Here is a 115810-nt window from a genome sequence, read left to right as displayed (position 1 = left end):
ATAATATTAGCTATAGCTGTAATATTTCATTTTGCAGCCCTAAATTAATACGATTGTGTCAGAATTTCAAATTTCCTTCAGCGCAAGCAGGATCTGGAGTTATATGGAAAAACCAACGCATTTCAAACTCATCATGGAACAACTAAACCTTTCTAGATATCTTATTAGATAATATGTAATGCCTCTTTCCTCAGAGCTTTCCTGCCGTTTATTGATTCATTATGCTCCATAATACCATCAAGAAATCTACAAAGGGTCATGATGTATCTTAATAAATAAAAAACTTATTGTAGAAACTTTATCTGGATGTATTACAAACCGCAAACAAAAAAATAAGTAGGAACAATATTTGTAGATGTCACGAAGTATTTGTCAGATGAATGCTCAGTCATCTATGGTGTTCCACAAGGTTCAGTAATGGAACATCTTCTTTTTCTGATTTATATCAATGATCTGGATGTGCTTATTGATTTGCATAGAACAATTCTGTTTGCTGATGACACAACATTGGTAGTAAAAGCAACAAAAATCAATAGAAGCACATTTTCAGTATCATATATTACGACTTGTCATGCAGCTTTACAATGAACAGAACAAAATTGCTATATTCTGAGGTGTAATATGCAGCTGGTGCAAATTTACTACTGCTTGCTTAATGTTACATCTATGTAAATGGTAACAATTGTCTACTATGAGAATGAACTCTTGAGTGTGCTGTTACACAGAAGTGTGGAAGTGATACACAACCTTGGCACCAGATGAATGTGCTACCATCAAAGATTTTCGTGCTCATAAGTGTTGCCTGGAACCTCTCTTGGGAATTCTTGACATTCATTCCTGAGCCTATTGATCTCTTCATAAGAGTTACCAGGCAATGAAAATTTGGTGGCTTTCTCTCTTCTGTCTTCAGGAGGGTAAATTTGAAAAGCAGTAATTAATCTGAAATTATCACACTGAAAGAACAAACTTAGCTCACTTGTAGGTAGGGCCACTTACTGGTACTGCATTCTGGTTACCGGGTTGCAGATGTACAAGTTCTTTGACACTTTAGGTCTCCTTCTGATCTTCAGTACTAATCTTCAATAGCTTTCCTAGAGATGGATTATTTGGTGGAGTTTCACTATTATGAAATTTCTCAGTACATGTAAAGTGAATCTAAAGACTTGATTGTGCACCCAGTGAGGTCAGTCAATATAAGTAGGTTGTTATAGAAGGCCAGTTTGAGGAATTGCCCTGTTGCCTACCCATTAAATAACTCGTATTTCCACACATAATCAGAGTGGAGAGGTAAAGTATGTTTTCAAATACTGACATTTACCTATAGTCTATCCACTACCCAGTTCCTTGAAGACTAGGAGGCATATCTGGTGTTCACCACACCACTGTGGATATATTCTTGGACATGGGTAGTGTCTGCATCTGCAATAATTTTTATTCAGCTTCTCAAATTTTGAAGTTATTGTTTCCATTCATTCTTGAGCAGCATGATTTTCATAGCTTCCTCGACGAGCCAGAAACTGGCAATCTGAACCAGAATTTTAGTTTCTTTGCATTTGTTGATAGAAGGCTCAACGCCAATCTTTCTTCCTGCCCTTTTCTCCATATCTTTGAAGTGTTTACGTGTGAGGATGTGTTCTGTAGCATCTTATTTGATGGGGTATAGTAGAATGGCATAGAGGCTCTTTGAATTTGTTCTTCTGAAATGTCCGAAAGTAAGGAATGCAGTGGACAATAAGTCAAGTATATGTGATGGTGGCATCACATTTTCTTCTGCTAAGAGTACTGACTCTTTAGAAGGGACATAGGAAAGGAAAGAGAGCATAAGGTGAAGACAAGCAACTCCTGGAAGGTGACCAGTGTTGGTGGGTGTGAATGAAAGGGGGGGAGGGGTCACAATTGCATGGAGGTGTGAAATAGGAGCTGAAGTGTTCAGCTTTACCTTTCTGACTGTTATGGTCAGTGCATTTTGTGACAAGAATCTCCACTGTAGAAAAGGAAATTAGCTTTTTGATCAGCTCAGTATTACTGAACGTAGCTGGGGCTCTTGAAAAGCACTGAAACCTCTGTCAGACTGAGGTTTCGAGAGGATACATTAACAACTATTTCTAGGTTTTGTGGGATGTTGGGAAGGAGTTTTGGGGGATGTGGCATTTGGAAGATGTCAGCACAACAGGCCCTCTACACCATGTCATGTTTACTTGGTGAATAGGGAACAATTGTGTTTCTCTTGCAGTAAGATGGATCTGTCGTTCAGTGATATCCTAAGGCAGGAGTAGAATGACAGTGTTGTCGGGGAGCAAGAACTTCAGTAAGGAACATGCAGTTTAGGTAATTGGAATCTCATCATAAGAGTACCTTAAATTACATTATAGAATGAGAGCACCTTACAGAGATTATAGAGGTTGTTCAGGGATGCTGCAACCATAGAAAGACCTCCAGTCCCATATCCCATCTAGTACTTGACCCTGAACTCATCTCTGTCTTCATCCTTAGCACATTTGTCCTGCCACTTGAAGATGGTGCTTGAACTAACTTAATTACCTCAAAGTAGTACTCCATACTGTAGTTGTGATTGAAAGAATGTGAAGTGTGCAGACATTAGTAAATTTTTACTAATAATGTGTCTCATCTTGTGCAGTAGGAAGAGAGTACAAGCAAGTTTGCCACATAGATAATAATCGTGTTTACCCCATATAGGTTTTGTAAATTTTTATATAAATGCAATCCTAACAATCTGACATTTTTTTTGTATTTTGTTTGAATGTCTTCAGGGTGAAGTGAATTTCTTCAGTTTTTATTATCTTTACAGATAAAAGATTGGTCATGCACCAGTCACTGCCAGTTTCAGTTACTACTTTGTTGTAGCGTAAGCAATTTTGCTGGAATTAGTGTCATGTCATCTGCATCCAGTACATTGTCACATAGCATGTAATTTTGGAAGTCACTGATATACACAATGAACAGGAAAGGCCTAAACACTGAACCTCGTGGTATTCCTCTGTTTATTTTCAAGGGTGTTGACATTTGGTATGGCTGAGATAGTTGTAATGGCATATTTATGACATCATAATGGTCGACATGAACTATATTCACAGCTAATAATTTAGACAACTACCAGCTGTATAATGGAAGGACGATAGTGAAAATTTGTGCCGGACCAAGACTCAAACCCACATTTCCCGCTTGTTGCAAGTGGCCCCTTTACCCCCATTAGGCTATCTGAGCACAACTCATGGCCAGCCCCAAACTTCCATATGCCGTCAACCATGTGTCTACAACTTGAACTTCTTCTTCTTGCATTATGGCCTCTGTAGGACCACGGGTAGCTCCTTCGTGGACTGCATTTTCCTCTTCTTCTCCCAGAACCTTTTCATCCTTTCTCTTCTTCTCTCCCGCTCCTCTCTTGAGATCTTCAGTGTCCTTTTCTCCTATCGGCTCCACTGGTGACACTCTAATCTTTTCCTGTATTCTTCTTTGTCATTGATCTCCGGCACATTGGTCGGTGTATATTTGTTCCTCCAGTTTTCCTTTCCTTCGACCTTGATCCCCAATTCCAACTAGTCCTTCCGAAGTTCAACAACCCACTTAGTTCCTGTCTTTCCCCTTGTCCTCCCTGTTGTTTCCTACACTCTCTTCGTCATTCTGTCCATACTCATCCTAACTACATGTCCAGCAAACCTTGCCCTTTTGAGTCTGATTTCCCCAGATATTGTTCTCATGTTTTGGTACAACTCTTCCCTAGTTCTTTGCATCTACCTCTCTCCACCTCTTTTGGGTTCTAGTACTTTACTCAGTATTTTTCTCTCTTCTTTCTCTAGTGGTTCTGCCCCATTTCTTCCTAGTGTCATTGTCTGCAATACTGCATTCCTCACTGTTGCCTTGTAGTGGCTTATCTTTGCCTCTGTGGATATATTCTTTTTATTGTATATTTCTCTTGTCATACAGAAGGCTGACCTCATCTTCTTTATCCTCTCTGTTATTCCCACATTGCTCCTGTTCCTTTTTGTTATAAATCCTCCCAGGTATTTAAATTTGTCCACCATTTGCACAGTGCCTTCTGGTGTTTCTCAGTCTGCAGTGGTATTTAATGTCTTTGTCTTGTTATAGGCGATCCTCAGTCCCACCTTTTTGGCTACCTTACTTAAGTTGTCGAGTTGTGTCTTTGCATCTTCTTCCGTCTCACTTACTGTTGCTATGTTGTCTGCAAAGGCTAGGTAGTCCACTTGATCCCTGTTGTCCTTTTTGTCCCCCACATGGGTCTTTGGTATTCTCATTTCCTCGTTTATTGCTCTCCACTGCCTGATCACTTCATCCAGTGCTATATTGAACAACAATGGTGACAATCCATCTCCCTGTTTAACACCAGTCTTGATCTCAAATTCTTCTGACAGTGCTCCTCTAAATCTCACCCTTGCTTTTCTGTCTGTCAGAATTTCTTTTATGAGTTCTTGTGTAGTTCCATCCAGTCCTCTGTTCTTCAGGATCCTAACAAGAGTCTGTCTGTCAATGGTGTCATACGCCTTTGTGAAGTCCAAGAAGGTTATTACCATCTCTTTGTTTTTTAAGGTCCTATGTTCGATCAGTTGCTTCAGGATGAATATCTGTTCTATACAACCTCTTCCCTTCCTGAATCCCACAAGAACTGTACTTTCTACCTGTTCCTCTACTCTCTTGAGCAATAGTTTTGATAGCACCTGTAATTGTTTGCATCTCTCTTGTCCCCCTTCTTATGGCATGTGCGACTTCAACCCTGGTTGGAGGGTGAGGCTCTCTCTCTTCTGTGTCAGTCCCTAATTCCAGCTTGTCTTCAGGTCGTTCACAGTTCAGCAGGTCGTGGAAGTACTCCGCAAAAATCCGACAGTTCTCCTTTGCACTAACAACCAGCTCCCCTTTCTTATCTCTTATAAACAGTTCTCTACCCTTGTATCCACTCAGACTCTTTTTGAATTTCCCAAAAAAGTGTCTGCTGTTGATTTTCCTGAAGTTGGTCTCAATCTCGTCCAGTTCCTACTTCATCTTCTGTCTTCTGGTCCATCTTATTGTTCGGGCCACTTCCTTTCTTGCTCCTAAGAAAACTTCCCATTTTTCCAGGTCCTTCTTGCTACTCCGGTCTTGTCCAGGGATCTTGAACCTCTTGGAGATCGCGCCACAGTGGCATTGGAGATTTGTAGTTCGCTTCTGTTTTTCACCTGCGAGCTGACACTCTTCGACTGCACTCTGTTTACAAACAGCTGTGTCATTAGTTACTTGCTGCAAAGCAGTCTTCACTTTATTCTCTATTTGTTCTGAGATCTGACATTCCTTCTCCATTAGGAATTCCTGGAATTCCGTTAGGAATTCTTGGAATTCCTGTTCTACTTTCATAGCTTGTTCGGATAAATATTGGACTATAGTTTCCTTTTGCACTTGTATGTTCCTTACGTATATTCCCATACAGGGGAGACATTTTAATTGATAGTCTCTCACCTGGTGTTGGCAGATAAATACAATCTCCTAATGGTAAGCTGACTGCTCACAGTAAATAGGAAATCCAGGTTAGAGTCCTGGTCCAGCACAAATTTTAACTGTTGTCACTCCATTATACAACTGATTGTTGTCCATATTCACAACTGCCAATACATTTCATGTATTTCATAACAGATATGCTTGCTACAATGCCTGATCATCACCGCACCGTACCTCTGGACAACACAGTCACTGCAATATCATACCATAAAGCTCTAGCTTTTTTATCATGTAATGTCTGACAGAATCAGCGGCTTTACTTAAGTCTAACAGCATTGCAGAAATGAGTTTCTTGTTCTCAAATCCTTCACATATATTACTGAGGAGACAGTCTACTGCTTTTGTTATTGACAGCTGAAATTGAAAGCCAAACTCGCTATTACTCAATAATGTAGTACTTTCAAAATAATTGTAAATTTGCAAATGTATACTGAGAAAGTTTACAGTTATTTTGGAAGTGTTTACCTGACAGAAGGTGTCCAAAAACAATTCGGAGGTATTACTTTTCAGCACTTGCTCGTATTGAGCATACATATAATTTTACACTGAACACTGTCAGCTGTATATATACTATTCAATTTAAAAAATAGTTTAATATGAACATGAATATTGACTAGCATTAATACCCCCAAATCAAACCCTGCTGCAAGATGGAAGCAGCAGCTAATAAGATATCCTTTTACTATCTATTAACAGTTTCAAGAAGCAGCTTTAAATAATTATTCTAGGAATATATGACACCCCCATATGTATTGCTTACATAGGGATCATGAGGACACGATTAGAATAATAACTGCATGCACATAGGCATTCAAACAATCATTCTTCCCGCACTTCAAATGTGAATGGAACAGGAAGAATTCAGAATAACTGGTACAATGGGGTGTACCCTCTGACATGCACCTCATGGTGGTTTTCAGAGTATATAGGTATCTATTGTAGGACGTGAGCCTCTCATGTGAGTAGGTATTCTTGAGGATTAGGGTGGTGAAACAGATGATACTTTGAGCTGTGGGTGAAGGCCAGATGGAGTCATTACCATGGAGTGGATTGTATGTGTAGGGGTAAATGACTTCAACTTTTGGGGAGGCAGTTTTGATTTGCATTTATGTTAGGTAGTTTTTGCTTTCCTGCAGCTGTTGCAGGTTGGCCAATATATGTGTTTGTCAAATTTTTTGCGTTGAGGATGTTCTCTGTAACAAGGGTGGGTGGGTGTTTACTTCTTCAGCCAGATGGAAATTATATTAAGGGCATCACTGACATAAATATGCTTATGGGGTTGCTTTAATGACTCTGTATGGGTCCAACTGTGGATTTATTATGGTCCACTATTCATTAAAATTTTCAGTGGTGTTAGGTGATGCCAAAAATCCTTTTTAGGTAGGTAGATCCATTATTATTTCAAATAACTTTTAATTTCTTCATTTGGATCATGTAAATCAATTATATTAGTGGCTAATGCAGGGTGAGTGGTCAGAGAAAGTGGGGGAGGAGAGAAGGAGGAGAGTTCTGGTTAGTTTTGTGGTGGTCTACTGAGTAGTGTTACAGTTTAAATGCTCTAAAACTTTCATTCTTATTTTTCGTTCTTTTTTTAGGTGTCTGTTAATGACTCAATGTCTCCACTGTTCAATGAGTTGTCACCTTTGCTCCTAAATTATTTATATTCTGCTAGGACTTTAAAATGTGTGATGAATGAAATTGTGGGAGTTGTGTATTTGAGGCTTTGTTATAATGAAATCTTTGCATGAGATATTTTTTTAAATGACTGAGGGTCATCTGGAGATTTACATATATTGGGTTGCACCATGCATATGTCTGACATGTTATTGTTCACTGTGTTGTCCACCTAACCATGTGATGTGTAGACAGTAGCCCTTGTCATTTAAGCAAATACATTAGGTGCTGTCTGCTTATGGATATGTTGGTATTTGTGCAATTTGACTATGGCAAAAAGGATCTGTCCACAGCAGGAGAAGATGATATGATAAATCTCTGTAAATTACTGTGACAACAAGAGATTTTCACATTTATGTGTGTGAATAAAGAAAAATAATCCATAACAATTTGCTACCTGAGAGTTAAAGAAGTCCATACATTGCATGGAAGAGAAGAGAATTATTTGGTTGTTGTCATTGTTGTTGTTAATTGTCCCCCCCCCCCCCCCCCCCCCCCATATGAGAGGGTGCAAGCTGGCAGCAACCACATTGCTGCTCTTCAACAAAATAATGTTAAAATATATATATGAAATAGGTTTTTACAGTTAAGAATATTGAAATGATGGGATTAAAAACATTAAAACAATATCTCCTTGTGAGTTACTATAAAACACAGTCAGCAATGGTGTATCTGGTTCTAGGTTGATGATGATAATGACAATGATGCATTTAACAAGTTCCTCACAGTCAGTTCCCAGTAAATGGAAAGATGGTGAGCTGAGGGGCAGTAGAAGAATACAGATAAATGGGTTGCTATATTGAGATGTGGGAGGATGATATCAGGATGGGAAGGCAGTGTACAATGATGGCTGGCGCAGGAAGAGGCAGAGATGGGTCAGGAAGGTTGAAGAAGTTTTGGAGCTTTGATTTAAGGAGATAATATAGATTATGACAAACAGAACAACTTCCTCTAGGCCAGTCAGCACAGATTCTAAAAACATCAGTCATGCAAGACTTAACTTGGACTTTTCTCACATGACATCCTGAAGGTTACAGGTCAGAGCAGTCATGTTGATGCAGAGTTTCTTGATTCTGAAAAGCGTTTGACTAAGTGTGGTACCAAAACTTACTGACAAAAGTTTGATCATATGGTGTATCAAATGAAATGTGTGCCTGAGTTGAGTATTTCTTCGTTGAGAGGATGCAGTAAGTTATCCTGGATAGAGATTCATTGGTGGATGTAGAAGTAACCACAAGTGTGCCTCAGAGAAATGTGTTGGTACACTTGCTATTCATATTGTGAGTTAATGCACTGGCTGTCTGGGGGACTGATGACCTTAGCAGTTTAGTCCCCCTTAAACATCCCAACAACCACCACCACCACTGGCTGTCGATATCAATAACGACCTCAGACTTTTTGATGATGAGGCAGTTGTCTATAATTAATTACTAACCAAAAAAACTGCCCAAATATTCATTCAGATGTTGAAAAGGATTCAAAATTGTCAAGAGACTGGCAGCTTGCTTTAAATATTCAGATATATAAAAAGTTTTGCACTTTTCAAAATGCAAATCTCAGTAACCTGTGACTATAATATCAGTGCCTCAAAAATCAACTTAGTTGACTCATACAGATTCTTGGTTGTAACAATTTGTGGCAATATGAAATGGAATGATCGCATAGGCTCAGTCATATGTGAAAAGAGTGGTACATTTGAATTCATATGTAGGATATTGGGAAAATGCAGTCAATCTACAAAGGAGATTGCTTACAAAACACTTATGTGACCCAGCCTAAAAAATTGCACGGGTGTGTAGGACCTATATCCAAAAAGTGTAACATAGGACATTAAAAATATACAAAGAAGTGCAGCGTGGATGGTGACAGGTTGGCTTGACCAATGAGAGAATGTCAAAAAAAAAAAAAAAAAAAAAAAAAAAAAAAAAAAAAAAAAAAAAAAAAAAAAAAAAAGGGGAGGGGGGATCTAGCTATCCTCCAAAAGCCCACTTACAAAGTTTCAAGGATCAGTAGTATGTAAGAAATCTAGGATTGTGCTATTACCTCCTACATATTGCTCTCCAAAGGGACTGTCAGTATAATATTAGAGAAATTGCTATCTGCACAGTAGCATTTAAGTACTCCTTTTTCCTGTACTATATGAATGGGAAGAAACCCTAATACATAGTACCATGGGGCCAAGCCTGTGTCATGCAGATCATGGTGGTTGCAGAATTTGCATGTACATCTACATCTACATCCATACTCTGCAAGCCACTTGACGGTGTGTGGCGGAGGGTACCTTGAGTACCTCTATCGGTTCTCCCTCCTATTCCAGTCTTGTATTGTTCGTGGAAAGGAGGATTGTCGGTATGCCTCTGTGTGGGCTCTAATCTCTCTGATTTTATCCTCATGGTCTCTTCGCGAGATATACGTAGGAGGGAGCAATATACTGCTTGACTCCTTGGTGAAGGTATGTTCTTGAAACTTCAACAAACGCCCGAGATACTGAGCGTCTCTCCTGCAAAGTCTTCCACTGGAGTTTATCTATCATCTCCGTAATGCTTTCGTGATTACTAAATGATCCTGTAACGAAGCGCACTGCTCTCTGTTGGATCTTCTCTATCTCTTCTATCAACCCCATCTGGTACAGATCCCACACTGCTGAGCACTATTCAAACTGTGGGCGAACAAGCGTACTGTAACCTACTTCCTTTGTTTTTGGATTGCATTTCCTTAGGATTCTTCCAATGAATCTCAGTCTGGCATCTGCTTTACCGACGATCAACTTTATATGATCATTCCATTTTAAATCACTCCTAATGCGTACTCCCAGATAATTTATGGAATTAACTGCTTCCAGTTGCTGGCCTGCTATATTGTAGCTAAATGATAAGGGATCTTTCTTTCTATGTATTCGCAGAACATTACACTTGTCTACATTGAGATTCAATTGTCATTCTCTGCACCATGCGTCAATTCGCTGCAGATCCTCCTGCATTTCAGTACAATTTTCAATTGTTACAACCTCTCGATATACTGCAGCATCATCCGCAAAAAGTCTCAGTGAACTTCCGATGTCATCCACAAGGTCATTTATGTATATTGTGAATAGCAATGGTCCTACGACACTCCCCTGCGGCACACCTGAAATCACTCTTACTTCGGAAGACTTCTCTCCATTGAGAATGACATGCTGCGTTCTATTATCTAGGAACTCTTCTATCCAATCACACAATTGGCCTGATAGTCCATGTGCTCTTACTTTGATCATTAAACGACTGTGGGGAACTGTATCAAACGCCTTGCGGAAGTCAAGAAACACGGCATCTACCTGGGAACCCGTGTCTATGGCCCTCTGAGTCTTGTGGACGAATAGCGCGAGCTGATTGAATAGGTGTATGATAGGGTAGACTTCTGGATCAAGCAGAAATAGCCTTTAGAGTTGCCTTGGGAAAGAGTATTGAAAGTGGGGAGATGGATGGAGGGTGGGCTGTATGGTATGAATGTAGCAGCCACCCATAATTGGAGAGTATTGAAGAGACAATTAGTGTTTGCTTTGAGTTTTCTCACTGTATAGGATATTCAAAGATGTCCGAGGAATATGAGAGGGGGAATTTTATAAGCTGGTGGAGGATATGTGTAGGACAGGGAAGATGGGTGTGGACTATGAGACTGAGCTCATGGTATTCTAGCACTTGCAAGGAATGGTAAGATTTTGGGGGTTCGGTGATTCTGGCTGTACTGAGAAAGGTGAGGATGGCTCTGGTTTTGTAGGCATACTATTTTTGTGCAGAGTTCTGTGCTTAAATACATGTTATAGCCACATACAGCTACTTGCTGTTATCTCTTGAAGCCTTTGGACCACACTAATTGAAGTGTTTGACTACTTCTTCTTGTATGTTTTTGTTCTGTTCTTTTATTATTTGCTCTGGGCTGATCTTGTACACTTACAATGATCTTACTGTATTTTGGATTCTGTTTCATGCCAGTCATTCACTGTGTGAACTTAATTGTTGCTGGGAACACAGAACTGTGATGTGTTCCTTTGGTCATTGGCGCACCACAGGCCTAGTGATATTGAACTTTTGCTAAGTATGCTGAGTAGAATAGTAAAGTGACAATAAGGCAGTTTTTTATTACTAAATATGGCATGGTTATGGATGATGAGTGAAAGTTGGACACAAGAAGTGGTGGGGAGTACATCCTATAATTATTGCCTGATTTTGTTAGAATTAATTTTGAGGTGCCAGGGATTACACCAGGAAATAAAGCAATTGTAATTGGTCTGGAAGGACCATTGACAAGCTTGTATGGTTGGGCGGTTGACAAGGAAGGTGCTGTCATCAGCATACTGCAGCAAATGGAGGGAGATGGGTGGCTGGGGCATCTTAACTGTGTAGAGTAGGTAGAGGAGAGAAGATTGGACTGATCTTTGGGACTCTACTGGAGATGGTTAAAAGATACAGTATTGTGTGTGGCTGCTGGTAACAAAACAGGGGCAGCATGTCAGAAAGGAAGCGAAAAAGTGGGTGTAATTCAGTGGAGGAGAATATGTTTGCAGTTTGAAGAGGGGACCAATGTGTCATGTCTACTGAAGGACATTTCTAAGGTCAAGAAAAACAAAGATGTCATAACAGCATTTGATCAGTTACAAAAAGAAGATGAGGAGCTCATCGTCTGTTAAGTGTTTTGGACTGAAGCCATATTGTGTGTTGGGGAGTAGGTGTGTTCCTTAATTATATGGAGTGCTGGTTTAAAACAGATTCAAGGATGCATTTTCATCTTTTTGCGGCCTAATGGATACATCCAAAATACTCATGTTTCTTAAATCTGTCAAATCTCCCAGTGAACTATCTTTCTATCAATCAATTAAGTTCTTACTCCCATCTTTAGCAACATCCTTGAATCTCCATTAAATTTCATGCAAGCAGCTCATCATCATCATCATCATCATTCAAGACTGATTATGCCTTTCAGCGTTCAGTCTGGAGCATAGCCCCCCTTATAAAATTCCTCCTTGATCCCCTATTCAGTTCTAACATTGGTGCCTCTTCTGATGTTAAACCTATTACTTCAAAATCATTCTTAACCGAATCCAGGTACCTTCTCCTTGGTCTGCCCCGACTCCTCCTACCCTCTACTGCTGAACCCATGAGTCTCTTGGGTAACCTTGCTTCTCCCATGCGTGTAACATGACCCCACCACCTAAGCCTGTTCGCCCTGATTGCTACATCTATAGAGTTCATTCCCAGTTTTTCTTTGATTTCCTCATTGTGGACACCCTCCTGCCATTGTTCCCATCTACTAGTACCTGCAATCATCCTAGCTACTTTCATATCTGTAACCTCAACCCCCATACAACAAAGTTGGTCGAAAGATTGAACGGTGCACAGATAACTTAGTCTTGGTACTGACTTCCTTCTTGCAGAAGAGAGTAGATCATAGCTGAGCGCTCACTGCATTAGCTTTGCTACACCTCGCTTCAAGTTCTTTCACTATGTTGCCATCCTGTGAGAATATGCATCCTAAGTACTTGAAACTGTCCACCTGTTCTAACTTTGTTTCTCCTATTTGGCACTCAATCCGTTTATATTTCTTTCCCACTGACATTACTTTCATTTTGGAGATGCTAATCTTCATACCATAGTCCTTACATTTCTGATCTAGCTCTGAAATATTACTCTGCAAACTTTCAATCGAATCTGCCATCACAACTAAGTCATCCGCATATGCAAGACTGCTTATTTTGTGTTCACATATCTTAATCTCACCCAGCCAGTCTATTGTTTTCAACATATGATCCATAAATAATATGAACAACAGTGGAGACAGGTTGCAGCCTTGTCTTACCCCTGAAACTACTCTGAACCATGAACTCAATTTACCGTCAACTCTAACTGCTGCCTGACTATCCATGTAAAGACCTTTAATTGCTTGCAAAATTTTGCCTCCTATTCCATAATCTCGTAGAACAGACAATAACTTCCTCCTAGGAACCCGGTCATATGCCTTTCTAGATCTATAAAGCATATATATAATTCCCTGTTCCACTCATAACACTTCTCCATTATTTGTTGTAAGCTAAAGATCTGGTCCTGACAACCTCTAAGAGGCCTAAACCCACACTGATTTTCATCCAATTGGTCCTCAAGTAATACTCGCACTTTCCTTTCAACAATACCTGAGAAGATTTTACCCACAATGCTGATTATAGAGATACCTCTGTAGTTGTCACAATCTTTTCTGTTTCCATGTTTAAAGATTGGTGTGATTACTGCTTTTGTCCAGTCTGATGGAACCTGTCCCGACTCCCAGGCCATTTCAATTATCCTGTGTAGCCATTTAAGACCTGACATTCCACTGTATTTGACGAGTTCTGACTTAATTTCATCCACCCCAGCTGCTTTATTGCACTGCAATCTATTGACCATTTTTTCCACTTCCTCTAATGTGATCCTATTACCATCATCATTCCTATCCCATTCTACCTCGAAATCTGAAACATTACTGGTCGTATTTTCACCTACATTGAGCAATTCTTCAAATTATTCCCTCCATCTGCCCAAGGCATCCACAGGATTCACCAGCAGTTTTCCTGACGTGTCCAAAATACTTGTCATTTCCTTCTTACCACCCTTTCGAAGACTGCTAATTACACTCCAGAATGGTTTTCCAGCAGCTTGACCCAATGTCTCCAACTTGTTTCCAAAGTCTTCCCAAGATTTCTCCTTGGATGCTGCAATTATCTGTTTGGCTTTGTTTCTTTCTTCAACATAACTTTCTCTGTCTACCTGAGTTCTAGTATGTAGCCATTTTTGATACGCCTTCTTTTTCCTTTTACATGCTGCCTTGACTGTGTCATTCCACCAAGCTGTTTGCTTCATCCTACTTTTACACACTACTGTTCCAAGACATTCTTTAGCCACTTCTACTACTGTATCCCTGTACCTTGTCCATTCCTTTTCCAATGACTGTAACTGACTACATTCAACTAACTGGCACCTTTCTGAGATTGCTGTTATGTACTTGTGCCTGATTTCCTTATCCTGAAGTTTCTCCACTCTTATCCTCCTACGTATGGACCTGACCTCCTGCACTTTCGGCCTGACAATCCCAATTTCACTGCAGATTAAATAATGATCAGTGTTATCAAACAATCCCCTGAATACACGTGTGTCCCTCACAGCCTTCCTGAATTCCTGATCTGTTATTATATAGTCAATGACAGATCTGGTTCGCCTGCTTTCCCAAGTATACTGGTGAATGTTCTTATGTTTAAAAAAGGAGTTTGTGATTACTAAACCCACACTGGCACAGAAATCCAAGAGTTGTTTCCCGTTCCTGTTGGCCTCCATATCCTCTCCAAATTTACCCATAACCTTTTCATATGCTTCTGTTCAATTTCCAATCCTGGCATTAAAATCAACCATGAGCGGAACACTGTCCTTGTCCACTACTCTAACAACTACATCACTGAGTGCCTCATAAAAACTATCCGTCTTATCTTGATCTGTCCCTTCACAATGTGAATATACTGACACATCCTAATTTTCTTGCTAGACACTGTCAAATCTATCCACATCAGTCGTTTGTTTACATAACTTATTGCAACTACGCTGGGTGCCATTTCTTTCCTGATGTAAAGCCCTACACCCCATTGTACTATTCCTGCTTTGACTCCTGACAGGTGGACCTTGTATTCTCCCACTTCCTCTTCTTTCTCACCCTTTACCCGAATGTCACTAACAGCTAAAACATCTAGCCCCATCTTACTTGCAGCCTCTGCCAGCTCTACCTTCTTCCCAGAGTAGCTCCCATTGATATTAATAGCTCCCCATCTCATTACCATTTGTTTGCCAAGTCGTATAAATAAAATTTCTTCCACTGATATTTTGGCTTCGTATCATCCGACCATCCTCAGAGTAAGTCTTGTGACTTCAGATTCAAGGATGTTGCTAAAGATGTAAGTAAGAACCTAATGGGTTGACAGGAAGATAGTTCACTGGGAGGAAACTTTGTGGCAGATTAAAACTGTGTGCCAGACCGAGACTCGAACTCAGGACCTTTACCTTTTGTGGGCAAGTGCTCTACCAACTGAGCTACCCAAGCACGACTCATGCCCCATCCTCATAGCTTTAATTCCGCCAGTACCTCATCTCCTACCTTCCAAACATCACAGAAGCTCTCCTGCGAACCTTGCAGAACTAGCACTCCTGGAAGAAAGGATATTGCGGAATCATGGCTTAGCCACAGCCTGGGGTTGTTTCTAGAGTGAAATTTTCACTCTGCAGTGGAGTGTGCGCTGATATGAAACTTCTTGGCAGATTAAAACTGTGTGCCGGACTGAGACTCGAACTTGGGACCTTTGCCTTTCACGGGCAAGTGCTCTCCCAACTGAGCTACCCAAGCAAGACTCACGCCCCGTCCTCACAGGAGGTGAGGTACTGGCAGAATTAAAACTGTGAGGACGGGGCGTGAGTCGTGCTTGGATAGCTCAGTTGGTAGAGCACTTGCCCACGAAAGGTAAAGGTCTCGAGTTCGAGTCTCAGTCTGGCACACATTTTTAATCTGCCAGGAAGTTTCATATCAGCGCACACTCCACTGTAGAGTTAAAATTTCATTCCAGTTCACTGGGAGGTTTGATAGATTTAAGAAACAGGAGTATTTTGGATGTCTTCCTTAGCTCCAGATAGAAACCGGCATATCAGATAGGATATTACAGCAATGCTTGGGAGTATGTAGTGGAGTCATGACTATGGATGGTATTGTGTTTTCTGGAGACTGATGTTCTAATGTCTTGTGCTGCAGTTGGTGTGCTTAATTTGAGTTGTGACGTTATGCAAAAGTATTGCAAGCTGTGACCAAGAGGCACAATGATTACTTCGGAAAACATGTGGACACAGGGCATGAAGTGTGGATCAGTGGGAACTGTCAGATATATTTAAGATATGAAGCAAAGAGGTTAGCTTTTTAGAGGTTGCTTGGTAATAGTGGGTTGTTGTGGAAGAGAGGATAATGTGGTGAAGGATTTGTATTAGTGATATGGTGGATAGCTTTTCAATACTTTGTTGAGTTTATGGTTAATTTGGTATGTTATGTGGTACTTTTCTGTTGACAGTCTCAGTGTTTGTGTGTGTGAAGGAGATTACAGTTATGTTGCTGTAGTTGCCAGTGACGTGAGGGAATGTTCTGCGATTAGGAGAAGAAGGATCAGAGTAGTTGACAAGATTCTCTTGGGAGAACTGTGGCCTCGTGGGGGTAAATTACGTGAGTAGAGATTATAGTGGATGCGACCTGAAACAAGGCATGATACCTTGAAGGAAGAATGTGGTGAGCAAAATGTCAACCTTTGCTTTGCAGGGTAGATTGGGGGGGGGGGGGGGGGGTTGAATTTGGGTATGTATGAAATCTTGGTAGGTGTTCCAGTTGGTATGAGAGTAGGCTTCTTTTATTTTCAGGAAAATATTTGGAGGGGAGTGTCTATTGGGTGTGGTGTAGGTGATTATGAGAATGATGGTGAGGTGATCACTTCCAATGAGTCTGGAGACACGAGTGTCCAAGGGTGACTGGGTAAAGCAAATGTGATTTCAGGGATGGCGTTGCTTTCAGGTTGAGTATGATGGGATAAGGGACTCTGATCACCTTGTACTGAGTTAGTACGCCAAAGCCTTTGTTCTGCAGTCGAGTGGCTGTGGATGTTAATGAATGTGCCAATAACATCTATATTACAGCTGTACTCTGCGAACTACTGTAAAGTGCAGAGCAAATGGAGATGATCTGGTCGTTACACGTGAGGAAGCCATAGAGGAGAGGAGCGCCATGGTATATGTATATTCCGAAGCCAATATTGTTAACCTCTGACATTCATTGATACGAAACGTAGAAACATTTGAGTCATGAGACTAGCAGCCGAACAGAACACAAAAATGTTCTCGTCCGTTTTTAGCGTTTAGGAAAGCTGTTATGCAGCCGAGTATTCATTCTTTAAGCGGCTATCATATCAATTTTGATTGAACAGTATATAGAGACTTTTTTATTCTTCCTTAAATATCTTTTAAACAATAAAAATAATTTTCTTTCACATGCAAGCGTCATGTTCTGGGTTAGTTGTCAACTTGTCATCGTCACACGAAATATTTAGAAGGCGCAGAATTACGTCATGTACATGCGCAATGGAAGGGGCGGAGAAGAGTGGCAGCCATATTGCAATATTGTCCTGTTAGTTCAGACTAATCAGGCGTTTTACATCGTCAAATCACAACTCTTCTGTTAATTTATTAGATTCTATACCGCGCCGCCGTGTCGTGACACCTCTTGCCTACGGGTTCAAGACTGCTGTGATACTTAGTGTCTTATCTTTGAATATTATTGATTTTTACCAGTCTACATAGAGTGCAAATTCCAGTAAGATGGGTACCCGAGACGATGAATACGATTATTTGTTCAAAGGTAAAGATTAATGGTAGACGATTCAGAATTTGTGTGTTAGTAATCGTGGAAGTTCTTGAATTGATACTGTCTAGAAACTATTATATCGCATTGTAATTACGTTCCTGCAGACTTTTTTCGCCTTTGACCTAGGATTTGACGTTTGTGCAGTGCGGGAGTGTCATTGTCGTAGGCAATCGTTTTATGGATTGACGTTGCCAGTTTGTGTTATTTGTGGGACAATTACTGACGTTGGCTTTAAACAACCAACGAAAGTACGTTGAAAGTGATCGTGCTATGGTGCTAGCTGCGGTAGTGAATTTTGTCTTGGGGTCTATGCGTTAACGTGGCATGATTCAGGGATAGTGAATATCAGAAGTCTTCGAAGGTTATCTTCGACCGATTTATTTACTGTATTAGCCTACAATTAGATGATTATGAACGTTTAAAAACCTTGAATCTGCACTAAAAGTTGCATATTTGTCGCAATACCGAATTCATCAATTAGAAAATGAAGTTTCGAATATATGCTCATTATTGTTCTCAGTTTTCTGTTCAGGCAGTGAACGAATCGAAGACAAGACATAGTATTTTTCACGAGTAACCCTTCTCTCTTACAGTTGTCCTCATTGGAGATTCGGGAGTTGGAAAGAGTAATCTCCTATCCAGATTTACTAGAAATGAATTTAATCTCGAGTCGAAGTCCACAATAGGAGTAGAGTTTGCAACGAGAAGCATCCAGGTAAGACTAGGATCGTTATATAGCACTGAAATTAGAGATTTTAAATGCAAATGAAATTTTCGTCAGGAGCTAATTGAAGTAATTGCCATGTTATAAATCCCGAACCAGTTACTAACAATTCTTCAGTCCTGAATTGACGTTCATGTGTGCCAGTATAAAGTCAAAAGCTTCTCAGCTTCTTTTTAGTTCATAATCTTACACATCTCAATAGGCTTATGAAATGCACTTCTGCCCATAGGCTTAGTATATGGCCTACCAGGAGTTTCTTAATATCCACAAAAATGAACTTTCATGCAGTTAGAGTAAAAATGTAAATTGTACTGGACAGCAAATGTAATGTCTAATGACAAGCATTATTATATTTGTAATCAGCATTTAATTAAAGTGTTAACTTGAAGAAACAATATTTACAAAGGCATGTCAGTAAGTTCTCAAGTACATTATACTTTTAAACCTTCCATTTACGAATACTAGTCCCAGCAGTTAGTTAAATGTGTATTAACTTGTTTATAAGGTGGTACTGTTTGTGACTTACAGTAATTGCTTAGTGCTCTGAGCATACTTTACTGACATTAAACTTACACCCTAATAACTTACTGATTAAACCTAAGTTTTGTGTCTGATCCCCCACCACCACCACCAAATTTTTCATAATTATGTCCCAGGGTAATTTTACAGTGATGTATGTCAGCTTAATACGAGGGAAGCCATATGTCACATACACATGCATTGGAATATATGAGCATGTTCGCGAGGATGGCAGCTGTTTGACTATGGTGGTGTTGAAAAAGTCTTGAAATTTTTGAGTACTGTAGGAAAGTCATGACAGTTAGTTCATTTGTGTTATCAGGAAGGAGCTGTGGAGTTCTATTGGTGACTTTAGTGTTGCCATTATCAGCAAAGAGAATTTTTTGTGTCTGGCAAGTCATTGAAATTTATTGGCAAACACAGCTGGTCCTAATAGTCCTGTGAGGAACACCGATGTTGGTGTTAAGGCCTGAAGTGGAGCTCGCATTTGCACCCTACTTTACTGGTATGATTAGAACCATCCAGTAGCTATCATAGTTATATTTCTAGTTTGTTTAGGAATATTTTATGGTCGTCGAAGTCTGGGACAGTTCTAAACACGTCTTTAACACAGTTATTCCTCCTGAGAGCCTCAAGTGAGGTGAGAAGATTGTATTCAGGTAACCAAATGTGTGGGGCAACTGGTGTGTAGTGTTCAGTATTTTCTGCATTTCCTTTTAGTAGGGGCACAATTATTGCATGCTTTAGATAATCTAGAAAAATATGATAAATGCTGCTTATGTATTAGGTTTGCTGTTTATGCTTGCTAACAAAACAGATTAGTACCTCCTACTGCCTTTTTATTTGTGATGAATTTTGTTACTTATAATGAATAGTACATTAAATGTAGACCTCAGACTGATACAGATCCCTTTATTAATAAAAATATTGTTTTGTAGTCACACTTTTGGGTTTTAGCAGCAAGAAACTAGGTTGTCACCTCCTGCCTAATGTAGATCCCGGGTTCATTACAGATCTATTCGAAGGGGACAGTATCCCACACAAATGCACTTTTTGTCTTAAATGTTGTCAAGTTCAAACTTGTGGTATGTTGACAATAGAAACATGCAAGTGAAATGACAGTTTGGTGGGCGTTTGGTTCCATAATGCAGTTGCTTGATATGTGGATGTATATTGACAATTAAGACTAATTGGAGCTTCAGTATTCTTTTAATTTTGGTTCTATAGTGCTACCGGATAAACTCTATTAAGTCCTTTTAGGATATTATGAAGTAGACTTGGTAAAGAATTAAATTCTCATATGCCATTTTGTCAGAAACACTAGTATGAAACTATTTATTCTGTGATGATTAAAGTAGGGATCGAAGACGAAGACAACAAATGTTTAGAAATTGTATGTGCAGAAACAGTTCCCAACAACCCCGTGCATATGCCCTCTGCCCGGCACCTTACGGTGACTTGTGGAGTATGTATAGGCAGACAAAAGCTTGGCTTGATTGAAAAAGGTACCGTAGCTTGCTGCTTATTAATATTGATAGACTTGAGACTTAATTGCCCTACATTCATCTACATCTACATCCATACTCCGCAAGCCACCTGACGGTGTGTGGAGGAGGGTACCTTGAGTACCTCTATCGGTTCTCCCTTCTATTCTATTCATTAGCTCATGAGTATAGTGCTACCTCATATTGATGCATGTTATGCTGAGCCAAAATTGCAAAGTGATTGTCAGTGAAATGCAGTTAAGCATGGAAGGGGCGATGTCAGTTCACTGGTGTAAGTTTGTGCATTATGGCTGTGACTCTGTATGAATTACCTCCTCATTCTGCCTTTTAATGTGAAATATTGATTACGTTCAGACTCATAATATCCTTGTCACGTAACACAATACTCATGTGTTCCCGTTTCTTCTATATCTCAATAACAGCAGCAGGAAGTGCACTGTCTTTTACAAATGATTCATATTAGTTGCCATATTTCCAATGAAGTGGACACTGAGATTGATCCAAATTGTTCTTGTACATAAAGTATCTTGAAACATTATAATAATACAGGGTGATTCAAAAAGAATACCACAACTTTAGGAATTTAAAACTCTGCAACGACAAAAGGCAGAGCTAAGCACTATTTGTCGGCGAATTAAGGGAGCTATAAAGTTTCATTTAGTTGTACATTTGTTCGCTTGAGGCGCTGTTGACTAGGCGTCAACGTCAGTTGATGCTAAGATGGCGACCGCTCAACAGAAAGCTTTTTGTGTTATTGAGTACGGCAGAAGTGAATCGACGACAGTTGTTCAGCGTGCATTTCGAACGAAGTATGGTGTTAAACCTCCTGATAGGTAGTGTATTAAACGTTGGTATAAACAGTTTACAGAGAATGGGTGTTTGTGCAAAGGGAAACGTTCTGGACGGCTGAGAACGAGTGATGAAAATGTAGCACACATCCAGCAAGCCTCCAAGAACCCCTGATCTTACCCCCTGCGATTTTTTCTTATGGGGGTATGTTAAGGATATGGTGTTTCGGCCACCTCTCCCAGCCACCATTGATGATTTGAAATGAGAAATAACAGCAGCTATCCAAACTGTTAAGCCTGATATGCTACAGAGAGTGTGGAACGAGTTGGAGTATCGGGTTGATATTGCTCGTGTGTCTGGAGGGGGCCATATTGAACATCTCTGAACTTGTTTTTGAGTGAAAAAAAAACCTTTTTAAATACTCTTTGTAATGATGTATAACAGGTTATATTATGTTTCTTTCATTAAATACACATTTTTAAAGTTGTGGTATTCTTTTTGAATCACCCTGTATAAACTGCTTAGTTACTTAACAATCACTGTGCATGTGGTACATCATACTTCTACTGTCATTTAGTAATGAGGTGAGATTTACAAAAATTAAGATGATTTATGGCAAAGTGTAAATGAAGTCGCTTTCTTCCCTGGCAGTGTCATTATCTGTGCTCCGGTCTGTGGCAGTGTAACTGGAATTTCTGAAGGATGTAATTGTTTTCAATATTATGTTCTACATTCCGTTTTTCATGTTTCTTAAAGATCAATTTCTGTACAGTGTTCATCATTACTCCATGTATCTGGCATCATTTGTGCCATTGGTTCCTCACAGCTCTTTAATTTCTTCTGCAGTGAAGCTTTTCCTAATTATATCAGTGAAGCTTTTCTCATTTGTTGCCACATAATACTTGATCTGAGCCCAAACCATTTCAATGGTGTTGAAGCAACAGTGGTATGGTGGAAGCTTACGACCCTGAGGCCGTGTTCTTGACCAATCTCTGCCTGCAACATTCTGCTGAACCAGTGGCTTATATTTTTCACTATTTCTGAGCTCTGCCTTACATGAATCATTCTGAACTTTGTTTCAACCATTCAATGACATCAGCTTTTTCCATTGCCTTTTTCAGATCTTTAATAACTGAATGGTGTGGGGCACTATCCATTGCAGTGACAGACGGCTGTTAAAGTTTGTTACCCTGAACCATTTCATAAAACTATCGTGGTTAACACTCTTGTGTTACTCTCTTGCTTTTCTCGTCAATTTGTCAACAAGGAGACAGTTATGTATGAAATCAGATGAAGTTGCATCTTGCGAGACTATAATTGTCCTTTCCCACATGAACATCAAAATTTCCGCATATACTATAAGCTGTACAACCTTTTCTGACAGAATGACTGGAGTCTGTTTTTTTAAAAATACACTGTTGTGCTATGATGTCACCTCTCTCTCTCTCTCTCTCTCTCTCTCTCTCTCTCTCTCTCTCTCTCTCTCTCTCTCTCCTGATTTTTGTCCATTAATTTTTTTATGCAGGAAACGAGGGCTCTGGCAAGTGTTAACAAATTTGTCATGCTGCCACTGAACAATTCTGGCTAATGAAGAGTAACAGGTTTTTGTGGTTGGATGTTATTTCCACTTGTAATATCCATATATGTGGTGACAAACAGTACCTTGTAGGAATGTGTACAAGTTTCTCACAATTCTGTCCTCATTAGGTGTTTGTAGGCTCTGCACAATACTTTTTCATGAAAACTTTGATGGCAATCTTTTTAAGTATCTTCAAAGCCTCTGCAGTTATTTCAAATGCCTCCATTTGGCAATAGTCATAACATTCTCTCTTCTTTCCAAAATACACCCACACACAGTGTGGTGCAAAACATAAGCAGATTGCTGAACTTTCAGGTTAGCACCCACATGTTTATGTATGCTTCCACTAGAAGCTTCAGACATTTTGTAGCAAAAATAAACTTGCTCACTGAGAAACAAAGCACACAATGAAATGCATCACAATTGTTCAGGTTACTAACTGCAAGTATCATCTGCAAGTGACTGTAGTAGTGCTACCTGCCAAAGTAGAGATTTTACTGTGGGGTGTGGAGCAGAAGGTGCAACAAAGTGCTTTCTGATTGGCTGTTGATGGAGTAGTGGCCCTGCAATCAACTAGATATCACTGTTTGTCTGATCCTGGAATAGTGTGATGCTCTCCACTGAGACACAGTGCAGTGTCACCTCTATTATCACAGAAAACATTTTTTAGGTTTTCACTGTGTTTAAAACACATTTCACCACGTAATCATTGAAGGTATGGAGCTCCTTACACCACTCTTCGGCTTCTGTTAACGCTAGTGCTTGTTGCTCTTTAGAATTCCATGAAATTACTGCTCCAGTTAACTTTCTTAGCATGTTGCTTCAAACCAGGTTTGAGTAGATGTGGAGCTGGAGTGGAATCATCTGTACAAAATTTCTAGCTTTAGTTAAAGTAGTTGTATTCCTTGTTAGGGCTATTGTGTTCTCATACCTGGAGTGTAGTTCCTCCTCAAAGGACAAATTGCTTCATCTATGGTCTGATCTCATTGTTAGTTTGGTAGGTACAAAGCTATTTTATGCAATTTTGAGGTTCATATAGAACCTTGTTGTCATTGTATGCAGCATCATGCATATTACAATCTCTTGGCATCACCTAAGAAGCAAATTATAAACTAAACAGTGAGCCTTAAACTCAATTTCACTTTACAGTTCTTTAAAACCGATATAAGAATGGTTATACTTTTTGCAATTAATTTCTTTCAAAGTTTCATTTGATTTTTCTAACTATAGAATTCAGGAGGAATATCATTAGCTATATGCATATTATTCTGTAGTAAGAACTGTGTGTAATTATATTGATATTGTATTATCTGAAACCCATTCAGCTCATTTCCTCAAATATAGATAATTCAGATTGTACATTAGGTTATTCATAATCATTTTATTCTTTCTTTTTATTTGGAGCTACGTTACCTCCCATCTCATATGAGGAACTGTCTTCTTAAAATTTCTAGTTTTTATCTGAAACATACTCCCAGAGATCAATTTCAGACTTTGGCAAACAGTGCTAATGCGCCACATTATCTTAATGTCAAATGTTTCTTAAATATTCATAGTCATGGGAATTACATGTACAGTTATATTGTTTGACAAATTCCAGGTGAAATTTCTTTTGCTTATTCTGCTACTCATTTGAATTATAAACACTTAAAATATTTTTGTAAATACTTTTTAGATTTTTCTTACATTGTACTTGCTTTGTAGGTTGACGGAAAAACAATCAAAGCACAGATATGGGACACAGCTGGCCAAGAAAGATACAGAGCTATCACTTCGGCGTAAGTATACTGCTACCTATTCATTAGTTGAATTGCTGTTATTAAATTGATTAGTTCTTCTGGGTCTTTTTATATCAAGTAATTTCTAGGAATACTTTTAGATACAAAGTACTGTTTGGGTACTTAACAAATGATGGCAGGCTTTGAACAGGCTTCATGGCAGTTGTTAAGTTATTCAGGTTAAAAACAATATTTCTTATATGCTTATTGCTGTTGCCTGATGTGTATAAGGAAAATGAAGTGGAACAGACTTATTAGAAGTGGACAGAAAGTTGGCTTGGAGTAAATTTGAGAAAACTATTGCACCGAGAACTGTAGAATTGTTTTACATCTATGTTCATAGTCTGCATGCTGGTTTCATATGTGAACTGCTATTATTTCTCCCATTTCCTGCTCTAAGGCTTGTGACTGGGAATAAAAATTGTTGATAAATTGTAAAATGAGCTTGAATCTCTGATTTTACATTATGGACACTTCTTGAGAAGTGTGTGGGAAGAAGTGATATGTTGCCGAAATATTTTAGAAATGTTTGTTCTTGCAGTTTTAATGGCAAACCTCTGTGATGTGATTTGCAAAACTTTTCTCTTACTGGAATTTTGCAACTGACTGGTTGTGTGTGTGTGTGTGTGTGTGTGTGTGTGTGTGTGTGTGTGTGTGAGAGAGAGAGAGAGAGAACACACACAAATATGTGATAACATAATTTTTTGTAATATGTCTTCTAATTCCCTTACATGGTAAAGTTTCTGAACTAATTGTCAATATTCAAGAATAAGTCAAACAAGGCTGTTTGATAAGACTTCTTTCAATTCCTGTTTTTTACAAACAGGTGCTTCTAAGTGTTTCCAGTGATTATCTGCCAATAATGGAATTGAACGTTATTACTCTTCCCATTTATACCCAACAAAGTATATTACCAAACGAAAGCGCTGGCAGGGCGATAGACACACAAACATAAACATACAGACAAAATTCAAGCTTTCGCAACAAACTGTTGCCTCATCAGGAAAGAGGGAACGAGAGGGAAAGACGAAAGGATGTAGGTTTCAAGGGAGAGGGTAAGGAGTCGTTCCAATCCCGGGAGCGGAAAGACTTACCTTAGGGGGAAAAAGGACGGGTATATGCGCGCGCGCGTGCATACACACACACACACACACACACACACACACACACACACACACACACACACACACACATATCCATCCATCCATCCACACACACACACACACACATATCCATCCATCCATCCACACACACACACATATCCATCCATCCACACACACACACATCCATCCATCCATCCATCCACACACATCCATCCATCCATCCCCACACATCCATCCATCCACACACACACACACACACACACACACACATCCATCCATCCATCCATCCACACACACACATCCATCCATCCATCCATCCACACACACACATCCATCCATCCATCCATCCATCCACACACACACATCCATCCATCCATCCATCCATACATCCATCCATACACACACACACATACATCCATACATCCATCCATACACACACACATACATCCATACATCCATCCATACACACACACATACATCCATACATCCATCCATACACACACACATACATCCATACATCCATCCATACACACACACATACATCCATACATCCATCCATACACACACACATACATCCATACATCCATCCATACACACACACATACATCCATACATCCATCCATACACACACACATACATCCATACATCCATCCATACACACACACATACATCCATCCATACACACACACTTTCGTTTGGTAAGTCACATCATCTTTGTTTTTAGATATATTTTTCCCACGTGGAATGTTTCCCTCTACTATATCAACAAAGTATATTTGTTGAGCTCAATGGCAATTCTGAACTTGGTGTCAGTCCTTGTTGCTCTTCCTGCATTTATACCAAATTTCTGACATTGGAACTCCACTATTTGCAGCAGCATTATACACCGGCTGTCAAAGATCTTTGAGTATATATACATATTGTGATCAGTAACAGTTTTATAAGACTGCCTTTGTTATATTTGCATGTGACGTTCTCTCCATATCTGAAAAACTTTGTGCGTTCTGTGTGTTCAAAGAGTAGTTCTAACACAAAGGAATGCATACTAGGAACCTTAGTGTTCTATTCTTCAAAATTTGTGTGCCGTGGTTGAGAATTTTTTGGTGAATGTGTTCTTTCTGGACATTTAATATGCTTGAAACATCAAAATTTGTGTAGTTTTTTGTTTCATGCACCATTCACATTTATTTAAGAAAGTTGTGGATATGTATTTGCTAACAACATAATGAAATTACTTGGTGTTGACTGAAGATGTTTGTGTACGTGAATTAGTTTACGAGTGAGTTGGTGTACAGCATTTCATGAAAACAGTAGCACTGTTGGTTATCAACTGGGTTTTGTAATCATAGGTATCGATGTACAACACATGCCTATCCGGCCATACTTTTCATTGTCAGATTTGGCATCTGACTTCAGTTTGAATCAAATTACCAAGCTGAAGGTTAAAGCTAAAATCTATTGTTATTTCTGGTAAAAATAAAATTGCAACAGCTGAAAGCAAGATGAAATCTTTTAAACTTGCAGAATATATATGGACATTCAGTACAAGAAAACTCTTTAAACTTTGTGACATAAGTTTTCAGGTTCTCCTGTTGAGTACTTAATGACATGCAGGCAAAATTTTGTTGAGAAAAAGCAGCAGTTGAAAAAAGAATAATCTAAAGTGTAATCTCACTGTTTCTGGAAAGCTTAAAGATGAAGAAATATTAAACAAGATGCATACCACGTCAGCCAATTTACAAGTATTTGATGGTGTGCATGAAGTATGTGGCTATGCGGTGTGGCATGTACAGTCAACAGAATTGTAAAATGGCCGGTTCAGTTGAATTAAATGCACAGGGTTTGTTCTTGATAGATAACATTGTCTAGCTGATGTTCAGTGTCAATATCAGGAGTATATTGTAACTAAGTACTCACAAAAATTTTCTGCCTCCTGATACCAAATTCACAATTTCCTTTGAGTAGCCATTCTCATTCTGCCTCTGAATTACTTCTCAAAGGCTATTTCTGGAGAACTGATGCAGATACACAAAACACCTCCCTATATTGAACTATTTGTGCTAGATAGAGCTTTCCTATTCTCCCGGAATCTTAAATTTCTTATCCCCTTAATCTTTTCTCCAGAATTGTAACATTATTTCCCAAACATATTTCATTTGTTCAGTGTCCTTGAAGAAACTAAATTTCTGGACATTTATCTCTCTGACCTCCATAAAATCATCTGCTAGTATCAGTGCCAACTTTAGCTAATGTTTTGACAGCTGTCATCTGTTCCATTATAAAGTCCCTTCCTGAAGCCTTTCATACAGATTGAAGTTTCCGAACAAGTGTATTTGATGGCTGGCTCAACCGATGTTTAGCAGGCAGTAGCGGTGTCTAATTTGTCTGCCATAGTTATCACACAATATATGGTCGTATCTGGTAACACATCGTATGTTTAAAGGGCAGCTAGTTTCTCTGTTTATGGGAAAGACTTTTCCCTATATTCAGAAATTAAAGCAGTAATGCTTCCTTTACTCCTCATGCAAAACAATTAAGATGCACATTTCATAAAAGTTTCAGCCAAATGCATCTCTAGTGTGGCTTTGCTTGCAGTGGGTTGCATGTTGTGACGTCAGATGCTGCAGCAGTCCTGATTGGCCAACACAGGTAGTGTTCTAAGGATCTTAAAAGGAAATTTCACTGGAGCTTTCAACATATGAAACACCTCCAGGTTAGCTGTCTGACTCATAATGGTGCGTGCTAGGGAGCTGATGCAAGATCTGCCGAGTAAACTACTACTATTGTGTTTCATGGGTGTTAAAATAGTTTTTACATGAAAATGGAAGGAAGCTGGAATCCTTCAGGTAATGTTGCATAGCTTTCATATAATGTTGAAGGGACCAATGATTTATCGTCTTTAGAGACGATAGTTGAAAAAACTGGGTTTTTGTGTTTTTGATTAAAAAATTTTGGCTGTCACAGAGCTAAAACTACAGAAAATGGCAAATACAGTACACGTGTATTATGTACTACACATTGTTTGTGGAGAGGGACTGAGGGAAGTTCTCTTGTGTTTATGCAGTACGTACAGCAGTAATATGCCAGCAAAATATAAAAACCTTTAATATTTGAAGAAGGAAGTAGCAACAATGTAGAATGTTCTGTAATGTTGAACACTGTGTAGGATAATGATTGTGCTGGCTTTGGGTGTCAGCTAAAATTTCTTCACTCACTCACTGAGGGGTACAGTGAAAGATTGTGTGCCTGGATGAAGTAGTCTATTTCTCAAGTTGACAAGAGTTGTCGGAAGTTCTTGCACAGAGTCTGCCAGAGTAATGTAGTCATGATTGTCAGCACCATCAATTGTTGTTGAAAACCTATAACCTTCACCATGGGATGGTGAGGAAAGAGTTGTGAATACTGCATGTTTAAAACAATTGGCAACTGTCTTTTGAGTGAATCTTTCCCATGCTTCAGATATCATTAAAATTGCATCAAGAATATTGAGAAGTTTCTGTACCTTCTTAAGAGATTTTGTTACATGTTCATCACCTGAAGTTTCTGTACTCAGTTTTAAGAGAGTCTGTAACTCGCTGATCCATAGGTTGTAGAACTGATGTGACGTTTGGAGGTAAAAACACTTAACTTTATTCAGTGTTGATTGATTACTAAATGAGTAGAGCAGTTATCAACGAGGAGAATAATTTTTCTTGGATTTCTGCTGAGAGTCAGTTACGCAACCACTTTTAAAAAAGTCATCCAAGATCTTGCATTGTTTTCATAAACTATGGGTAGGGAGTAAAAGTTTTAAAAACATCTAGGTAATCTATATTTTTCAATCAGCAAAAGCTTTTCTTTTCGTTGTATTTGCTGCACTACAGCTGTGATCCTTGTCTTAAACTTCCCACCTGAACGCAGTTAACTTTCAAATTTCAGTGTCTTATCTGGGGTCATGTAGTAAAACAAGCCAGCTTCATCTGCATTGAATATATCGTCTGGCTTGTAGCCTACACACAAAACAGGCCACTTCTTAGATGGCCACTCAACTTGTTACACTGCCAGATACACTGGCAGTTGCGCTAGAAATTTTCTCAGCGCTAATATCATGACTAGTTGGGAAATGTATCAAAGACAAAAAACTGTTGAAGTTCTGATTTTCAAACAGATTTGCAAATTCATTGGTTTTCGCTTGAATAGATCCACGGATACACACATTGTTTGATCTTTGCTGCTTAAGCTGTGTAAATAAAGCTACTTCAATATCTTTGTGCTCAGATGATCTTGCCTGCTTGGTTTTTAAAGAATTTTCTTAAAGACTGTTTTCTCACTGTCCTCAGATTCTGGAAAATGAGTGTCAAGATGCCAAATTCCTTTGCGATGCTGGTGTTAGTCTCCCCGTTTTCTAATCGCCGTCTTATGTGTGACTTTTCTTAAATATTAAATGCTTTTCTCTCTTTTTTTAAAGATGTTTTAAGTGATGCCAGCATTGACTGCTTAACCTACACACTGATTTGAAACAAGCATTGTAGAGAAAACGAGAGTTTGACGATAAGTGTTAAATTATTATTAGTTGTCCCCAGGTTTGTAACAAACAAAAATGAACATTGTATGCTATAACCAATATATTTCTCCAAAAATATAATAAAGATAGGTTATTTTATGTGCAAAGTCACAATAAGCAGTGTTGTACTAAGCAATGTTTTAAATATAGTATTTTCATAGGATTTAGACAGGGCCATTAGATTTTGATGTTGTAACCAATAAATTAAGTGATATTTCTATGATTGGTATGGACTGTGGGAGTTTTGGGAAACCGGCTGCTACAGACCTGATTGAGGGAATCTTCAAAACTGTGTTTACTTTGGATAACTGATTAGATGGACAAGTCATCTTCATGTACATTACTGCAAGAAGTAACTTCTCAAAAATCCCAATAAATCATTACTTATCACTACTGCCCTTAAATTTAAGAAAAAAGTGTGTGCATGTGCCACCCTCTATGTGCAAGCGGCCAATATATTGTGACCATAATCAGGCCCACTTCTGAAAGCAGTCTGGTTATTTTAAGGTGCACTGAAACTCGTGTGCAGCATTGTAAGAGGCTAAAGGTAGTCACACATTATTGCTGCTGCCAGTTTGTACAAGTGTGCACAAATAATCACCCCTTCTCCATATAGCCCAAACATGTTTGTAAAGTTTGTGTAGCCAACATGTAGAGTCCATGTGATGCTGTGTAGTCACTTTGACTGCACTTGCCATCAGGGAAAAAAGCAGAGGAAATATTTGGTCTGAAGGGTTCCTAATAAAGTGAAAAGCAGAATTAAAAAATAAATTTCTCAATGAATTGCATATCTGTATAACTGACATAAGGATTGGTCTAAGGGCAAAAGACACAAAAGAATATAACTTGTGACCCCATTGATTGGAAGGCGTGCTTATGAGCTGTTAGAAGAAACAAATTGTTTATCTATTAATCTTTTGAGTACTCAATGCAGAAGCAATTTCTGTAGTAAATCTTGAGCTTCAAATTATGGTTTCTTTAGTTGTGAGTAGTCTTGGTTGTTGTATCCGTGTAACTGCTTCTACTTACTTACTTGCTTTGATGGATTTGTCCTGGTAACATTTTCAGTTATTATATAAGTCCAGCTTGTAATAAAGCAGTTATGATACTCGATTAATGAAATATCAGTATCTGTAACTTGTACACATACTTTTGCCCGCTCTTACACTACTATTTCTTGTGTACAGCTGTGCATGAGTGTCTTAAGTTTTTCCTTTCTTTTACTTTTTCTTTAATTACATTACAAATCTGTTTTGGGCACATCTGTATTGTAGTTGTAGAAAGGTAATTATAAATTGGAACCCAAGCCTCCTTTATAATTATTTGAAAATACTTGTACACTGGCTTACATTTTTATGCCTTAAAATGTTGTAGCAGTTCTTGACTGATCATGCCTTCGTTGCAGAGATTACTGTGTTACCCAAAAAAACATTTTTTCAGGAAAGTGAAGTGCCCACTGTTTGAACTATGTAGATGGAACATTATAAAGTACAACAATGCACATGTTAAGATACAAACCACTGAATGTATTTTGTACTGCTCATTTCATACTGGTAGTAGTCAGATTGACACTTCATATGGTAAACAAATTCCTCCCCTTTCAGAGAACTTCAGGTCAGGCCATTCATCCATTAAAATAACTCTTAGTAATTTCATTCACAATAGCTGCCAGTCTCAAGCTGATGCTGCCAGCAATTATTTACGATTTGGGTTGTGTATGAAGCTTTAACTTGACCATGTATGTTGTGAGGTCAGTTTTTATTTACAGGGTTGTGTGTTCAGATATGCAGTTCATTGCATGAAAATATCATGCTCTTGCATTTTTACACCGTATAAACCTAAAACTCATGGATTTAATCAACGCAAAGGATATCTCATCTAGAATAGTACAGATAAATTTAAGAATTTTTGTGTGTACTTCATAGTACTCCAGAAAGTTCGGTGTACAAAACTTCAAAATAATCAGTTTTTGTCTCTGTAAGAGTAACAAGGTCTTTTCTCTTCTCTGCAGAACAAAGAATGGATGGAGGATAGGTGTCATGATGATTGAAGCGGTTAAATCCTATTCATGGAATTTCAAAAGGCATTGAACTATGAAGGAACAAATGTCCAGTTACTAGCGAAATACCTGCCAAACTCCTGTTGCCATTAATGTAGAGTAGACATAATAGTTGAGAATGAGATACGTAAAACTCTTAAAGTTCCATCAGATTTTAATGGTGTGTTTGAGGGCTGATCAACAAAGACTGAGATTGACTTTTTTTTCCCTCTGTAACTTTTGTGATAGTTTCATATTTGTACTGTGGATATTTGAAAATAGCTGGTTTCTGTGTATAATGTCCATAGCCTGCAGCACTCTTGTCGGTTGGTTGGTAGTAATGCTCTACTTTGTAGGCCTCTTTGTATTTCGCATATGTGGTGGTGGTGGCGGTGGCGGCACAATAAAATTGGTTGTTTAAGCTTTACAGCCACTGTAACTTAAACGTTGCAGCAAGCATACAGTGAAGATGCACTACTTCGTGCTTTAGTGTTCAGGACGTTCTGGAACTTCAAAGAAGGCAAATTTGTCTGTATTAAGCAATGTGGGCCTCAATAGACTTCTTCAGTGACTGAATTTCATACTGCAGTGCCTTTGATTATGTAGGGTCATCTCTGTATGACCCATGTTTGGGGCCATTGGATGCCACGGCTGTGGACTCTGAACTAAAGGCTGTGCGAATAGACAAGCTGTGTCTGTTTGCTGATGGAGGGGTTGCATTTCTATAATTGACCCTCAACAGTGATGAGTCGTGGCTGCATCATTATAATCTTGAAGGAAAATGAGCCATCATAGTGTGGAAGTTGTTCAGTCTGCAGAGGAAGTGATCACATTTTTGACTATCGGGGAATGATTTACCAGCATGCGGTCTCCCTCGCACTATTGTTAAGGCAGCACACTACACACCAATATTGGCTAAACTGAGGAAGCACATTGCAAGGAAACAACTAAAACATTCTCGGAGTAGGTGGCGACTTCTTGACAGTGCACGGCTCCACATTGCAAATCAGATCGTGCTATTTCTGGTCCATTCAATATTACCTGCGTGCCACACTGCCTTATTGCCCTGATCTTGCACTCTGCATTCTTTTTTATTCCCATTGCTACAGGCAAAGCTTTGGGGCCTTCAGTTTGAGAACTCTGAAGCAATGCTAAAGAAAAGAAATTCTCAAGGATGTGACGAAGAAAGCCCTGTACCATGTGTTTGACAGACAGAGATGCAATAAAAAGTTAATTGAAGTGGGAGGAAGTGCTTTGAAAAAGATCGTGTAAATATTGAAATGGAATAATAAACATTTGTAAAAAAAAATCACTTAGTCTTTGTTGATCAGTGCTCGTAATTACTACATTTGAGTTAAATAGGAGTGGCTCTATTTAAAACATACTGCACACTGTAATGTATAGAAAGTACTTGTAATGTTGCTTCAGACAGAGGGTTGAAGAGAAAATTGAAGTTACACTTTATTTTGAAAGCAAGAGTGAGGTGCTAGAGAAGCAGTTCTAGCCCCGTTGTTTAGTAACAGAAGGCAGATATAGGGGAAACAGTGAAATGTTCATTGATTATAGGATTTGTAGAAGGATTTTTATAATAGAGTAGTTTTGGTTATTTTTGGGCAGTGGTACCAACTATAGGGATTGAAGGATAACCCATTCTCTTTGTATGAAGAGATGTAGATAGTCAGTACTAATGGAATGAGACCTAAACCAGTTAAGGTATAACTGGGTCGCTGATTGGTAACAATGAAATGTAATTCATACTAGTAGCCTGTCCTGTTTTCGCACAGGTAACACTGAGAATCTATGGGTGGATGACTTGTCTGAAGTTTTGCTTGTGGGTCACTGCATAGTTATGATAAAAATTTAGAAAACATTGGGTAACTGAATGTTGCCACTTTCATGTAACTTAAACAGTTTACCCTATGTTAGTTCTCAGGAGGCATGAATGTTACCTGTTGCATATTTAATTGGTAATTGGAGTGACATCTCATGGCAATAATGGAAGTTGCAAGCTGAGCTGACAGCTGTCAAACTCTGGTGCCAGTTTGGTGTGAGCCACATTTTCTGTGTAACATTTCCCTAAATTTCACACCCTTTAAACATTAACTCGAGGCCAAAAATATCTCTTCTTATCGGCTTAATATCACAGATTGTTTTAGGATGTTGACTGTAGCCTGCACTGGCCTTCCAGCAGTGGTAGCTCTCATTTGGCTGTTGCTGCAGTCAGATGGCCTTGCCTATAATGGCTTTGTCACGTTGGTGAGGAGCTTTAACTCATCATAGTCCAGCCAATATGTGCAAAGTGTTTATAAGTTTATGTACACAAATGTTTCTTATGAGTCAGTATTCCTCTTGGTGGGCCTTGACCACCTCAACAATCTTCCTCCATACATCTCTGTTCTGCTTTTTCTCTTCAACCCATGGTTATCCATCTTTCACCATCATGGTAAAGTCAGCCAAAATATTGTCCAACCATGTGGCTTATGGTTGGCCTGTCCTTCTGGTGGAATACAATCTTTCATTATTTGCTTGGGCATCCTGTCATCTGTAATCCTCACCATATTTCCTAATTTACATGTTCTCAGATTTAATAAATTTCACTCTTTCCCTTTTATAAGCCGTTGTATTTCATTGTGCCTTACTGTACAACCCTCTGTCTCTCACAGACCCATAAATTTTTTGCAGGATTTCCCTTTGAAATGCCCTCAGATTGTTCAAATCTGCTTCGGTCATTGTTCACATTCTGATCCATATTAACCACTGGTCACATGAGGAACAGCATATTCTTAATGTAGTTGTTTTGTAATTAGAGAATTCTTGAACAGCTGTAAGTTTGCACAAATAGGCTTTTTTGTGTACTTTCTCTAACAGTGTGTTGTTTTATCACCACTTGTTAAGTGGAGATATAAGTAATGGAAGCAGCTCACAACTTGAACACTTATGGTACTGGTCTTGTAGATAGCTGCCATTACCTGTGGGCTGGCTAAAATTTCTTTTCTTCTTTATTTTAAATTAATAATTCGTGTGTACAAATGCATAGTTGGAATTTCGAAACATTTTAGATTTATAATACTTTCGACTTTAAATATGTATGTTCCTCCAGTACGTCTGGTATTAAATCTTGTAGATGCAGATGAAACTTCAATTTTACAGTTATCACAGAAAAAATGAAAAAGATTGCTAGTATTCAAATATGTAAGCAAAAACGTGATCTCTTTATATTTCGTTTACAGCCAATGTACATCTTAAGAAACACACAAGGCACAAGATCAGAGGAAAATTTTGCATTCATAGTGAAGTACAGTGTGGTAAAAATTAAACATGGGAGATAAACAGTCCAATGTTACATTCACTGGACTCTTAATGCTCGCATTCATTTTCTGATGTACCAAAAGTACTGTCCCTCATAACATCACACTATGTGAAAATAATACAATAAACATACGCTGCAACTCATCTTCAAAAATATCTTGGAACAACTACAGTTCAAATTATTTGTAATGAGAACTCTCATCAAATACCTAATTTTCATCATCTGCGCACTTGTCAGAGGCTCTGTAGATAATCTCCCCCCCCCCCCCCCCCCCCCCCCCAAACATTTCTCCTCTTCACTGTATATTTTGAACAAAAAAATCAACATAAAAGCATGCAAAATACGTGAAACAGAATTTGTCGCTCACCTAATGCCTATAAAGTGAGGGAGAGTAACAAAGGTTCCAAAAACTTTGACTTGTTAGTCATACACTAGTATTGCGTCTGCAAAGCTTTCAGACCTCACAGATGATACTGGGAGCCATAAATATATGTTAGAAACTGGGGAAAATCATTGTAACTGGCTTGATGTAGTATTACATACACAGAACATTCCCATTTCATGCAAGCTGCACACTAAGTGTTCAAACATTTGAGAGACCTTCAGGTCATAGTGTTCTTCAAGCCTAAGAATTTGACATTACCACGTGTTTGTATTTTTTTACAAGAAGTCCAATTTTTGCTCTTCCTCCTTGCATTATTTCATACATTTATTTAAAATTGCTTACATATCTTGCTACACTTGCAATATCATCCACATTTTTCTCAATAATTTATCAAGTTACAAATAATTGATCAAAATGCCTCTGGCTGGAAACTACATTGGCATTCTTACAGGATATTTTTAGCACACTTCTCTATCCTTTCATTCAGCACCCAGGAAAATTTGTTGTAGACTGTATCCAGTAAAGTTATGCCTCTATAATTTTCACAAGATAAGTTTGTGCCTTTCTTATATATGTAGGACGTAAGTTCTGACACTGGCATCATCAGGTGTGTGGTTATTTTTCAATTTATATATCACTGACACAATCACCTGCATTGTTGGTCTTTTTGCTTCTCCCCTTTCATCTTGCCCCTGTATTCTGGTTGTCCCAGATTGTCTCAACATGTGTATTTCTACATGTATTTTGTGTTTGGAGAACATTTTTCTCATCTTTTGTATTGCACATTAGAATTTTGTTTCATTCTGTTCCTTTAGCACTTCCATCTCTTGAAATTTTGCTTTCAGCCATTTCTTTTTCTCAATATCTTATCAGCATTAAACCTTAATTCCTTATACACCTCCATGTTTCTTCATATATATATATATACACACACACACACACACACACACACACACACACACACACACACACACACACACACACACACTCCTGGAAATGGAAAAAAGAACGCATTGACACCGGTGTGTCAGACCCACCATACTTGCTCTGGACACTGCGAGAGGGCTGTACAAGCAATGATCACACGCACGGCACTGCGGACACACCAGGAACCGCGGTGTTGGCCGTCGAATGGCGCTAGCTGCGCAGCATTTGTGCACCGCCGCCGTCAGTGTCAGCCAGTTTGCCGTGGCATACGGAGCTCCATCGCAGTCTTTAACACTGGTAGCATGCCGCGACAGTGTGGACGTGAACCGTATGTGCAGTTGACGGACTTTGAGCGAGGGCGTATGGTGGGCATGCAGGAGGTCGGGTGGACGTACTGCCGAATTGCTCAACACGTGGGGCGTGAGGTCTCCACAGTACATCGATGTTCTCGCCAGTGGTCGGCGGAAGGTGCACGTGCCCGTCGACCTGGGACCGGACCGCAGCGACGCACGGATGCACGCCAAGACCGTAGGATCCTACGCAGTGCCGTAGGGGACCGCACCGCCACTTCCCAGCAAATTAGGGACACTGTTGCTCCTGGGGTATCGGCGAGGACCATTCGCAACCGTCTCCATGAAGCTGGGCTACGGTCCCGCACACCGTTAGGCCGTCTTCCGCTCACGCCCCAACATCGTGCAGCCCGCCTCCAGTGGTGTCGCGACAGGCGTGAATGGAGGGACGAATGGAGACGTGTCGTCTTCAGCGATGAGAGTCGCTTCTGCCTTGGTGCCAATGATGGTCGTATGCGTGTTTGGCGCCGTGCAGGTGAGCGCCACAATCAGGACTGCATACGACCGAGGCACACAGGGCCAACACCCGGCATCATGGTGTGGGGAGCGACCTCCTACACTGGCCGTACACCACTGGTGATCAAGGGGACACTGAATAGTGCACGGTACATCCAAACCGTTATCGAACCCATCGTTCTACCATTCCTAGACCGGCAAGGGAACTTGCTGTTCCAACAGGACAATGCACGTCCGCATGTATCCCGTGCCACCCAACGTGCTCTAGAAGGTGTAAGTCAACTACCCTGGCCAGCAAGATCTCCGGATCTCCAGATCTCCGGAGCATGTTTGGGACTGGATGAAGCGTCGTCTCACGCGGTCTGCACGTCCAGCATGAACGCTGGTCCAACTGAGGCGCCAGGTGGAAATGGCATGGCAAGCCGTTCCACAGGACTACATCCAGCATCTCTACGATCGTCTCCATGGGAGAATAGCAGCCTGCATTGCTGCGAAAGGTGGATATACACTGTACTAGTGCCGACATTGTGCATGCTCTGTTGCCTGTGTCTATGTGCCTGTGGTTCTGTCAGTGTGATCATGTGATGTATCTGACCCCAGGAATGTGTCAATAAAGTTTCCCCTTCCTGGGACAATGAATTCACGGTGTTCTTATTTCAATTTCCAGGAGTGTATATATATCTCTGTCTTGCTGCATTTGTGTTCTATTGGTCTACATTTGTGATCAAATCCCTGATTTTGTTTTATCCCAATTGTTTCTTCTGTTAACCTCTTCACCATCTTCTGGATCCAGGGGATGGTGAATATATTTATTACTGAAAGCCAGTAGTTCCAGAGATTAGGTCAAATACGCAGACAGAACCGTAGCATGGCACATAATTTATATATTTGTAGATAGTGAAGAGAAATGCAAGGAAGTAAGAAACACTCATTGTGGCAAGACTCTCAAAAGGAAAGTTGGTGGGGTACTATTAGCTGATGTCGTAGCAGTGGCTGTCAAAAGTGAATTAAGAATAGTCTGGTGCTTAATCAAATGTAGTAGTAGCTGATGTCTATAATATGCATATAAATGGAGAGAACATTAAGGTAATTGTGTACAGAACAGATGGATGGACGAGACTTGAGAGTGGTGAATCTGAGATACTATCTCAGAAGTAGAATAACTAAAGAAGAAAGTTGGATTAAGACAAAATGTGGCTTGTACAGGGCTACATGACATTCTATAAAAGAAGCAATACACACTCAAAAAGTATAAATCTTGATTGGAAGATTCATGAAATACTTTTAAAAGCTAAGGTCTGTATGGTGGATAATGTGGGCAGTGCTAAAGACAGAAGTGACAGTAGCCCTTTAAAGGTGATGGTACAGGAAGCATTTAATCAATTTGAGTGATTGAATAAGGGGCGAAGGTGTCTTGAAAGTCGGTGAGGGAAAAATCTTATAAAGAGAATAATGAACTGGAAAGAGATTGGTTGACAACATACAACTAAAAATAAACTGCTGGAAACTAGTTGAAAGGTATAGCTGGCAGCTGACTGCAATGGAGACCTGGATCTGACAAACGTCAAAGTTGATGCCCAAAACAACTATCATGAGATTTTAAGACCATAGAATATAACTTTGAAGACAGTATTACTTGCAACGATTTGTTTGTAGGTATCTACAGACGACATTTTTAACAAGTGTTGTAGGCATTACATTACGCACAAAAAGTTTGTTAGGAATATAAATGGCATACCATATTTTATACACACTGTTCGTTGCATGTAAGAGCTCTCGATTTCGTATTTCCTCAGCCATTGGCAACTTGGTTAGTTCCGGTATTTGCTGCCGCCAAAGATGTGAGACAATCAGTAGCTAAACTAGAAAAAAAGAAAAAAAACAGCATGGAACTCATTGGTAATGTACTTGGCCGGTGAAAGTGGAATTGCCTTATCCCTAAAATGCACAGTATTACATAATGCCAAATTGGCTAGTGTTAAGTTACTGCCAGTTTGTAGGTTTGGCACAAATATTTAAAATATTTGTTCACATATATTAACTTAAATAAATTAGAAATATTAACTTCCTTTGTAACTTACCTAGATGTGGTGTCTAATTGTGCCTCAATTTTCTTGTGCAGATATTACCGTGGTGCAGTAGGAGCACTGTTGGTGTATGACATAGCAAAGCACCTAACATACGAGAATGTGGAGCGGTGGCTGAGAGAACTTCGTGACCACGCTGATCAGAATATAGTTATTATGCTTGTTGGCAACAAGTCGGATTTAAGGCATTTGCGGGCAGTGCCGACAGATGAGGCGAAGATGTTCGCTGAACGCAATGGCCTCTCCTTTATTGAAACGTCAGCGCTTGATTCGACTAATGTTGAAACTGCCTTCCAGAACATTCTGACAGGTTTGTTTTTTAATATATAGTATTATAGATGGTTAAATTTGTGTTATTGGGCTTCAATACAAGACTCGTAATTCTACCTTTCAACTTTTTATTTTTGTAATTATAGATAATTCACTTGCATTAAGCTGTCAACTAAGGACTCCTTTATTTGTAAACTGTGTCGTTGAGCCGTAAGATGTTTCTAAATAGTTTACAGGCTTTTGTGATCTGTAAGTGGTTGTGGGTTTGGTAAAATGTAAATGTGGTTGAAAAATCTGCTGATCACCATATTTATCCATTTTCTGAGGGTAATGAGTAGCTGTTTGACTGTTGCATAGTTTTCTAGCATCAAAGATATGTGAAGACTTTTTAACTGGTATGTTACCTTCATGTTGAAAATAGTTTTGCATATTTCTTTTGTGCATGTTTTGAAAAAATATCTTAGAGGTTTTGTGAAGAAAAAAAAAACTCTTGCATGGTAGCCTTTAAGTTGTTGCAGTGCTGTGTTGAGTTGATGCATATTTGTTAAATTCTTTGTTAATGGTAGTAGAATAGTGTTGTTTTGGGTTATTTAGTGGAAGCTGGAATTTTCTTCATGCCACTGTATGCAGTCTGGTGCAAGTCTTTAACTGAAACTTGTGCTCAGAATATAGCAATGCATTTTGTAATAATGGTAAATTCATGGGAGCTCTGTAATTATATTTGAATTTTAAGTATGTTAAAATATTGTCAGTGTAGTGTTGTATCAGCATACATTGTGGGGCAGTTGAAAGATAACCTTTGTCCAGAAAGTAAATTGCATTTATAGATGTTGTGTGTGTGAAATTTTGCATTGTGTACAACTAGTTTCTGTTAGTGCTTGTGATAATAAATTAGCTAGTGTAACTGACGTTGGGTTAGAGAAATACAGAAGTGGAATATAACGTGCAAATTCTTCGAAAGTTCTGCAGAGTAATAAATTAAATATCAGTTGCCATATCCTCCTCAAGATGGTTGTATTGTGTGTGGTGGCATTTGACTTTTGCAAGAATTATTGCACATTACATATGTGTTTGCACATTATTATAGTAGTCAAACAGCGCTTTGGAGCATACCAGTTTGGCAGTTCTGTTCACAAAAGTTCCAGATTTGCACTGAGCTAGCTTATAGGTGCTGTCTGCTTCATATATTGGAGATTGTCTTGAATGTGATTTGACAGACTGTGGAAAGTAGAGTCCATATCCTTTTCACTCTTTACACTTTTGATCTGTGCTGGTATTGTCACAGGACACCAATACATTAAATTGTTAGTGGCACAGATGATGAAGAGAATGTCGATGCCTGTATGCCTATTATACAAAAATGTTTGCTGGAAAAAGGTGCACAGACAAAATGTAGACCTGCCTGTGACTTTCATCATTACACACACTATTGACTGCAGGTTACTACTCAACCACAATATTATTGCACTTGAGCATTATCGGAAACACGTGGTGACAATGCAGGAAAAAGGACAGTGGTGAATAAAGAAAACACATTGCACTGTCATTGCTTTCAGGTCAGTTGTGCATATGCTATCAATGCTGATTACATGGTGGCTTACAATAAGCCATTTGAAGCATCCTCACTCCCAGGTGCCATAATATTGTGGCCAACTAATAAAGAGCACAAGTTCTGTTTCCTTTTACACAGTACAGAGTAGGTTGGTGCTTAGGGGACCTTAATCCCCATTGTGGCTGTTCAGGTTTAGTTTTTCTAGATCTCTAAATCGTATAGTGTAAATGTTGAGGTGGGATCTTCAGAATGGCACAATTGATCTCTTGTAGCATCCCTATCAGTTTCAGTGAGAGGTTGCATTCTGTCTTGCCTCTACCCTATAGTAGGCATGTATCCTGCTCAGTGGAAGGATCAGATAAGTATCTCTTCCGGGTCGTATCCCTTTTTTCATAGTCAGGAATTGCTTCGCTAAGGCTGTGGGCTGATTGTATAACACTGCAGTTGTCAGTTGAGAAGAATGACATCATAAGACAAGTTTGGTTTGTGCAAATAAAAGTTGGAAAGAAGTAAATAATATATTATTAACACACAATTGTAAGTAAATCTATGAACGGGCAACTCCCACATATTGCAGAGTAGATTCCTGAACAGTTAAATTATTGAACTAAGTGTAAAATTGATTTCCAGTCAATAGGGTGTGTGCATTTGACCCTATATGGCTAGTGGTAGATAATCATGTTCATGAAATCCTAGGTGAAGTGGTGAGAGACCGGACTCAGATTATAGATGATGGATGATCCAAATCTCCATCAGGTCACAAAACAGATTTAGGGTTTGCACGTGTCCAAAATCACTGAAGCCAAATCTCAGGATGGTTCCTTTGAAAGAAACTGGTCTGAATTCATTATCCAAGATAAAGTTGTCAGAAGTCATTCCCCGTGCTTTCCCATTGTGAGATCTCGCTCAGTCTAGAGATTTCATCATTGGCAAGATAATAAACACTAATATTTCTTGTGGGTTGATCTTTAGCCACTGTTTTTGTAGCAGTGAAATCACTAAAGATGACCACATAGCATATTGTTTAGGCTTAATAGACATATGAAAACACGAAACTCAGTAACTAAGGTTAATAAATAGGTTTTCATTGGAGACATTCCTTGCACTGTGGCATTGACAGAAACTAGAAGGTAAGGAGGGGTAGAGAAGCTGAGGTTAACCAAAGGGGTAAAAGAAAAATGTGGTGGGGAGGAGGAGACTGAGAGGGAGGTGAGAGCAAAAAGGGGGTCAAAGGATTAGTAGTAAGGTGCCCTGGAGGAACTGGTTTACTGCAGGTGGCAGTAGTGGTGTGTTGGGTGTAATGATTTTGGAAGATCAGGACAGAGTAAATGAAGATTACCAGAACAATTTGAACAAAGATTTGTAATTGGTTTCGAACTAAAATGAGGAGGTGGAGACTATTAGAGGATTAAGAAATTGGTGGAGTCAGGGAGCAAAGGGATGGAAATAAAGATGTAAAAAGGTGGTGTACTGAATAAGATAATGGCTGGGGTCATTGTTGGACCAGGGAAGCTGTAGTTGGAGGAACAATCCAGATGGCACAGATTGTGGGGTGGGCAATAGTCGGTCAGTGGCCGTGCCGATGTAAAAGGCTGTGTGATGATAGTGTTGTCAGTGTATGACACAGTTGCTGTTGTGGATGTGGGGATGATTGTCGATTTGACATGTACTCAAATTGTGCTGCAACAGGCTGTTCTGAATGGGTGCAGAAGGTTTTGTGTATGGCTCTCTGATGCATGTATGCCCTTTATGGTAGTGTTTGAAGTAGAAATGACATAATACCGGCCCAGTATATTTCTTGGTTTGAGGGTAAGGCAGTAAACCATTTTGGAAAAGTTGGGAGATTATTTGGAGTGTCTGACCCCATTTCAGGTCATGGTAAGAGGTGATCGAACCCTGACGTGATGTGTAGCCATTAGATTTGATAGAAATGCAAGACTTACCACAGCCAATTGTTGACCTCACACTTGTTGCCAATTTGGAAAAGAGGTAGTGGGAGGGGTGGAAAGAACTTGGTGAATTGAGATATGTTTGGTGAAATATTGGTTCTGTCAATAGGCACGTATAAAAACACGTGACACTTTACTTTTGGTACTACCATTATTGTTTCGTTTGGACTAGTGGAAGCAGTTGTAGAGAACTGAGTTACTTTGAGGGCACAGTATTTAGTATGTGTTCTTACAATATTCTTTACATACTCTCATTCAGTTAATAAAGATTTTTTTTCTATAAGATAGTAATTTAATCTACTTTTATGTTTGTGTTAAAATTCCTAATTTAAAATGAAAAAACGTCTGTTTAAGCCCATCCTTGTGTTCGAATATAATCAGTCCTAGACCCTTCTTCTTTGTGTGCCAGTTCATTTTTATTTTGTTTTTGGATTCGTTCTTTCCCGGCAGAGATCTATCGGATCGTGTCCCAGAAGCAAATCAGAGATCCTCCCGAAGGAGACACAATTCGGCCCCAAAATGTGGAACCGATTGATGTGAAGCCGACAGTCAACCCTGACAGTGTGCGCAAGCAATGCTGCCAGTGAAAAGTCAGTAGACAGGTTTTGTAATGCTAGTTAAGTGTTGGCCAGTCAGTTGTAGTTAATTTTGCATGATTTATGTGCATGTGCCTGCATTGACTTGTGGTTTAGAGCTATTGTTTTTGTATCATGTTATGCACTGTGGCATCATGTTGTGAAAGTATACAGTATTATAAAAATTAAATATACTACTATGAGATGTTGAATTTGTGATTTCTTTGTCTGTTGAAATATCTGCATAGCCAAGCACATAATTTTTTTGCTCTCCTGATGGGGTCTGGTTGGTATTAATGGTTTGAGATGTTTATTTGCCAAATTCTTTACTAACTAAGCTGGTCAGTTATGAACATGTGTATTAATTTGTCTGTAAGAAAACAAAATTCATTTGTTTCAAGTTAATGAAAAGTTACTAGTTCATAATAATTTGAAGGGATTTATATTTTTAATGTATTTCTGATGTACATGAGAGTTGGAGTTCAGTGCCACTTACTCATTCGATGGAAGTTCCATGAAATTTTGAAACTATTTTATGCTTGTTCATTGAAAACAGTCTCATAATTGACATCTACATTTGAGCTTGCTGATTGCACTGCTGTGAACAGTTTTGTCACTCACTCTGGGGAGGCCGTGCCCTGGTGTGAAGACTGGGTTGTGAACATTATTCACATGTCTTTCATTAGCAATATTTAGGAATTCTGTTGGCGTTTGTTTGACCCTATTTACATTGTCTTTACCTTTGTTTTGCAATTAATTTCACATCTTTCCTAACTTCATCCTATTGTCACTTAATCCTTTGTCATCTGAAAACCTCTGAACTCGTTGCACAGAGGTGGCATTGTGTTGCAGGTAGGCACAATGAAAAGACTGAAAAATATTGCAAATTTTGGACAAAGTCCTTCTGAGAAAGGAACATATATAGTTTACATAACCACAGCTTGCACATACATGGCCACTATCTGTGGAGCTGGGACCTAGTACCCAGGGACAGTGGCCATGTATGTGTTAGTTTTGTTGGTGTGAATGTGCATGTTTTCTGCTTCCGGAGGAGAACTTAATCAGAGAGCGTAATTTTTTCTTTATTGTGCCTGTCTCAACTCAGTGCCTCCTCTGTGGTGAGTAGCTATCTCTAGTCTGTATTGTCGTTACTCAAACCTGGACTTTTAAACTGCCTGAGCTCCTTGTTCATCTTTCTCTCCCCCTCCCCCACTCTCCCCCTTCCATCCTCCCCTTTGCCCTTGCCCACTAGCTTTTATATGGAAGTCAGATGACAAGTCTTGTTGAGTTTCCTTTGTCAGTGAAGCCATTTCCACTCTCCTAATCTTCCCTTAAATACTTCCTTCTTGTAACTATTCTTATATTACACATACTTTAGTTTTAAGATGACAGGAGCCTGTTTTCATGCGAGGGAATGTAAGCTAGTCACTTGATTATTTTAAAAATTTAGCACGTAAGTGTTTCTAGTTTAAGGATCAATATTATAATATTGTGTTGTGTATATTACAATGTGCTGGGGTACAAGAAGTTTCCTGTAAACATTAACAGATTGAAAGAACATAATAGTTGAGCTAATCATTACAAATTCCCTTGCTCGACTGAATTGTAATATTGCTCTTCACAAGTCAGCTATGAATTGTTCGCTATTTAAATCTTGGTCTAGCAATTGTGATTATACAGTGTCTGTAAATTCATGTATGCAATTGCAGATAAATTAAATTCTTATAAACAAGTCAGTCCTTCTCGCATCTGAATAGTTCCTCCTTGCATGATAATTTTATTGCCATTCTACAATGTAAAGTAGAGGTTGGAATATCATCTTCATCATGAAAAGGATAGATTGCTAATGACTATAAAGACATGTTGAGTTGTAGACAGACACAACAAAGAAACTGTTACACATTGAACTTTTGGCCAAGCCTTCTGAAGAAAAGTGTGTGCATGTGCATACCTAATGCATAACACCTACCCCCGCCCCCCCTTATGCACATGGCTGCTACCTCCAGCTGCTGCAGCCATCTGGCCACAGTGGTTGGAGATATCAGACTATAGTTGTATCGTGTACTTTCATTTTGGTCACATAAGTTGTATCACTTGAAATTTTTTTAAATATTGTGTGTTTCCACAAATGATTTCCATTTGGAGTATGACATAAAGCAAAAATGCTTTATATTTTCTGTATAGTATGATCAGTACATTTTTATCCAAATACAGCTGAGGGAACAAACAGTTTTTGGTGAGGTTTACATCTGATTACTGTAATGGCAAGATATGTGTAAAGTCAATACCAGGAATACTGCGTATCATTCTAGCTGTATATTGTAACAGTGGATTATTCAGTAGGACAGAAATCTAATAAATTTGGACATCCTGACAGAAATTTTCATACTATGCTTTTGGAACTCTTGTTGCAGTGTGAAATATCATTTCCTTTGCATTGATACATGAAATGTCATACCTGTTTCCAGTATTTCCAATAAACTTCCTCAAAAATCCTCATAGTACAATCGGTCTTTATGTATTTAATTCTGAAACGAAATGATACAATGAATACAACCCCACACTAGCCCAGAACCAGAACTGCTGTCAAGTGAACTCAATCATTATTGTCCTATTTGTAGTGAATTAACAGTTCTACATAATATTGGCAATGCATTTTGTCCTGTCAGCTATTGGAGCAGTGTATAAGTAGGGATATGGTAGGAAGCTGCTGATACTCAACCAGCCTAAAAATTACTTTCAATAGTGAGTTGGCTTAAAGAGACCTGAAAACCATTACATTGTGTACATCTGAGGGAGATTATAATAATAAATGTAGTAGTACATTTATCAAATGAGGCAGTGTTACTAAGTTGTGTTGGTGATTGTTTGGGATCAAGTCAGCTACTCAAATGTTTCTGGTTGACCAGTTTTTACCTGTCAGTGTTTGCATTATTTGCTAGCATCTGATAGCTAGACGTACTCTTCATATAGCTCTTGGATTTTGCTTTTTATGAGAGAGTTTACAGATAAGAGAATTGTAATACCATGAAAAATGCAATCCTGAATGCTGCTATCAAACTCTTCTCTTGAGGTCCTTTTAATTTCCATTAAGTAATGAGAATCAGTCAAAAATGTTCTGTTCAACAAAACAGTAATTGCAGTATTTGTAGCAATACAGAACTGATTCAGTTATAAGTGTATATATGCCAAAACTAACTATTATTTTCTTGTTAAATCAGTAGGCACCAATCTGCCACATGTAGTGTGATCCCATGTTATGGCAGTCTCCCCATTTTCAGTAAGTTTGCTTCTTTCATGTTAATTGTAAAACTGAACTTAACAGGAATATAGTGAAAATTGGTAGAATGTAAAGAACTAAGGAATAAAGACCACCATTCACCAAATAGAAGTGTTGTCATTGACAGGAACATGTGTGCATGTGCCAGTCTACACACACACACACACACACACACACACACACACACACACACACACGACACTTACTAGCTTGTGGAATAAAGCCTTTCTTGATTTGGAATGCAGCACAGCTGGAATGGAGCGCAACTGGAACTATCCAGGGGCAGTTTTTTGTGTGTGTGTGTGTGTGTGTGTGTGTGTGTGTGTGTGTGTGTGTGTGTGTTATGAAAGCTCCCAAGGTTGCTTTCTCTTTGTGTGTGCCTGTTGATAACTCAATGCTTATGTCATTTGGTGAGTAGTCCCCTTTACTCTGACACCCAGGGGGCTCGTCACTCTTTGGCAGGTTCGTGCTTGGCTACCAAGGGCCCCAGTCTTTGCAGTGTTTTTTCCCTTCCTTGCTGCCTGTCTATCCTATTGCTGTTCTTTTTCCTCTCCCTTGGGAACATGTCTAGGATGTTACTGGGAATATCTGCCTTGTCTTGCTGATGTAGGAACAGGCTCACCACTGTTTCTCGCTCCCTTTTCCTTTCTTTGTTTCCTTTCTCCTGTCCTTCCTCTGCTATGGCGTTTGAGGTTCCTCTTTTTCTTCTTCCTCCCTGTACACTTCTGAAGGCAGGCCCACACGTTTGATGTTGGCAGGCCCACACGTTTGATGCTTAACAGGTGACTGGGTAACGCGTAATTCCCAGCCCCGGGTCGACAGGTAGGGTTTGCACGAACCCCCTGGTATAGGCGAGGCCCAGGGAGGGGTGATTGCCTGAGCTGCAACCTTCCCAAATTGCCGATTGGTCCCTCTTGTCAGATGCCCGGGAGGTGTGACGTGAGGTGTGAACAATCACCTCAGGCGGGTGCACCTGCTTGTGAAGGGAGCCCCCAGTTGGAAGGAGCGCGCCGTCGGAGACGCTAGCAATCGTGGGGATTTTCGTGCAATGAGTCAATCGTCTTCCCAGTCGACATCTACGAAATGTAAATGTGATGAGGCTAATGATTTGAACACACTTCCCACTGCACCATCAGCTACACAAACAGTAGGCAGGAAAGGACAGGAGGAGTACTCCCACGAAGACTTCCTCCGTCCCACACCCGAGTCTTCCTCTAACCAGAAAGGCTCGAAGAAGTCCACCGAAGGCAAACAGTCTTCTCCTTTGCCGACTTGAAGATCCTGTTCGACGGTGTCACCACGTGGTATCTTAGCTCGGCCGGCCTCTGTCTTGCCGGTGTGCACCACCAACCGTTTTTCAGTGTTGGACTCCACAGACCAACTGCACAAGCAAGCCATTGCTTCTGTGGACCCCACGGAGCAGGATCCTCCTGCTTCTGTGCCCTGTAGTAGAGATTCTACACTGGCTGTCACTCGGCGGCTGCCGAGTTGACACCCTGCAGCTCTTCCTGCTTGTGACTGTCGTCCAATGGAACGTTTGTGGCCTTCGGTCCCACAAAGAGGATTACAGCTGTTTTTAGCATTGCAGCATCCCCTTGTACACTGCCTTCAGGAAATGAAATTGCACCTTCACAACTGGCTTGAACTTTCACATTACTTACTGATTCGTTTTGAGCATCCCCTGAGATCAGCATTCCGCCTCGTGGGGGTGTCTTGCTGATCCTATGGGATGACATTCGTAGTCGACCCATCTCCACCGAGCGAGGTGGCACAGTGGTTAGACACTGGACTCGCATTCTGGAAGACGATGGTTCACTCCCACGTCCGGCCATCCTGATTTAGGTTTTCTGTGATTTCCCTAAATTGCTCCAGGCAAATTCCGGGATGGTTCCTTTGAAAGGGCATGGCCGACTTCCTTCCCCGTCCTTCCCTAATCCTATGAGACCGATGACCTCACCGTCTGGTCTCCTTCCCCAAACAACCCAACCCACCTCCCTGACTATCTGCCTTAAAGATATTGCAGTTTGCCTTTTCCCTCTGTAACATTTATGTACCTCCGTCATTCGATGTCACCAGGGCAGTCTTCCTTCAGCTTATCAGGCAGCTACCTCCCCCATTTTTGCTACTTGGTGACTAATGTGCATAATCCCTTGTGGGGTTCTCCCAGGGCCTGTCAGAGAGGTGCCCTCTTGGCTGACCTCCTTACCAACTCTCTTCTACCTTAACAACGGAGCACTCACTTTCTTTTTCTGACTTCTTGCACAACTATTCCCATTTGAACCTATTCTTCTGCACTTCCCAGCTTGCCCATCATCTTGAGTGGTCTGTTCTTTTTGACACCTACTCGAGTGACCATATCGCGTGTGCTCTGTTTGCCGACTCCTATCCCATCCGTGTGCACGCTCAAATGGCAGCTTACTAAGGCTGACTGGCCGCTTTACTCCTCCCAGGCGACCTTCGAAGAACGTGATTTCCTCAGTTAGGATGACCCAGTGGACTATCTCACCAGTGTTATCCTTACTGCTGCAGAATGTTCAATTCCTCACACTTCCTCTTTACTGCACCGTGTCTCAGTCCCTTGGTGGATTGTGGCATGCTGCAATGCAATTTGCACACGGAGACGTGCTCTTTGCATTTTTAACAATCATCCTACAAAGGCAAACTGCATTCATTGTAAAGAGATGCGTGCAGTGTCATTGTGTTCTTTGGGATAGCAAATGAGCTATCTGGAATTCATTCACTAGTTGTTTTACTAGTTCCACCCCTTCCTCTGTCATGTGGGCCAAACTCGGACGGCTCCCTCTGACCGAAATCCATTCCCCCATTCCCCCATTTCTGGCCTCACAGTAGCAGGCGATGTTACTGCTGTCTCCAACACCTTAGGCCACCATTTTACGGAAGTTTTGAGCTCTTGGTACTATCACCCTGCCTCCCTCCTTCGGAAACGACTGGAGGAGGCTCGGGCAATAATGTTTTCTTCTCTGAATGGTGAGTGCTACAATGCCGCTTTTACTACGGAGGAGCTTGACTGTGGTCTCAGTTCATCCTGATCCTCGGCCCCAGGGCTGGATGCCAACAACATTCAGATGTTGCAGCACCTTTATCTTGCGGGCAAGCACTTTCTGCTTAACATTTACAACCGCATCTGGACAGAGGGCACATTTCCTGGATGCTGGCGTGAAGCCACTGCTGTACCCGTACCTAAGTCTGGCAAGGACAAAAACTTTCCTTCTAGCTACCACCCCCACCTCTCGTACCACCTGTGTTTGCAATGTGATGGAACATATGATTCATGCCCGACTGGTATGGTGGCTAGAGTCCATCAATTTACTGACGAATGCACAGTGTGGATTTTGAGCACGGCATTCTGCAGTTGACCATCTCGTTACTTTGTCCACCTGTGTCACGAATGGTTTTCTGTGGAAATCAGGCTGTGGCCGTGTTTTTTGATTTGGAGAAGGCCTAAGACACCTGCTGAAGAATTGGTATCCTCTGTACTCTACACGTGGGGCTTCGATGGCTGCGTGCCCTGTTTCCTTCAGGCATTTTTTTAGATCAAGTTTTCAAGGTGCATGTGGGTTCTGCCTTGTCGGACACCTTTATCCTGGGAAACTGTGTGCCTCGGGATTCCGTCCTGAGTGTCACCTTCTTTGCAATTGCCATTACCCCATTAGTGTCTCTGGCTCACTTTTTGTCGACAAGTTTGCCATCTATTGCAGTTCGCCACAGACCTGTCTCACTGAGCAGTGTCTTCAGTGGTGTCTTTATTGCCTTTACTCCTGGTGTGTCAATAATGGCTTTTGCTTTTCCACTGACAAAACTGTCTGTGTGAATTTTTTGGTGGTTCAAATGGTTTCTCCCACCATCTCTACATCTTGGGCCTGTTGCCCTTTTATTCGTTGACATTATGAAATTCTTGGGGCTCATGCTTGATAGGAAACACTCTTGGTCCTCCTGTGTATCTTACCCGGCAGCCTGCTGTACGCGGTTCCTCAGTGTCCTACATGTCCTCAATGGTACTTGTTGGGGTGCTGATCGAACCTCCCTCCTCCATTTGTACCTGTCCCTTGTCCATTCGAAACTAGACTATGGGTGCTTTGTTTATGCGTCTGCAAGCCCATGCCTCTTAAGCCATCTCAACACTGTCCACCATTGTGGCATCCATTTGCCTTTTACATGGTTGAGTCTGTATGCTGAACTACCACTTTCTTACTGCTCTGACTTTCTCCTCAGCAGGTATGTATGTTGTTCATCTGCTTTGCGTGGCTACCCATCTTATGCCTCCTTCTTTGATGATTCCTTTGATCATCGTTATGGGGCTCGTCCTTCTTCTGTTACCTCCTGGAGTCCACTTCTAGCACTTGCGCGGTGGCTTTTCACTCTACTACCTGCACCTTTCTCGGTGGGTGTGAACCCTTCACCTCCTTGGCTTTGTGAAGTGGCCCATGTTAATCCTGGCCTTCATTCGCTTGCTAAGGACACTACTCCAGCCACGGTCTATCGCTTTCAGTTTCATGACCTTCGTGTGGAACTTCGTGATAGTACCTTTGTATACACTGATGACTCTCGCACTGCCCATGGGGTCAGGTGTGCCTTAGTAATTGACACCTGTGTCTTTAGATATTACCTTCCGGCACACTCCTCAGTATTTACAGCCGAGCTTTTCGCCTTGTATCAAGCAACGGAGTACATCCAGTGACACAGCCTTTTCAATTGTTCTCTGCTCACTCTGTGCCCTTCAAAGCCTGTGTGCACTGTACACTGCCCGTACCTTAGTGCAGTGGGTCCAGGAAAACTGTTGACTTCACTCTTGGTGGTTCCAGTATATTTCTGTGGGTTCCTGGTCATGTTGGTCTGCCAGGAAATGAAGGTGCTGACGCTGCCTACAAAGCTGCCGTTCTTGTACCTCAGCTTGCGAATACCTATACTCCCTGTGATGAGCTCTGTGTTGCTGTCTCTGTCTTTGTGTTCTATAGTTTTGACTTGGGCGCGTATGAGCCCAGGTGTTTCTGCGCCCTAAAGCAAAATAAAACCAACCTTTACTCTGAAATTATTTATGAACTTCATACATGGTAGGACTGCTCATTGAGTTTGTATGCAGGATGATTTGGCTGCTGCCTGAAACTGATGTTAGTTACACTGGGTGTGGTTGACAGACTCTGCAGCAATTTGGGACATGGAACAAATGCTGTGGCATTTGAGGTACACCTAAAATGCTGTGGAAACGCTGTCGCTGTGCTTTTTAGTGCATTTGAGCTGACAGTGGGAGGGTCTCTCTGGCCAGATGGTTCATGTGGCTACTGACTGCACAGCTTTGTACCAATGCCTTAGCTACTAATTGGCATTCCCCTCTATTGTGCACACCTGAGTCAGTGTGTGATGCCTTACCTGTTGTGTCCTTTAGTGATCTTTCTGGAAAGTCTGGACACAGGTATAGGGTGGATGTTCTGACCTTTGATAGATGAATTCTTAGGTAAGAGCCCCCTCAGAGAAATAGCTGGTAGGTCAAGAAGAAAGAAATCTGCAATCAACTTTTTCAGGGTTCCTTTTTAGATGAGGTTCTGCTAATGAATATTGAATGCACAAATTGTAGCTGGTTTCAGCATAAGTGATGTCAGAGTACACAGCTTGTTCTAAATTCCTTTTAAATGGCTGACTGAATTGTTAATGGATGCTAATATTGTGTGAGAGATGAAAAAACAGCTTAATATTTGGTATATCAGTTCCAAGGACTGATGGTGGTACTCTTGGTTTGGGTCAAGTGGAGGGCTTGAACCGAATGCCCAAGCTATTCAGCAAAGTTCTGTGATTTGTCTTGGCATCTGCTATTGGGTGAGAAATGTAGGGTCCCCTCTATAGGTCAGACATGCACAGCACACACAATGTGTGGTGATTGCCTGAGCTGTTACCTTCTCAAATTGATGATTTGGTCCCTCTGTTAGGTGTTCAGGAGGTGTGATCTGAAGTGTGAACAATCATGCAAGGTGGGTGCACCTCCTTGTGAATGGGGCCTCCAGTTGGAAGATGCGTAGCATTGGAGAAGCTGGCAATCATGGGGGTTTTCTCACAATGACCAATCATCATTATTGCAGTCTGTCTACCAAACCAAATATAAATGGAATGAAGCTCCCGATCCAGAGACCCTCCCAGCTGCACCACGGTTCCACGTGGTTTCACGTACTAAAGACAGTCGATCCTTTGCAATGGTAAATCCGTTCCTAATTCAGAAAGGTGTTGATGCAGTTGCCGCCCCTGTAAAATCCTGCTTTCGTTTACACTATGGCACTTTGTTTTTGGAGACTACTTCTGATTCTCAAGTGCAACTACTGCATGCCAATTCACTTCTCCATGGCTGTCCTGTTCGTCTCGATGCCCATAGAATTCTTCCTGTGGTGTTATTTACACTAGGCTGCTTGATGGTCTGACTGAGGCCGAAATCCAAATGTACCTCTCTGATCAGGGTGTCATTGCTGACCATTGGTTGATGAAAAGGGTGGATACTTCCTGAGCGCCCACAAGCACTTTATCACGTTTGGTAGTGGTACTTCCGTCAAAGATCAAATCTGACTATGAATTATCAGTCACAGTATATTCTGAACCAGATGCCCTGCTACCTGTGTCATTTTCAACCTCGTTCGTGTGTTGTCAACATGAGAGTAACCTGTGGTAGGGATGCGCATGAGGGCAAAGGTCTGCCTCCTTCTCCCCCACTGTATAAATAGCAACGGCGACCAAGCTGACTCATCTCGAGATTGGCCCACATATGTCAATGGTGGGCTGTCAGAGATTAAAGGAAAAAGTATCTTACCCAGTCACTTGCAAGTTATTAACGAGTCACAAGCCCTGCGTTCTACTGTCTGACACTTACAGTACTGTGTTCTTGCTATGTCTCGTTCCATGAAGAAAATGGCCATGCAGACATGCGATCTCAAATTCAGCCCTGATGTTGTGAAATTGCCCAATGTCAAGGTTGCATTGCTGTCTCCTTGTTCAGCTTTGCAACCATCAGTCTCGAATGGTCCGTTCTGACACAACTTGAGTGGTCATTTGCTGTGTGCTCTCTGCTTGCTGACACCTACCCCACCTCCGTACACACCCAGATGGCAGCTTGCTAAGGCCGATTGGAAGCTTTACTACTCCCTGGCAAACTTCAGTGAACAAGATTTCCCCAGTTATGATGACCAGGTGGAATATCTTATAAACATTATCCTTACCCCAGCAGAATGTTCCATTCCTTGCACTTCTTCTTTACCGCACCGTGTCCTAATCGCCTGGTGGATTGAGGTGTACCACAACACACACGGAGATGTGCTCTCCTCGTTTTTAACTGTCATCATATGACGGCAAACCGCATTCATCGTAAACAAATGGGTGCACGGTGTCGTTGCGTTCTTCGGGAAAGCCAAATAGCTAGTTGGATTTCGTTTGCTAGTTCTTCTAGCAGTCCCACTTCCACTTCCTCTTCCGTTGTGTGGGCCAACCTCTGGTGGCTCTCTGGGACCAAGATCTATTCCCCAATTTCCAGCATTATAGTAGCAGATGTCATTGTGGACCCCATTGCTATCTCCAACACCTTGGACTCCCATTTTGCGGCAATTTCGAGCTCCTCCCACTATCACCCTGCCTTCATCCATTGGAAATGGGTGGAGGCAGCTTGAGCTTCTCAGAATTGTGAGTGTTAGTGTGGCTATGAGGGAGTTAGATCATGCTCTCACTTCACCACGATCCTCTGCTCCAGGGCCAGACACTGTTAACATTCAGATGTTGCAACACCTTTCCGGGCAGGCACTTTCTGCTTAATACGTGCAACCACATATATGCAGAGGGCATGTTTTGCAAATGCTGGTGTGTAGCCACTGTCATACCCGTACTTAAGCCCGGTAAGGATAAACACCTTCCTTTTAGCCAATGCCCCATTTCTCTCACCAGCTGAGTTTGCAAGGTGATGGAATGCGTGATTCTTGCCCAGCTGGTGTGGTGGCTCGGATTCACAATTTAATAATGACTACACAATTTAATAATGACTGCACAGCGTGGCTTTTGAGTGTGCCATTCTGCAGTTGAGTCTTCTCCCTTTGTCCACCCATGTCACGAAGGGTTTTCTGCAGAAATCCCTGACTGGCCATGTTTTTCGATTTGCAGAAAGCCCAAGACACTTGCTGGAGGACTGGTATCCTCCGTACACTCTACACGTGTGGTTTTCTTCAGGAATTTTTAGGACAGCTTTCAAGGTATGTGTGGGTTCTGCCTTGTCGGGCACTATTATCCAGGAAAACGGTGTGCCTCAGAGCTCTGTCCTGAGCATCATCCTCTTTCCTATTGCCATTAAACCTATAATGGCCTGTCTCCTGGCAGGCATATCTGATTTCCTTCTTGTTGACGATTTTACTATTTATTGCAGTTCTCCACGGACTTGTCTCCTTGAGCAGTGTCTTCAGTGGTGTCTCAATCGTCTTTGCTCGTGGAGCATCGACAGTGGCTTTCATTTTTCCACTGGAAAAACCGTTTGTGAGAACTTCTGATGGCAGAATTGGTTTCTTCCACTGTCTTTACATCTTGGGCATGTTGCTCTTCCATTTGTTGAAACTAAAAATTCCTGGGGCTCATGCTCAATTGCAAACTTTCTTGGTCCTCAGACGTGTCTTACCTGGTCCCTCAATATCTGCATCCTCATTGGTACTTCCTGGGGTGCAGATCGAAGCACCCTCCTCTGTTCGTACCAGTCCCTTGTCTGTTCGAAACTAGACTATCGATGTTTCGTTTATGCTTCTGCACGAACGTCCCTCTTACACAGTATCAATACTATCCTCTGTCGTGGCATCCGTCTGGCCACTGGCAACTTGTACACTAGCCCAGTTGAGTGTCTGTATGCAGAAGCTGCTGAACTACTGCCGTTACCTTCTCCTCGGCAGATATGTGTGCCTGTTGTCTGACATGCGTGTCCACCCATCCTATGCCTCCTTTGATGACTCGTCTGATCACCAGTTAGTGGTGCATCCCTCTTCTTTGTTACCACTTGGAGTTTGCTTTCAGCTCTTGCTCTGATAGCTTAGCTTCACACTACCTGCCACTTTCGTGGTAGGTGTGAATCCTTCACCACATTGACTTCATGCAGCAGTCTGTGTTCACCGTGGCCTTCATTCATTTCCTAAGGACTCTACTTCAGCCTCACTCTGTTGCCTTCAGTTTCACAACCTTCACATGGAATTTCGCGATAGTACTGTTGAATATACTGATCGTAATGTAGGGTGTGCCTTCGTCATTGTTTTTCGGTATTGGCTTCTGGAACACTGCTCAGTATTTACAGCAGAGCTCTTTGCCCTGTATTAGGCCATGCAGTACACCTGGCGACACAGGCTTCTCAATTGGATCGTCTGTTCGCTATCTGTGACTTTCAAAACCTCTGTGTGATGCACATCATCCATCCCTTAGTGCAACGGGTCCAGGAAAGCTGTATTTGCTTACTCTTGATGGAGGCACTGTGGTGTTTATGTGGGTTGCTGCTGACGCTTACCTCAGCCTGGTAGTTCTTACACTCCCTCTGATGATCTCTTTGTTGCCATGTGTATGAAGGTGGTGTCACTTTGGTGTCACCACTGGTCCTCCCTTCATGGGAACAAGCTCTGGATTATTGAGCCTCTCCCAACAGGTTAAACCACCACCTGTTGCCCCTCTGCCACAAGGGAGATAATGTTAACTAGGTTGCATATTGGGCACTGTCTTTTTAGCCATCGCTATTTAAGTGGTGGTCCCCCACCACTTTGTGCTCAAAGGACTGTGCTCATTATGTCCAACTCTTAATTGTCCACCATTTCCTGACGGAATACCCTTTTTTTAACCAATTATGTTCCTATTTGTTTGCTGTCTGAATTTTGGCAGTTTCAGTGAACGACGTGGGCTGTCGACCACATTTTACTTTTTATTCATTGTAGCAATATGGCAATAGCCATTCACTTTTTAGTTCAGGACCTCTGTTTATGGCATATTGTATAGACATTTCTCCACATCCCTGTTTTTAGCTGTCTTTCCTTCCGTTGACTGGGATTGGTGTGTAGTGGTTTTTAACTCCTCTCTTTATCTTCGTGTTCTACAGTTTAGACATCAGTGCTTGTGACCCTAGTTGTTTCTGCACCCTAAAACAAAAACAAACAAACCAAATGAATAAATTTTGAACTTAGATATTAATGGCTTGGCTTATGTTATGGTTAATGACTTCCTTGTAGAGCTAGATACAACATTCTTGACGTACTGAAATGTTCCATTGTGAAAGAAAATCTGGGAAGTGCAGTAAGATTGAGGATTGGCCCTCAGTGTAAATAAATTTAACATACCGAACTTAAACAAGCATCCGTTACTGTTAGGTTACACAATTCATAACAATTTGAAAAAGTAACTATAAATTTCTTGCAGTATGTGTTCAGGGGTACCTAAAACTAGTTGAAGGAAAAGCTTATATAAACTTCAGTTAACAGATTCTGGAATATTGCTCATTTATCTGGGAGAGTTAGTTGTCTGTGTGTGTTATGGAGATGCTCATCCAACTTTAGTGGCAGCCATTGAGAGGCATTGTGCATTGCAATGCGTTTACTGTCAAAATTTGGAGACCAAATTTTCTGAAATTAACTGCAAATAATACAAGTACCAGCATTATTGTTAGATCAAATAGAATTACGTACTAAATCATGTTCTGGAGAAAAGTTACCCTTGGTTCACAATAGTTTGCTTCTTAACCCATTTGCTGGTATGTGTGCCTTTGTTACAGTGGCCCTCAGGTGTTCTGGGTGTGTGTGTATGTGGCCCACTTGGGTTTTTCTACTATGCTAACGTCATCTGAATGCATCGTGAACAGACAACCTCTCACTTCTGCGGATGAGCTATTTCCATGTTTCAGTGAATAAAAAAGTTTATAGAATAGTCATCATACAACTTAATGTGCCTCATTACATGCTATAGTTTGCAAAAACCTCATTTTGATACCTTGAATTAGTCGAGGTAGACAATTGTTGTGGCTACAGGATTCACAGTGCCAAAAGACATGAATGGGTGCATCATGTGCTACCATCCTTTGGACATAAAAACCCAGTAACGTGAGAACATAGGTATCATCCTGCTCTCAATTTTAATAAAATTTCAATACATTATCTAAATTTCATTTACTGCAACGTATGAACTAAAATCAACCATATGCAGTCTACACAGTGTGTTTTTTACCTTTGCGAACTCATTAAAATTTTGTACAATGTTTTGATTTGATGCTGCGCAGTATGTATGATGGATAAAACTCAGTTGTTTCAGGTGAAGATACCAGACTTTAAGATGTGCAAAAAATCAAATGTTTTCCCATTATAGTTTGCAAAAAATCAGATAAATATTTCATATCAGCCTGAATACCATCTCTTAGTACAGGCACTAGTGTTTTACAAGTGATACAGCCATAACAAAAGCTGCCTCAGCACGGAATGCAAAGAGCACATCTGTAGTAGTGGAAAGATTAATTGCAAAAAGAGAAACAATGTCAATAATCCACTTTCGTATGCTCAATCTTGTTTTTATCCACATTAAACTTTCTTACACATCGGGATAATTAGTGGCAGAATACTTCAGATTACTGTAGTAATTAACAAATTCCAGGGGAAGGCACATGTTAACCAGAGAAGTTATACATTGATATCTCTACCATAAAGTATTGTCCAGACAGCACCAATAGTCTCAAAAGCTCCTTTACTTTGCATAATTTCATTATTTGTTCTGGATTATATCTTCGGGAACACAGTTCATGCAACAAGTATGTATATTGTAGTTCATAAATGAGCCATCATCCCCATTTATAACGTTTGTTGTAAAGATAGCAAAGAATTGTGTTTAATGAACTGGCGTTTGTTACTAGAACCACAGTGTTACATACTCACTTAAGAGGTTTGTGCTTTGACGACATAAAATTGTTTAAAAGAAGTGGTAGTATTGATTCAGTGTGCACAACTTAGAGTAATGCCTTTTATGTTGGTAAGTATTGATCAAAAAATGAACAACACTCAGCAACATTCATTTTCACACATTTCCATAACTGCTGCTAGTTTAGTGCAAGAAGCAATTTCAGAATCCACCTTGGCATTTCCCTTACCTTGTGTGTAGAGAACTTCAGGGGCACTTGTTAATTATGTTAGAGAAATCTAATTGATTGAAATTAATAAATTAATGTAGAGTTGTGCATTATTGTGAGGGGGTTTGGTTTCTCAATTACTTTGGTCAAGAAGTGTGGTAGCACATTGGTTAGAATTTGGTCGTTTGGGGGGCGGGGACAAGGGGACGACAGACAGATTTAGCTACAGTTTTCATTAATTGTTCTGGGTAGATGCCCAGAAGATTACAAGTCACAAGCTGTGGCTTTGTTAGCAGCATAAAGTTTTGAGTTTCTAGTATGCATATTGTTGAAAACTTGATATGGAAAAATCGTATAGTAGATCTGTTTAGTGTCAGCTGCTTGTGCCATAATTGCCAACTTTGGAAATATAGAAGGCAGTTAAAATATTTTGCATGTTTTCATTCACTGATGCCTAAGGCACAAGTTTTCATACAATATCAGCACACAGAATGTGTTTGTATTTATGTAAAGAAAATGAGCAAACATGTAATATCACAAAAAATATTACTTAATATATAACACAAAACCATTTTTACTGAAATCAACTTCGTAACCTACTTTATCTTAATATGCATTTAAATGTACTAGAAACACGTTAACAAAGAAGATATGTTGTAAAAATATGTCTAAACTGTGCTAATAAAAGAATTATTTTCTGTTGTGTGTTTACTGAAATGTCCATCTTCACTTAAATTACTAAGGCACCTACCCTACCCTACTCTATCCCTACCTTACCCTCCAGTCTGAATTGCAGAGAACAATGAAGTACTTCTCCAAATTATTGGCACTTGTAAAATGCTGCCGATCAGAAATGTTTTTATAAGAGCAAAATGATCTCTCCTCATTACAGGACATTAATGGTGCAAATTTTATATTGTGACATATTCTTGGACAAGAGTTCACCTGAGTATTTTCTTCTGCTTTGAGGGTTTTGCAGATAGCTCTTAGCTGCTTTGAGGGTTTTGCAGATAGAAGCTCTTAGCTGCTAGAAAATTTGAGTATTCCTGATAAGAGCAAAAAGAATTAAGACAGCCTGGAAACTTTTTGCTGCAAAATTGTAACTTCTGTTCCCTACTCTTACCTTCCTAGTATTATATGATTTATGTAAATCTTTCCTTTGGTGTTACTTTTGAATATAAAGAAATTGACCTTTTCATCAAAAATATTCAGTGTTGTGGATTTTAATGTCTTGATGGCTGTAAGAGAGTAATTTAGTGATTTTTCAGTAATGCGTGGCATCTGTTGTGCAGTCGAGTGCACTAAAGATTAAGTTTCTTAGCATCCAACATAAGAAACAGCCTGTGTAGTAATGTAGCTTTGGAAAATTCTTGATGCTGTTATTGAAGAGCAAGTCAGATGAATGATTCTGAACAACTATGATAGCCTGTGCCGGTAGGGCAAGTGCCACAAATTTTCACTTTTCACAAAAGAGAATCTCTTCATTCCAGAAGACTGTTTTTAAACAGGGATTGCACACTACTACCTAGCACTCAAAATCCCAAGTCTTCTGCTTGCTTCACTTTGTATCATAATTACTAGGAGAGGAAAGATGAGCATAATATTCACTTCAGATATGGGAAAAATTTTACCTTTTAAGATGACATTCATAAAAACATTTTTCTCAGTTCTCAACACTTGAAGTATACATTCAGCTTCTTACAAGAGCGTATACTGACAAAAAATTAATATTTTCTTATCTCACAACAATGGCTGCTGTTCTTTTTTAACAATAGTACACCACCTTTGAAAATACGTCCATCTGTAGTCAAGCCTACTATCGGAAGGTAAAAATCATTAGTAAAGTCACAGAATACACAAGTGTGTTAAAAATCACGGAACACTAACAAGCCAATGATGTTGTTTGCAATTCTGCGCTGTCACAGGTGAAAGCGATCATTCAGGTTATGAAGTGATACTATAAAGCGGAAATCGAATAGTCTGCACATCTTATCAAAACAGTGTGAAACGTATTCACTCTTGTTTGCCTAATGTCGCCTGTCACAGTCCAATTGGATTTGACATTCTCAATAATTTCAAGATTTCTTTAAAGGCACCCTGATAGTCTAGTACTCTGGGAAACTCACTTCAGCAAAATGCCTTAGTTATACAGAAGATGGAGAGGTCTTTTTAAGCAACTGAGATTGTCCTTAATGTGAATTTCTTTGACACCTCTAAAACTGTCCCAGTATTTGCGAGCCTGTGCTATAATCCTGCTACATTTGTATCCTTTGCATCCTTCTCATGCAAACAATGCTCTGCGACAACTTTTTGGCATATGTCAATAGTGTGTGCTGCTGGTGTTCTTGGGACAGATCTTAAATTGTGCATGCTGTTTGTCTTGCCACACTGGCATGGTATCTGATGTACATCAGTACATTGTGTTTGACAATCCCCAATGATGCCCATGTTTTATTTGGCAGGCAGAAGACATCTTTTACTTAGTGCTTTTCCAGTATGTCACATTTTTCCCCAACAGTGCACGGCCATACAGTATAAATGCAGTGGCTGCCTCTACCTCCCTGACTTCTTCTGTCTCCACAGGATGAACCATAATGATGAGGCAAGGTGCGCACATAATTTCCCATTCTGTGTAACTATTTTTTTCTGAACACGGTTCTAAGATGTTCCAGTTTCAGGGCAGACATTGCATCTGAGATGGTGTTTTTTGTGTGCACTAGTGTTTTGAATATTCCATTCCTCTGCATATGGTTGTGGCAGCTGACTTCGTGTGATTACAGGTCCTTTTGTGTTTTCTTCTGATACTCACCGGGGCCCAGGATGCAATCGTTTCGTTTCTTGACCATGATGGCAGAAATTGTAGTCTTCCTTCTGCTTTGGTCTCTGTAGTGAATTTGATATTGGGATGAATGGAGTTCAGATGTGGAGGGAAGTCAAGAAGCTTTCCATAAGGTCAGGTGATGAACATTTCATCTACATAATGGAAAAAGTAGGTAGGTTTACATTTGGATGACATCAGGGCTTCTTCCTCGAAGTGCCCCATATGCAAATTTGCAGCTACAGGTGAGTGTGGTATGCCCATTATGGCTCCCTCTGTTCAGTTTTCTGTATTAAACAGAACATACATGGAGCTCAGGACATGCTTGGTAAGGTCAGTGGTCTTCCTATCAAATTTCTGACCATTGAGTTGTTGTGACTCTTGTATGGGCACCCTGGTGGTGAACAATGAAGACATCAAAACTCACCAGGATAGCTAAGCCTTTAAGCATGAGGTTGTTTAGGTGTTTCACAAAATCCATAGAATTGCAGGTGTGATGTGGACATATTGACCATATAAGGGCGTAGCATTTGTCAGATATTTTGACAGCAAATATGTAGGAGCCCTAATGATCACAGCGGGATGGAACATACCCGTCTTTGTGGATCTTAGGGCATCTATAAAATTTTGGCAGTACAGGTGCTTGTAACATTTTGTTGATGACCCCCTATGGTAAATCAGTGCTTGAGTACCCTGGTCTTAATCCCCAGCTTCTTAGTGGATTCATAGTTAATTTTCCTGTAGTTGTCATCTAGCAGGCTCTGCATCTTCTCAGTGTATTCGTGGGAGAGAACAAGAGTAGTGTTGTCTTTATCAGAAGATAAGACCGTCTACGCAGGGGACTCTCAGGTTCCGGATGACTGCCCTCTCTCTGCTGGTAATGTTTGACTTTCATAGGGCTTGGTTCTAGTTAGAGAATCACAGGTTTCACGACATACTTCATCAGCTGCTTCAGCTGGTAGTCGCATGGCAACTGTGCTGATGGTATCCATGACCAGTGTGAGCTTAGGGTTGGGAGAAAACTTAAGTCTCCATCGCAGAACTGAAATAACATTGGCTTTCAGCTGCATGTTAGTCAGATTGATGAGTCTCGCATGAGGCCTGCAGTGATTGATAGTTTGCCAGTGAGAAATAAAAATTGGAATTTGCTGCCATCCACATGACACTGACTTTGCAGGTGATGGCTTGAGGAGGTGTGGGGGGGGGGGGGGGGGTTAGTGGATGCAAGTCAGCTGCATACCTCCAGGAGCTCAGACCCACAATAATGAATACCAAAATTATGGCTACAACTTCCTCTTATAGAATGCAGGCCCACATGTCAACCTTGGTGTTGAAACATTTGTTTAAAATCAAAGGCTATTGTAAGATGTTCCTCAGGATTTTCCTTAGCTAAGTTGTCCAGCAGATGCTTTGGAATGATATAGGTCCCTTTCAATTTTTAATCTTCTAATCATATCTTCAAAATTGGTCAACTGTGCATTTTGTATTTCAATTTGAAATTCATCACACACACGACATGTGTCTGAACGAGGTGATTCAAAACCAATATTAAAATTAAGGTTAAAAAAATCTCAATTTTGAAACTTTTACTTGTGGTGAATTTGTTCTTCACAATATTTCAATAGTGCTACTGATACAATGAAGAAATAGACATGTCATGGCAGAGAGAGATCTGTGAGCAGCTATAATGAGTGGCATACTTAGGTATATTATTTGTGAAGTTGTGAACCGTCTGAACTGCTTCTGGTGAAATGTTCCTTGATTTATTCCCCATTTTTCCTGGAAACAAAGGAAAAGAATAAAAGTAATTTTAAAGATAAATGCCCAGGACAGAGAAATTTAGTGCATTTATGTTTGAATATGATACTCAAAGGAAAAACACTGGATAAATAAGTAGGATAGAACAATTATGGTTTTTCTGGGTAGCAAGAGTAAATTAATCTTTAACTACCTCTTCTCTCTTTTGGAGAAGTGGATTGTCCATCACACGAGTGTTTTTGTAAGTTCTTAAGACATCCTTGATTGTTCTGAAGCCCATGCACACTTAAAAATGCTTCTCTGCGTACCAAAATATAATAGCCATTAACCTTATCCTGGTACAAAAAAGTAACCATTCGCCATGAAACTTTGCTTTTCCTTTTCTCTGGGTACCTAAAAGACTAATATATATTAATCAAAATATTTTATTTATAAAAGGTACATGATGTAAAAAATTTATTTCAGATTTTCGTTAATCATAGTGATCTCCTTTGCACTGGTTTCATCTTAATATAACTCAGAAGGTAATTAATTTGGCAATTGAAATCCCCCATATCCCAAAAAGAATGGATTATCTGCTCTACACATTCATGAATTTTGCTGCAACACTTGTTTTTATATGTACATCCAGAACCTCAAATTTTAGCATGTCCTGTTTTATCAGATATGCACTCTGCCAGAATTTCTAGGTCATTTACATTTTCCCTTTTCCAACTGCACATTTTTTTTCCTGCCTTCAGGTTCTTTTAGTAGGTGATACTTCGGGAGACCTTTTACATTCTTCAGCATCTTAAGCCAAACAAAGTATTCAGAATGAGAAAGACCAAAACCACTTTAACACGTATAACATACCTGAATATATTATACAAATAGCCTTACAATATTAAAATTACCGATAATGCAGTAATTGATAGAAGTATAATTTGTTCATGATTCACACATACAAATTTTAATTAGTGAATATATAATATTTATAATTATGCAATAATATTTTACTGATACAGTCCTAAGCCTCAATGTTTTAAATGTTTAAAAAAGTAAGTAATTTGGACTTACCATGCCATTTTCGGATGAATATTCATCAGGGGCACAATAACTGCTTACACTGGACGAATAATCTTCTTCAGAACTGGTCATTTCTGTTTCGGAATTTTCTTTTTTTTGTTACGCTTGGAAATAACCTATTCTTTGCAAGTGCCATTTTACTGTGAGTTGTCACACATGAAAAAGACTACTTCCTCACTGTATAAGAACAAGTGTGAACTGCTCTACCATCCAGTGAGTGAAAGTTAAAATATTTTCGAGTAGCTTCCTCTGTTGAACAGAAATTGAACTAACACAATAACCTATTTTCAGAAAAATGTGGCTTTGGACTATATCATTCTCACCCTTTCAATTGGTTATTGCCAGAGAGCATTATCTTTGGTAGATGTTTGTTATATTTTGAAATATAACAAACACCTACCAAAGATAATGCTCTCTGCCAATAACCAATTGAAGGCTCTGAAGCCAAATAGTTTTTGTAGTTACGGTATTGTCTGTACAAAAGTTAAATAATGTAAATGATTGAAGTCATTGTCTTCCACATTGTTCTACGTTTAGTAGGTTGCTTTTTGGTTATTTACTGACACTTCAATGTTTTAACAGCATTTAGTAGCTAAGTTGGAACTCCTTTCTTTTCCATTGTTTCCCTTAGCATGTAAAGATTAAAGTGTGTTGAATTTCTTGGTTTTCCGATTGTACTAAATGTAAAACCGGGGTAGTATCTTGGTTATTTAATAACATATTTCCGAGACAACATTTAATCTGTTGCTGATATTTTGATATAGATTTGTACCCACAAGTTAAGTAAGCTGGTATGTCAGTAATCATCGCACACATTTGTTTCCTTTTTTAAATGTTGGCATAGCAAGTTCTTCATTCCAGTTATGGAGCACTGCCTTCTGTCTTCTTAACGGAGAGGTTGCATCATTATTCTGTTCTGTATTAATAATCTGTACTGACATCTCTTCCAAAACTTACAAGACTTAGCATTTAGCTTTCAAATCCGCACAAGGGGCATGCTCCATGGTCATAATGTCCCTTTCTGTGGTTGCTCTCCAAATTTCTTAATAGTATTTTTCACATGCTTTTATTGATATTGCACTGTTAAAGGAATACCTTGCCTTCCTTGTTTCTGTTGTGAAATTCAGTTATTTAATTAGCTTTGTCTTGATGTACATGAGATCATTCACAGTTTATCTGATATGTTTCCCAGCTCGCTATTTTCGTTATTCTATACTGTTGCACTTTGATATTCTGTTTATCTTCAGTCTTAAACTTTTTAAATATTTCAGATAAGCTTCTTTTTGGCATCATCATTCAGTATTCCTAGCCTGTTCTTTATACATAATTTTACCTGCTTTCCAGATGCTTTATGTGGTGGAGATGCTGTATACATGCTGTTTCATACTACTTCTCAGATAACTATTGGAGTTGTTATACCAAGATCTAACGCTTTATCTCTTTCATGGTTTACTTTGAAGGTTTTGTTTGTGGAATTAGGTTTTGGTTTAAAGAGAAGATCCCGTTGTTGTTGGCATATTAATTTTGATTTTGTGAAAGAAAATGATTTGCTCTGATACTTGCATCTGGTGTCTTTGACTAATGCTGCAGTTTACTTATTTGCTACAGTATATTGTGTTACGAATTTGGTTTCTCTTTGTGCCCATGTGAATTGAATTAGTGTTTGTGTATTCAGAGAAATTATTGGCAGTTCTAAAGTGAGTTGTAAGCTTCAGTCTGTGTGATAGTATCTGTTGCTGTTACATATTGTTTCACCATCTATATTACAAAACACTGTCCTGGAACCTGGTACGTGTTGCAGCAGGGGCAGCAAAAAATCGATTTTTCAATATTTAATGTAATTATTTATGAAATTTAAAATGCTGTCAAAATCTACCCATTCAGAGATGCAATTTTGTGTTAGAAGTTTAATACTAAAAGACAAGTATTACAGTTAGAATCCGCTTGTTTGTCATTAGGCAGCATAACTGATGGCGTACAAATGCATAGCCCTCATCCACCCAGTACCTGAGAGTGAGAGCACTCAAGGACTTCCAATAAAGATTCCATTCCTTATGAAACTTTTTCTCCGCAAATGATCAAAGGAAAAAAAGTTATCACTTACTACATTTTGCTGTTTGTGCAGTAAAGCTTCAGCATCAGGCCTGAGTCTAATTTATTACTTCTTCACTACTACTAATTCTATTCACAACACTTGCTGCATCACTGAATGTACCTGCAAACTTGTGTCATTGTAAGACACGTATCTCAGACAATACTATGTAATAAACATTGAGATGCATCTTATGCTAAAATGGGTCGCAAATTACCCAGTTGATATTCATCCATAGTTTCGTATTGAGGGCACCCACGATTTCCAACCTTTCGATACCTCTTCTTACATACATGCTTAGTGACAAATGTTCACCACATTATTTCATGTGTAAAGTGATTCTTTCAAGAGTTGGGGTTTACCGTATTTTTCCAAAAACAATAATCATTTAGTTTTTATGTATTATGTTTGTAGTTCTTCATAAACTGCTGCCATTTCCTTGTTGAAGTGCGTGAACACCTACTACACCCCCACCCTCGTTTTAATATGTATATAAACTGTGTTATTCTTTCACTAATGCATGGTTATGAAAGTTATTTTTCCATGCCTTCATTATGCATTCCAGCTGACAACCTCCTGTCTTTATCAACCTGGCTACAAAACATGTTGTAATCTTTACATTACTCTGACACCCATATCTTCTTTTTAGTATCTGTGATCACTACTGGTTTGACTTGTAATTCCCACTGTTCCTTGGTGATTCCCCTTGCTGTCTCAATCTTTAATGTATTTTCAATATCAAATTATTTGAACATTTTTTGTTGCTGTGATAGACTTCTTTCAATCGATGTGACTAGTAGCATAAATGTCCTTTGGTTAGTTCACCAGTGTTATGGAAGGTAGGAAGACGTGTCCAAAACCACTTAGTATTAATATTTTATGCAATTTTAACTTACATAGTTCAATAAATTTTGGATTTTCAGATAATTGAATTTATAATAAAGTTTTTTGTTTTGTTCGTATCCAGTTTTAGCATTATACATTATACTTGAGAGAGAGAGAGAGAGAGAGAGAGAGAGAGAGAGAGAGAGAGAGAGAGAGAGAGAGAGAGGGAGGGAGGGGGGGGGGGGCTGGAGTGGAGTGAAATTGTTTGCTGATTGGCTGTCACAAAGGGAGGAGGAGGGGGGGGGGGAGGGTGGAGTGCAGTGAAATTGTTTGCTGATTGGCTGTCACAATGAGAAACGTATCTGGAAAGAAAGGTAATAGGTTATGAAATAAGGGTTCTTCGTAATCTGACATGAATGAAACTGTCAGAGTAAATTGACATGTAGGGCTCTCTTACAGTCATTGCTGTTGAGTTCTGGGATATGTATAGTGGTCATTTTGTTGAATATATTCATAGTTAATTCAATTTTAAAGAATCTTACAAATGTTTGAGAGTTAACATTCACACAGATGTAACAGTGAAAGTTCTAACAATAACAAAAATTACCTCTTCTGGACAGTCTGCTATGGACTTTTAGAAACGGATAATTAATAAAAATTGTCATCTGGAACAAATACATAGTACTATTAAAAGTTTCAAGAAAGTATACTATCAGCTTCAATCCAAATAATGTAACATTTTTATTTGTATGGTGTCAGCATGTCAGTGCTTCGTTAGAAGTGTAAAAATAAGTTTGCATACGAGTGAAAATCCTCATTTGCATTGGATATTTCATGCAATATTCTATGTCTCCAGAATTTGCTTAAAAACGTGTATGAAAACAAGGTAGCAACTTGATGTGTTTAAGTTATTGCACATAAATGTTAATTTCTACTTACCTTAGTGTTACTTTGTTGCAGAAATCTACCGCATTGTTTCCCAGAAACAGATCCCAGACAGCCCCGATGAGGACAACACTCCCTCGGGCAACATGAAGCCGATCCACGTGGAGCCTACGGACGAGAGTAGTGCGGCGGGTGCGAAGCGTGCCTGTTGCACTCCGTAGGTGTATCTCCCGCCTCGCCCGGCTCCCGAGGTGCAGTCGGAGTCAGGTTCCCACCTCGAGTGTGCCTCTCTCTCTGTCGCAACACGAGAGCGGGAAGACGTGGAAGACTTTTGGGGGGGGGGGGGGGAGAGGGGGCTTGGGATCTACAGTGCTGGGGCAGAAAACACCAGTCTTCGTCAGGGTGACATTCCTAATTGCGTAGCGTAATCCCACTTTAGCCGCTCGTGTGCCCGATGTCCGGCTAGGTGGTCTCGTAACTTATTTATCGATGCACCCGAGTAATTTAGAGGTCTTTCTGGTTTTCATTTTAGATTTACTGTATTGTTGAATTTCTATTTCTGCAGGAACTACTGATTTTCCCTTTCTTTTACTTTTAAAAAATGTGAGTAATGTGAACAAAGTTATGTTAGTTGTATTATTTACTCGTACTGTTATAGTTTAGATTGGAAAGAGTAACAGACAAACTGACATTTTTAGTTTTACATGTCATTCACTCTTTTTTTCCTCTGTTCTCGTGTGATATTAAAATAATAGTAGAGCCGCAAAAAATACTTCGGCAGAATGAATTGCTGAACACTGTACTTTAAACGTGGGTCAAGGAAACTGAGAACAGGTCGGACTTCAAAAGTTGAGAGCTTTCAACATTAAATAAATGGTTGTAAGAGGTAATAGTCTAAATAATACTAAGGCACGTAAGTTGTTTGATGATTGTAAATTGAGATGATGTGAATTCCATTTTTTAAAAAGTTATTGTGGTTGCTAATAGACTTGGGGGGGATTGGTGAACTGTATATTGAGAAATGACATTTTGAAGGGGGAAGGAGAGAGACATTAATTTGCTATTTTTTAAGCTTTGGGTGGCACCCTGTAAGTGCCAGACCGTGATGTGACCCAGTGAAGGAGCCATTCCCCCTAGATGAGAATTTTGTTTTGCCTGGTGCCATGTACTTTCTGCTGCAAATGCACCTTGCACCGCTGTCTTGACTTGTCTGTCTCGCCCATGGGTGACTGATCACCCCTGTGGCACTGGTTGCTTTACTCGACGTGAGCTGCTTTTTCAAACACCTGTGCTGTGCTCGTTCTTTATTATTATAATTATTATTATTATTACTATACATTATATATGAAAAAATATATATATACTTTTTCCTGAAGTGTTACTGCTGATATATTATGAAGGTGTCCTTACGTTGTAAATTTGAAAGTATGGCCATAATAAATTTACTTATTCAGTAGTGTTTCATATCTGGTGGTTTGAATGGTAATTATTTCTCTGTCAAGTGTGTTTCCTTACACAGACCCTCATTGTGGGTGGGATAATCATCAGGTAGTATGTACCTGAAACATAAAAATATCTTACTGTTTTCAGCTGGGTATGGCAACAAATGCTGTTCTTATTTTTGCACGATTGACTTTGTAATAGCAATTACAGGCAGTGACAAATAGTTTCAGCATGTTTAAATCACATTGCACAAGATACAATTTGAACTGCATATACCAACTTGAATTGTGGAACAGATTAAGTACTTCAAATTAAAAACAAATGTTTTAAACTTTGCCTAATCTTTTTAAACTAGAAAGCATTTTTTGCCAAAGGTCATGGGTCAGTTTGTCACTACATACTGAAAGTAAATATCTAATATGTGACCGCTCTTGAAGGTAAGAGTATTTGCTACTGCCTTGACTGTATATGCTGGTACATGATGAAATATATGGGGAAAAAATAAGGGAACAAATATGCCTGAAAATGGAGGCATTGATTCCATCTTGCCACAGATGATTTTGTTTTTCTCACTGTGCTCCTTAATCTAAAGGATTTCCCAATTTTCTACTCCAGATTGTTGCCAGGTGCTAGGGCTTGTTTTGGGCAGACAGCACGACGTAGGTTGTGAAGTCTAGCTCACAATAATTGGCGTCTAGATGCACTGCATATGGTATCTAAAAGATCTTTACTGCTCAGGAAGTTTTCTCTAGACTTTTAGGTGGTTGTTCTGTACCACCTGTGTTCTTTGTTATGTTCCATCTTGCACCATTCTGCATTTTCGGTCTTATTTTGCTTGGTGTGATTTAAGCTAGCATATAAACTTTGTCCTCTTGACAGTTCATTTCTTACTTTGAATATTTGAAAAAAAAAGGAATATTAAATACAAAATAAAATTAAAGTTCACATAATTATTTTAAATTTACTGATCTTATTAATTTTCAGTTTGCTTCATTACTTTGAAAATGGGAATGAGGAACCGAGTAATTGCAGAGTTGTGTGTGGTCCTCCAGTTACTGTAGCGGCCTAGGTGCCCTTGAAGTTCGCGCTGTACTTCCCTTCACTTCACTTCACTTCTGGTCACTAGGCTCCAGAGATTTCACTGATACAGTTCCTTATCCTACTCCAGTTTCGTTAAAAAACAGCATTCAACAAGAGTTTCTTCTTCTTCAGCCACTCCAAGGTTAGGCATAGGGCCTGTTCCGGTCTCACTATCTCATCCTCAGTATTCTCACACTTCTTTTGCCCCACGGTTTATAATCCATTGCTAATTTATGAAGTCTTTGTGACAACATATGAATTACGTGTTCTCTTCAGTTTTCTTTGTAGATGATTGCCTTTTGCATTATTGGTTGTATCCCTGATTCTTCCCTTATTACTCCATTTCTTATTTTGTCTTAACTAGTGCAGCCTTTCACAGATATTAGAAATTCCATTTCTGTTTGCCATAAATCATTCTTTCTCAGTGTCCCAACTTTCCACCCCATGTTATGAAATGTTTACTGCGTTGACTTTATTAAATTTCAGCTGTCTTTCCTTCCTGGTTTTACCCTTAAGTGTTTTCCTTATTGTGCCACGTATACGCTTGTAGGTATTAGTTTTTCCTGTATATTCATATCTTGATCATATGATGTGTTAGTTCTTAAAATACTTCATTGGGCTACATTTTCAGTCTGTTTTATTATTGAGGACTATTTTTGTTCATACTGGGTGAATATTTAAAAAGGCAATGGTTTGATTTGAGTTTTAAATTATAGATATAGTCGGATTGTAGTGTGCACTCCCCATTTATTTTATGTAATGCCAAGTGGCGGTAGAAACACACATAAAAGGAGGTTCTAATTAGGCAGTTTTCGGCGCCAGTGGCTCCTTCTTTAGGCGGAAGGGTTGAAGGGGAAGGGAGAGGGGTGAAGGAAAAGGACTGGCTGGAGAGGTCTAGGAAAAGCGGTAGATTTTGGAAAAAGTCACCCAGAACCGCAGGACAGGGGAGACTTACCAGAGGCGATGAGAAGGAAAGACTGATTGTTGGGAACTGCACCGGGTGAGATTTGAAAACCTGAGAGCTTAAATGTGGAAGACAGGGTAATATGCAAAACAGAGTTTACTGCTCAAATATTGTGCACAAGTTAATATAAGTGAAAATCTTTGTACGTAACAGAGGTGGGAGAGGGCAGTGAAAAATAGACAGGCAAGAAATCTGTGCAATATTCTTGTCAGACCCTATGGTTCTAATGCACCCATCTCCCTACCCTATGACTACTACCCTCATGACAATCCATGCTGCTAAACTTGCCCTATGCAGCCTCCAACCACCACATATACCAGCCCTGTAGCTGGCAAAACATATACTTACCTGTGAAGCAATGTGTCATACACCAGTTGTTATGTAAACACTGCTCGGCCTTATACATCAGCATAGGTACCACCACATTATCAGTTAGGATGAATGGGCATAGGCAGAGGATGTGTACTGGCAGCTCTACAAAATGACAGTCATGACCCTCTGTGCCTGTTTCACCATATGCGCCATCTGGAGTCTCTCCCCCCCTCCCACTCAAATTCCTCAGAACTCCGCAGGTGGGAACTCTCATTACAATGTGACCTTGGTTCTCACCACACACCTGGCCTTTCTTTACATTAATTTCTTCTGTCCCAGCATTCCTTCACATAACTACTCCTTCCTTCACTCAATTTTCTACACCTTTCATTTTCTTGCCTGTTTGTTTTTCGCCACCCCTCCCTCCCATCTCTGTTATGTACAATGCATATAGCTTTTCACTCATATTAACCAGTTCACAATGTTTAAGCAGTAATCTCTGTCTTGCATATTACTCTGTCTTCCACCTTTAAGCTCTCAGGTTTTCAAACCTTGTCCGATGCAGTCCCCAACATTCACTCTTTTCTTCTCACCGCCTCTGGTAAGTTGCACCTGACCCTGCGGTTCTGGGGTGATTTTCCTGAAATCTAACCCTTTTTCCAGACGTCTCCAATCCTTCTCCATTACCCCTTTTCCTTCTCTGTCAACCGTTCTGCCTAAAGGAGCAGCCACTGGCTCAAAAGCTTGTCTTATTATAACCTTCTTTTATGTGTATTTTCTGCCGCCTTTTGGTGAGTAGATTTTTATCCATCTTCACTTTCTTGTACGATAACTTGATCATCTGCAGTTAACATTGTGTTAATATGTTAATGTCTCCCAATATTTATGCCTGATGTTGTTCTCTTGTCATATTCTGCTCATTTCATCTATGTGGATATTGAATAATGTTGGTGACAAGCTACACCCTTTTTTAATGCCTTGATTTGTTTGTATATCTGCACCCCTGCCAATTCTAATTATATTGTTTATACATAGTCTTTTTGTGACTTGGATCGGATGTGTAGGGATTTCTCTTTTACCCATTATAGCCCATACCTTATTTCTTTAAATGTTTTTTTATCATCCACAAATGCTAGAGGAGTTACCAGTAAATTCTCGTCTCTTGTGGATTGCCTGTTTTAGTGTGAAAACATCGTCTATGTGTGATCTTCCCTTTCAGAAATCCACTTGTTCCACCATTATTTGAAGTTCAAGATATTTCATAGCCTTTCATGTAATATTTTGCTGTAGATTTTGTAAGCAATATTCAGAATACTTATATCTCCGTAATTATATGTATTATTACTTTCATCTTTCTTATTTTCCTCTGGTGTCCTCATATTTTACCCAGCCCATGTTAAGGAAATGTAGCATTCTTAATTCTATGATAATTCCTGTGTTTAATTAATTGGGTATTTATCCTGTCTAGTCCAGGTGATTTTCGGTTTCCATTTTTTTAAAACTTTATCAATTTCATCAGTTCTATATAACCTGTTCCTTGCAATTGTTCTTTATTATCTACTTCTTTGAATTTCTGGGTAGTATCTTGATTATTTATGATGGGTAATCTAGTCAGATGTTTAGATTTATGGTATCTCTTTCTTTGTAAACGTGGTTTCATTAATTTTTATGGTATTTCTTGTCTGCCACGGATTGGTATTCTACTCTGCTTATAAATGCTTCTCAAGATGTACTATGTACTGATCTTACTATTATTGCATTTGCTTCATTACTTTTCTTATGGTATTGTTCTTCAGCTTCCTTAAAATTTCTTCTGTAAGTATTCATTATTTACTTTCTGTTTATTGTTTATGGCATTAGGTGTTTAAGTTCCTGTGTATTGTTCAATCCCAAATTTTTAAAGAGATTGTTACATTCTTTGGAGTAACTGAAGTTTACGCAAATAAGTATGTGTAGAGTAACCACACCATTTTAATGAGAACAGCAATCTAAGTACCATCCAAAGTTCATGTACATAGCTAGGCCGCATCCAAACAACTAGCAAGCTTCCTGAGAACAAAGTAAAGTGAGCATAAAGTGGAACCATAGCAGAATGAGGAAGAGAGCCCTCTCCCTGGGATTATAATAGGTAGGTTGCTAGTCAGATTCATGAGGTGGTGCTGTCTGTGGTCTGCGCACGCCAACTTCGTTGCAATGCTGCCATTGCCCGGTGACCGGAACTATGCCACCAGGTGCCGGGTGTGTCGAGTTGTAATGAGTTGGCACCACAAGTCTTTTTCTCATGGCCAACATGATGCCTGTGTGGTAGATATGGTAACAAAAAAGTTACCAGTACAAACCCCTTGCCGGGGCAACTCTGAGACCGTGTGCCTCTGATGTACTTCCCCCATAGCATGGGATGGTGCATGACACCTAGAAAAATGACTACCATCTCTTCTGGGCACCATCAGCGGGCTCTCCTGGAGAAGAGAGAAGTCCCCTGTCGGTTGGTGCCAGAAGGTAAGGTTGGAAATGACCTCGGCGATGATAGCTGTCGCAGGGGGCACCTGCAGATGAGGCACTAGCTTCAGCTGGCATTGACACCAGAATGTGATACATGGGGGTGTTTGGAGGATTGGGTGTGAGGGGAGATTTGGGAGCCAGCTGGTACAGCACCTGCTTGACCATCCAGTGATGTAGGCAAGATAGTGCTCGGTGTAAGAAGTGGTGGTAAAAACGAGGAAGGAGGCTCATATGGAGAAGGGAGCATCTGGATGCCTGGTGGGAGGGGGCAGACAAGTTCTCTCTCTGTGTGTGTGTGTGTGTGTGTGTGTGTGTGTGTGTGTGTGTGTGTGTGTGTGTGTGTGTGTGTGTGTGTGTGTGTGGGGGGGGGGGGGGGGGGGGGGGGGGGGGGGGGGGGGGGGGCACATTCCCCCTGTGTGCGAAGCCTGTTGTGATGGCAGGCCATCATCCTGTCCCAAGTCTGCAGTGTGAAGAATCTCCAACTCTCCTGGCTGTGGATGACCACCGGAATGCAGTGCTCGTGGTGACCAGTGACCAAAAGTGTGAGTCCAAACGAAAGTTGTTGGCCTGTATTGTCCGATGAGTGTGCAATGTTTGTAGATTTGGAAGTCAGTACACCCATGTGACAATATGCATCCCCACGCCATAGTATCTGGACAACAAAAACAGTCATGTTTGACAATGTTCCTCGGTGCATTAGGTGTTCTCACCTTTCACCATATGAGTGTACATCCAGAATGCCTGTGTTGACTGAAATTGGGTGTCCTCCAAAAGTGTGTTCAGTGCCACTGCTTGTTGGTCCATTCCTTATGCTCAACACTATCGTAAATCTTTGAAAATGGTACACTCTCCAGTCAACTTCATTGAGTTATTGCTCGTTCCCCATTTGCATCGTGTTAAGGATGAATTTTTATGGATGACAGTGCACAATCACGTCAAACAGTGAAAGTGCAGCAGCTCGTGGAACAGGAGATATTTGGCTATTGGACTGGCCTGCCTGGTTCTCATCACTTAAGTTCCGTGAAGTATGTGTGAGAAGCGCTAGGAGACATATCACAGTGAAGGGATATTTGTTGAATGGACTGGCCTGCCTGTTCTTCAGATGATAATCCCATTGAATACATGTGGGCTGTGTTAGGGAGCTGTATTCCAGCATGTCCACATACACCAATGACCACCAGCAATTGTCAACCCTGCTGGTGGAGAAATGGTATGCCCTTCCACAAGAATTTCTTACCAACCATATGGCCAGCATGGGAGCACATTGCAGAGCCGACATTGCCATAATTAGTGATCACACACTCTGTTAAGAACCATATTCTGCCGTTATTAGTATCCAGGAAACTATAATGAGTCAAGACTCCAATGTAATTATTGTCTTTGAATAAAAGTGTCATTTCTGTTTGTCTCATTGCCCTTTTTCTTTCAGTTCCTTCTGTCCTATACTGTAGCAGTTTTTTCTATGCATGGCCCATGTTTCACTAAACTGTGTTACTTGGCAGTGACTCATCATGCCAAAGCTACTTTCATTCATAAGGCTTACACACCAATGTATGTTCCCTTCCCTCTTGCTGTTCTGTTAAAGATCCCTGTCATTCACAATCGATGTGGTGCTGTGGCCTGGTGTAATGTTAAGCTCTCTCTATACAGCTGAAGTGTTTTCGTGGACTCACTTGTTGAAGAATACTAGTTCTGCTTTCTTGCAGCGCCGGGGTGTCTTCTGCTAGCACCGGATGCTTCTCCGAAGATTTCACTGCTGGGAAGGGGAAATTTTACTCTCTCGCTCTCCCTTGTTATTTAAAAAAATACGCTACTCTTGGAATATCATTCAATGCACCAGAACATATTTCTTTCCACTTTGTACAAAAAAAAAAAAAAAAAAAAAAGAACTAAACTTTATGACATAAGCCCACACATTACTGGGCACCCAGAATCAGTTAATTGCACATTTTTGAACACAATTAATGCATAAACTTTTATCGTGGCTGACTATCCACGTCCAGTCCACGTACTCTCAACTGCAGTTCAACGTCTAATAAACAGTCACTATTTCAAGTCTCTCCATTTGTTTTTTAACAATACAATGCCACATTACACGGAGCTTCCGGGCCGTATTTCCTTATTCTTGGCAGGTTGCGCTGAACACTTGCCAGCGCCGACGAATTATCTCCCTTCCAGTTTCGCCTGCACAAACAATAAATGGGTGCAGTATCCCATGCTCATCCTTACACCCTGCTTTAAAATAACGCGTATTCGAAACGGCTGGAACACAAGTGTCTCCAGACTTTCATAAAATTCTGGGGGCACTACAGTGGATCATTTCTGTGTTAGTAATAGCTCTGGCAACCAGTATTTCTTTTGTGCTCACAGTGTTGCTCTCTTAAATACAATACTGTTGTGTGTATCATCATCTCAGTGCAGAGGTTTGTGTATACAAACCTAATCTAACCACAAGTTTCCAGTAGCTGTAAAGCTGTATTCTCTTGTGAACTGGAGTTGAATCCTTATTGTTATTAGGAAGCTCATGTAATCTTCACTTCAGTGTCAGGTGTGCTTCAGGAGTTTAGCATGTAGTTAACAAATTGTGCATGAGTGACATAATGGAAGCATTTTTGGCAGTAGCCCAGCGTTCATTGTCACAAACGAGCTATTTTGTGTTTGTGATCCAGACTTTCCACGATTCTCATACACTCAAGTGCCAAAGAAACGGATATAGACATGCATATTCAAATACAGAGATGTGTGAACAGGCAAAATACAGCACTGTGGTCAGCAATGTCTACATAAGATAACAAGTGTCTGTAGATCAGTTACTGCTGGAAGGTTATCAAGATCAGGTGAGTTTGAACCTGGTGTTACAGTCTGTGCATGAACAATGGGACATAGCATCTCTGAGGTAGTGATGAAGTGGGTATTTTCCCGTATGATCATTTCACAAGTGTATCATGGATATCGGGAATCCGGTAAAACATCAAATCTCCGAGATCGCTGCAGCCAGAAAAAGATCCTGCAAGAATCGGACCGACTACAACTGAAGAGAATCATTCAGTGTGATAGAAGCGCAACCCTTCTGCAAATTGCTGCAGATTTCAATGCTGGGCCGTCAACAAGTGTCAGCATGCGAACCATACAACAGAACATTATCGATATGGGCTTTTGTAGCCGAAGGCCCACTTGTGTTCCCTTGATGACTGCATGACACAAAGCCTTATGCCTCACCTGGACCCATCAACACTGATATCAGACTGTTGATAACTGGAAACATGTGTTGCCTGGTCAGACGAGTCTTGTTTCAAATTGTATCTGGCAGATGGACATGTATGGGTATGGAGACAACCTCATGAGTCCATGGATCCTGCATGTCTGCAGGGGACAGTTCAAGCTGGTGGAGGCTTGTAATGGTGTGGGGCATGTGAAGTTGAAGTGATATGGGATCCATGATACATCTAGATACGACTCTTGATAGGTGACACGTAGGTAAGCATTGTAAGCATTATGTCTGATCACCTGCATCCATCCATCCTATTGCGCATTTCAATGGACTTGGGCAATTCCAGCAGGACAGTGCGACACCCTACACGTCCAGAATTGCTACAGTGTGACTCCAGGAACACTCTTCTGAATTTAAACACTTCTGCTGGCCACCAAACTCCCCAGAAATGAACATTATTGAGCATATCAGGGATACCTTGCAATGTGCTGTTCAGAAGAGATCTGCACCTCCTTGTACTCTTATGGATTCCTGGTATCAGTTCCCTCCAGCACTATTTCAGACACTAGTTGAGTGCATACCACATTTTGTTGCGGCACATCTGCATGCTCATGGGGGCCGTATGTGTTATTAGGCTGATGTACCAGTTTCTTTGCTCTGTCAGTGAATGTACCAGTGGCATTGAGCTGAAAAGGCTTTAAGATTTTTTACGCTACAGAAGTGTTAGAAATGTATAGAAACATTTTGTGCCCTTGGGCAGTAATGTTGCATATTTTTGGCAACTGTAAAAACTTAAAAACTTTCTGAAATGGTAATCATTCATTGACATGTCATGTAAGAGAGTCTTCAGGAATGTGGAAATAGTCAAATTGTAAGTGAAGAGGCAGAAGCAGCCATTAAAGACTACTTACGAAAAGTTTAAGGCACTATCCCTTTGCTGATTTATCTTTGACTTTTTACCTTTTTGTCTTCATGGACTTTCAGACTATGTTAATCTATTGGACACTGTCACTTTTATTTAGATGTTTATCTGGCAAGTGCAGTTTTACTTTAGCATGCTGGTGACTTGTTACACACATAGCTGAGAAACAATTTCCTATGTTGTTGTAGTTACGAAATGTGTGCAGTACTTAATGCGTAGTACAATATTGGTGTTTTTCGTATACAGTGCAAGAACTGATTCAGTTAGACTCAAAACAAAATTGGCATCATGATGATGTAAATGTTCAAAATTGCTCTTTGTATTCCCCTTTCCATCTACATACTTCGCAGTAAGTGTCCTGCACTGTATGCATCCTGGAAGACAGACAGGAACCTTGTTTAGAACCTCTGTCATGGCAATTTGGATAACTTAGGCGATTTCAAGACTAACATCTTTCAGGCTGATTTTGATTCTGAGAACAGGGAAAAGTCCACCAGAGCCATGTCAGCCACGTAGTGGGGGATGGGGCAATGTTGCCAAGTTTCTCACTCGGCCAGGAACACTTGGTGTGGCTGCAAGCATTGTCATCATGCATCTGAAAGGTGTTTCTAATTTGCTTTCACTTTTGGACAGCCCATTTTCTTAATCTTTTGAGCACTAGTCAGGAATTTTCCCTTAGAATACAGGCTTTTTGTGACTCATATCCTGTAGAAACAGACAATTAACATGGGTTTCTCTATATTGTAATGGGAAGGTGGATGTAAAGATGCAGAGTGATTGATTGAGCATGAGTTGGGATACAGTTTTGAAATACATTTATTCAGATATACCAAGTTCAGACAATCTTAAGAAAACAACAATAAAATAGCACTTTCTAAATACAGATCAGACTTGGAACACACTGATACACTATGTGAAAAAATTATCTGGACATGTGGCTGAAAATGACATACAAGTTCGTGGTGTCCTCCATAGGTAATGCTGGAATTCAGTATGGTGTTGGCCTACCCTTAGCCTTGATGACAGCTTCCACTTTCGCGGGCATACGTTCAGTCAGGTGCTGAAAGGTTTCTTGGAGAATGGCAGGAGAGGTATCAATGTTAGCTGGTGAGGCCTGGCATGAAATCAGCATTCCAAAACATCCAAAAGGTGTTCTATAGGATTCAGGTCAGAACTCTGTGCAGGCCAGTCCAATACAGGGATGTTATTGTCATGTAACCACTCCCCCACAGGCTGTGCATTATGAACAGGGGCTCAATTGTATTGTAAGATTCAGTCGCCATCCTCAAATTGCTCTTCAACAGTGGGAAGCAAGAAGGTGCTTAAAACATCAATGTAGGCCTGTGCTGTGATAGTGCCATGCGAAACAACAAGGGGTGCAAGGCCCCTCTGTGAAAAACACGACCACACCTTAACACTGCCACCTCCAAATTTTACTGTTGGCACTACCCACGCTGGCAGATGACGTTCACTGCGCATTCGCCATATCCATACACTGCCATTGGATCGCCACATTGTGTACTGTGATTTGTCAGTCCACACAACGTTTTTCCACTGTTAAATCGTCCAACGTTTATGCTCCTTACACCAAATCAGGTGTCGTTTGGTATTTATCGGCATGATGTGTGGATTATGAGCAGCAGCTCGACCATTAAATCCAAGTTTTCTCGCCTCCCGCCTAACTGTCGTAGTACATGCTGTGGATCCTTATGCAGTTTGGAATTCCCGTGTGATGGTCTGGATAAATGTCTGCCTGTTACACATTATGACCCTCTTCAACGGTCGGCAGTCTGTGTCAGTCAACAGACGAGGTCGCCTGTACGCTTTTGTGCTGCACGTGTCCCTTCACATTTCCACTTCACTATCACATCAATATAATGGAAGGAAACATTCCACGTGGGAAAAATTATATATAAAAACAAAGATGAGGTGACTTACCGAACAAAAGCGCTGGCAGGTCGATAGACACACAAACAAACACAAACACACACACAAAATTCAAGCTTTCGCAACAAACTGTTGCCTCATCAGGAAAGAGGGAAGGAGAGGGGAAGACGAAAGGAAGTGGGTTTTAAGGGAGAGGGTAAGGAGTCATTCCAATCCCGGGAGCGGAAAGACTTACCTTAGGGGGAAAAAAGGACAGGTATACACTCGCACACACACACATATCCATCCACACATACAGACACAAGCAGACATATTTAAAGACAAAGAGTTTGGGCAGAGATGTCAGTCGAGGCAGAAGTGTGGAGGCAAAGAAGTTGTTGAAAGACAGGTGAGGTATGAGTGGCGGCAACTTGAAATTAGCGGAGATTGAGGCCTGGCGGATGACGAGAAGAGAGGATATACTGAAGGGCAAGTTCCCATCTCCGGAGTTCGGATAGGTTGGTGTTGGTGGGAAGTATCCAGATAACCCGGACGGTGTAACACTGTGCCAAGATGTGCTGGCTGTGCACCAAGGCATGTTTAGCCACAGGGTGATCCTCATTACCAACAAACACTGTCTGCCTGTGTCCATTCATGCGAATGGACAGTTTGTTGCTGGTCATTCCCACATAGAATGCATCACAGTGTAGGCAGGTCAGTTGGTAAATCACGTGGGTGCTTTCACACGTGGCTCTGCCTCTGATCGTGTACACCTTCCGGGTTACAGGACTGGAGTAGGTGGTGGTGGGAGGGTGCATGGGACAGGTTTTGCATCGGGGGCGGTTACAAGGATAGGAGCCAGAGGGTAGGGAAGGTGGTTTGGGGATTTCATAGGGATGAACTAACAGGTTACGAAGGTTAGGTGGACGGCGGAAAGACACTCTTGGCGGAGTGGGGAGGATTTCATGAAGGATGGATCTCATTTCAGGGCAGGATTTGAGGAAGTCGTATCCCTGCTGGAGAGCCACATTCAGAGTCTGGTCCAGTCCCGGAAAGTATCCTGTCACAAGTGGGGCACTTTTGTGGTTCTTCTGTGGGGGATTCTGGGTTTGAGGGGACGAGGAAGTGGCTCTGGTTATTTGCTTCTGTACCAGGTCGGGAGGGTAGTTGCGGGATGCGAAAGCTGTTTTCAGGTTGTTGGTGTAATGATTCAGGGATTCCGGACTGGAGCAGATTCGTTTGCCACGAAGACCTAGGCTGTAGGGAAGGGACCGTTTGATGTGGAATGGGTGGCAGCTGTCATAATGGAGGTACTGTTGCTTGTTGGTGGGTTTGATGTGGACGGACGTGTGAAGTTGGCCATTGGACAGGTGGAGGTCAACGTCAAGGAAAGTGGCATGGGATTTGGAGTAGGACCAGGTGAAACTGATGGAACCAAAGGAGTTGAGGTTGGAGAGGAAGTTCTGGAGTTCTTCTTCACTGTGAGTCCAGATCATGAAGATGTCATCAATAAATCTGTACCAAACTTTGGGTTGGCAGACTTGGGTAACCAAGAAGGCTTCCTCTAAGCGACCCATGAATAGGTTGGCGTACGAGGGGGCCATCCTGGTGCCCATGGCTGTTCCCTTTAATTGTTGGTATGTCTGGCCCTCAAAAGTGAAGAAGTTGTGGGTCAGGATGAAGCTGGCTAAGGTGATGAGGAAAGAGGTTTTAGGTAGGGTGGCAGGTGATCGGCGTGAAAGGAAATGCTCCATCGCAGCGAGGCCCTGGACGTGCGGAATATTTGTGTATAAGGACGTGGCATCAATGGTTACAAGGATGGTTTCCGGGGGTAACAGATTGGGTAAGGATTCCAGGCGTTCAAGGAAGTGGTTGGTGTCCTTGATGAAGGATGGGAGACTGCATGTAATGGGTTGAAGGTGTTGATCTACGTAGGCAGAGATGCGTTCTGTGGGGGCTTGGTAACCAGCTACAATGGGGCGGCCGGGATGATTGGGTTTGTGGATTTTAGGAAGAAGGTAGAAGGTAGGGGTGCGGGGTGTCGGTGGGGTCAGGAGGTTGATGGAGTCAGGTGAAAGGTTTTGCAGGGGGCCTAAGGTTCTGAGGATTCCTTGAAGCTCCGCCTGGACATCGGGAATGGGGTTACCTTGGCAAACTTTGTATGTGGTGTTGTCTGAAAGCTGACGCAGTCCCTCAGCCACATACTCCCGACGATCAAGTACCACGGTCGTGGAACCCTTGTCCGCCGGAAGAATGACGATGGATCGGTCAGCCTTCAGATCACGGATAGCCTGGGCTTCAGCAGTGGTGATGTTGGGTGTAGGATTAAGGTTTTTTAAGAAGGATTGAGATGCAAGGCTGGAAGTCAGAAATTCCTGGAAGGTTTGGAGAGGGTGATTTTGAGGAAGAGGAGGTGGGTCCCGCTGTGACGGAGGACGGAACTGTTCCAGGCAGGGTTCAATTTGGATGGTGTCTTGAGGAGTCGGATCATTAGGAGTAGGATTAGGATCATTTTTCTTCGTGGCAAAGTGATACTTCCAGCAGAGAGTACGGGTGTAGGACAGTAAATCTTTGACGAGGGCTGTTTGGTTGAATCTGGGAGTGGGGCTGAAGGTGAGGCCTTTGGATAGGACAGAGGTTTCGGATTGGGAGAGAGGTTTGGAGGAAAGGTTAACTACTGAATTAGGGTGTTGTGGTTCCAGATTGTGTTGATCGGAATTTTGAGGTTTTGGAGGGAGTGGAGCTGGAAGTGGGAGATTGAGTAGATGGGAGAGACTGGGTTTGTGTGCAATGAGAGGAGGTTGAGGTTTGCTGGAAAGGTTGTGAAGGGTGAGTGAGTTGCCTTTCCGGAGGTGGGAAACCAGGAGATTGGATAGTTTTTTGAGGTGGAGGGTGGCATGTTGTTCTAATTTACGGTTGGCCTGTAGGAGGATGCTCTGAACAGCCGGTGTGGATGTGGGGGAGGAAAGATTAGGACTTTTATTAAGGATAGGAGTTGACGGGTGTGTTCATTGGCTGAGTTGATGTGTAGGTAAAGGATTAGGTGGGTGAGGGCAATGGATTGTTCAGTTTGGAACTGGTATAGGGACTGATGGAAGGAAGGGTTGCAGCCAGAGATGGGAACTTTGAGTGTGAGGCCTTTGGGGGTAATGCCAAATGTCAGACAAGCCTGAGAAAATAAAATATGCGAGCGTAATCTGGCTAGGGCGAAGGCATGTTTGCGGAGGGAATGTAAATAAAACTTAATGGGGTCATTGTGGGGGTGTTGTGAGGGTGACATGGTGTTAGAAGGTGGAAAGTGTAACCTGAGGTGAAATGAAAATGAAAATAAAAATATATGGGGAGAGATAAAGGTGAACCGGAAAGAAACTGGAGATCTGGAATGAAAAAAGGCGAAAAGGTGTTGGTTACAGCTGGGCTATGTTGGACTTGGGTTGGTAGACAACGATGTGCATAAAGGTTAGGTGGTTGTGTTGCCGCCAAAACACGTTAAAGGACGGAGAAATTCGGGAAAATTTCGAAAAAACTGCGTGTAGTATACTAAAAGGAGTGGTATTGTGGTGGCAGATTATGAAAATGAGGCTAACAATTGTCTGACGAAGAAATAATGGCGTTAAAACCTGTGGGAAGCGGCTAAAAATGATCGGTGATATGGGAAAAACGGAAATGGAAATAAAGCGAAAGTTATTAGAACTGGCCGAAATGGTTGTTTAAAAGGTGAAAGGAGCTGTTTGTGAACTAGAAACGGTGGATATTATAGCGGCGGTAGTGCTGAAAGCGGCAAAAAAAAAAAAAAAAATTTTTTTGGTTATGGTTTGGAAGTGGGTTACGTATTGTTGAGTATATATATAGGCGGGATAAAATAGTATAGCAGATTACGGTAAAAAGGAGAAGGTGAATACAAAGTGAAACTACTGGCAAAAACAGAAAGAGGAAAATAAGACGACAGAAAAGATTTCGAAATGGAACAGTGACAATAACAAACGTAATTGTTGGATTCAAATTAATGATATCAATATAATGGAAGGAAACATTCCACGTGGGAAAAATTATATATAAAAACAAAGATGAGGTGACTTACCGAACAAAAGCGCTGGCAGGTCGATAGACACACAAACAAACACAAACACACACACAAAATTCAAGCTTTCGCAACAAACTGTTGCCTCATCAGGAAAGAGGGAAGGAGAGGGGAAGACGAAAGGAAGTGGGTTTTAAGGGAGAGGGTAAGGAGTCATTCCAATCCCGGGAGCGGAAAGACTTACCTTAGGGGGAAAAAAGGACAGGTATACACTCGCACACACACACATATCCATCCACACATACAGACACAAGCAGACATATTTAAAGACAAAGAGTTTGGGCAGAGATGTCAGTCGAGGCAGAAGTGTGGAGGCAAAGAAGTTGTTGAAAGACAGGTGAGGTATGAGTGGCGGCAACTTGAAATTAGCGGAGATTGAGGCCTGGCGGATGACGAGAAGAGAGGATATACTGAAGGGCAAGTTCCCATCTCCGGAGTTCGGATAGGTTGGTGTTGGTGGGAAGTATCCAGATAACCCGGACGGTGTAACACTGTGCCAAGATGTGCTGGCTGTGCACCAAGGCATGTTTAGCCACAGGGTGATCCTCATTACCAACAAACACTGTCTGCCTGTGTCCATTCATGCGAATGGACAGTTTGTTGCTGGTCATTCCCACATAGAATGCATCACAGTGTAGGCAGGTCAGTTGGTAAATCACGTGGTTGCTTTCACACGTGGCTCTGCCTCTGATCGTGTACACCTTCCGGGTTACAGGACTGGAGTAGGTGGTGGTGGGAGGGTGCATGGGACAGGTTTTGCATCGGGGGCGGTTACAAGGATAGGAGCCAGAGGGTAGGGAAGGTGGTTTGGGGATTTCATAGGGATGAACTAACAGGTTACGAAGGTTAGGTGGACGGCGGAAAGACACTCTTGGCGGAGTGGGGAGGATTTCATGAAGGATGGATCTCATTTCAGGGCAGGATTTGAGGAAGTCGTATCCCTGCTGGAGAGCCACATTCAGAGTCTGGTCCAGTCCCGGAAAGTATCCTGTCACAAGTGGGGCACTTTTGTGGTTCTTCTGTGGGGGATTCTGGGTTTGAGGGGACGAGGAAGTGGCTCTGGTTATTTGCTTCTGTACCAGGTCGGGAGGGTAGTTGCGGGATGCGAAAGCTGTTTTCAGGTTGTTGGTGTAATGATTCAGGGATTCCGGACTGGAGCAGATTCGTTTGCCACGAAGACCTAGGCTGTAGGGAAGGGACCGTTTGATGTGGAATGGGTGGCAGCTGTCATAATGGAGGTACTGTTGCTTGTTGGTGGGTTTGATGTGGACGGACGTGTGAAGTTGGCCATTGGACAGGTGGAGGTCAACGTCAAGGAAAGTGGCATGGGATTTGGAGTAGGACCAGGTGAAACTGATGGAACCAAAGGAGTTGAGGTTGGAGAGGAAGTTCTGGAGTTCTTCTTCACTGTGAGTCCAGATCATGAAGATGTCATCAATAAATCTGTACCAAACTTTGGGTTGGCAGACTTGGGTAACCAAGAAGGCTTCCTCTAAGCGACCCATGAATAGGTTGGCGTACGAGGGGGCCATCCTGGTGCCCATGGCTGTTCCCTTTAATTGTTGGTATGTCTGGCCCTCAAAAGTGAAGAAGTTGTGGGTCAGGATGAAGCTGGCTAAGGTGATGAGGAAAGAGGTTTTAGGTAGGGTGGCAGGTGATCGGCGTGAAAGGAAATGCTCCATCGCAGCGAGGCCCTGGACGTGCGGAATATTTGTGTATAAGGACGTGGCATCAATGGTTACAAGGATGGTTTCCGGGGGTAACAGATTGGGTAAGGATTCCAGGCGTTCAAGGAAGTGGTTGGTGTCCTTGATGAAGGATGGGAGACTGCATGTAATGGGTTGAAGGTGTTGATCTACGTAGGCAGAGATGCGTTCTGTGGGGGCTTGGTAACCAGCTACAATGGGGCGGCCGGGATGATTGGGTTTGTGGATTTTAGGAAGAAGGTAGAAGGTAGGGGTGCGGGGTGTCGGTGGGGTCAGGAGGTTGATGGAGTCAGGTGAAAGGTTTTGCAGGGGGCCTAAGGTTCTGAGGATTCCTTGAAGCTCCGCCTGGACATCGGGAATGGGGTTACCTTGGCAAACTTTGTATGTGGTGTTGTCTGAAAGCTGACGCAGTCCCTCAGCCACATACTCCCGACGATCAAGTACCACGGTCGTGGAACCCTTGTCCGCCGGAAGAATGACGATGGATCGGTCAGCCTTCAGATCACGGATAGCCTGGGCTTCAGCAGTGGTGATGTTGGGTGTAGGATTAAGGTTTTTTAAGAAGGATTGAGATGCAAGGCTGGAAGTCAGAAATTCCTGGAAGGTTTGGAGAGGGTGATTTTGAGGAAGAGGAGGTGGGTCCCGCTGTGACGGAGGACGGAACTGTTCCAGGCAGGGTTCAATTTGGATGGTGTCTTGAGGAGTCGGATCATTAGGAGTAGGATTAGGATCATTTTTCTTCGTGGCAAAGTGATACTTCCAGCAGAGAGTACGGGTGTAGGACAGTAAATCTTTGACGAGGGCTGTTTGGTTGAATCTGGGAGTGGGGCTGAAGGTGAGGCCTTTGGATAGGACAGAGGTTTCGGATTGGGAGAGAGGTTTGGAGGAAAGGTTAACTACTGAATTAGGGTGTTGTGGTTCCAGATTGTGTTGATCGGAATTTTGAGGTTTTGGAGGGAGTGGAGCTGGAAGTGGGAGATTGAGTAGATGGGAGAGACTGGGTTTGTGTGCAATGAGAGGAGGTTGAGGTTTGCTGGAAAGGTTGTGAAGGGTGAGTGAGTTGCCTTTCCGGAGGTGGGAAACCAGGAGATTGGATAGTTTTTTGAGGTGGAGGGTGGCATGTTGTTCTAATTTACGGTTGGCCTGTAGGAGGATGCTCTGAACAGCCGGTGTGGATGTGGGGGAGGAAAGATTTTGTGTGTGTGTTTGTGTTTGTTTGTGTGTCTATCGACCTGCCAGCGCTTTTGTTCGGTAAGTCACCTCATCTTTGTTTTCACTATCACATCAGAAACAGTGGACCAATGGATGTTTAGGAGTTTGGAAATCTCGCTTACAGACGCATGACACGAGTGACACCCAATCACCTTACCTCGTTCAAAGTCCGTGAGTTCTGTAGAGCTAACCATTCTACTCTCTCATGATGTATAATGTAACTACTGAGGTCGCTAATATCGAGTACCTGGCAGTGGGTGGCAGCGCAATACATCTAATATGAAAAACGTATGTTTTGGGGGTGTCCAGATACTTTTGGTCACATAGTGTACATTAGAGTGAGTACCTGAGCCATTATAAAATATAATCTAATAATCAATAATATAGCAGATCCAAACAGTTTGTCAATGTATCTATCATAAGTTTTCTCAGTAGCACACAAATAATTGAAGAAGACACACACACAGCAGAAAAATATTCAACTGACATTAAGAAGAAACTAGCCAACAGGCCACAGAATTACACCCTCCTCTTACAGGATTACTTTCATAAGCATGAGAAATCAATTTAATGAAAGTTTTGAAAAGTAACAGTTCTCAAAGTGGAAAACTAATAATTAACATTAGTGCATTAGAAAGACTATTTTTGGAAAATCATCATGTCAAGCACTCGGCAAATCAGTCTTGGTGAAATCATTTTAGATTGCAACCAACGCTTTGAAATGCGTGGGCTTCAAAAATCCATGACAGGCAAATAACATGGGTGCATTAAAATGATTCTGTCAAATACATTGTCACCTTGAATACTTTATGAATTAAACCATTCAGAAAAAGGCATACAAGCACCCTAAGATTTAAAAGACAAAACAAATCTTCCCTTGCACTCTGCATGGTGACAAGAGGCAAAGTGCCTCTCACAATCACAACATGTCTGCACCAGTTGTGTCTATTGGAAGTTACACAACTTCAGAGATGTCTTACTTTAAGCTATGACATGTGTACTCCACTCAAGTCTGAAGAACAATGAATTGCTCCACAAGATAAACAATATTCAGCCAGGGCTAATGCATACCTCAGACTACATCTGTTACACACAGTTGTTGGAGCTGTTTTGACAAACCACCCAGACATATAGACAGATTGGACACATGATTCCAGAGACCAGCAGTATGGGCACAGCCCACAAGCCACAGTCTGGCCAAATTCGGTATTGTCCATCTCCATTCCGGCTGCCACACCTCGCTCCACCTCACACTGCGCCCTCTAGCACACGCAGTGTCACATGACATCGGGCAGTGCTGACCACGAGCTTCATCCTTACAGGAGGAGGAAGATATAAAATAGGTGGCGTCATTGCCTACATGTCACAGTATACTTGCTAATCTGCACTCTCATGAGTACTCGGAAGTGTGCTTTTCAGAATTGTCAGATTGAGTGAGGATCATATAGTCAGACTGACATTTTGTCATTAATAATAACATTGTTCAAAATGGGGTTCATTTTGCACACATTCTAAAAATTCAGTTGATTACCACTGTGTTGCTTAACAATTTCACTATGCAGAAGGTGTATACTGAGGTGGTCCCCAATTTGTTGCTAATGATTGGCACAGTGGTTTTTCGAATACTGAGTCTCTGCTGTTGTCAGTACGCTCATATGTCAATCAATGTTAGAGAGCACGAATATGACATGTTCTCATAACTCTCACTGGTCAAGGGCCAGCTAGAGCAGGATTCATTGTTCATTTTTCCCGGCCCTTTACCAGTTTCATCCACCTTGAAACTTGAGGCGATGACAAACCACAGTCCCTGGAAGTTTACTGAATTTCGTTGTGACTCCAACTGTGTTGAGCCAGTTAGCAGCTGCATCAGAGTTCTGCACTCTTGGTATGACTTTGTACAATGAAGTTATTTGTTCTGTGGAAGAGTTTTCATAGGAAAAAACATCAAAAAGCTTACAGGTAAGGTAAGTGTAATAATGTTATGTGAAAAGGATTTAAGAAAGGGGTCAGTACTTTGTGTGTAATTGATTGAGTTCACTTAGCGGTGCATTAGGATCAAAATATAAGGTTCATTAAATTTTTCAGCCTGTAACAACTGGCTTCCAGTAATGGCCCTCTGGAACCTGAAACACTGAAGTTGTTATTGTTATGAAAAGTACTAAAAACAAATTTAAGGTGCTGCAACAACAATCTGTGTGGTCTTGTAGCATGCTACAAAACCACAAAAACAAATTTAACATACTTGAAATACATTAGTTGCAGCTTTGGCATTTGGTAACAATATTACATTGTCATTTTTGTCTTACGAATATACAGTGAGTGCAGTCATATTGCTGTGTGTGAACGGTCAGGCAGATCAACTGAAAAATTCTGCCATTTATAGTCATTTGACTTACTGTGTTCACCAGCCAATAATGGCATGTGATCATTTTATTGTGTTCACCTACCCTTTTCTGCTCCACTTGCCTGCCTTACTCGTATTGATTGCTTCCCATTGTGTTCAGAGTGTTTATATTGTTCTAACTGAGTAACTAACAGCTTACAATTTAAACACAGTGAATACGTGAATTGATAATAAAATAACTAACACTTGGCTGCAAAGATGGAACGTTCTTGTAGGGACAGGAAGTATAGTACTTCAGGATGGGAATTTGTCTAAGAGTCGTGAGAAATCTATTACAATTCTCAAGAATCTAAGGCAGAGATATGATGTCAGAAGTAGTTTACCTTGTAGTGAAATTGAAGTAGATAGTTCGTACAAAATAGTATGGGTAGAGTTTATATTTGACAATCGGACAAAACTATTAATGGGTTCATTTTACTGACACCCTGACTCAGAAGATATAGTTGCTGAACAGATCAAAGATATCTTGAGTCTCATTTCAAATAGGTACTCCACTCATACAATTATAGTCAATGGTTATTTCAATCTACTCTCGATATGCTGGAAAAATTATACGTTTAAAGCCAGCAGTAGGCATAAAACATCATCTGAAATTGTACTGAATGCTTTCCAGGAAATTATTTTGAGCAACTAGTTCATGAGCCCACACGAAACGTAAATGGTTGCAAAAGCATACTTGACCTGTTAGCAACAAACAATTCTGGACAAATAGGGATTATCGTGACGGATGCAGGGATTAGTGACCACAAGGCAGTTGCTGCTAGGCTGAATACCGTAACACCCACAACTATCAAAAACAAACACAAAGTACATCTGTTTAAAACAACTGATAAAAGTGCTCTTAACTCCTTTTTAAGAGACAATCTCCACTTCTTCTGATCTAATCATGTAAGCATAAAAAAGATATGGAAACGATTTCAGAGAGATAGTATCGACGGCAATTGAGAGATATATGTACCACATAAATTAATACGAGGGTGAGTCAAATGAAAACCTTTAATTTGTAATAAAAAAGCACTCCGGCTTCAGGCCACGAGTGGCCAACCGGGACCATCCAACCACCGTGTCATCCTCAGAAGAGGATACGGATAGGAGGGGCGTGGGGTCAGCACACCACTCTCCTGGTCGTTATGATGGTATTCTTGACCAAATCCGCTACTATTTGGTCGAGTAGCTCCTCAATTGGCATCACGAGGCTGAGTGCACCCCGAAAAATGGCAACAGCGCATGGCAGCTGGATGGTCACCCATCCAAGTGCCGGCCACATCCAACAGCGCTTAACTTCGGTGATCTCACGGGAACCGGTGTATCCACTGCGGCAAGGCCGTTGCCATAAATTTGTAGTAACAAATCGAAATTTCATGCCATTATCCTGTAAGTTGGTAAGCGTGCTACAAACAGCGTGCAGAATGACCTGTAGGAGGCAGCATAATGCAGATCCACACATATTGTCGCAGTATCAGTATAAAGATGGCCACCCCACTTGCGACTTGCACCAGGGAAGAACAGCATTCTGTTATTCGGTTTTTGCTTAGTGAAGGTGTGAAACCTATTGAAATTCATCGACGAATGAAGGTTCAGTACGGTGATGCATGTTTGTAACAGCAGCAAGTCTACGAATGGAGTAGGAAGTTCGCAAATGGTGTGACTTTAGTGGTAGATGCTCCTCGTCCAGGTCAGGCACAATGAGTTGTGTCTCCACAGAACATTGCAGCAGTTGAAGCCATAGTGAAGGAAAACCGCCGAGTGACACTGAATGACATTGCAGCATGTTTACAGATTAGTCACGGGTCAGCACACCACAGTGTGCATGATGTACTCCAGTTTCACAGTGTCTGCAAGATGGGTGCCGCGGCAGCTGACTCCTGAAATGAGAGAATGATGTGTTGATGCTTGTGAAGAGCTACTTCGGCGCTTTGAACGAGAAGGTGATGGTTTCCTTGCAAGAATCGTTACTTGGGACGAAACCTGGGTTAAATTCCACCAACCGGAAACGAAGAGAGCGAGCAAGGAATGGCGCCATTCCTAATCACCAAAACCAAAGAAGTTTCGAACACAACCATCAGCAGGGAAGGTTATGCTGACTCTCTTTTGGGACGAAAAAGGCGTCATTTTGGAGCATTACATGTCTAGGACCACTGTCACCAGTGCATCATACACAGATCTCCTAAAAAATCATCTACGGCCTGCAATCAAATCAAAGCGATGTGGATTGCTGTTAGCAGGCATCCTTTTGCAACATGACAATGCAAGGCCCCACACTGCCCGCACAATAGTTGTAACAATCACAGACCTGCATTTTGAGTGTCTTCCTCATCCACCATACTCACCCGACCTTGCCCCCAAGTGATTTTCACATGTTTGGACCACTCAAAGACGCAATGGGACGAAAGAAGTTCTGTTCTGATGAAGAGGTACGCCACGCAGTGCATGAGTGGTTGCGCAGACTACCAAAAGAATTTTTTTCTAAAGGAATTTGTGCACTTTGTAAGCGCTGGAGGACTTGCATTGAGTGTGGGGGAGATTAGACTGAAAAGTGATTCAGCTTTGTACCACTTCTGCACAATAAATAATATTTAAAAAAATATTCAAGGTTTTCATTTGACTCACCCTCGTAAGTGATGGTACTGATCCCCCATGGTACAAAAAATGGGTCAGATTGATGTTGCAGAAGCAATGAAAAAAGAATGCCAAATTTATAAGAACGCAAAATCCCCAAGGTTGGCAAAGTTTTGCAAGAGTTCGAAATATAGCGCGTGCTTCAAAGCAAGATGCTCTTAATAATTTCCACAATGAAACTCTTGTCTCGGAATCTGGCAGAAAACCCAGAGAGATTCTGGTCTACATAAAGCACATCAGTGGCAAGATGCAACCAGCACCTTCACTGCACCTTAACAGTGCTGAAGTAACTGATGACAGTGCCACTAATGCAGAGTTAACAAACACAGTTTTCTGAAACTCCTTCACCAAAGAAGATGAAGTAAATAGTCCTGAATTCTGATCAAGAAAAACTGCCAAAATTAGAAACTTAGAAGTAGATATCCTCAGTGTAGCAAAGCAGCTTAAACCACTTAATGAAGGCAAGGCCTCTGGTCAAGATTGTATACCATTCAGGTTCGTTTGAGCTCCATGATTAGCAATTATATACAACCGCTTGCTCATAGAAAGATTTGTACCTAAAGGCTGGAAAAGTGCTCAAGTCACACCAGTACCCAAAAAGGGAAATAGGAGTAATCTGCTGAATTACAGGCCCATATCAGTTATGTCGATATGCAGTAGGGTTTTTTAACATCTACTGTGTTTGAACATTATAAATTACCATGAAGAAAACGATTTATTGACACTCAGTCAGCACGGATTCAGAAAATATCGTTCTTGTGAAACACAACTAGATCTTTATACTCATGAAGTAATGAGTGCTATCGACAGGGGATGTCAAATTGATTCCATATTTTTAGATTTCCAGAAGGCTTTCGACACTGTTCATCACAAGCGTCTTCTAACCAAACAGTGTGCCTATGAAATGTTGCCTCACTTGTGCAACTGGATTCATGATTTCATGTTAGAAAGGTCACAGTTTGTAGCAATAGACGGAAAGCCACTGAGTAAAACAGAAGTAATACCTGGCATTCCCACAAGGAAGTGTTATAGGCCCTCTATTGTTCCTGATCTATATTAACAAAACACTGGAGACAATCTGAGTAGCCATCTTAGATTGTTTGCTGATGATGCTGTCATTTACCATCTCGTAAAGCCATCAGATGAGCAAAATGAATTGCAAATTGATTTATATAAGATACCTGTATGGTGCAAAAAGTGGCAATTGGCCCTGAATAAAGAAAAGTGTGAAGTTATTCACACGAGTGCTAAAATAAATTCACTAAATTTCAGTTACACAATAAGTCACAAAAATCTGAAGGCTGTAAATTCAACTAAATAGTAAGGGATTACAATTACAAATAATCTAGCTTGGAAAGATCACATACATAATGTTGTGGGTATAGCAAACCAAAGACTGTGATTCATTGGCAGAACACTTAGGTGCAACTGGTTTACTAAAGAGACTACTTACACCAGGCTTATCCGCCCTATCCTGGATAGGGGAATCGCATCAGGTGGGACTGACAGATGACGTCTAAGAAGTTCAAAGAAGGGCAGCTCATTTTTGTATTATTGCGAAATAGGGGATATAGTGCCACAGACAAGATATGCGAATTGGAGTAGCAATCATTGTTTTTCTTTGCAATGGGATCTTATGATGAAATTTCAGTCACCAGTTTTCACCTCCAACAGCAAAAACATTCTTTCGGCACCCACCTACTTAGGGAGGAATGATCATCACGATAAAATAAGAGAATTCAGGGCTTGCCCAGAGAAATTTAAGTGCTCATTTTTCCCGCGTGCCATTTGAGAGTGGAGCGGTGGAGAGACAGCTTGAAGGTGGTCCAGTGAACCCTCTGCTGGACACTTTATTGTGAATAACAGAGTAATCATGTAGATTTAAAAAGGCAGAATACGGCACTGCGGTCAGCATCGCCTTTAAAAGAGAAGTGTCTAGTGTAGTTGTTAGAGCAGTTACTGCTGCTACACTAGCAGGTTATCAAGAGTTAAGTGAGTTTGAATGTGGTGTAATAATCGGCATCTCCGAGGTAGTGATGAAGTGGGTATTTTCCTTTATGACCATTTCACGAGAGTACCATGAATACCAGGAATCAGTTAAAACATCAAATCTCTGACATTGCTGCAGCCGGAAAAAGATCCTGTAAGAAAGGGACCATGAAGGACCGAAGAGAATCGTTCAGTGTGACAGAAGTGCAACCCTTCCGCAAATCTCTGCATTGTACGGCCGTAGAGGTTCAGCTGGCTTGAAGCTTTTCCCTACTTCGAAGCTACATGCCATGGGTTCTGCTTCATCGAAGGCAGCTTCAAAGCAGGATTGAAGGCCTTCCTCACTTCAATGGAGTCTAAGACTATGCCATTGACAAGTGTCGGCGCGCGAAGCATTCAATGTAACATCATCAGTATGGGCTTTCGGAGCCAATGGCTAACTCATGTACCCTTGATGCCTGCATGACACAAAGCTTTTATGCTTCACCTCTGCCTGTCAACATTGACATTGGACTGTTGATGACTGAAACATGTTGCCTGGATGGACGAATCTCGGTTCAAATTGTATCAAGCGGATGGGCGCATACGAGTATGGAGACAACCTCATGAATCCATGGACCCTTCATGTCAGAAGGGGGCTTTCAAACTGGTGGTGGCTCTGTAATTGTGTGGGGTATGTGCAATTTGATTGATATGGGACACCTAATATGTCTAGATATGACTCTGACGGGCGGCACTTACAAAAGTATCCCGTGTGATCACCTACATCCATTCGTGTCCATGGCGCATTCCAATGAACTTCGGCAATTCCAGCAGGACAATGCGACATCCCACATGTCGAGTGGTTCCAGGAAAATGCTTCTGAGTTTAAACACTTCTGATGGCCACCAAACTCCCCAGACATGAACATTATTGAGCATATCTGGGAATCCTTGCAACATGCTGTTCAGAAGAGATCTCCATGCCCTCGCACTGTTACGAATTTATGGACAGCCCTGCAGGATTCATTGTGTAAATTCCCTCCAGCACTACTTCAGACATTAGACATGTCGATGCCATGTCGTGTTGCAGCACTTTTGCATGCTCGGAGGGCCCTACGTGATGTTAGGCATGTGTACCAGTTTCTTTGGTTCTTCACTGTACATAATCTCAAAGTGTTAAAAAAGTGTGCTTCCTTTGCTCATCAGGTCTGTCAATGTACTGTTAGTTTCTCTCCTAGGGAGTAGTCCTTACACTATCTAGATAGACTGCACATTGACTAGCCATGACTACTGCGGTCTCAAACGAAGTTGTACATGGCTGTGTATACGGCAACTTTTTCAGTTTGTTTACTGGATCATCTACTGGAAGTTAATATGGAAACAGTGTATTTTGAAAACTGAAAAGAGAGAGCTAAGCACAGCAGAAACAAAACCGTTTTGTTTTCCATTGAATAAAACTATTTCATTGGATGTGGGATTTGTCTACGTCTTTGTTCTAAACTTGATTGACAATCATAAATGTTCAGCTGAAGGGTAAAAAAATTACAAACAATTTCGAACTTCAGCCTTCTATGAATGTTGATAATAATTCATCTCCAAACAACCTGTATCACTGGACTACCTATACAAGGAAACTTCTTAAGTTTTAAGATAGAACAAGCGTTCGATAAGTAATGCAACACATTGTTTTTGTAGGCCTGTATTGGTTGAAAAAATGCAGAATTTTTGTGGGACTTAGTGGGATATTCTCATTTCAGCCGCAATAGTTTTATGAAGTTCTGATAGGTGGCAGCACTTACTTAGCCCTTAAAATGGAGTCTGTAATGGAGGTGCATTCCAAGCAGAGAACTACCATTGAGTTTCTTTCAGCAGAAAAACCAAAGCACTGCAGTTATTTGTAGGCGTTTGCAGAATCCCTCTAGAGATTGGGGGTGAACAAAAGAATGTTGAGTCATTAAGTGGTGTGCCTGTCACCATCGTAAGAAGATTGTGCGAGCCTGTCTCATCTTCCATGTGGCAGCCAGCCACACACAGCTGTGACTCTTGCAATATAGGAATGTGGAGACACAATCAGGTGAGGTGACCGACAGATCACAATCAAACATATTGCTGTTTGACTGGACATCTGTTGGTAGTGCGACACTCATTCACCAGTTTGCGTACTTGAAGGTGTGTGCCCATTGGGTTCATCAAGGCCTAACAGAAGACCATGAGGAGTAGCAAAGGGCCATCTGTGTGAATGCAGATCATAACAATTTTTTTTGTCGAATATCGTCACAGGCGATGAAACGTGGGTTCATCACTTCAAACCAGAAACAAAACGACAATCTATGGAACCACATCACTACTCCTCTGAAGAAAAAGTTTAAAGCTGCATCTTCAGCTGGTCTACCCTCCATGAACTATGGAACTTACCATTTTTGGGTAGGCATGTTTGCTGCAGCAATACAGATAGCCGTACTGTAGGTGTAACCACAACGGAGGGGTATCTGTTGAGAGGCCAGACGAACGTGTGGTTCCTGAAGAGGGGCAGCAGCCTTTTCAGTAGTTGCAGGGGCAACAGTCTGGACGATTGACTGATCTGGCTTTGTAACAGCAACCAAAACTGCCTTGCTATGCAGGAACTGCAAATGGCTGAAAGCAAGGGGAAACTACAGCCATAATTTTTCCCGAGTGCATGCAGCTCTACTGTATGGTTAAATGATGTTGGCATCATTTGGGTAAAATATTCTGGAGGTAAAGTAGTCTCCCACTTGGATCTCTGGGCGGGGACTACTCAGGAGGACGTCATTATCAGGAGAAACAAAACTGGCGTTCAGAGCCCTTAATTGGGAAGGTGGGTTAGAAAATTTAAAAAATGGAAATGGATAGGTTAAAGTTGGATATAGTGGGAATTAGTGAAGTTTGTTTGGAGGAGGAACAGGACTTCTGGTTCGGTAAATACAGGGTTATAACACAAAATCAAATAGGGGTAATGCAGGAATAGGTTTAATAATTAATGAAAAAAATCAGAAAGCAGATAAGCTAATATTAACAACATAGTGAACACATTATTGTAGCCAAGATAAGACACAAACCCACACCAACCACAGTTTATATGCCAACTAGCTCTGCAGATGATGACGAGTTTGAAGAAATGTATGATGAGATAAAAGAAAATGGAAAGGAGATGAAAATTTAATTGTGATGGGGGACTGGAATTTCATAGTAGAAAAAGGAAGAGAAGAAAAAAAAATAGTTGAATGTGGACTGGGGGAAAGGAATAATAGAGGAAGCCACTTGGCAGAATTTTGCACAGCACATAATTTAATCATCGTTTAAGAATTATAAAAAAGGTAGTATATGTGGAAAAGACCTGGAGAAACCGGTGTGTGTGTGTGTGTGTGTGTGTGTGTGTGTGTGTGTGTGTGTGTGTGTGTGTGTGTGTGTTTTAAAAGAAATGAATATGGACAAAATTAGTATAATGAAGCATACATGCAAAAAAAGTGGGAAAAGATGAAAAATGCTGTATAAGAAAATAAAACCTAAGGAAAACAAGAAAGCCGGCCGGTGTGGCCGTGCGGTTCTAAGCGCGTCAGTTTGGAACCGCGTGACCGCTACGGTCGCAGGTTCGAATCCTGCCTCGGGCATGGATGTGTGTGATGTCCTTAGGTTAGTTAGGTTTAAGTAGTTCTAAGTTCTAGGGGACTGATGACCTCAGTAGTTAAGTCCCATAGTGCTCAGAGCCATTTGAACCATTTGAAAACAAGAAAGGAGCATCAGGGACGCCACAGGAAATTGACACTGGCTGGCCAATTATGTAAAATATGGATGAGCGAGTCACCCTGTGAACAAATTAAGACATTCTCCCTAAAATTTTGGTGAAAACCTTGGACAAAACTTTAACCACATTCGTTTGAGTATTTCCTAAAAGAGATGGCAGATCTGCCGGCAAGTCAGTCGCGGCCTGTTGGTCAGAAAATAAAATGCAATCCAATAAAACGTGGTGCACAGTGATCTGGATGCCACAAGCACGACACAGAAGGTCTTCTCGCCGGAGCAGGAAGCCATGTGTCATAAGACAAGTGAGGAGAACCTCATCCCATCGACGTGGCTGGAAGGAAGTACACCACACACGTGTTGAGGGCTTGACTAAATGGAGCTTATTGTCAGTCATTTCCAGCAACTCATCCTCCCACCGATGCACGACTCGTGAGCTCAAGTGTGAGGTGAGTGCATACAGGGGGATGGCACACTGAAATATTTGTGAATCGAGACACGCCTCCTTGGCTGCGACATCTGCCCTTTCATTCCCATCAATGCCAATGTGCCCTGGAACCGGAAGGTTTGAGATTGATTATATAATGGTCAGAGATTTAGGAATTAAATTTTAAATTGTAAGGAATTTCCAGGGGCTGATGCGGACTCTGAGCACAATTCATTGGTTATGAACTGTACATTAAAACTGAAGAAATTCCAAAAAGGTAGGAATTTAAGGAGATAAACTGAAAGAACATGATGCAAACATCTAAAAAAATGAGACTGACAGGAAGTGCAAAATGGCTAAGCAGAATGTCTACAGGACAAATTTGGGATGTATTGTATTGTATGGAACTGGGGACCTAGAAACGACAGAGAGGCTTCGTCCCCGCCGTGGCCTGCAGTGGTACACAACCCCACAACAGGCTACAGCAGTCCACTCATTCCACTGCTGCCCCACACTGAACCCAGGGTTATTGTGTAGTTCGGCCCCCAGTGGACCTCCCCTGGAACGTCTCACACTAGCCGAGTGTAACCCCAATGTTTGCATGGTAGAGTAATTATGGTGTAGTACATTCCTCTTTGTGAGCTTTCTGGTATGATTTTAACTTCTTTTATTTTAAGATCTGATTATCTAGACATTGATGATTTCAATTATTACAGAAGCTACTGTATTTCTGTACAAAATCTGAACAGTTAATATTTTACTGTTTTCTTAACTTATGAAATTTGATAAACTTGACTACAGGTAAGACCCCTCCCACTTATACTAAATAAAAACCATTGTAACAGATCCCTCCCATAGCATTAAGGCCCCTACCAGGGCAAACCGTCTTTCCGGTGAGTGACTGATATCCTCTTGTAAACAATGTGAGTCCCAATTCCTCTGGAAGGGGGAAGGAATGTACAGGGTGGCAGCCAGGCAAGGAATATTTTAGGGAATTGGTTCAAAAAATTTATTTCAAAGTCCCAGTCAGATCTTTGCAAGTTTTCTCCCAGAGCAACTTCAGGTGTGCCTACGTCACACGTTGCTTGTCTTCCAGAACCAGGGCAGTTCTGTCCAGTTAAAGCTGCTGACAAGAGAAGCCTTGAGCCCTCTGCTGAAACTGCTAGTGAGTTCAAGCCATTGATTTTAGCCAATAGCATGCATGGGATAAAGGTCATGTGTGTAGATGTTGGAGAATTCTGCAGCACAGAACACAGTTGCCTTGTTCTCTTCTGATCCAGGTCTCGAGCAGAACATACATCGTTTTGGGAGGCAGAGCCTCTGGTTCTGTATTCCATGGCCGGCCACCGACATTATTAATATGAACTGCCTCCCGTTCCGTTGCCCATTTCAATTAGTTGTTCGACCTCATAGAGTGGCCCAGGTTGCGGCCCTTGTATGCTGTACACTGAAATATATTTGATTATTTTACCTAATTTTCTGTTGTCATTAAACAGCAGCACTGGATGCCCACTTACAAGTCCTTACCGCTCGACCTCCTGCACATCGTTGTAATAAGCCGGATGCCGCAACCTTCTTTCCCCTTCCCTGCTCATGTACAGAGTAACATCGGAGGTAAGCTACAACCTAGTCTCACACCCTTCTCACTGCTTTCCCTTCATGCCCCTTGACTCTTATAACTGCCAATTTGTTTCTGTATAAATTACAAATAGCCTTTCTCTCCCTGTATTTTACCCTTGCCACCTTCAGAATTTCACAGAGAGTATTCCTGTCAACACTATCGAAAACTTTCTCTAAGTCTACAAATGCTATAAATGTAGATTTGCTTTCCCTTAACCTATCTTCTGAGAAGCCGTAGGGTCAGTACTGCCTCGCATGTTCCTACATTTCTCCTGAATCCAACCTCATCTTCCCCAAGGTCAGCTCCTACCAGTTTTTCCATTCTTCTGCAAGGAATTCTTGGAAATATTTTGCAACAGTGATTTATTTAACTGACAGTTTGGTAATTTTCACACCTGTCAGCACCTGGTTTCTTTGGAATTGAAATTATTATATTCTTTTTGAAGTCTGAGGGTATTTCACCTGTCTCATACATCTTGCTCACCAGATGGAAGAGTTTTGTCATGGCTGGCTCTCCCAAGGCTATCAGTTGTTCTAACAGATCGTAGCCTTCTCCCGGGCCTTGTTTCAACTGAGGTCTTTCAATGCTCTATCAAATTCTTCATGCAGTGTTGTATCTCCCATCTCATCTTCATCTATATCCTCTTCCATTTCCATAATATTGTCCTCAAGTACATCTCCCTTGTATGGACCCTCCATATACTCCTTCCACCTTTCTGCTTTCCCTTCTTTGCTTAGAACTGGTTGCCCATCTGAGGTCTTGATATTGATATGGGTTCTCTTTTCTCCGAAGGTCTCTTTAATTGATTTGTACACAGAATCTTTGTTATCCTTAGTGATATATGCTTTTGCATCCCAACATTCTTTCCGGGCGGCAAGGTGCACCGGTCCCTGACACGAATCCGCCCGGCGGATTAGTGTCAAGGTCCGGTGTCCTGGCCAGTCTGTGAATGGTTTTTAAGGTGGTTTCCCATCTGCTTCATTGAATGCGGGCTGGTTCCCCTTATTTCGCCTCAGTTACACTATGTTGGCGATTGCTGCACAAACAATTTTTCCTAAAATATTCCTTGACTGGCTGCCACCCTGTACAATTTCCATCTGTACATTGAACAAGCAGTAAAAGAAACAAAAAAAAAATTGGAGTAGGAATTAAAGTCCAGGGAGAAGAAATAAAAACTTTGGTGTTTGCCGATGATATTGTAATTCTGTCACAGACAGCAAAGGACTTGGAAGAGCATTTGAAAGGAGGATATAAGGTGAACATCAACTAAAGCAAAACAGGGATAATGGAATGTAATCAAATTAAATCAGGTGATGCTGAGGGAATTAGCATTGGGTATAGATTTAAGTGTCAGGAAGTCTTTCCTGAAACTATTTATACAGAGTATAGCTGTGTATGGAAGTGAAACATGGACGATAAACAGTTTAGACAGGAAGGGAATAGGAGATTTTGAAATGTGATGCTACAGAAGAATGCTGAAGATTAGATGGGTACATCATGTAACTAATGAGAAGGTACTGAATAGAATTGGGGAGAAGAGAAATCTGTGGCACAATCTGACTAGAAGAAGGGAACAGTTGGTAGGACACATTCTGGGGCATCAAGGGATTACTAATTTAGTGCTGAAGGGAAATGTGCCCCAGGGAAAAAATTGGAGAGGGAGACCAAGTGAAGAATACAGTAAGCAGATTCAGAAGGATGTGGGTTGCAGTAATTATGTGAAGATGAGAAGTCTTGCACAGGATAGAGTAGTGTGGAGGGCTGCATCAAACAAATCTTTGGGCTGAAGACTACAACAACAGCGACAACAACCTCAGCGTGCAAAGTCATGGTGATGGTCTTCTGGGACTCTGAAGGTGTTATTCTGTTTGAAATTCTCGTCATGGTGCAAGAATAAACACTGAAGTGTATTGCAGTACTCTCAGGACATTGAAGAAATGACTTCAGCCTGTTCGTCGCCTCAAAAATGCAGACTAACCTTGCCTTCCCCATGACAATGCAAGGACTTATCAAAGTCTGACCACCAGAGAGAAGGTCACAGAACATCATCGGACTGTTCATCCTCATCCATCCTATAGCTCGGATAAGGCACCTTCTGAGTTCCACCCATTTGGTCAAATGAAGGGTGCACTCCGGGGGAAACAGTAACTTGTATCATGGGGAAGTTCTTTGTGCAGTAAGATGATGGCTTTGACAGTGACGAGTAGAGTGATACCGTTGGGGGCATACAGGCCCTGCTAGTAAAGTGATGTAAGCTGTCACATTGAATGGAGATTATGTTGAGAATTAGGGTTTTGTAACCAAAAGAGTGGGTAATAATATGATGTATGGGAGTCCTAAATAAAACCAACGTGCTTTCAGAAAAAAAGTATGTTGCACTACATATTGAATGCCCCTCATACACTCCATCGGTGTTAAGCACAAGTATTTGTCCACAAGACTTAATAAAAGAAAAAAAATATTAAAAGAAAACTTAAACTATTCGAACACTTCTGGCCGTACAAACTCTCCCAGCATATGAACTTCACTTATTTGTTTTTATACATATCCAGTAAATCCTTCTATGCATGTGAGATGCTAGGATGTGGTACACATTGAAAAATATGTAAACATAAATTAACAACAATATAAAAATAACAGATTGCTACTCACCTAATAGAGGAGGTGTTGACTTGCAGACAGACACAATGAAAAGACTGGTGGACTTTTAGCTTTTGGACAGAAATGTCCTTCTCCAGCAGAGGAAGGAAACACACACACACACACACACACACACACACCACGAAAAAACAAGCATGACGTGCACATGCATGGCTCGTGTATGCTCACTCTGGTCTGTCTGTCTCATGTCAATAAAATGTAGATTAAATAGTACATAGTAAAGTTAATTTGCATGTCACTTCCAGGGAAAATAAACCTATAAAACTAAAACAGAAGCAAAGTGAAAAGACATCATACAGAGATTGGCATATGTTGTTGTACAGCACCTAACAATCAGTAAACATATCTGTGTAAAAACTCTATACTTCTGTTACAAAATTCGTCTAATGAATAAAGTTCCTCCCCCTCCCCCCACCCCTCAGCTAACTGTATCTTTAACATGTTCATAATTAATTCACTGTGGACCACCTCCGTATGTGATGTTCTGCTTGTCGTGCTATCAAGAGGTAAAGTAGTCTGATCAGGAGCTAAGGCTTCTTATTATTCAAACTTGCTCACCTCACTGTTTCACCAACCTCTTCTGGTCAAACTTCACGTGACATGCTGCAGTTACTGCTGCAATTGAATTTAAGAGTACATGTGCAACATCCAACTCTCAAAATAAATGCGAGGCTTCTAATAAACAATGTCTTGTGTATTGTACTCTTGTTTGCAATAACTGTGGGTTACAAAGTTGTTACATTATTCGGAACATCACAAAACACAGATAAAGACAAATTTCAAAAATGGTCTGTCATAGTTAACGGATTCAAATTGCAATTATCACCATAACTAGTTTTCTCTAGTCGCCATGACATCACAGGCATTGTCACGACTGCTCTTCATCTATGGTGTTCATATCACACAGTAGATTATCTAATACTTTACAAAACTAAACTTTTGGCTATCATCATTCGTTGGTTCAAAAATACTTGGGTAATACACTACACTACATGTTGTCAAACGGTTAGCATCGCTGCCTTCAGTGTGGAAGAGTGCGGGTTCAATTCTTGGTGTCTCCTCAGATTTTTTCCTGAGGTAGGGAGGTTTGCTGCAGGGCACGTTCAGCCCTTGCGGGACCAAATGAGGAGCTGCTTGAAAGAAGCAGCAGCACCAGCAAGATTCATTTACTGGCACTAATGGCTGGAGCGACTGGCGACATGCTGATCGCGTGTCCCACAACCCTCGATTGCTCCTTGTTCTGCCTTATAGGCACCAGTCCGCCTAAGGCCTAATCCATAAGTCATGGTTACTGTTACTATGGAGGCCTTTGATGTAGTTTGGCAGTAAATTAAATATTTTAATACAAGAATACCGTATTAGATTTTTGCTATCACAATGGAGGTCAGCTTTTCGTCTTGTGATAACGGTACATTTCATTGGTTTTGTAGTGCACGGGACAGTCAACTATGAAACTCATAATCAAAAAAATATATTGGGAAGTTGTAGTAAGTATCCCAAGTTTCTTAGAGAGATAACGACACGAGATTCTCGTGGGTACTCTGCACATAATTCAGACAACCTTTTTCTACAGAAAGAAAATTTTCTTTGATGTTGGTGAATTGCCAAAATACATATTAAAAGTGGAAATGCCCAAAGTGAGTGGATTTTTTGACACTGAGGTCTCCAAAATGTGATACTGTTCTAATGGCAAAAATAGCAGAGGATAACCTTGTTATGGTTTGGAGGACATGATGTTCCCAGCTAACTCTACAGCCTGTGTACCCATTATATTTGCTGGCTGTCATGTACAGTAGGTATCTCCTGTGGTGAATTTGAGATTGGTGCTGCATTGGGTATAATTAGTTTCGCTCAGGTTTACTGTTGGTAAAGGAATTCTGAAAGTAATTTGATGGCATGGACTTATTTTGTTCATAAAAATGCCAGTATGACCAACAAACATAGTGAACTTGTTTGTTTTGTATGAGAAAGGTAGGCCACTTATGTGTATGAGAAACAGTGGTGGACTATTGTCAGATCCTTGGGAACTCCATGGACTACAGTGCCCCAGTCAGACTCTACCCCTTCATCTACTGTGCTGCTCTCATCCAGAACTACTTACTGCTTCCTATCTTGGAAGTGGGATTTTAACCAGTTTCCCTGCCCCTCTGATGCCATTGTGCCAGGCTTTGTTGAGACATATTGTGTGGTCCGCACAGTCAAAAGTCTTGGAAAGATCACAAAATATCCCATCTGGCTCCATATATTTCATTTTTTTTATTTTGGGATCTCAATACATCTTTCACAAATGAAAACGTAGCTTCAGTTGTGGACATACCTTTTCGGGAACCAAACTGTCTATCACTGATGATGTCAAAGTTTTCGAGGTGCCCCACAATTCAGGAATGCAGTACTTTCTTGCCAAGTTCTGCAAATGTGGTCAGTAGGGAGACTGGTCAATGGTTTGAGACTTGTCTCCCTTTTTGTTCTGTTTGGGAAAACACCCTGACACTATGTATTGAATATTTCCTATAATACTTTGTACTAAACATGTGTGCCAAAACTATGCATAACTGATCAGAGCAGGCTTTTGGAAGTTTACTGGAAGTATTATCTACACTTAATGATCCTTTGCATTTTAGAGAGGCAGCAGTTTTCTGTACATTGTTTCTGGTTGTGGGTCAGGAAAATGGTAATTCAGTATTTCCATGGCTGTCTATTTGCTCAGCAGTATTAAGAAATGGTCATTGAAGGTTTTTGAACAAACTTCTTTGTTGCTTACATGTTTATCGTCAATATTTAAGTCAAATTCTTTGGGTTTCCCGGCTTAGTTGTCACCTGTCTCATTCTCTATGATGCCTCAGATTGTTTTGATTTTATTACAGTCTGTCTGGTTGGAGTCCAAACAGTGAGTACACATAACAGCAAAACTGAGACTACTTAAAGAAGGCAGCTGGGTCAGTCATCGAAATGTTGTGCATGAAATGGAAACAAGACAGCAGGACACCTGGAAGCACACTATTAATCAGTTATCTCTAGAAAATCTGAGAGATCCCAGTCTGTCAAAATGTTTGTATGATCCAGCTGCATACCTGGCAATAATATTGTTAAAACACTTGTTGAATGTGTAAAATTGACAACAGCTTAATGTTTTAGTTTCTTTGATGCAATATTTTATTTTTAATACGTTTTCATACTCCATACATTTAAAATATATACAACAGCTTCCTATTGGCTGTGATTTCTCCTGAAAGGCAAGTCCAAAAGTCTAAATTCGCCATCGATGACGCCGATGTGGGGAGGGTTTATGCTGAGATTGTTATAAGTACAACCAGAATGGTGAGGAGTATCTATTGATAGGCCAGACTAACCTCTCTCTGGAAGAGAGAGTTTCATGAAAGAAATAAAGAGTATGAAGAAACTAGGTTTAGATTAGGAACAGGGACAGATTATGTACATCATGTGTTGCAGGCAAACAGGCTGGTTGATCACCTGATCTAGCCTTGTAGTAGCACTGTCTAACGCGGCCTTTATGTGTAGGTATTTCAAGTACGCAACTCTACTGTATGGCTTAATGATGATGGCATCCTACTGAGTAAAATATTGCGGAAGTAAAACAGTCTCCCATTCATATCACTGGGTGGGGACTACTCAGGAGGATGTCAGGAAAAAGAAATTTGGTATTCTGTGGGTCAAAGTGTGGGATGTTAGTTTCATTAGATGTAAGTAGGTGAGATAATTTAAAATGAGAAATGGGTGGTTGAAGTTGGCGAAGTGCAGTGGCAGGAAGATCTGAGCTTCTGGTCAGTAAAGAATATTAGTTTGAAATGCATTGAAATGTACTCTCCTTTGAGTGACTGGTATAAAGCGGAGCATGGTGCGATGCTCACTTGATTGTGCAGATAATGGTTGGTGTATGTATAAATCCTGAAATAGCCTGTGGGAACAGTATGATCAAACTCATCACCAATTACAGACTCTATATCATTGCTCCATTAGTGGCCAATACAAACCATGCCACATAAGTTAATCCATAAGGGAAAAAAGGTTATTTGCAATCTAATAATAATCATGCTGACACTATAATACAGAGGTAAGTCTCACCATAAGCTAGCGTAGACATTTATTGGCATCTTCTAGTTAATTAATCTTGATAAAATATTTGAATAATCAACATGGCAATCTCCTTGCCCATGTTTATACCCAGTTGGTATTTTTTCTGTGTTCTCTAAGCCATTTGATTGTGTCGATCATGATACTTTTGTAGAAAAACTTAAGTTCTATGGTACTGATGGCTTTGCACACAGTTGGTGTGGATCATACATGACAAACAGGATGCAAAAAGTTGTGCTGGATAGTTCAGACAATATTGGAAAGTTAGAAAATTGTACTGAATGGGATAAAATCACAAAGGGAGTCCCACAGCATTCGGTTTTTGGGACACTTCTAATCCTAACATGATCTTCTACTTGACATTCAACAAGAAAAATTAGTACTTTTTGCAGAAATACTAGTGTTATACTAAATCCTATTAGAGAAAAAGCAGCAGAAGAGCTGGTAAATGATATTTTCCAAAGAATTATTAAATGATACTCTGAAAATGGACTCTCCTTAAATTTTGGAAAAAAAACCCACCCACCCACACACACACACACTACATTCAGTTGTGTACAACAAATAGAGCCATACCAACAATTAATGTAACACATGAGTAAGAGTCAGTAAGTAGGGCAGAATTGTTCGATATTTTTGGGTGTACATGTTGATGTAAACTTGAACTGGAAAAAGCATAATATGGAACTTCTCAAACAGTGAAGTTCAACTACTTTTGCTCTTCATATAATTGCTAATTTTGGAAACAAATGTATCAATCTCATAACATATTTTGCATGTTTACACTAACAAACATTGTATTAAAAAATTTCCTGGGATAACTCATCACTTAGAAAGTACTGATTGCATAAATGCGAGCAGGAAGAATAATATGTGGTATTCACCCATGGACAGAGTGTAGGTACAGCTTCAAGAAGCCAGGCATTTTAACTGCACCATCACTATACATATATTCACTAATGAAATTGGTCATAAATAATACATCACACTTTCAGAAGCACAGTGATGTACATACCCACAACACCAGAGGAAAAAAATGACCCTATGTTAAAGCTGTCAGTGACTCAAAGAGGATTTCAATATGCAGCAATATAAAGTTTTGATCATTTGCCTAATAACATAAAATGTCTGACAGGTAGTGAAGCAAGTTTTAAATCTAATTTAAAATCATTTCTCCTGGAGAACTACTCCAATTCTGTTGCCAAATTTCTAGTTAAAACTGATAGACAGTAATGACACATATCTAATTTCTAGCATGAACTGATAGAGAGTACTTAATATTTCATTTCTTCATAAGATAGGGGATTATGAGCAAAAGACTGGAGGCAAAGAAAACGATAAGCATTAAGTGCTAAACATCACTACTGCGCAGACAATAGGAACTCTGCTGAACAGAAAGCTCATTGCACAACATGTTATAATATATTAGGTAAGTGCAGTGTTAAAAATTGGATGAATAAAAAATCTACTCATGAAGTGGTGGCACAACAACACACCTGAAATTTGCAAGCTTTCAGAACCAGTGGCTTGTTCTTCAGGAAGAAGTGTCGAAGGGGAATGAAGAGGGATGAAGGAAAAGAACTGATGAGGTTTAGGAAATGGGCAAAGTTCAGAAAAGTCACCCGGAAACACAAATCTCTGGTTTTCAGTTCTTGTCCATGTAATACCACAATCCCTTTTGGTATCCTGTATCCTTTTCCAGTCTCATCCCCACTCTCCCAAAGAGGGCATATATGTAATATCAGTAATTTACACCAATTTAAACTACTGCTTTGACTTTGTATTTCATGGTTATCTAGATTTGAATACACTGAAGATTTTTTGTGCAGCAAATTAGTAATTTGCACTAATTTAAGCTACTGTTTTGACATTTTTACTTATTTATTTTTATTTATTTATTTCATTCGTGTTCTGTAGACCCATTAGTGATAAATCACTTGGGTGTAGACTGTGTCATTTACATATTTTTGAAACATTTGTTTATAATAATAGGTTGTACAATGAATAATATATTACATAGAAAAAACATTTACAAGAATTGTTTTTTGTAAAAAGTTACAAATTACATTGAACAGACTTACAATAGATCCAAATCAATTCACATATTCTCATACATAAATTCGTCCAGTGAGTAAATGGTTTTACTTAGAAGATTTTGTTTAAGTTGATCTTTAAAAGTATGTGGATCAGTAACTGACATTTTTATTGCCCGAGGGAGAGCATTAAATATTTTTATGCAAGAGTAGTGTACTCCTTTTTGTACCATACTTAGTTTCTTTTGTTCAAGATGTAGATCATTTTTTACCCTAGTGTCATAGTTATGAGACATGCTGTTCATTTAAAAAAGGGAATGGTTTTTACATAAGAAACACATGAAAGAGAGAATGTACTGAGATACTGTTTTGAGTATTCTCAGCTTTTGGAAGAGTTTGCTGCACGAATGTCTGTAATTGACACCACACAGAATCCTAATGACTCTTTACTGGGCTATGAGGATTTTTACGTTGGGCCTCAACAGTATATAGAATGAAGGAAACATGTTGGATTAAAAGCTAATGTACCATCACAATTGGCACATAATACAAATTACAGGCACGTTGTAGGAATAAAATTGCTGTTGTAATTATGGAGTAATTAATGATTAAAGTTCTGATATTTCTAGTCATGAAGAGACAGCTATTTTTATGCTTTGTTAAATCAAAAAACTATTTGTATCCATAACAGAAATATGATATGATGATTTTTCACTCAGAATTAAGCATACTCATGTTTTAATTGGTGTTGGTTAACAGAATTGTAATTATGACCGTATAGAAATGTAAAATTTTACTTGTACAAAATTTAATTAATTGAATCTAGGCCTTTTATTCAATAAAACTAATTGCTCTATTCACCTGAAAATGATAGGATGATATTTCTTTAAGTCAGTAAAATAATAGATGCAAATTAATGAAATACACTGTTGCAGTGACAAAACATGTAATTTATAGTTTTAATAGAAACAGATTCTTTACTTTTGTTGTATGAAATTATTCACTTTTATTTCATGTGAATTTGTATGTAATTTGGAAATATGTATGTAATTATATAAATCCAAAATTCAATATGTAATACTGACAGTAATTGTTGAAAACCATATAAATCGATGCGATTTGTATGCTGCTGTAGGTCAGTCTGAAGTCAGTCTTAGCTCAGTCTTGTGTCAGTTGTGGACCAAATTTTGTTTCGACAACATCTAGTCAGACTTTGTATATTTTCCACTGAACATCTAGTGTGCGAGATAAAATTCTCTGTGAACAAGAAGTACTGAAACTTATTTCTGTCATTGCATGATTCCCGCGTGGCAATGCAGTAACATCAAGATGAACCTATGGCAGCATTAAGAAGCAGCATCCCACATTACACTAGATACATATTATTTTATTGGTGGAGGATATCCATAATAAGATGTAGTAAATTAATCATTATTTTTCATGTGTTAAGCAATGATACACATCCCAAACCTCACCCACAAAAACATTTTTGCCATGTTATATTACATCCAGTGCAGTCCCCAACACTCAGTTGTTCCTTCCAGCTCCGTGCGGTAAGTTTGCCCCCAACTCAAAGTTCTTGCCAACTTTTCCAGATTCTCCCCATTTCCTAAATCTCACCAGTCCTTTTCCTGCACACCTCTCCCTTCTGCTTCAACCCTGCTGCCAGAAGAAAGAGCCACTGGTTCCAAAAGCCTGCAAGTTTCAGTACCTGTATATGCGTGCTCTCCTGTTGCCACTTGGTGGATGGATTTTTTGTCCCTCTATTTTCAAAAAACTGATAAAAATCTAACATCCATAGTGCAGGACTAGGTCTAACAATGAATAAGAAAATAATTATGCGGGTAAGTTCTTATGAACAGCATGGTAGTGTATTACCATAGCCCAGATAGATGTGAAGTCAACATCCACCACAGTAGTAAAAGTTTTTGTGCGAAAGGCTACATCTTGCTTAAAATTTCTTGAAATTTGACCCTGATGTGAGTCAGACAAGACCACCACACGTACCAGGGTAACTCTGTCTATGAAGTGAAAGCCTAAATGCAGACAGTTCACTGCATTTATTTACTGTAGCATAACTCATTAACAGTATTACATTGGACTTTACAATCTGGTAGCTTCTGTATACACTCTCTATGCAGACTGTTGTATTTTTTTTTGGATGTACACCAGTGACACATTGATTATTGTCTGGAAGTCCAAACCACAGAATTCCAATGAATGAGGTTCCATGGTGCAGCACCCTGCATTGCAGACTCTGGTGAAGTGTTTTTATATTTTCTCCTTTCATCAATTAAATTCAATATTTCTTCTGTTACCCAAGGATTTCTACTGGCCCTTGTCTTTTTACCTACTTGATCCTCTGCTGCCTTCACTACTTCATCCCTTAGAGCTACCCTTTCTTCTTCTACTGTATTTCTTTCCCCCCTTCTGTCAATTGTTCCCTTATGCTCTCCCTGAAACTCTGTACAACCTCTGGTTTAGTCAGTTTATCCAGGTCCCATCTCCTTAAATTCCCACCTTTTTGCAGTTTCTTCAGTTTTAATCTATAGTTCATAACCAATAGATTGTGGTCAGAGTCCGCATCTGCCCCTGGAAATTTCTTACAATTTAAAACTTGGTTCCTAAATCTCTGTCTTACCATTATATAATCTATCTGATACCTTCTAGTATCTCCAGGATTCTTCCATGTATACAACCTTCTTTCATGATTCTTGAACCAAGTGTTAGCTATGATTAACTTATGCTCTGTGCAAAATTCTACCAGGCGGCTTCCTCTTTCATTTCTCTCCTCCAATCCATATTCACCCACTATGTTTCCTTCTCTCCCTTTTCCTACTCTTGAATTCCAGTCACCCATGACTATTAAATTTTCATCTCCCTTCACTACCTGAATAATTTCTTTTATCTCATCATACATTTCATCAATTTCTTCATCATCTGCAGAGCTAGTTGGCGTATAAACTTGTACTACTGTAGTAGGCATGGGCTTCGTGTCTACCTTGGCCACAATAATGCGTTCACTATGCTGTTTGTAGTAGCTTACCCGCACTCCTATTTTTTTATTCATTATTAAACCTACTCCTGCATTACCTCTATTTGATTTTGTATTTATAACCCTGTATTCACCTGAACAAAAGTCTTGTTCCTCCTGCCACCAAACTTCACTAATTCCCACTATATCTAACTTCAACCTATCCATTTCCCTTTTTAAATTTTCTAAGCTACCTGCCCGATTAAGGGATCTGACATTCCACGCTCCAATCTGTAGAACGCCAGTTTTCTTTTTCCTGATAATGACGTCCTCTTGAGTAGTCCCCACCCGGAGATCCGAATGGGGGACTATGGGACTATTGTACCTCCGGAGTATTTTACCCAAGAGGATGCCATCATCATTTAACCATACAGTAAAGCTGCATGCCCTCAGGAAAAATTACGGCTGTAGTTTCCCTTTGGTTTCAGCCATTCGCAGTACCAGCACAGCAAGGCCATTTTGGTTAGTGTTACAAGGACAAAAATAGAGAAATGATGCAAATGGCTAATTATTGGTGTCAGGCTAACTGGCCGTGCATAAATCAAACAAAAACAGAAGAAATAATATTTAATCTCAAAGTAACTAAAAATGAAAACAAAACAGTGAAATTACTTGGACTAATCATAAACCAAAAGCTCTCAAGGGAAGCACACACCAATTATCTATGTAGTAAACTAGCACGAGTACTTTTCTTATCGTATAAATTAAGAAACAGTGTGAGCAAGCAGTTGCTACTCCACTCATACTATGCTTTTTTTCATTCCCAATTGCAATATGGAATATTGCTTTGGGGTAACTCCCCAGGGGCTGAATGTACTTTCAGATGGGCAGAAGAAAGCAATCAGATGCATGGAAGGGTTAGCACCCAGAGAGTCCTGCAGAAATTATTTTAAATCTCTTGGCATAATGACAGTGCCAAGCATGTGCATATATAACTGTTTAATATATGCCAGAAAAAATCTGAAAAAATGGAACATGAGATGTGATGTGCATGCACACAGTACAAGAAACAGTCACCTGCTGGACTTGCCTTCCACAAGACTTGCTGTAGTCCATAATAACTATAAGTACTTAGGCATAAAAGTTTTCAATATGTTACCATGCTCAGCTTGTACAGTACCACTTAAAAAATATAAGAATACATAGCAAACCTGGCTAAAAACCAACGAATTCTATACAACTGAAGAATTCTTAGAAACTAATCATCAAAATATATGTTTTACCTAAGTTATGAAGAAAATGTTTTGATATTATATAAGCTAGTTATTTACTGTGAGTCTTTTCTTATGTGTGTATTTAATTACTATATAAAACATTGTTTTTCATAATGCCGAAGAAAAGGTCTTTAGTTCCTTTTCTCCCCTTTCTGTAACTATTTGAATATCGCACTGAAACTAAAACCCTCTGTAAACTTTGACGAAGCCAATTGTATAAAAAATACTGAAAGGCTAATAAAAATATTCTATTCTATTCTGTTCTAATCCCCTTAGTACCACCTGTATTAATTCAACTAAATTCCATTATCCTTGCTTTGCTGTTGTTGATGTTCATCTTACATCCTCCTTTCAAGAAACTACCCATTCCATTCAACTGTTCTTCCAAGTCCTTTGCTGTCTTTGACAGAATTACAATGTCATCGGCAAACTTCAAAGTTTTAATTTCTTCTCCCTGAACTTTAATTTCTATGCAACATTTTTCTTTGGTCTCCTTTACTGCGTGATCAGTATACAGACTGAATAACACTGGGGACAGGCTGCAACCCTGTCTCAGCCACTGCTGCCCTTCCATGTCCCTTGACTCTTATAACTGTCATCTGGTTTCTGTACAAGCTGTAAATAGCCTTTTGCTCCCTGTATTTTACCCCTGCTACCTACAGAATTTCACAGAGAGTATTCCAGTCAGCATTGTTCAAAGCTTTCTCTAAGTCTACAAATGTTATAAACATATATTTGTCTTTCCTTAACCTATCTTCGAAGATAAGGCACAGGGTCAGTGTGGCCTCATGTGTTCTCACATTTCTCCAGAATTCAAACTGATTTTTCCTGAGGTCGGCCTCTACCAGTTTCTCAATTCTTCTGTAAGGAATATGTGTTAGTATTTTGCAACCATGACTTATTAAACTGATGCTTTCTTTGAGATTGGAATTACAATGTTCTTCTTGAAGTCTGAGGGTATTTCACCTGTCTCATACATATTGCACAACCAGGTAGAACAGTTTTGTCATAGTTGCCTCTCCCAAGGCTATCAGTAGTTCTGACAGAATATCGTCTACCCCCCAGGACTTTGTTTGACTTAGATCTATCAGAGATTGTCAAATTCTTCCTTCAGTATCATATCTCCCATCACATCTTCATCTATGTCCACTTCCTTTCTATAATATTGCCTTCTAGTTCATTCCCTTGTATAGCAGCTCTGTATACTCCTTCCAACTTTCAGCTTTTTCTTCTTTGCTTAGGACTGGTTTTCCATATGATTATGATTCACATACACTTTCTTAATCAAGTATTTATTAAAGACGTACTTGTCAATGCAATATAACTGACCCACTGGATATTATAAAAAGGAAAGACTGTTCCTCACCATGTAATGGAGATGTCGAGTCACTATTACATCCTGGATTTTCCATTGTGTCACTGGATAGCGTTACATGAATTATTCTGGTTGTCATATCTGCTAAGGACACAGTCTTACGTTGCAGTATTGGGTGCTACTGCATGACATTGTGGTGTGAAGTGCTGGAACTTGAGGAACATTGCCTCTTGGGTTATAGTGCAAAACCTTTTTGTGGGTATTAATTGACTGTATTAGCTACTGTTGAATGAAACCAAGAAATTTAAAATAAATAATTATCCCCCATTTGTTGTTGTGATGGCTTGTTTACTTTTATTGATATAATAGGTAACCAAATACTTTTCGCGTTGCCAAGCTCAAATCACTTGTATTTTGTGGTAAATTAATCACACTTAGTGAAAATACACTTGAAATTCTTTTAAATAACAAAACTATTTGGTAT

General features: G+C 40.5%; 1 protein-coding gene and 1 pseudogene across 2 annotated transcripts; one reads left to right on the top strand and one right to left on the bottom strand.

Moving 5' to 3' along the window:
• Positions 1-17339: 17339 nt before the first annotated feature.
• LOC124718805 (ras-related protein Rab-11A) lies at positions 17340-70344 on the top strand. Of its 2 annotated transcripts, XM_047244420.1 has the most exons (6): positions 17342-17610; positions 18210-18331; positions 24437-24510; positions 39745-40019; positions 43931-44070; positions 68954-69083. In XM_047244420.1, exons 1-5 carry the CDS (start codon positions 17571-17573, stop codon positions 44065-44067), a joined length of 648 nt encoding a protein of 215 aa, XP_047100376.1. In that variant the 5' UTR covers positions 17342-17570; the 3' UTR covers positions 44068-44070; positions 68954-69083. The 2 variants fall into 2 exon arrangements, with proteins under 2 accessions (XP_047100375.1, XP_047100376.1); XM_047244419.1 differs by lacking the exon at positions 43931-44070 and having other exon boundaries at positions 17340-17610; positions 68954-70344.
• Positions 70345-91796: 21452 nt separating this feature from the next.
• On the bottom strand, positions 91797-91913 carry LOC124719275 (annotated as a pseudogene).
• Positions 91914-115810: the final 23897 nt, after the last annotated feature.

The sequence above is a fragment of the Schistocerca piceifrons genome, chromosome 10, assembly GCF_021461385.2.
Source record: "Schistocerca piceifrons isolate TAMUIC-IGC-003096 chromosome 10, iqSchPice1.1, whole genome shotgun sequence".
Taxonomy (NCBI): domain Eukaryota; kingdom Metazoa; phylum Arthropoda; class Insecta; order Orthoptera; family Acrididae; genus Schistocerca; species Schistocerca piceifrons.
Note: the sequence above shows the minus strand (reverse complement) of the source record. Positions and strands in the feature narration are given on the sequence as shown.

Coding starts and splice junctions, on each gene's coding strand:
- LOC124718805 (XM_047244419.1), top strand. CDS start 17,571: ATGGGTACCCGAGACGATGAATACGATTATTTGTTCAAAG. Junction 24,511..39,744: donor TACAGAGCTATCACTTCGGC/GTAAGTATACTG, acceptor TTTCTTGTGCAG/ATATTACCGTGGTGCAGTAG. Junction 40,020..68,953: donor CTTCCAGAACATTCTGACAG/GTTTGTTTTTTA, acceptor ACTTTGTTGCAG/AAATCTACCGCATTGTTTCC.